The sequence below is a fragment of the Lytechinus variegatus genome, chromosome 15 (genome assembly GCF_018143015.1).
Source record: "Lytechinus variegatus isolate NC3 chromosome 15, Lvar_3.0, whole genome shotgun sequence".
NCBI lineage: Eukaryota > Metazoa > Echinodermata > Echinoidea > Temnopleuroida > Toxopneustidae > Lytechinus > Lytechinus variegatus.
In genome coordinates this window covers 15,126,662-15,237,753 of record NC_054754.1, presented here as the reverse complement: position 1 = coordinate 15,237,753, position 111,092 = coordinate 15,126,662, and the positions used below count along the sequence as shown (strand labels likewise).

The 111,092-nt window shown below is 36.6% G+C and overlaps 5 protein-coding genes across 5 annotated transcripts; 2 read left to right on the top strand and 3 right to left on the bottom strand.

Annotated features, from left to right (window-relative positions):
• Positions 1-15,550: 15,550 nt before the first annotated feature.
• LOC121429050 (ocellar opsin-like) lies at positions 15,551-16,546 on the bottom strand. Its single transcript, XM_041625954.1, has one exon. The coding sequence runs from the start codon at positions 16,544-16,546 to the stop codon at positions 15,551-15,553; it is 996 nt and encodes a 331-aa protein (XP_041481888.1).
• Positions 16,547-23,727: 7,181 nt separating this feature from the next.
• LOC121428676 (glomulin-like) lies at positions 23,728-63,221 on the top strand. The gene is made up of 16 exons (XM_041625473.1): positions 23,728-23,800; positions 41,272-41,385; positions 43,195-43,314; positions 44,185-44,284; positions 44,652-44,734; positions 46,254-46,421; positions 46,929-46,972; positions 47,299-47,419; positions 50,188-50,405; positions 51,048-51,132; positions 52,566-52,697; positions 54,524-54,682; positions 55,767-55,873; positions 57,291-57,490; positions 58,495-58,577; positions 61,720-63,221. Exons 1-16 carry the CDS (start codon positions 23,765-23,767, stop codon positions 61,849-61,851), a joined length of 1,902 nt encoding a protein of 633 aa, XP_041481407.1. The 5' UTR covers positions 23,728-23,764; the 3' UTR covers positions 61,852-63,221.
• Positions 63,222-63,860: 639 nt separating this feature from the next.
• LOC121429253 (D-galactonate transporter-like) lies at positions 63,861-76,212 on the bottom strand. The gene is made up of 7 exons (XM_041626224.1): positions 75,792-76,212; positions 74,275-74,412; positions 73,401-73,691; positions 70,702-70,756; positions 69,123-69,311; positions 67,978-68,280; positions 63,861-66,483 (listed from the first exon to the last, which is right to left on the bottom strand). The coding sequence occupies exons 1-7, from the start codon at positions 76,010-76,012 to the stop codon at positions 66,073-66,075; spliced, it is 1,608 nt and encodes a 535-aa protein (XP_041482158.1). The 5' UTR covers positions 76,013-76,212; the 3' UTR covers positions 63,861-66,072.
• A 5,121-nt stretch (positions 76,213-81,333) lies between these two features.
• On the top strand, positions 81,334-88,550 carry LOC121428977 (G-protein coupled receptor 54-like). The gene is made up of 3 exons (XM_041625873.1): positions 81,334-82,452; positions 85,356-85,491; positions 87,397-88,550. Exons 1-3 carry the CDS (start codon positions 82,000-82,002, stop codon positions 88,032-88,034), a joined length of 1,227 nt encoding a protein of 408 aa, XP_041481807.1. The 5' UTR covers positions 81,334-81,999; the 3' UTR covers positions 88,035-88,550.
• Positions 88,551-93,334: 4,784 nt separating this feature from the next.
• Positions 93,335-110,292, bottom strand: LOC121428619. Its single transcript, XM_041625382.1, has 2 exons — positions 110,076-110,292; positions 93,335-96,494 (listed from the first exon to the last, which is right to left on the bottom strand). The coding sequence occupies exon 2, from the start codon at positions 95,575-95,577 to the stop codon at positions 94,279-94,281; it is 1,299 nt and encodes a 432-aa protein (XP_041481316.1). The 5' UTR covers positions 95,578-96,494; positions 110,076-110,292; the 3' UTR covers positions 93,335-94,278.
• Between the last annotated feature and the right edge of the window lie 800 nt (positions 110,293-111,092).

The window sequence follows — 111,092 nt, the reverse complement described above, 5'->3', positions numbered from 1 at the left end:
CTATATTGCGTTAATGGAGCGATTTATTTTGAATAAAATATCTGAAATATAGTTCGGATAAGAAAGACGGCATTTGAAATATGTTTTGTGTCTAATCTATTCGTGTATTCATCCCTTTGGGGGCCTTTTGATATTATTATTTTGGTCTGTTCTAGCACGCATTTTGTGTAGGCCTATGTACGATTAATGAACAAATTAATGAGAAAATAATAAAGATTCACTAGTTTCGTTTTTCTTAAAAGAAGAAATAAAAACCTGACACCAACTCATCTTCTGACCAAGGAATGAGAAAATTGATAGGCTTATAATATTCATGACTCAAGACCTACCTTTTCCCCCGTTTCTTTTTAAATGTTATTAATGTATATATGAAATATGGGATGTAAACATAACAGACCGATTTGAAGTATAAACTATTGTAGAGTTACTGTATGCCATTAGTAATCACATGAGGCAACAGTCGTATGGGGGGGGGGGTAAAGCTTGAGCTTGATATCGGATTCATTGACAAAATTGTTTACCCTGGTTGCTTTGATAAACCGTTTCCATCAGGTCAAAGCCATGACCAATCATAAGTTAATTTGTGCGTTTGGCAAAGTAAACGATTTGTCAGTAGAGCAACTGATTATTGAATAGGATAAATTTATGTATAAGACCAGTGGCGTACCGTGCACAACAAAAACTGTGATGTTAACCGGTGTACATATAGAGGACCACACCAATTATTTTACACCGGTGTTAAATTGATGGTGTTAGTTTTACACCTATAGGTGTTATTACAACGCATTTTGTTGTTACATTTACACTCTTTGGTGTTATGTTTAATCTCTAGGGTGTAATTTTAATACCTCAGGGTGTGGTCCTCTTTTAACACCAATTGGTATCAGTTTTAACACCGCAGTTTTTACAGTGTGGGTCAGCAGAAAATATTGGGCCATCTGGGCTCGCGAAACGCGCTCAATAGCCATGTATATTTTGACCTAATAGAGAAAAAGTATAGACCTAATATAGAGACATTTTAGGGACTGTATGGAAATGTACCTCACTGATCAAATAATGCAAGCGCGAAGTGCGAGCTGATTTTTTTTTTTATATTCAGACCTTAAAAGGGGGACATTAAAAGCAAATTTTTGTAATCATGATAAGTACCTGTCTCACTAAACAAACAATGCGAACGCAAAACACAAGCTGAAATGTTTGCATATATTTACCTCAAACAGGGACATTTTGAGGACTTTTTAAAGGAATTTATGAAGAGCATACATATCTAAATATAGTCGCCTAATGCAAGCACCAAGTGCGTGCAGATTTTTTTTTTTACATTCAGACACGTAAAAGTAGCATATGTCACTACATAAAATAATAAAAGCTCGAAGTGCGAGGAAATAAACTTGGTGTTTATTGACATGAAAACGGTGTGTTTTAGTACAATGTAATCTTCCGGAACAGCATTATTTATCTCATTAAAAATACAATTCAAACATGATGAACACATAGGCCCGGAGAAAATTATATTTCATGAAGCTAGGAAAAAATAATTCTTATTTAATATAATTTAATGATGTAATATAACATACATGTAACATTTTGTGATAGTTTGTTCTCCCCCCCCCCCCCCCCCACTACGTCTCTCCTTATCCTTTGCTTTTGTGCTGGGCCAGCCAATTTTCTTCTTTGGGGGGGGGGCACGTGCCCCCGCCCCTCCCCCGTAGTTTTTTTTTTCAATTTAATTCTTTATTTCATTTTCATTCAAAACATAATACAAAGTAATATAAAGTAATACAAATCAAGTACAATTTTACAGAAGGTCATTCTTACTTCGGAAAACAAAGTTAGGCCACTGTATAAGACTAAATAATCAGAAGATTGTTTTGGGGAAGGAACCTGGGGGGTGTTTCACAAAGATTTAAGTATGACTTATACCGTGTTTACACAGGGACACGGCTCGGGGGTTCGACACGCGAGCCGTGTCGAACACGGCAATTTTATGCTGTGTAAACGCGATCACTGTGATCCGTCGAACACGGCTTTTTTGATCCGCCAAAATCGTAGGTTTCAACCCGCAAGCCGAGTCAGACTCGGCAATTTTTTCGTGTGTAAACAGAAAGCCGTGTCGAACCCTCTTGACCTAGGTCACTGCGCGCGCTTTCACTTTTGGCATTGTTGTTGTTCGCACGGACAAGATTCGATTCCGGCGGTGAATTTCCCGCCTTTAATTTGCGACGTCATAATTCTTCTTCCGTTCGAGATCCGCGAGCCGTGTTGAACTCGCCTTTTTATATGTACGTATAAACGCGATCACAGCATGCCCTCTTCGCAGCGTTCGACCCTGCTTGAGGATTCAACACTCGAGCCGAGTCATGTGTAAACACGGTATTAGAGTCGCACTTAAATGTCGACGCGTACATGATATGCAACGCGCAATCTTATTGATCAATACGCAGTAGTGCGCGTCCTCTTGGCATGATCTGACCAATGCTGTCATGCCTTTTATACTGTGCGCAACCAGACATTTAAGTGCGACTCTAAGTCATACTTAAATCTTTGTGAAACACCCCCAGGAACTCTAAGCAATTCTAGACTGAAGTAGATGAGAAGGTCCCAGTTCATAAAATTTCCTCTTTTGGTCGTAACTTTCATGAAATCCTAGACTTTTATTGGCTTATGAGCTTCGTAAACCATGGCAGGGGGCCGTTTCATAAAGCTTTTCGTAAGTTAAGAGCGACTTTAAGAACGACTGGTGAATCTTTCTTACGCGTTAAACCATCGCCAATGGTGTATACCATTTACAACAAGAAAGGATCACCAGTCGTTCTTAAAGATGCTCTTATCTTACGAACAGCTTTATGAAACACCCACCAGGTCCTACATTTGATAAACAGAGTTACCATAATGGCAACATTTATACATTATAGTAGACCGGCCAAACCTCAAAAAGTGCTCTAGATAAGGATTCGACGGCAAAATTTGTTAATGCTTGGCATCCCAGCTAATAGTCTTGCAAAAATACCCAGGAATAGCGTACGGCCGGATGCCAAGCGCAATTTTTCGTGAAAATATCATTTTTAGCGTAAAATCTGAAAGACTGTCGAAAATCACGCATTTTGATATTTTGACGGATTATCATCATATTTTTTATTATCTTTGATATGGAATTGTTTTTATGATATGTAAGAGTTTCAAATTATAAGTCTACTAAATATGCATTTCAAATTTGAATATTACACACACACATATGGCACAGGGAAACATAAAACCGCGATTTCCTCGAAATAAAAGTTTGTGAAAACTATCAATAGTTTGAAGTTTTTTTTACGCAACGTAAATTCTTCGATTTAAATGCGTTTATCCATCGAATGTATAGTAAATGTTCTAGTGCCATAAATATTAAAAGAATTTTCAAGTAAGATGGTAGATATCTCATTTTATGTTATCCGAAAGGAGACAATGTGCATTTTACCAGGTGCGCATTTTGAAAGAAAAATTGAAAATACCGTACATTATGTACATAATTACATGTATAAGTACATACCAAAGCGAGTTTTTATTTACATGTATAAGTCCATAATAAAGCGAGTTTTTAATTGGATAGCACAATTTGTCAATTCCTTGCATCCCAGCTAAAAGTCTTGCGGAAATACTGAGGAATAGCGTACGGGCGGATGCCAAGTGCACTTTTGCGTGAAAGTATCATTTTTAGCGTAAAATCTGAAAGACTGTCGAAAATCACGCATTTTAATATTTTGACGGATTATCATCATATTTTTGATTATCTTTGATATGGAATTGTTTTTATTCACAGTTTCAAATTATAAGTCTACTAAATATGGATTTCAATTTGGAATATTACACACATATATGGCAATATGACACAAAAAATCGTGATTTACTCGAAATAAAAGTTTGTGAACACTATCAATAGCTCTTAGTTTTTTACAACTCAAATTCTTCGATTTAAATTGGTTCATCTATTGAATATCGATCGTTTCTAATGTCACAAATATCAAAATAATTTTAAGTAAGGTGGAAGAGATAATTTCCGAAATGGGACATGCAAAATTTATCGGGGAGGGGGGGGGGGAATTTTGAGTGTAAAATTGAAGATACTGTAAATTATAAACATAATTACATGAATAAGTACTTAAAAACGAATTACAAAATTTCTGGCCGCAACTGCCTCTGCCCCTCCCTCCCCGCTGTCTAAGGTCATGTATAGTGTCCGAAAGGATTACATGGAGCTGAAAGTATCCCGCTTTTGCGCTAACGGTTTTGTTTAGTAAGATATTCCTCTTTTTCCACATTGAAAATAATAATAATCGCCAATTTTTATAAAGCGCTTTTCCCAGAATGGCCCAAAGCGCGTTACAGCATATTATTACCCCGGTCATTGGATTCATTTCAATCAAGCACGAAAAGTGCACAATTTCCACTATCTGGGGAGCATTCCTTGCATTCATCGCAGCCACATTATGGCGCTGGCAAAACCAAACATACAATATCTTTCGCATCCTACCGGGTACCCATTTAGCACCTGGGTCGAGAGTGGCAAAGTGTGGATTAACGCCTTGGCAAAGGACGCTAGACCGCGGTGGGATTCGAACACACGACCCTCTGTTTACAAGGCGAGAGTCAGAACCACTTCACAGGGGCGTCGATCCATTTTTCAGATTTGGGGGGGGGGGGCAAAATCATTAATGTTCCAAAGGCGCTCGATCGTACAAAACACCCACACACCACACACACAAACATATATATATATATATATGTATATATATATATATATGTATGTATATATGTATATATATATATGACTCATGAGACCCATGCACGTATCTCACAAACAAATTAATGCGAGCGCGAAGCGCGAGCTGATTTTTTTTTTAGTATACTGACAGGAAAAGCGTGCCTGTTTAGGACTGTTTGAAGTAACTCATGAGGAGGATACATATCTCACTACACAGATAGTACGAGTGCCGAGAGTGAGCTGAAATTTCCTTATATTCTGACCTGAAAACGTGATATTCTAAGCATTTTTGGTACCAATGATAAGATTTGTATCTAAAAGAACAATAGATGCGAGCGCGAAGCGCGAGCTGAAAATGTTGATATTTCGATCTGAAAAATGACAGTTTAGTGGACGTTTTTGATGAAGAACAAGATATATATCCAAGAAAAGATGATTGCAAATCGAAGCAGGAGTTCTTTTGAGGCTTAGAACTGAAAGTGGGACACTTACATTCACCTATTTAATCATGAAAAGTATGGGTTTTTGCTACAGAAATGATGCGAGCGCGAAGCGCGAGCTGAAAATTTGTATATTCCAATCTGAAAAGCGGACATTTTGAGCACGATTTTAAATAAAGAACGAGTTGTGTATCACCATCTCGCTTGCTGAACATTACAATCTTGTTTATTTAATGCATATCCGGAATTATTGGGGGGGGGGGCAAAATGATATGTTTGCCCCCTCAATATTTTCATTGGTGGGGCGATCGCCCCCCCCCCTGCCCCCCAGGATCGACGCCTCTGCCACTACACCACGGCTCTTCCACATGTTCAAAATCATTCATTCAATTCGAAATTTTCAGTTCACGCTTCTTGCTCGCATAAAATGCTATAATTTAATACTGATCACTGTTCATGATTTGACGATTTTTATTTTACCTCATTTGCTAAGAAAGCGTGAATGCTTCTAAGCTAGCAACTAGAGGAGCGGTAGCTTAAGGTACTCTCCGAGGGATCTATAACAGGGGCGGATCCAGCTTTCGCCAATAGGGGGGGCCGAAAACTATTTTGATCAACATTTTTTTGATTGGCCGCTACTATCTGGCCTTTTTTTTTGTTGTTGGTTTTTCAGGGGGTAGTCCTAACTAAAGACTGAAGTTTTAAGTATGTGTTAGTATTTATTGCTAAAACAACAATATAAGGTATCTCATGTGGTCTTAATATATAATGCGAGCGCGAAGCGCGAGCTAAAAATCTTTGATATTTTATGTCCTTAGAACTGAAGATTCAGAGCATTTTTTATAATCATGAACAAAGATAAGTATCCGACTAAACAATGCGAGCGCGAAGCGCGAGCCGAAATTTTATCATATAGTAGCGTGAAAAGTGACTCAATTAGGACTGTTTTTAGTGATTAATGAAGAGGATACAAGTATCACCAATTAAATAATAGGAGTGCGAAGCGCGAGTTCAAAATTTCTGATATTTTGACCTGAAAAAAAATGAACAGTCTAAGCGCGTTTTTATTTAAATAAACAAGCTGTGTGTCTCAAACAATTTAATGCGAGCACGAAGCATGAGCTTAATTTTTTGATATACTGACATGATAAAGGAGCATTTTGACAAATTTTGGTAAGAATTTCCAAAGAGCATAGGTTTCTCACAAATCAAACAATGCGAGCGCGCAGCGCGAGCTGAACATTTTGATACACATTAACAATTTGTGTAAATCAAACAAAATAATGAAAGGTTGTGCGAGCTAAAAAAATGTGTGCAAATTGATATCAGAACTGGATATATTGTATATATATTGGTTATATATTAGTGTCATTTAACCCTCTTGAATGGGATTCATTACACAGGCAATGCGAGCGCGAAGCGCGAGCGAAAATTTTTATATAAAGTATATTTTCCTATTCTTCCCGTCACCTTTTTTGGGGTATCCTTCAGGGTCGGGCCGGTCGTTACGAGGCTGTAAATTACCCATCATGGGTAAAATACCTCTTTCTTACCTTTCTTTCTGTTTTTCGTAGTTTCTATCAAGGTAAAGAGTACACTTTTTTCTGCAGGTTGTCAAAAAATAGGGGGGGGGCCGGGGCCGGCTCGGCCCCCTCCTGGATCCGCGCCTGTATAATGAGGATTAAAATGCCCTATTACCATTACTAGTATAAGGCATTTAAATGCTTTACTTGGCACTATAGCGCACTAAGTGAGAATCGAGCCCAGGCCACCGGAATTCGAAACCCCCTCACTACCGATTGAGCTATCGCGCCTTAGAATGTTTCGTTTCTAATAAAATAAAAAAAAAAACTCGGCTTGTACTGGATTCTTTTTAAACAGATTATGATATTGTTTATTTCAAAACTTCATCAAAATGTCCAGTTCACGAATTGGAATATAAATATCAGATTGCGTTTCGCGCTCACATCAATAGCCTATAGATTATTTTTTTTTAAATGTATTGAACGCTCCGTTTTAATGTCAGAATATAAAAAAATAACATTACATTTAAATATGAATCATGTTCATGATTACACTTAAGAATTGTGTAACTTTCTAACTTTCAGCTATTAATTTCATGGCATGTTAAAAAAATGCTCGCATTATTCAAATAGGACTTGTCAGATACTTAATTGTGCTTGTGAGAATCTATTTTGGTACCCCCTGCAAAATACCAAGCCCCGCCCCCGTACTTCTCTGTTGATAAAATCCTAGCTACGCAGCTGCCATGGTGAGTGCAGCTGACTGACCAATCGTTTTAAACAAGGGAAGAATTTGTGTTTATTAAGAAAAAAATGTTTAAAATTACAATAATTACATTCAGTTGAGGCAATAATGAATAAATAAATATATATTGATGTATAAATAACAGATAAAAATTAATGAATAAGTAAATGACCCCCTCCCCAACAAGCTTTCGATTATTTTGCTTCAATTATTCTTTGTGCCTTTTCTTGATTTTTTTTGTTTGAGGGAGGGGGGCAAGTTTCTCCCATCACCTCCATGCATCCTCTATCAAAAGGCTTATGTCAGTGTCCGTAGCTCATTTCCCCAATTTTAGAATGTAGAAGGCATTATTTCATGCAACTGAGGTCTCTTTAATCAGTTAAATGAACAATTCATAAGACCAGAAATTAAAATAGATCGGCCAATAACCATTTGCATGAGCTAAGAGTTTTCATCTGTGGAGAATGATGTTTGAAATACCAAAAGAGTAGTTTCTTAAAGGTCAAGTCCACCCCAGGAAAATGCTGACTTGAATAAATAGAGAAAAATCAAACTAGCATAGTGCTGAAAATTTCATCAAAATCGGATGTATAATATAAGAAAGTTACGACATTTTAAAGTTTTGCTTATATTTTTAACAAAACAGTGATATGCACAACTAGGTGAGTCAGTCGATGATGTCCATCACTCACTATTTCTTTTGTTTTTTCTATTGTTTGCATTATACAAAATTTTTTATCTATATGACAATTAGGACCAACCTGACTGAACCATTTATTATAAAACAATGCTAATTCCACAAGCTCAGGGAGGAATTAATCGTTGTATCACTTGACAATGAGGAGAAACTTAGAATAATTCATATTTCATATATTAAAATACAAAAAATAGTGAGTGGATGACGTCATAGTCCCCTCATTTGCTTACCAGCCAGGATGTGTATATATCTGTTTTGTGAAATTAAGCAAAACTTTAAAATGTCATAACTTTCTTATTTTACATCCGATTTTGATGAAATTTTCAGTGTAATGCTTATTGGATTTTTTTTTCTCTTTTCAATCAAATCAATTTTATGTTGGGGTGGACTTGTCCTTTAAAGTTCACATTTCAATTCTTAAAATTATTTCATCACAGTGTATTGCCATTTTGGGAAATGCCATCGCACGACCACTATGACAGACAAATCTAAAGGCTAATGACCAGCGTCCAGCGCATATATTGTATGGTCACAACTGCATTTCCCAAAAGGGCATTGGTATGTCAAGGGCTGCAGGGTCGGGCTGTCCGGCCACCGTCTACGATGTATAACAACATGGACCTGTGATAATAGCAAATGCAAAAACTTTGATGAAGTAAAATGAATTGAATGAAAATTATAATTTGCAATGCAAAAGACCAAATAACATTTATTATTCATATTTTAAAACATAATAATTATAGCAGCAGGACGTTGGAAACAACTGAAATTAATAATTATTCACAAAAACGCCATCCATAGCTCATCGAGCCTAAATAACGTATGACCTAGATCATGTGAACTGAAATTTGTGCAAAATAATCGATGATACATTAATAACCTTATGTTCAAGTGTAATCTTTAACTGGATCAATGAAAATAATAAGTTATGATGACATTTAAAAATACCCCCATATGGCCTATGTTCAGTGATGTCATTAATTTTTTTCTATACGTTCAAAGTTATAATGAAATTTTGAAAAATGTAACTTTGGTTAAGATTTCAAGGTTGATATGACGCTGTTATATCAAAACTACCGTCACCTCCACCGGAGAAGTGGCTCCTTTAGTCCTGCTCTGCAAGTATGCCGGCGAGACAAAAAATGGGTACTGCCGCGCAACGGCCATTTTGTTGACATACTTTGATAATCAAATAGCTGAAGTAAAATGTAGATTGACAGAGTGGTTTAAAAATGCTAATTCAATCGCTTTATTCATACATGTATGTTTTCTATGATTTTGGATATAGATATTCCTGTAAAATTAATGCTACCATGGTAACGGCAAATTAAATATCAGACCTATTTCTGAATATCGCCACAGGTAGATTTAAGTTCAGCACCAATTCATTCGCGGAAATAGCAAGAACATCAAACTCTACAAAGGCAAACATAATCCTATATAATATCATGACGAGTATGGCACTGATTATAAGCTATGTGCAATATCGATGTAATATTGTGAGCTGTTTATTTTTATCAGAAATGTGCATCTGATAAAATAATGTGCATTGTTATATTTCGCATATATAACATAAAATGATATATATCCTGCATCTTATTTCAATATTTGTTTTCACTATATGTGCCATGACAACAATTATTAAGTATTTATTCGGTTAGCACTAAATCTTGACGAAATTGAGATGCGGAACACAAACATTATACCATTAATAGTTTTTACAAACCTTTATTTTGAGTAAATCACGATTTTATATTTCATATTGCCATATATGTGTGTGTAATATTCAAATTTGAAATGCATATTTAGTAGAATAATAATTTGAAACTCTGAATAAAAACAATTCCATATCAAAGATAATCAAAAATATGATGATAATCCGTCAAAATATCAAAATGCGTGATTTTCGACAGTCTTTCAGATTTTACGCTAAAAATGATACTTTCACGCAAAAGTGCACTTGGCATCCGCCCGTACGCTATTCCTCAGTATTTCCGCAAGACTTTTAGCTGGGATGCAAGGAATTGACAAATTGTGCTATCCAATTAAAAACTCGCTTTATTATGGACTTATACATGTAAATAAAAACTCGCTTTGGTATATACTTATACATGTAATTATGTACATAATGTACGGTATTTTCAATTTTTCTTTCAAAATGCGCACCTGGTAAACTGCACATTGTCTCCTTTCGGATAAAATAAAATGAGATATCTTCCATCTTACTTGAAAATTATTTTAATATTTGTGGCACTAGAACATTTACTATACATTCGATGGATAAACGCATTTAAATCGAAGAATTTATGTTGCGTAAAAAAACTTCAAACTATTGGTAGTTTTCACAAACTTTTATTTCGAGGAAATCGCGGTTTTATGTTTCCCTGTGCCATATGTGTGTGTGTAATATTCAAATTTGAAATGCATATTTATTAGACTTATAATTTGAAACTCTGAATAAAATAGTTTCATATCAAAGATAATAAAAAATATGATGATAATCCGTCAAAATATTAAACTGCGTGATTTTCGACAGTCTTTCAGATTTTACGCTAAAAATGACACTTGGCATCCGGCCGTACGCTATTCCTGGGTATTTTTGCAAAACTTTTAGCTGGGATGCCAAGCATTAGCAAGCATTAACAAATTTTGCCGTCCAAAGTATAAAAATCGTTTTGGCCGGTCTACTATTAGGGCACAGCTAGAGTGAAGGGACTTTTTACGATTGGTCATTATACTGACGGAGCTATGGGCGCAAGGGCTAAATCAAGCCCCTCTATATTCTTTCGGTTCTTTTCCAACATTGTGATGGCAATGTTATGTTTGGAAAGAGAAGAAAAATTGCGGTCTGTTTCTCACAAACTTCGCAATAAGGTCCAGAATAATCCAATTCACAGCGACCAAAAAATCCATCTAGTGTCTCCTAGTGTGTTCCTTCATTGGCACAAGGAAACGAAGAGCAGGCTGCATAGAGATATTAGAGTGCATTGCAAATAAATGATTTGGGGAACTAAATACAAATACAATCTTTGGCCAGATCCAGCTGTTAAACATATGGGATACTGAAGACGATTTCTGATACTTTTTTGTAGGGTGGGGAAGTTCAAAAGACATGATAAAGTACAAGTTAGTTTTTTTAGCTTACAATAGTGGGAGCGAGAAGTGCTGCTGAAAATTAAAAAAAAAATTGTATTCAGAGTTGAAAGTGGAACATTTATCATCCTTGTAAAAAAAGAATGTGTGTATCTAATGATAATATTATACTAATTCAAGATTAATATAGCGCACTTAATTTATCTGTCGATAATGACACTCAAGGCGCACAATGAACAAAAGACAACTTCTACAATGCAGAAAATGAAATCAGTAATACATAGAAATAGAACAAAAATTGGACAAGAAAAATTACACAATCAGGTTAAGTTCGAAATGAAAATAACAACTAATCCCACAACCGTTTTAAGCAAAAGCTTGCTTCATAGGGTTGGTCCCTAATTTGTTGTGGAAGAGTTCTGGTGACTTGAAAGACTAATGTCCGATGATGACTTCCACAAACGGGGACCTGCAACGGAAAACGATTTATTACCCCAAAACCTCTTCACTCAGAGACTTCTTGGCACTGGTCGAAATTTCCTGAACGAAGACCGGGTCTACACGATCTCTTCACCTCCAGAAGATCTGATAGGTACACTGGTGTCTGGTTTGTTTCAAGTTTAAAGACAAAGGAAATCACTTTGTAGTATGATTCTTTGCTTAACAGGCAGCCGGTGTAAATTCCTTGAGAACCAAACAATCAATGCTAAACATGAACTTAAAATGTTAAACATGTTCTACGCTTACGATGTCTTATAAAGCGGGCTCTTCTGGGCAAATGTAAGCTAACTATTTAAAGCTCGCGTGTTAAACTAACGGACGCTGATTGGTCTATACGCAACTTTATACGCGTAAGCTTTTACAAATACAGACTGATGGGTAGTCTTTGCCAGATCAGACGTATCGCTTGCGTACAGCAAAGACAATAACTGCAGCCTCCGCCTCGATTACAGGCTAGGTTTGACATGATAGTAGACGAGATTTGGGATGTATCTGTTACCGTATTTTTTTTTATTAGAAAAAAAAATATTTACGTATACAGAAGCTATGATATAATAGCTACATTTAATTGGTAGTAATATTTGACTGGAGATAAAATACGACTAGCTATCGAATACGGTATTATACAGGGTGAAAATTTCTTCCCTGTTAAAAACCCTTCGAGACGATGAGACGATGAGAAACATATCCTAGACGATACGAGAAACAAACAAATAATAAAAAAGTCGAAAAGGCTCAATTTAATTTCTTCAGTTAGTGAAATACAATACCATCTCCTACTTTTTCTGTTAATTTGATTGGAGATTAGTCATATTTGATTATGATGCAGTTATTATATTATCTAAAATATTGAATTGTTTCAGTATTGTATACACTGTTAGAAAATTTATCCTTAAACTAAAAGAAATTCCTGCAGCAGAGTCTCGAGAACACCTGTAATCTTACCAGATTGCGTAATCTTACAGAAAATTGGTATTTGGTGTGTGTAATCTTACAAATTTCCTTAAATAAAACACTCTTTTCCCCTTTTTCTAACAGACCTGTTCTGTTAAAATGCAAAAAAAATCCTGTTTCATGAATTTAAAGAATGATTCTGGTATTGCTTTCTGCAATATCTTCTTTTATTTTTCTGTAAAATCAGGGTTTTTTTAACAGTGTAATTACTATCTTTTGAGGAAAATGTATTTTATCTAGTAAAATTATCTCCAATCTCTATTATATAATATTACACTAAAATGAAAGGATAGTGATGATGATAATAATAATAATAACAATGGTAATGAATGATATAAAACAATACTTGTAATGGTGTGAAAGCATCATAATGTGAAAAGACAAAAATCTCTTCAGAAAAAAATCTCCAGAAAGCAATAGAGTAATACGAAAAATTGTTATGCCTACTTATGTATCTAATCATAGAACAATCAAGTGCGAGTGTTTCTCTGAGAGCATAATTACAAATATGCGTTCTTCTGATAACCCGCTATATTGCTCTTGAATTCGACGTTTTAAGTCCTAAATTCGATCTCTGTATGACAGGCATTATGGACATGATGGACCATTTGTAAATACGAAGCCCGACCGTTTAATTTAAAAAAAGAAATGGGTTTGTAAACAACTTAGCATTGTTCAATCAAAGTGTTGCGATAATGATCGACTCACGTTGACTGGTTTTAAAGAAAATCGCCATTAATTAGATCATTTGAGTAGAGAAATATGGTGCAGGCGATACGAGAAATCATGAAGATGGCCGCCGTGTTTAATAACGTGTAACTCTGCAGTTCATGATCATTAGTATAATCTCTGGGTGTGAAACTGTCTGAGAAGTGTGGTGTGTGTATGTTAGTGTGTTTGAGCGGGGGTGCATACGTATGTGTGAGTTAAATCCTGTTATTTTGCACAATGTGCCTGTATAAACATTTTCCCGATATAAATCGTAATATATCGAATTTACATTTGTCAATTTTGAGTATCTCCATCTTTCTCTCTCAAAAAGACCACATGCAACACACACAAACTCACACCCTTTCATTTCTTTTCGCTCGTTTTCTCTTCTCCACTTCTCTAAATCTTGCCTTTTCCTGCCCTACTCTGACTTCTATGAGAGAACTATAATCATGCGAGATAATGTTCGCTTGATTTTTTTTTATGAGTTTAATATCCCCTTTCATCAGACAAGCTTTAAGCGCCCAATCATCCACAGTATACCCAGGGGCGGATCCAGGATTTTCGAAAGGGAGGGGGGGGGGCAAATTTTTCGGAGGAAAATTTTGAAAGCCCCCCCCCAAAAAAAATTGTTTTCAACCACAAACTAAGGATATTTCGTACCCGAAAAAATTGTCGAGAAAAAAAAGGGGGTCTTCAATTTCGAAAGAGGGGCCACTCCTCTGTTTTAATGGCATTTTTACATTACAAATTTTAATTTTGCTTCTCAGAGAGGGGGGGGGGCACGAACCAGCTATGCATTCCCCCCCCCCCCGCTGACTATGACAGTGAGTATGTACCTACAAAAATTGTAATGGAAATCCGTTCCTAATATCAAGAAAAGTTATGAATTGACGAAATGAGCCCAAATGAATTTGATTTTTTTTCTTATTTACAAAATTACACGACATATATATACTATTTGAACACCACCTCGTTTCTATCCTATAAAAGGATACAGTTTATAATTGCTATACGTGGGCCCCGAACTATATGAACTTTTTGCAGCTCCAGGTGCACTTCTTTACTTAAATCCAGTGTAATCAAAATTTATTTTTCAATTCAATTCAATGTTTTATTCAATTCCAATAAAAATCAATACAGAGTATATAATACAGGGCAAGAAAATGTAGGGTACATGTAAACAAGTATTAAACAGATACAAATGAAAATAAAAAGATACAGGAAAGTTCGAGACAAGTGGTGATGTGCTTCAGTCACCGTTAAACATATCAATGGCACCGACTTAAACCTAAAAAGACTGGGGGGGCTGATTCAGCCCCCCCTCGACATTTTTCGCGATACAAATCTGCAGCGCAAAATTTTTTGAACGCGTCGCTCGCTGACTTTTTACTTTCAAGTCTCGCGCAACTTTTGAGACCAAAATTGTGACCCCCGGGTATGCGATTCCGAAATTAGGCAACATTTCGTAAGTGCATGCAGACCCAAAATTACTCAAAAACGTGAATTTGTGTACAAATCCAATGCAAATAGCGTTTTTAGCCAAAATTCATAAATGTATTATTATTTTTCCTTTTACTGCTAAAAAATACATTGATTTTATTTTTTTTACTTTCAAAATAATGTCCCCAACAATTTCCATTGAAAAAACAATAAAAAACAAAAAGTCGAAAAACAGAGAAATACATAAGAAATTTAGAAAACAATAGAATACATAAGAAAATAAATGTGATGTTGAAATTTTTTAAAATAAATTTGATCAGATGCCTATCTAGTGTATGTGAAACAAAAATTAGCATTTCAGGGGCATTATTTTATTAATTAGAGCAAACTTATGATTTTACGCATAAATTAGCATAATCAATGAGACTTGAGATTTTTTGCAGAATTTGATGTTATAGTTTTGTAGATAATGCCATGGGTAATGCGTGTGCCAATTTTCGTCGCGATCGCGCCATCGACGGCCGAGATTATAAAGGGGGGGCTGAATCAGGCCCCCCCCCCCAGTCTTCTTAGGCATCGAAATAGCCCAGTCTATTTAGGGTTAAAGTACGTGATTAGAACAACTTATAATACATTTTGGTCGGGTCTGGAGTCGGTCTCGCAGGCGTGAATGGTTGTAGTATACATCCATTCGACCAATCAGGTCTTGACGTCATGCTCCAGTTGTCGGCGGCAAAGGATGCTCTTAAAGGCCTCTTGAAAATTAGGATGTTTCAGACCATAGATAATGGGATTGACAACGCTATTCGTCAACAAGATCATGTAGCTGTAAAGTGTGGCTATGCTTTGACCAGGGATGATTAAGTTAACGCTGTGTATCAGAAAACAGATCTCAATGACACAGACCACGATGAAAAGATTCTTGGTGATCTCGATCTCCATTTTATTGATGCCTTTGATCTTTAGTGGTCGACCTTCTCGAGATACAGAAGACGTTGCATTCGGACAATCATCCGTCGTAAATGATCGACCGCCATCAACAACGCCAATGACGTTTCGGATCTGCCTATTGTGTCGCAAGACATGACGCAGAATAAGAATGTAGAATAACACAATTAGTATAAAGACAATCACTAATGAAGATCCCTGACTGTAGATATAAAAAGGGTTAGAATCTACCAAAAGGCATGAACTGTAGTATCTGGAGTATCCTAGTGCCTTGGCTCCTAGTACAGTGGGTAAGACGGTAAAGGTGAGGGAATAGATCCAGATGATCATCACTAGTAGGACTATTTTCCTTGGAGTATGAATTCCCTGGTGCCCATGGACTGATCTGGTAATGACATACCAGCGTAAAACAGCAATAGCGAAAAGAGTAGAAGCGCTGCAACATATACAGGTGAACATGGCTCCTGCAACAGCGGAGCAAACTACTTCATGAAGAGGGTAACGTCCTGCGTTACTAAGGAGACCCAAACTCAAGAAAGGTTGGATCAAACAAGTGGCAAGGTCGGCGAATGCGAGGTTGACTACCAGGATGTTGGTTACCGTACGAAGTTTCTTGGTGACGATCACGGATACGATGACGAGACCATTGCCACAGATTCCTATTACCGCCAAGGCGATCAATATTGATGCAACAGTCGCTCTATGGTGGAAAGGTATCACATACGTGTTATTCCCAGTAGCATTCATCCTTAATCAGTAGGGCTCATTCGACTTGAGATCAAAAATAAAAATAATCTTGCTCATGTACGCAGGTAGGCCTTAACATGAATAATCGTGGTATTACCTTACAGTGGTGTGTAGAGAATCTTAACAACCAAGAAAGGACATGGATCGCGATTAGTGTTCCCATTTGCCTACACTGTTAAAATATGAGTTGTTTGGGGGGTACTCTTCCATGGTCACTCATAATGACAACATAATCACAGTCAATGGTTTGATAAGCTTCTCAATAAGGTTCACAGTATGTTCAATATTAAACATATTTAATTGAGGGATTACTGCGACTGACATGACTGAGAACACTCAAACCCCTAGTATAAAGAACAATAATAGAGGAAGGCATTACCATGACAACCACACACTTGATGGATGTATTTATTACTCGATTGGGCTACTCTTGCCACTCTTCGTAACAAAAGAAGATGGTTTTTGTATGCTATGCATCAATCATGACAAGGATATTGGTATGACTTAATTTAAAATGAAATTTATCGTGGTGATCAACTCGGTTTTCGTGCTGGGTTAATAGAGACTTGTCATGTGACATTGATTGCTGTTGCGTATCTACATTATTATGAAGTCTGAGCATGGACGTGGGAAGTACAATGTGGAAGTGCTGGGGTGCTACGTGTGTTTGTCACTACAGGCAGCATGCATCCCCTGGAAATAATTATGATGCTAAATCGCAGTAATGTAACCAAAGTCCCCTTCATTTTGTGGTGATTTTTTTTTTCTTTCTTCTTTGCTTGTCAGATTTCTCGTGAGTCAATCAATTTATTTTGGAAGTGTAAACATTTTTATTTATTTATTTATGTATGTATTTATTTTTGCTTTTTAAATCTAAACCAACACTCCCTGTTTAAAAAAAAATAGTCCCAGGGCCCTGAGTCTTGGGTAGGCCTAAATAATAAAGTTGCACCCCCCCCCCCGCTTCCATACTGCACTGGCTTATCTCCTTTATTTTGGGGAATGGGAATTAAACATTCTAATTTTAATTCATGAAACGAAATGTCTGCATGAAACTAAAAGACAAACAACTTAACATTGATCTGAAATAGTTTTCTGTCAACAGATTGAAAGTAAAATGAAAAAATTCTCTACAAATACTAAAGGCTTTATTCCAGTGGTGAGTCGATGGTGATGTGATTAAAGGGGCCGTGCACCCCCCCCCCCTCCAAATAAAGTTTGAAGATCAAGGAAAAAAAAGCATTTGCCGACATTGGCACAATATTGGCCCAATAAAGGTTTGCTAAAGCTGGGGGGGGGGGGCAAAATGTGATTTACCCACATTTTCTTTTGAAGGCCAGGGAAGGCTCTGAAACTCTGATCATCAGACTTTGTCTCCCCTGATCATGATCTTAAGCGCGATGAAAATATATTTTAGGGAAATTCTCTAAACAAATCTGAGCAAATAATATGGACATAAGATCTGTAAAGTGTACGCTTAGAGAAAATAATTAAAGGCATGAAATAATTTGAAGTCTTAATTTAAAGGACAAGTCCACCCTAACCAAAACTTCATTTGAATAAAAAGAGAAAAATTCAACAAGCACAACACTGAAAATTTCATCAAAATCGGATGTAAAATAAGAAAGTTATGGCATTTTAAAGTTTCGCTTAATTTCAACAAAATAGTTATATGAACAGCCAGTTACATCCAAAATGAGAGAGTTGATGACATCACTCACTCACTATTTCTTTTGTATTTTATCATATGAAATATGAAATATTTTGATTTTCTCGTCATTGTGATGTAAAATGAAGTTTCATTCCTCCCTAAACACGTGGAATTCCATTATTTTAAAATTTTGTGCTTCAGGCAAGGATGTACTTGTCAAATTCGTAAAAATTGAAATATTGTATAATTCAAACAATAAAACACAAAAGAAATAGTGAGTGAGTGACATCATTGACTCTCTCATTTGGATGTAACTGGCTCGTTCATATAACTATTTTGTTGAAAATAAGCGAAACTTTGAAATGTCATAACTTTCTTATTTTACATCCGATTTTGATGAAATTTTCAGCATTGTGCTTGTCTGATTTTTTCTATTGATTCAAATAAACATTTTTCTGAGGTGGACTTGACCTTTAAATAGGCATTGATAATAAATGAATCACTAGAAATAATTAAATATAGACACATAGAGAGATACAAAGAGAGAGAGATGGCAACAGGCGCGCCGGAAAACTTTCAGAGGGGGGGGGGGCAAAATCCCGAAGGGGGCACAATATTTTTGACAGCGTGAGATACCGAAGCGATCGAGCGGGAGAGGGTATGGGACCCCCCGCGGTAAGGACTTTGTGTAAAAATCGAGTGTTAAAGTTACGTTTCTAAGAGCATTCAAAAATAATTTCTTGAGAATTAAACAGTCTTGGAGTTCTTTTTGCTCCTTCTGTTTCCTCCCTTCTGACCCAGACAGGTGTTTCTTCATGATCAGGGTCGCAGTTCCAGCAAATTACGAGCCTTATTGCAAACGAAATTGTTTCAAACCAATGTAATATAGGCCTTTTAAAGACTTTAAGATGACAAACATGACCGTACGCAGCCGGGGGCCGCCGATCGAGAGGGCAAAATTCACCCAGAGTGTGCACGAAATCCTTCAATTTCTATTCTAGAAAATGCAAAAGCTCCCCCATCACCATGGGCGGAAATCCCAGGGGGACAGGGGGACGCGTCCCCCTACCATTTTGGAAAGGGGGACATGATATCAAATGTCCCCCAACTATTTGTGCTCTTTTATAATGGAAAAAATACATAATTCAAAATCGAAATTATACACATGTATCCTCGAATTTCGAAATATATATAAACAGATAGTTTTTGTTAAGAACTTGGTTAGGAAAAGAAAAGGCATACCGGCCCAACTATTCTCGAACTCGCATCTAGCCCTATATGCCAGCCAAAGAGTGATGACATTGATGACATGGATGGCCATTGTCAATTTCATAACTAATAAAAATGACGAAAAACGAAAATCGCCTCTGGATACTTATAAGTAAATTTAGTGCATAGACGGTTAGACGAGAATGTTCCATACCCAGTAAAATCATACCTTTGTTAAGCCAATTCACTTTCCCTTTATTCCAAATTTACTTGGAATATAAGAATATTTTCATTGTTCGCGTACTCAGTATAAAGAATAGTTTTCATGAGTTATGATTAATCCTTCACAGTGAACTTTAACTATGTTTAATCCCCAAAAATTTGTTTTAAACACTATTAACGAGACTTTTATATTCCTATTTACACAAAATTCCTGCCGTGGAAGGGGTCATCATAGGTAGATCAAGGGGGCGAAGCGGCGGAAGGTGAGGAGAAAAATAAGAAGAAAGACAGGACCAGGAAGAAAGTTGAATGATGGAAGGGAGGGGAATAATTGGAAAAAAGAAAACTTTCAGGTCATAGTATAAAAATAAAAAAATCGCTCGCGCTTTGCATAAATACACAGCCATCTCTTTATTTCAAAACGTGCTTGATTTTTTTTTCACTTTTTGGATCGAAAATAAATAAAATCAAATCATTTATCTAAGAAGATATCCATCTCTATCAAAATTTGTAGGTTTAGATAGTAAAAAATTACCTTGCCATTCGGTTTTAGTCTGAAATGTATTCATTAAAAGGTTAAACGTTATCACACTGTAATAAGATGGAAAAGGGGCTTATCAAAGGTATGTTTCACAGAGGAACTGTTCGTCAAAAGACGCGAGGCTTACTATGATAAATGTAATTGCCCCGTCAGGGGCAAAAAAAAATCATTTTTGAAAATGGAAATGACAATTTTTAGGCAGAAAAGTGTCTTCATCGTTTACTTTTGTCCTTAGATAATTTATAATTTTTTCAACTTTCAGGGGGGCACATGGGGGGGGGGCAAAATCTCGTTTTGCCCCTCAAAATTTTATTGGGGGGCAAGTGCCCCCCTGCCCCCCCCCCCGCTTCCGGCGCCCTCGGATGGCAATATGATAGTTAAGTAATTGAATAAATTATGAAATAATACACCATAAATAGGCTTATAAACTTTCAATTTTTTCAGGTCAAAATATATTTAAAAAAATTCAGCTCGCGCTTCGCATCATTAATTAAGGCCTTATTAGATATCTAATTTTGTTTGTAAGAAAAAAAGTTTAAATGTCCTTAAAACTTCAGAATTTAGTGGGGACTGTACTCCTCTAAAGAAAAAAATAAGCTTTTAGCTTCCGATTGGGAATAATATGAGTGACAATATTCATTCAACCCCCTTAGAAATTGTGATGCTTCCGATCCGCCAACAAATAATAAAAGAAAAAAAAATCAAAGAAGAGATTAAGATCCAAGAAATCCGCATCTATGAATGATGTGAGATAACATTCTATCAAATGATGATTATGGGTGATAATGTTTATGACTATAATGATGATAATGATGATGGTAATAATAATTATGATACTCTATGGAAAGTGATGACAGACCTAATTCGTCCTCATGTTGACTAATTGAAAAATGGTTGAAAGTTGAGATATAAGACATATATGGGTGTCGATCGTGGGGGGGGGGCTGTATATCCCTCAATATTTCAGGTGGGCTGGCTCGTGTAATCGTCCCCCAATAATTTATGGTCGAACATCATATCGTCGGCCTTATGCCAAAAGGGCCTTAACTGCTTTTGGCCATTCCGAGATAATGGCGTTTAAAGGTTTTGGCCTCTCTAATAATCAAAAGTTTGTGGTCGTTTTTTTTGCTTTTGAAGCCAATTTCGATAAACGTGTTAAGTTATTAAGTTTTACATGAAATGTGTTAACATTATGAAAGATTTCTGCCTAAATGAGACAGAAAATCGTGTACAACTCTTGAACGCACACACAGGTCACGGAGTGACCCTGAGTGCAAACAGCTGACTGTGTTACAACTTAGGGGTGATACATTTTCACAATAGGGGTGAGGCAAACTCACTGGAGGGACTTTAATTCACTTATAACAAAGAAATGTGTACTACAGTACTCCTGTTGAATGCTCTGATGGAAATTATATGAGTTTCACATTCATTTGAACGGGAGGACAAGATTATTGTATATATCGAGTGCATTATGCATAAATCATATACCATTGCGACCCCTGCCTGGCCGATGGTCCAGGCATGACGATCCTGAGTGACGTCACCGATAGAGACCTCAAATGCCAGGAGAGCCTATTCGATAACTGACTTCATCTAAAAAACACGTATTGAAGATAACATCCAATGGGGAAATGGCTTTCATTTTCATGAAATATACATTCCATTCTTCAATAAATCTTTAACCCCGTCGTTAACTGCCCATTCATTCTCGAGCAATGGGGGGAATGAATACAGAGTGTCTCAAAGTTTGTGTGAAAAAAGGTGCATTTTCCATAGAACTTCTGCCAAAAAGCAATGCGTAAGGGAAAGATTAGCCCCAAAACACGAATAGATGAGTTAATCAAATGGGATGAATCATAAAAATCAGTGAAATATAGTTTCTCCTGTACTCATTACTGAATACCCCGACTTGATACGATTAATTTTTCCCCCTCTCCATCAACTTTTAAGAAAAAAGGTGCATATTTTCATAAAAATATTATGTGTTATATCGACGGACGCCCGTGCGTACGAGCAGGAGGAAGTCAAATGTCTCGTATTTTTCATAATGATTTATCATAAAATATTCAGAACCCTAAAATCGGGTTAAGGCCCTTTTGGCATAAGGCCGACGATATTTTAATGTAATGAATCATATGACAATTATGATCATTATACCAATATTGATATTGATATTAGTAGTAGTAGTAGTAGTAGTAGTAGTAGTAGTAGTAGCAGTAGTAGTAGCAGTAATAGCAGCAGCAGTATTAGTAGTAGTAGTAACAGTAGTAGTAGTAGTAGTAGTAGTAGTAGTAGTAGTAGTAGTAGTAGTAGTAGTAGTAGTAGTAGTAGAAGTAGTAATAGTATCACCATCATCTCTCTGAATTTACTTATGTATATTGTTATTGAATGAAACCATTCCTTCCAGATATCATTACAAGTAGATAGGTCGAGAAATTGAAAACAAAATCCAGGATGACTAAATGTAATAACATGTTAATGTTTTTTTAATAAACATGATTATATCATCTTTTTTAAATGTACCCCTCCCCACAACCTAGTGCTTGGGGTGTGCGTGCCTCGTTTATTTTACTACATTTTTGAATGTCACTTCATTTTTGTTGGTTATCCCGAGTTTATTTTGTAAAGCAAAATGAGCACATAAAAGAAATGATAAAATTTAAAGAGTGTATGAAAGAGTAATGATCCAACTTAGTGCTTGGGGTGTGCGTGCCCAGTTTATTTTACTATCATTTCGAATGTCGCTTCATTTTTAATCAGTTATCCCGATTTATGATTTAAAGCAAATGGAGAACATATAGAAGAAATTATAATTTAAATTTAAAAGAGTGCTTAAAAGAGTAATAACCCTGAAAACCGACAAAAAATTATTAGAATGTCTCATTTTCAGGTCAATAAAAATAAACATCTCTCGCACTTCGCACTCGCATTGATCTCGTACATGTAAAAAGTTCTTAGGATCGTTGTAGAAATAAAGATAACTTGTAGGTGGGTCTTCTTTTTATTTGGAAACCAGTCAATTTGACTTTTTTCGCCATCATAAATATTATAAAAATATTCACGTTTGTTTTCTTTGAAAAAAAAATTATGTAGGCCTACATAAAAATGTAGTCTTAAGCTATAAGACTACCCCTGCTGGTGTGTAGATGTGGGGCACATAGGAACCATAAAAAAAGAGTGATGAATCTGATATAAATATTTCTTTTCTGTAGAGGAGGTCAAAATTTTGCTCGCTCGCTCGCAGTTTTTTTTTTTTTTAATAAAGTTGGCCTATTGCGTTATGCCTGGCCCTCGATTTTTTTTTGGCTCATTACTTATCAGCATAGATCAATAAGAGATAGGAAGAGGAGGGCTAGGGGGAGGGGGACTGAGATACACGACCCCTTCTGAGCTTTCGTCAACGCCCCGCGCAAAAGGGGCCATCACTCCCCATCGGATCAGCTGCTCAGCATATGCACAGCCCATGGCATTGCTATTCTCATTGCATTTGGGGATTTCCCGTTTTGGCGCGCGAGCACACGTGTGACATCACGTTCAGTCCTCCTAGCTGGAGCTCGAAATAGTTTTGGACAGTCTAACAGTTAGAACTTAGATGGCAGCAGCATTGAAGAAACTTGCTGACAGTTTCGTAAGTATAGCATCCGAATTGTACACTTTATTTGAATTTAAGGCAAAAGCTCCAATGGGAGATTTGTTTAAATGCATATTTCCTGTCCTAAAACGTTTCATTTTCATTCAATTTGCAGTCAATTTTGTCCGAATTTCATTCGTGGCCCCACCTATTTGATATTTTGTTTGTTGTAATTTTGCTTGTAATTAAAATTTAATCTTTTGTTCTCAACATGTCGTCGAAAAATCCGAAGAGTGACTAGTTAGCAGCCGAAAATTTCAGCATTATTGTGATATTGGGAACCACCGTTCACTTCTTCATGCATCAGCGCTTTATTCATAATTCAGTCACACGCAACGGCGCGTAGCCAGGATTTCATTTTGGAGGGGGCGGTAAATGCAGCTTATAGTGTTTCATAAATCAAAATGAAAAGGAGCCGTTTCTCTTGTCTCTAGTACCTCCAATTCGGTTGACTATATTGCGATTTTGAACCTTGTTTTCAAAAGTGATTGTGAACGCACAAAAGAGGTATACAATGGAGGAAATTAAAATGATTATAACTCGCGGAAGCTAAAGTGTTTTATCAATTTTTCTTGCCATAAATAGGCAGGACAACAAGAATTTCAAAATGTGTTTGTTGTCCCCAAGAATGATATCAAAAAATTTCTTATTATCTAATTTGTCATGTGAAACCACTTAAAACTTACGTAAAATTCATTTAAACAGCTAAAAAGAGCAATTTCATAGCACCAACATGGGTCGAAAAAGTCATAGACATCGCGGGTCCCTGTTAATGCACTGTCCTTACTATCGATAGTTTAAACGATCACGATGTGCTCGCTAAATGCGCGCGCCCGTCGGCGTCTGCTAGCCGTCCTCTGCTGTGACTCTCAAATAGCCCCGCATGTGCGATTTTTAGTCAGATCGTCCCATATGCTGTTTTTCATGTTAGTACATAGATGCGTGCGCGTTTTTTGCGGACGCAGATCATGTACCCATCTCCGTCGTCTGCTACGGCTCTCTATATCAGTCCCAACTTGTGAAATGTGTTTTCTGGTGTATTTTCATTTGGTCTACATGCAGTTTGCCCACTTGTTATTTTGTCTAATGCCAAATGGGCTAAACCCATTTGGTCAACTAAATTGCCATTTGGTCTACACTTGGTCTAATTCTCATTTAGTGAAATGTCCAGTTGTCTAATTTCAGCATAACCTACATAATTATATATTTTTTTACTTTGTCAAATACTGGTACATAAAATTGGCTTTATATCATGCAGTTCCACATTGTAAATATGTATATTCATTTGGTTCACATGCAATTTGCCCACTTCTCATTTAGTCTAATGCCGAATGGGCTAAACCCATTTGGTCTACACTTGGTCTAATTCTCATTTTGTGAAATGTCCAGTTGGTCTAATTTCAGCACAACCTAGGCTACTTAATTATATTTTTTAACTTATATACATATATTTTAGTCTTTATACATATACCAAATGGGCTTGACCCATTTGGTTTAAAAAAATTCTAATTGCCATTTGGTCTACACTTTGTCTAATTTACATTTGGTCTACACTACACTTGATCTAATTTTGAGTCCAGTCCAGGGTCTAATTTCAACATGACCTACATCATTATGATTTTATACTTTGTGAAATATATATTTTTTTCTTTATATAATTTCATTTCACCTTATAGTTTTAGCATTGGTTTCCAAATAAATAATACTTTAACAGTGGCATAATCATGATAATGGAGCCAAAAGTTTTGAAAGGTGTATCGGGTAAATTTATAGTTGCAAGCAGAAGCAAACAACAAAAAAATGTTGAAGCGGGGGGGGGGGGGGGGGGGGGGCGGTGTTAATTAATTTCCTTTTATTTTCCAATGCCAGATCAATCTTTGTTTTTGCTTGCTAAATTTTTTAAAAATTATATGTTCTGTTCTATCTACAATTTTTACTAATGATCCTTTTTTTACTTATTTTTTTCAGACACATTCGCACCCGAACTGACTCTACAAGGGAAGAGAAGGAATTATTGAACCCCTTGAGAATATACAGGTCAAGGGCTGTAATAGTATACAGGGACACTTCCTGGGAGTTTAATTTCATTTTAATTATGTGTTTTCAGGATTTTTTTTTAGGATATCTAACATTGCAGTGAAAATTATTGCCCCTGCTGATAGTTTTTCAGCTGTGCATGCCCTCCTTAATTTCAGTGAATAAGGTGTGGCACTGCCCTCTATGATTCATTTTGAATTTTAATGGGCTCCAAAATGCAGTAATTTATAAATGATAGCATAATCTTATTTTGATAAAGCATTTTACTTAACGGGGGGGGGGGGGGGGGGGGGTGAATTTGACTACTAAACCAGCCCCCCATGTCAAGGATTAAATTTTTGGAAAACAAAGCATATATAAAATAGATATAGTTATTGCATATCAGAATATTATTTTTTCTTGATGTTTTCTCAATAACCCTAAGCTGTTATTGATGAATTCTTTCTTGAAACAAAAATAAGCAATTTATCCAAACATGTCAGTTTCATTTTGTAGACATATGCATTGAATTTACCAATTCAGAATATAAGGTATGCAATCTTTCATAAATGTTGATTTTTATCACTGGTGGATCTGGGGGAGGGCACATCTAGCTCAACCCCCCCCCCTTTGAGAGCTACAGTCAAGATGTAATGAAAATACGCAATTTTCATCAAAGAATCCCCCCCCCCCGTAAGGCCCTTTTTTGCTTGACATATTTTCATCCTGAAAATGTGCCCCCCCCCCAGGATAAATCCTGGATCCACCACCCTGGTTTTGATTAAGTTTACATGTATTTTCATTTTGAAAAAAAAAAAATTCCTAGAGATTTATAAACAGCATGATTTATACTGAGCATTTCATACACTTTGTGCAGAAGAAATATTATCTTGAGAAATTTGGTTATTAAATTATGGAAGATATCTTTTGGAAATGAAATTACTTTATTGCAGTTATGTCTTACATTGTATTGTCATTTTACTTGATAGAAATTCATTATTTTTTATAACCATGACAGTGTTATAAATTCATATTTGCTAAATTGTAATAATCATTTTGATGTTCCTTCATCTTCATGAAAGTATGAATTCTAGTCATCTGCTTCAGTCTGCCCAATGAAATGGTTACAAAGGGCCTAAGCATCCCTTGTCATTTTTCAATAATTATTTAAGTCAGTAGTCAAGTAAGGGGTCAGACAGTTTGGTTGTATTATATTTGTTTAATTGTCTTACTAGTGTCAATTTACTAAACTTTTTCTGCTTGTGATTGAACCACCAAATTGCCAGATAGTACCATTTTGTTGGGCAGACATTAATATTGACTAGAGGACTTACTTTCCAAACCAACCTAAAGATAATATGATACTTCATGTATTACAGGGGTATATTGCCTCCATTCCATTGTTGGGATGTATGCTATGAGCTGGGTAATATCATCTAACTTGTCCTGGAATAATCATTCTCTATAACAAGTTCACAGACAAACGGAGATTCCACTTCAGCAACTCTCAGTTGAACATCAACATTCCTGGCATTGGTGGGGGAAGCCAAAAATTTTAGGGGGGAACCGCCAAAATCTTTTGACCCCCCCCCAAAAAAAAAAGATAGTGACCAAATAATATCTTGGGGGGGGACACAGGAAACAAAATTGAAAATTGACAAGCCAAAAAAAATTAAAAAATAAGGTTATCAACAAAAAATTGAGGGGGATGGAATCGTCCCCTCCCCACTTCAAATTTAGGGGGATACTTCCCCCCCCCACTTCCGCCGCCTATGATTCCTGGTGCTTGGAGATCTGCGAAAGGCATGCTATAACATCCACTTAAGTTCCATTTCCTTTCATGTTTTTTCCTCTTCTTAGTGAGCATCTCCAAGTGTTCATATTTTTTCAGTGTCCTTTTTTAGATTTATCAAACTCAGTTTTATTACCTGATAAAATTCTATCCCCAAGAATTGAACACTTTGATCAAATTTGGAATTTCAACTTAATGTAACTGACAATATATAACTGAAAATAGAAAATAAAAGGCAAAATAATAATTATGAGAAAAATAATAAAGAAAAACAGTTACTGAAATCAAATTCACTCAAAACCATACACTAATGTACTCTCCTCAAAAATCAGTTCTCACTTTTAGGTATTGATCATTCATTCAGTCAATAAAATAATAAAAACAGAGACAGGAGGTCCTCCTCAAAATAAACACAAACACAGAGTCTCACATACACACTACACATTAAGAGTAAAATCAGTTTGTATCTTTCGTGGGATTTGTTTTTATGTAAATCTGGATTCTTCTTGTTAGTAGGGCCTTAGGTCACTCTGACTTGAACTTAAAACTTCCAATCTCAAGAAGGCAAGATATCTCAGTAGATAGTCATTGTCAAGATGTTTAGGAGTTCAATCTGGAGGTGAGGTTATTCATGATGGCATCTGATATTCTGGCAGAAAGAATGAGAAATAAAAAAGTGCATAAATACAATTATTTATTTTTTCAATGCAAATTAAATAAACGAGTCATTCAAGATAGTGTGTATTTTTTAGAGGGGGGGGGGGGGGGGGGTGATGGCATATTTTAGTCCAAATTATTTTTATCTTCATTTTTTTTCCACTTGTATTACCATTTATTCAAAAATTGCAATAAACATATTAATATATAAATGAGTTTTAATCTAGTTGGCAAAAGAAAACCAGTGGCGGCGGCAGTGCAAAGAAAATGCCAGTAAAAGGCAGTAAAGCACTGTGTCTGAGTGACTGACACCACGGCACTGACAGTGAGGTGAATGTTCATTTTCCAGTGCATGCACATTATTGCCCCATCATATTCACTCGTTTTCAGAAAATATTTAGTTATTCCTCATATGACCATGATTATCTCCTTCATGTCATTACTCTGGTGTTTATTCATGATTTTAAATTCAGGAAATCATTTAGCAAACAAAGAAAACAAAGCATTTCTTGACTGTGATTCCGTGTGATTCAAGTTCTATTTCATTTCTGTGTATCACACGTACGCACGTACGTGACGTAATCTTGATCTCTAATCTGCTAATTGTTATGTTAATTAATCATCCCGTGCGCGCGATTAAAATGGCTCGAAATTCGACCAAATTCAAGGGCAGCTCAGCTTGTAAACCTCACTGAGAAGGGCTTCCACAGCCTTTGCGATTCCCGCGCTGCAATTTAACTGCAAGACACAGAAAGGAAATCAATTCAAGTTTCACAATCAACGGAAAATCCAGAACACTTCGAGACCCATTTTGCAAGAAATACAACTAAATAAGGTAAGAATTGAGAGCAACTCACGACACTTTTGACTTACCGACACTTTCATGGTTATTTTTGGAAGATTTCATGGAATTTGGGGCACGAAAATGACTTCGGTAGCTCGCGAAAGTCCTATGCATTACGATGACATATTTTTCATCGCACGGGAGGACAATCACAAAGAGAAAATATCATATTCATCCGCGCTGACAGGGGCTTAATTTTGACGATATCGCATCGCTATGCGATTTCACTCATTGACAAGCGGACGAAACTTACGTACAAATTTTGAGCACTTCCGCGACAGCGCCATCTAGTGACTACGGCCGTGCCTACCATAAAAAGGGTCCGAGAAAAGGGTATTCTCAAGATATATTGAAACTTTCTTTGGAAAGATCAGATTTGATTACAAACAATTTAGCATCAGTGCATATTTTTAACTCGCAAAACTGAGGAGAAGAAGTGTAGAGGAAGATATTCCTCCCCGCGCAGAGCAATGAAACTCTGAAATTTCAAAGGATGGACGTTTCATCAAATGTAGATATCTCTAATACCCAATCGTCTCTAATTCAATTGATTTTCTAAGATTATTGAACTTCATTACAAGGAAAATAGTGCGCATAAAGTTGAAACTTCTGTGATTTATTGAAATTATCTATCTATATAATAAAGGATGATTAATTTTTTTGACTTATCCTGAAGCACTTCATTTTGAATATAAAGAAACTTAAGTGCCATTCAAAATTTCAAACTGAAGGTGCAAAACAGGACAGGAGATGAATGTATACAGGGAAATGACATGAAGTTTAATACAATTTGATAAAAAAATATTGTACTTTTTTATTTAATACAACACGAATTCCATACCTTCCTCTTTTTAAATTAGGAACCTGTTTGCCCCCAAATTATGGTTGTTTATAGTAATGAGCTGAAAAGCGGGAGAAGCTGACTTTATGGAGGTGACGGCAGAAACTGATATAAAGATTTTACCCGCTCGGAGCCGACCAGACCAGAAGTTGCGCGATCAATTGAAAAAAAAAGATAACTTCACCATGTATTTACTTCGGCCTAACCTTACTCAAATTAATGCCCTAATGTATACAATTTTAACTTTAACTGGCAAGAAGCACATAGCTGAGGTGGAAAAACAGGGTTAGAGAAAAGGTGGGGGAACAATGGAGAACTTCAATATTGTCATTTAACCGCGCACAGCGCGGAAGCAAAATTCATATATGAATTTAGAGCAAGAAGAGTGAAGGAGTTTCTCTTTTGAGAAAAAAATAAAGAATAAAAAGAAAAAAACACAAAGCTACCTTTCTTCCCTTTCCTCTCTTCCCTTTTCCTTTCTCCTCTCTTTGTTCCCTTCTTTTTTTTTCTTTTTGGGGACGTTTTGGGGGGGGCGACCGCCCCCCTGGCTACGCGCCTGGTCACACGCACAGTTCCCTATTTCCACCTTCATTCACTTTCTTTGGTCATGTTGGTCTTTGTCCACAACGCGCTTATACAAATTGACAAGTGGTTCCCGAAACCACGATTTGGCCAAAATTTTGAGGTAACTCTTGGGATTTTTCTATGTGTTGAGAGGAACAGATTTAATTTTACTCATTTTCATTTTCAACCAAATGAACTCCTGATCGTAATTTTGTTTGGGTTTAGTTTAGAACTCGTCTTAACTTAAACTGGACTTTAGCTTTAGCTAGATCTAGACCAAAAGATTCAGTCTCTGTATTTGGTTGTTTCGCTGAATTGCATTGGTTCCATGTACCAATACATAGAATGAAGTCTTAAAAGTTGTTGGCCGGTACATAAAGACAACGTATTAGCAGTAATGTTAGATCTAACATTCGGTGGAAACCTGATTTTCAGATCTTTTTTTGTACATAAAATGTCACATTATAGATAAAAATTACATCAAAATTTACGAGAAAATATATGATAATATTGTACCGTAGACCGCAGTTACCGCTAATTCCTTTCAAATGATGATCAAATGTAGTCATCCTCGATCCTTTCGTTGGTCCTCGTAAGTTGCCATCTTGGATGATGTCATCATCCTTATTCCTTACAGATGTATTTACCAGTCGCTATATAGGCTTTATCGCGATTCGTACCACTGCTTTGCGCTTGTCTGTGCCTGCGTTTGGAACTTCGCTCGCATTGATTGGCCAGGATATCGAAAATTCTAATCAGAAAGCCTTGATAAAAGCATAACTCAATTAACGTAGAGGGCAGCAACACATGGCTGCCATTTTTTCCTCTCCGGCAGAAAAATTTTAAAAATAAAAAAAAATTTAAAATTAAAAAGAAAAAAATAAATCACCGGTGACATATATTTTTGGTATATTTTACTTTAATATGTAGCATCAAAAGAAAGCATAGAGTCTAAAGAAAAATGTGGGCCATCGTTAAAGATTTTATTATGCCATTTAGACCTAAAAAAAAAATCTAGATAGAACACTTGGCCCGAATGGGGCGATATGATTACACATGAGGGCTCGCACTAACACACTACTGTCCGCATACATTCGTAATTCCGAAGCTTCGTAATTCCGAAGGTTCGGTTATTCCGAAGGTTCGTATTTCCGAAGGTTCGTATTTCCGAAGGTTCGTAATTCCGAAGGTTCGTCAATCCGAAAACGAAATAAGGTTCGTAATTCCGAAGGTTCGTTAATCCGAAAACGAAATAAGGTTCGTAATTCCGAAGGTTCGTTAATCCGAAAACAAAATAAGGTTCGTAATTCCGAAGGTTCGTTAATCCGAAAACGAAATAAGGTTCGTAATTCGAAGGTTCGTTAATCCGAAAACGAAATAAGGTTCGTTAATCCGAAAACGAAATAAGGTTCGTTAATCCGAAAATTAAATATGGTTCGTATTTCCGAAAATGAAAATAATTCATTTTGGTAACAAAAACGATGTTGTCATTACAAGATTACACGATATTATGCAATGATAGTAATAACGATCGATGATGTGTGTTGGGGCCAAAGCATGTATTTCATTAAGAATGGCGCCCTGATCAAGCATAGGCTAATTTCGATTTTATCTGAGCAATTGATGCCTATAAGCAAATGATTTAATTAAAGATGCAGGGGATCAAGTGTGTTGGAAGCGTGCGAGCAACCTCTAGATAATAGGATTTGTATTGGAGGGGATGTCATTTTTAATAACAGCTTCTGCTGGTAATAAAAATAAAAATAATACTAATAATGATCCATGTGAGATGTTGAAAGCGCGAATCGCAAGCTGAAACTAGTAGACATTTCATGTAACAAGACGTGAAGTGAGCATTCGGAGCATTTTTTGTAATCATGAGAAAGATGTGTATCTTTCTAAAGAATTAATGCGAGGGCGAGTTGTAATTTGTTTATATACTGACCTGGGGCCCGTTGCATGAAACTTTTTACCAGAGAAAACTCAGGTTGTTTTTCAGGAGTTTTTGCCCTGTGCTAAAGTAATTGGCGGAAATCAGATTAACCTTAGTTTTCAGTTTTTACCAGAGTTTTCTCAGGTAAAAAGTTTTATGCAACAGGCTTCAGAAAGTAATCTTTTAAGGACTGCATTTAGTGACTCATGAATAGAATATATATCTCACGAACTATATAATGAGAGCGCGAACCGCAAGCTTAAAATTTGTGATATTCCAACCTGAAAACTGGACATTTCATACTTCTTTTTTGTAACCAGGAATAGAATGAGTTCCTCAATAAACAATACTTGATGCGAGCGAGAAACGTGAGCCAAATTTTTTCCGATTTTCCAACCTGAAAACTGGACATTCTATAGCATTCTTGGATGATAATCTAATGGTGAAAATATCCTTTTGCAACAAATTGCCCCTATTGGCCCCTTTTTTTACTTTGCCCCCCCCCCAAAAAAAAAAAAAAACGTTCCGCCGCCATTGGCTAAAACACGCATCGTCTTCATGGCTAACTGCAAAAAGTTCTTAAAATGTCCCCTTTAGATCAGATCAGAGCTTATATATTTAAAAATTCTGTTGGCGCGTCTTGCTAGCAGTTATTATCTAAATTTAGTTACATAGGCATCTCGCTTTGAAGATCACAAACATATTGCCCATCATATTAAAAAAATATAGCTCGCGCTCGCATTATTTAAAAGGGGTTTATCATGTTATTACATATTTACTTTATTTTATAAATATAAAGCTAATTATTGACTGTTAGGACTACCCTTTCAAAGAAACAAACAAAAATAAACTTTAAAACTGCCGATCAAGGAAAATATGGCTAAAAAAAATCCCCCCTCTATTTGACGAAAGTTGGATCCGCCGGGAGGGAGGCAGGGGGCATCAAAAATGTAATAAAAAAACAGGGGAATTAATATTTTCCAAAATGGGAAAGTTCCTTTTTCAAAAATAAATATGCCGTTTTTCATGTTTTTTCGAAATAAAATACTCTTTTTAAAGTATACAAGTTAAGTTAAGTTTTCAGGCTGGAATATTGAAAATTTTCAGCTTGCGCTTCGCACTCTCATTCCATTGGTGAAATATGCATCCTAAAGAGGTCACTAAATGCTTTCTTTAACAGGTTCCTTTTCTGGTCAGTATGTTTAAGCTCGCGTTTTGCGCTCGTGTTAATTCTTTAGTTAGATGCACATCTTTTTAATGACAGCAGAAATCTGCTCGGATTTTTAAAAACTAATTTTCATTTTTTATTGAAATAAACTAAAGTTTTAGCTTGTGATTCACGCTCGCAACACCTCGCAATAATGCCATTTTAAGAATAACTGACCACAAAAAACGTTATACAACTTCACCTTTGAATTTGTTTTACCAAGCCGCTCGCTCATTATACTCTCTCCCGAAAAATAAAGCCTAAATATACATTTTGCCATAATAAGAAGTCACTTCAAAAAAGTTATTCTCTACTTAATCACTATCAAACAGGCAATGACTTCGAGCAGATGATAATCTTAAGGTGAAAATATCACCACAGTCCCAATTTTGACGTATGAGTTTCATTTTTTGGCTTTACCCCCAACGAAAATTCGTTCGGAAGGCCCTTGCCTTCCCATCCTCATATGATAATTGAACGGCAACAGTGTCCCCCGCCCCCCCCCCCCCCCCCCTCCCCTTGCCTCTGCCTCTGCTTTCCCGGTTTTCATTTTTCGGATTAACGAACCTTATTTTGTTTTCGGATTAACGAACCTTATTTTGTTTTCGGATTAACGAACCTTATTTTGTTTTCGGATTAACGAACCTTATTTCGTTTTCGGATTAACGAACCTTCGGAAAAAACGAACCTTATTTTGTTTTCGGATTAACGAACCTTATTTCGTTTTCGGATTAACGAACCTTCGGAACAACGAACCTTATTTCGTTTTCGGATTAACGAACCTTCGGAACAACGAACCTTATTTCGTTTTCGGATTATCGAACCTTCGGAATAACGAACCGTCGGAATTACGCCACAAATGTTCGGATTAACGAACCCTTTTTCGTTTTCGGATTAACGAACATCGAGGTATAGGCAATTTACGTGTTTCGGAATTACGAACCTTCGGAATAAAGAACCTTCGGAATTACGAAGCTTCGGAAATACGAAGTGTAACCCTACTGTCGGTGAATGGGGATGATAGTAAAGTGTCAGAAATTGTTAAATAAATCCCCAGAAATGATGATTATTCCTGTCTAGGGTTTAGCATGCCATATATTTGCCAGCCAAGGCAGCACTTGTTCACGCGATCATGTCTAGGCGACACCACCTGTTAGCGCGTAATATTCGCCATGCAGCGAAAAGTATGGGATGGGGCTAGACTCCTACATCACGCTAACCCTAAGATTTCTCAGTTATGAGGATAAAAGCACTCATGAGGAATGAGGTAAGATTTATAATATAGACTATATAGCCAATATCATTCTCGGCAGCATACCGTACATGTAGCATGGACAAAAAACATCAACTATTTTCCTCCCCATCCCTTGTCTAATAACATAGCTTTATATTATAAAGATCACTTTAAGTTAAAAGTATCAATTAAAAAATGAATAAAAACTCACTGATTTTTCCACCTCCACAGACCGTCACTCCTACATGTAGATTTGTCCAATGATGTTTGAGAGTGACAAATCAAAAAAAAATATCACGAAATCATAGAGGTTCATCCACCCATTTGGACGAAACTCTACATGTGATGCATCCTGGTAAAGAAGTCTTGATAGCCTTGACATATTAGCAAGTTTGTTTCGTCTAGATAAACGTGTTATGTAATGATGGGCATATCTCACATATTCAATAATATATCAATACATGGAATCAATACTTCTTCAGGAAGTATAACAGGAAACTATATATTTCCAAATTTCTTAAAGTATTATTATTCTTCCAGCTAAACTTCTGACGCACACACATTTTATGGGTTTCTTATTCACTACTACCCCGTCTACACTTTTTTGACTGCCCTACCCCGATAAAAGCAGGGCGAAGGAAATCCCCCACTTCTGTTACGACGCTCCCACCGGGAGAAAAGCAGGACAGTGTCGGGAAAGATTTTTCAAAATTTCGGCCTGCTCAGACCAGGGTGGAAGCGAGGTAGAAAAACAACTCTACCCTGCTAATGCCGAATGCGTGTTCTGTTAAGATGTGATCAGGGTGCAGTCTGGCTGAAAAGCTCTCCCATTCTTCCTCCTTTTCCCTCCCTCATCATTTCACTTCTCTTTTTCTTTCCTTCTCTTAAGCATGTTTCTTCTTTTCTCTTTATTCTCTTCCTTTTCTCTCCTCTCTTATTTCTCTTTATCTTTTTACTCTTTTCTCTCCTTTCCCTTCTCTCCCCTTTTTTTTATTTCATATTTTATTTTTTCATATCTCCCTCTTCCTTAATTCCTTTTTCTTTCTCATTTTCTTCCTCCATTCCTTATCATTTTTCTTCCCTTTTCCGCACCTTTCAATTCCTCTCTTTTCTTCCCTTCCTTTTGACTTCCCTTCCCTTTTCTTTTCCTTTGTTTCATCCTCTCTTCTTTCTCGCTCTCTCCCCCTTTCTTTTGCAATTTCTTCTATCTCTCCCTTTCTCTTCTCTTTTTCTTAGTTTCTCTTCCTTTCTTTTCCCTCCCCTTTCATGTCTTTATTCTCATTTTCTATCTATTAAATGGTAACATACTCAACTGCAAAAAAAAGTGTGAAACTCAGAGCCAGATAATTTGAATTTGTTGCATATCATACAGCTTTCTTTTGAAGAACTTGTAGTTTACGTACATGAGTCCTATATGTATGCTCCCAAGCAATATTGCAATACATTAAATGTGGTGCAATTAGAGAATTATATAAAGAAACCAATGTTCGTTGAGGTAAGAAATATCGTACTTTTGATATTACACCAACATTTTGAGATACTTTAAAAACATACATTATTAAGGTGATAATTCCATGACAAATATCAACTGTGACACCAAGAAATTGCACACTTGAACTGAATTCAATTTGTTGACCACCAACTATTATTGGATCTATATTATCAATGAGCCTCTTCTGTTTGTTCTAAATAAAACACATTTTTTTTTACTTGAATTCAGTAACGGCTTATTACAACGAAACCAGGCGTAAACATGACAAATTTCAGTATTTACCTCCCGAATAAGACTTTGCAAGTTCTTATGAGAAAGTAATGAACAGGTGTCATCAGTATATAAAGCATAGGCCTACGTGAGCAATTTGGAAGAATGAATATCGTTAATACAAATAAGGAAAAGCAACAGACCAAGAACCGAACCTTGTGGTGCTCTATATATATATATATATTATTATATATATATATATTATAGATAGATAGATAGATAGATAGATAGATAGTTAGATAGATGTAGATAGATAGACAGATGTAGATAGACAGATAACATATGTTAGAATTGATAGAATTTAAGACATAGATGTGATGAAAAAAAACAATTTGTAATATATATATTTTCCATTACGGTAATTTAACGTTTATACCTTGCAATAGTCATGAAGGACCATGTACAAAATGGTAAAATGAAAAAAAATTACTCATGTACACGTTGGGACACAAACCTGTGCACCCATTACATGTCAGTTTGAGATGCAAGTCTGACGCCTAACCATTTGAGCTATTTCCCATAGACTTTACAGTGTCAAAAAGTCAGGCATTTGTCCCCAAGAACAAGAGAAAATAATATTTCACCACACAGGTAGTAGTAACAGAGAACAAGATGATATCATAAACTTGTTCTTTTAATGAGTGTAGTCAAGTCAAGGACTCATTCAATGAACAAGGTTATGATATATAGCCTTGTCTTGTACTGCACTTGATCACCTCAAAGAGCCTTTTGACTTGCAGGCCATCATGCAATAGCTGCTGCTATTTAACTCTTTTGATTAATATCTTTTTTTAACTGTTTCATAAATGTAGCCAGATCGGGTGCATTTTTAGTAGTAGGAGAAGGTGAATTCCAATCTACAATTGTGCGAGATAGAGGGAATATTTATAACAATCCTTATTTGCTCTGATTAAGTCACAAGACTGTCTGGGTTTTTTTTGGGGGGGGGCTGTTGAATGTTTTGTAGGTGATTTTATTAAGGTTACAGGAGATAGGCCTCAGTGTTGTAGTGCCTTGATGCTCGGCCTTGGCCTTAAGGCGCCTTAAGGCCTATTTTTTCAAAGCCTTGGCCTTGAACATGAGGGCCTTGGCCTTGGCCTTGAGGATTTTGAGCCTTGAAATTTCAAGGCATTTTCAAGGCTTTTTCAAGGCATTTTGTATTTTGTACTTTCATTTGTTTTATATAAGTAATTATAAATGTTTCAATTGTTCTGTATATTTAATGACACTAATGGTCAAAACTACCAGTCACCAGTAACTGTAGCAACAGCAGTAAGTGTACTAGCTGTGTCATCGATTGTAATTGTTAAATCATCATTATTAAGAATTATCATCACATTCTAACAAAGAAAACAGCAGTGATGAAAAATAACTATTAATTGGTAATGTGTTGTAATCATGACTAATGATGATAATGACAATATTAATGATAATAATGACAGTAATAATGATTATGATCAAGATTATAGTGCTTTGATGAAAGGAATAATTCTGACAGATCTGACTGCAATTTTGACAACAACTTTCATACTTTAAACATAGCTACCTCTAAGGAATGATTTATAACAAGGTTGATTTCTATTCCATTAGGATTTTCCTTGTATTATTTTCTTTAGCCAACAAGAATGATTTAAGTCTTAATTATATTCTGAAAAGATTTGGAAAACTTGTACACAGACTTTAATTTTGGTATATCCAAATTGGCTATGTCAATGGCATGATGAGCCAAAAATTTAGAGTGGCCAAGCATGGCATATAGAACAAAATTTCTGCCAAGAAAGTTGAAAGCGATTGAAGCGAGCGAGCGAACAAAATTTGTCACCCTTTTGCTATAAGAAAAGTTTTTTTTTGAAAGACTGTGACAGTATGTTTAGAAAATAATATCAAATTTACTCCACATTTTCCTTTCATCCCCCTATTTTAAGTTTATTCTTGGTGGTGGAACTTACTTCTCTCTCTCTCTCTCTCTCTCATTTTTTTTTTTTGGGGGGGTCTGATATATTTTTAAACAGACGAGAAAGAGGAATGGGAAGAGAGAGAGAGGATAAGGGAGAGAAATATGTAAGGGGGTAAGAAAGATGGGCGTGGCTGGTTGGGCAGAAAATACTGCAAAATTAGTTAATGATAGGCAGTATATCTTTTCTAAATTGTAAGGAGAAACATGTAAGGGCGTAAGAAAGATGGGGGTGGCTGGTTAGGCAGATCATACTGCAGAATTAGTTAATAATGATAGGCAGTACATCTTTTCTAAATTGTATACATTTTGTTTTGGGTCTAGTGTCTCAGACTGACAAAACAAAGGGAAAAAATTCAATGAAATAACGTATTTGTTTTTGTGTCAATGTGGGTTCAAGAAATAATGATTAATTAAAATAATGATATGTAATTAATAATTATCAATATTATTAATAACTATTAATAATTAAATGTTTCAGGATATAATCAAGATTTACCCCCCCCCAACTAAGGGTATGGGGTGCACCCCATTTATTTTGTATCCTTTTGAATATAACTTTATTTTGTAAGTATTCTTTATTCTGGTTTTTTAGGTAAAATAGGTGTAGAAGATACAAGAAATGAGAATTGAAATTTGAAAGTGGTTGTAAGCAGAAAAAAACATGAAAACTGGCAAGAATCCTAAAAATGACATATTTTCAAGTCAGCATTTGAAAATTTCAGCTTGCGCTCTGTTCTCTCTTGTCCCCCCCCAAAAAAAAAAAAATTCCTGTAGGAAAAAATGCCTCTTTTTCCAAAGTCAAAAATGCCTTCTATTTCAGAATGATTTTGCCCTTTTTCAAAAAGAAATACCTTCCTTAATAGTAAAAATAATACATTTAGGTTTGAAAATCACAAATTTTGAATCATGCTTACATCAGTTATTGTTTAGTACAGTACTACATGTAATCCTGTTCATGGTTACAAAAATGTATAGAATGGTGTTTTCTGGTTGGAATATCACAAATTTTCGGCTCGCTTTCTGCACTCGCATCAATTATGGTACTCATTCTATTCCTGCTTAGAATGTCCAGTTTTCAGGTTGGAATGTCACAATTTTTTTTAGCTCGCACTTTGCGCTCGCATTCATTTGATTGGTGAGTTATGTATCCTATTAAAAATGCAGTCCTTAAATGCTTCCTTTTCTGATCTGTACATTATCTAGCATTATTTCTTTAATTAGATACACATCTTTTTCATGATTACAAAAACAGCTCAGAATATTTAATTTTGGCATGTCTTATTACTCATGTCCAGAAGTTTGAGATCGTGGTTCGTACCGGCAACATCACGCAACAGTGATTTAGTGATTTAACAGTCATTAACCCCATAATTAACCAAAAATCAAGTTTTACAACTTCAGAATTGATTTTCTTTTCAAAACTGCTTGCTCGCTACACTTTCTCGCTGAGAAGTAAACCCTAAATCAAAATATCTATCTTATCAATAAGAAATAAATTTAAAAAGAATTTGCTAAACTTAATTTCTACAAAACAAACAACTACTTCACACAGTTGATAATCTCATTTTGAAAATACATGTATCTGTTAGCACCAAAAATTCCCACTTTGGTATATAAGTGCCTTTTTGGCTCTGAACCACCCCCACAAAAAAAAAACATTATATATAATATATTATGTCTAAATCTATCATGAAATTATTTTTGTTTTAAATGTACAAGGGTGAAATTCTTTATTCGCTCAGTCCGCTCGCTCACATACATTTTTGCCATGTATGATGTCTAGCGGCCTAAGCATTGATAGCTCATTGTTCTGTATATCGTAAGTTTGAAATGCCTTGGCCTCGGCCTTGGCCTTGAGGTTTTCAGGCCTTGGCCTTGGCCTTGGGTTTCCATGCCTTGGCCTCAGCCTTGGGTATTGAAGCCTTGGCCTTGGGTATTAAAGCCTTGGCCTTAGCCTTGGCCTTGGAGGTTTGAGCCTTGACTACAACACTGATAGGCCTACATTTGGGTGAGTGAACCTAACATAAGATAAGGAAATGAAGTGGCTAGAATAGTATTTTTTCACAGTCTTTGTGATTCTGAATATCTTTTACATTCTATTTTTCACTGGACCACAGGTCTACGGCGAAAAATCATTTTGCAGTCACTGTTAAAAAAAGAGCCCTGGGCAGATGGTGTAGAGATTTTAAAAATGTTACTTTTACTTGATATTCTACTTTGTGGTGGTTGCGATTTTTTTTTACCTGATTGCTATTAAAGAAAGCATGAATGCTAGTAAGCAAGCAACCAGAGGACTGATGGCTTATGGTCCTCTTCGCGAGACCTTGTAATGAGGATTAATGCCTTACCAAAGGGCACTAGCTCACCAATTTGGAATCGAACCCGGGTCTCTGGAATCCGAAACCCCTGCTCTACCGACTGACCCATCGCACCTTCACTTTGTTGATTTCCTCCAAAATATTCTTGAATGCAATCTTTAGATCTAACTCTTTTGTAAGTGGACGCACATGGCCTCTGTCATTGATTTTCCAGTATAGTCAGGAAACAACAGAATTCGGTACATGTACCACTTTTCAACAGCGCTCACTGCATTTTACTTCTGGACGTGACATGTATCTATTTTTCGTCTCATTATGTTCTCTTGTATATTTTTCTCATCAGCTGGAAGATAAGTTGTCATGGGAACCGTCTACATTTCTTGGATCTGTCAGAGAGCTAGTTGATAGAGAGGAGACCGCAGCAGTCCTTGAAATTCTGCAGAATGACCATTATAAGGTAAGTGCAATCAGTGTGTGCTCTTCAAAATAAAAAGAGAACTGCTACAGAATGATGACAATAATAATCCTTTAGGGCAACCACTTCAGCTATTTAGGGCAATTCCATAAAATATGTACATCTGACCCGTGTATGTGAGACCTTCATGAAATTTTCTATCTCTGATTTCTGGTCCTTATGACAGTCTGTAAAGCTGACAAATGACCATGACTTGGTCAGTTTACGGAGTGAAGTATAACTTGAGTAAAATGGGGGTCGGATGTACAAAAAGGTTGATTATTTTACGGAAATTGCCCTTTAGATAATCTATTATTAACCTTGTCTCTTCTAATACATTGAGTACATGACAATTAGGCATGTATTCTTGTTTCATTTAAACTCTGGTTTACAGTTGTGTTTTAACTATGGATAGCCAGTAGTGCCATCAATCTTTAAAGGACAAGTCCACCCCAACAAAAACTTGATTTGAATAAAAAGAGAAAAATTCAACAAGCACAACACTGAAAATTTCATCAAAATCGGATGTAAATAAGAAAGTTATGGCATTTTAAAGTTTCGCTTATTTTCAACAAAATAGTTATATGAACGAACCAGTTACATCCAAATGAGAGAGTTGATGACATCACTCACTCACTATTTCTTTTGTATTTTATTATATGCAATATGAAATATTTTGATTTTCTCATCATTGTCATGTAAAATAAAGTTTTATTCCTCCTGAAACACGTGGAATTCCATTATTTTAACATTTTGTGCTTCAGGCAAGGAGGTCCTAATTGTCAAATTCGTAAAAATTGAAATATTGTATAATTCGAACAATAAAAAACAAAAGAAATAGTGAGTGAGTGACGTAATTGACTCTCTCATTTGGATGTTACTGGCTCGTTCATATTACTATTTTGTTGAAAATAAGCGAAACTTTGAAATGTCATATCTTACTTATTTTACATCCGATTTTGATGAAATTTTCAGCATTGTGCTTGTCTAACTTTTCTATATTGATTCAAATCAACATTTTTCTGAGGTGGACTTGACCTTTAAGAGTAGAATTTCAATGTATCAGCTCATTTTTCTCTCAAATCATTCTTAACAGTTTCGGAAGGATAAATATGATAGCTTTCTTCACCTTTTCACAAGTTTATATGAAAGACCATGGTCCAAGTTAAACTTGACTTCAAAATACGGGCCCATGCATTATTTGACTGGTCCAGGTATTGAAACCACCAATAAAGGCTGGTGCACAACCACTATAAAGCTATGAGGTCTGGATGCCATTCAAGGCATCCCTTAAGAAAGGTCTCTGCTAGGTCTTTTTTTAGCAATAATCATGCTCACTCTTTCCTAGCATTCCCCAATAATTTGTAGATCTAGCTAAAATGGGTGGATTAGCAAGGAATCGGTGGAGCAGAATTCATGTGGATAGGTGTGACTGGGGGCACTGTTCTAAATAGTGTGCAATTAATGTATAGAGGTATGGCATTAAAATCTTGTTCACATTTGAGCCTGCATTATTATTAGCTCTGTTTTTGCCTTCATTCCACCCTCCCCCTCCCCAAAAGTTGGAGCCACAAGGAAGCGATAATCCTCTGGATATCACTTTGACTCATCACAATCATGTTCACAATCCGGGTTTAAATGGGGTTGCACCGGCAGAAACTTGTCTGGATCTGATAGATTTCATAGAGATGGAGACTGATAATGTTGATTACATGGACCTGTATATATTTGGGGGTTTGTCACTCTGGCCATTTTTATACATTTTAATTTGTTTGAAAAGATTGTTTGAAAAATTTTGACCTTTGACCTTAGGAATTGGTGGAGTCAGTAGCATGGGATCTCTTCCCTATCATCACTCCGCATGTCACTGACACAGAGACGAACAATGAAGTTTATAACAACTCAGCACAGATGCTCAACACTTTGGCTGAGGTATGTAGTAAAATGGGACATCTTTTCGAAAAGTTCCATGGTTAAAGGGGAAGTACACCCTGACGAAAAGTTGGTTTTGCTCATGTTGGGGAAGGTTTCAAAATCCATCCGAGATTAAAGGAGTTATGATATTTTTGTAAAGGTTTTTATAATTTATGATGTCATATACGAGCAGCTCTCCCAATTACATAAATTCACCTTTTTTAATGAAACATAATGGACCGTTGTGTTGACTCAGTTGGTAGAGCGTCCGTCTCACAACCGGGAAGTTAGAGGTTCAAACCCTGGCCGCGTCAGACCAAAAGACGTTAAAAGATGGGAGTTGCTGCTACCCTGCACAGCAGCTGCCGGGCCCACGATCAATTGGGCAAAGCAAATTTTCAGAGTATTTCATTTCTATTTCGAACAATAAAATATGGATTTTCATAAAAATAAGTTTGTTATAGAAATGGTCATGAAATGATATGCCAAATGTTATAGACACCGCACAAATAAAATCTGTTTTATCAAAATCACTCCATCTTTCTTTTCCTTTTCCTCCTCCTCTTCTTTGATTACTATGCTTATTCTCTTCCACAATTTCCTTATCTCCCCCTCACCCTTTTCCCTCTTTCTTTTTCCTCATCTCCCATCTTTCTTTCCCTCTCCCTCCCCTCCATCTTCTGCTCCTTCATTTCATCTTCTTCCCCCCCTCCCATCTTTCTCTTTCTCCTCTACCTCATCTTCTTTTTATCATATACTTATTCTCTTTCATTCTTTTGTTCTCCTCATCCCCCTCCATCTCCCCTTATTTCCCTCACTTGTCTTCTACTCCGCCTCCCCATTTTTCCTCTCTATCTGCCCCTCCTCTCCCTTCTACTTGTCACATAGATCGGGAAACCTAAAGAGATGATCTTGGGTTACTTAGAGCAGCTTGATAGATTCCTTGATGATGGCTCCTACAGAACACTCCTCAGACCACTATCAACAGGTCAGTTATACCCACAAGAAACTTCTTTGTTAAGATTTCATGTAAGCGTTTTTAAATTCATTTTTTACCAAAAATGTATGAAAGTCCCATATTACAATATATTGACTGTATCATCCAATCCAATAGACATGTGATATGGATCCTTTACTTTTGGTTACAGAGCACTGCACACATACTACAAGTTTGGGCTACTAAAACAATGATTCAACACCTCAGAGTGATAAGCTAAATATTTCAATCATATTCTACATTATTTTCGATCTGTGTGTGAATTGTCCAAAGTATGATAACAATAATACTTGTTTCTTTATAGTGCGTTACACGTAACATATTGTATTACGTCCCTATGTTGATCCTTCCTTTTCAGTTTTGATGCGATTTGGACTTACAAAGAGTTATCACCTCAATCAGTCATTTCTCCTACTCTATGCCCACCTACAGACAATCAAGGTTAGGTACTGTACAATAACAATAGTTGGTCTTAACCCTATCTAGGCCAGGTATTTTGGGAGTTCATATGGTGAGGGGGGGGACCTCCCAAGCCCCCCTTGTGATCTTGGCCGTCAACCACGTGATTGCGCATGCAGGTTGTCTGGGACATAATCTACAGAATTGTACAGTAATTTATTTCATGCAAATTGCTCTTAAGGGATTATGCTAATTTATGAAATCACGTTTTTTGGACAATTGTGTGTCTGACATGCACGTACATAATGTTGCTCAATTTCAGAACCGCGTATGTGGGTGACGCAAAATCAGTCTCAAAGTTGTGCAAGACTTGAAAGTAGAAAGTCAGTGAGCGGCGCTATTCAAAAAAATTGGGCGGCGAAAATATGCGAATTGACTAGGGGGGCTTCCGAGGCCCCCTCCCCAGCCTAGATAGGGTTAATAGGGCTCAAGGGAGGGCTGGAGTTTTAGCGATTATGACGAGTGACCATCTGCAGGTGTTTTGAAAATTCAAACTAGTCACTCAATCTAGAATTATGTAGCAGTGTAGATTGCAAATTTTAAGAATATGGATAGGTAAAATTATTGTTTTTTGTAATCTCCATATCGTGGCTTGGCTGATAAAACCCTGGTATCTCAAAATTTGAAGATTTTGAGAGCAGCTTAGAAAAGGCTGTATTTCAAAAATAGAGCATTGGTGGCAGGTTCTTATTGTCTGAAAACAGCCTAATAACTGGGAAGAACTCTTTCGAGTCAAAGAAGGTTGCTACACATGTTATAATACTAAAATCAAGCTTATTCTGAGCTGTCATCAAAATATTTCAATTTTGAGCCATGATCTGGTTATGTTTATGTTTAATGATACAGGGGATAGCTTGCATGAATAAGACAGACCTACAAACTTTAAAAAAAAAACGTATTAAGGGAAAAAATGTCAAATTTTAAAGTTTTTTCAGGATCACATTTATTGAAGCATTCAAGTTATCCCAATGCTTCCCATTTCAGTTTGGGCATTGAAAGACTTCCACCGTTAAAATAAAAGACTTACATGTATCCACTGCTGGGGGGGGGTCTGGTGGGTGTTTCATAAAGCTGATCTAAAGTTAAGAGTGACGTAAAGAACAATCCTTGATTGTGGTGAATGGTATACACCATTATGTTCATTAGCGATGGTTTATCGTGTAAGAAAGGTTCACCAGTATTTCTTAAAGTCACTCTTAGGCTTAGCTTACATATAGCTTTATGAACCCCTCGGTTTATTTATACAGAGGATCACAGACGTGAGAGGAGTTGCAAGAAAATATTTGCAATCAATTGCAAATTTCTTGTGCAATTTGCTATTATTGGTAGCAAATCTCTTTACTGTTGCATGGAGCAGATCAGCAATTAATTGCAAATGTGTAGTTTAATGGAAGACAACTGATTTATTTGGGAATCACAGATTAATTTGTAATCGATCACAGTTTCTGTTAACACTCCATTGATTTCATGGATTTCATTTCATTTGTCTGATGATCTATAGTTTCCCAGCACTCAAGGTTTAGACGAGAAGCAGAGACGCCTCTTGCTTGAGGATCCAGATGTCTTGAGGCTTGGGAGAAGCACCATAGCCGTTCTGGAATTCTTGGCTCCGTTCATCTTTCAGGTGGAAGAGATGCTCTATGGAAATGCCAGGGAACTGTCAGAACTGGTAAGAGGGCAATCGAAGGACTCGGGGGAGCATTTTATGAACAGTTCTGTCAGTGATTTTCATTGACTAATATGCTCTCAGCCAATCAGATGCAAGTATTTCGGTAGCTTATAACAGTTGCCAGTGATTGTCACTGACTGTTTCTTCATGAAATGCTCTCAAGATTATACATAATCAGGGAACATACTTAAATGGCAGGTGATCTTCAATTTTTCCAGAATATTGAATGACCATACAAACAAACAATGTTCCGGTAAGAAAATTTCCCTCTAACAGGCACCTCAATTAACTTTCGATCAATGTATTATTCAAAATCAAGATGAAGGAAGCCTGAGAAGTATTGTTACTTCTCTGAAAGTTCATTGGTTTCAATTTATTTTGAATACTGTTCCAAGTTATAAGCGTCACAAAACTCTGAACTGCCTTGCATTCGTGAATTCTTACTAGTTTCAGCCATGAAAACGTGTTATTTGATATTTCCTGAAATCTCGCCACTTTATTTGACAGGAAAGGACAGAGGTGGAAAACTCCAAGATTGAAATTGCAAAATTGTGAGTATGATGCAATTAAAACAATTTAGGTACCATATTGACTTCCATTTTATCTTAACTGTTCAGGTGTTGTTCATTATTAACATGGGGGTGATGCGGTCTTTCGTAAAAGCATGTTGTCTACTTTTGACAGTTGATTAATTCCAATGCTTTTTTTTTTCTTACACTCTGTTGCCTTTTAATTTTTTAATTTGAATTGGGGGAATTAATGGGGAAGTATAAGTTTGTAGTACAGTGTATATTCACTTATTATCATACATGAAGGTTAGCAATCCATGATCAATGAAAATGATTAGCTATTTGTATCTTAATTTTGTTTTCTGTAGGTTAATAAAAATACTCGACTATCCTTTGGCAAGAACAGACCTGGCCTGGAAAGCAACCGAAGAAGACTCAGATGTGCCAAGACACAAGTCAGATTTCAGACTGTGTGCGGAACAAGTTATGGTAAGAGACTCCACTGTATTTTCTTTATCCATTTCAGATGCCACAAGTTTTATTCATGGGATTTGATGCATGCCTAGCCTATCTGATCTTGCTCTACTATTCATGTTATACCCCTATTAGACTAATGCTACGTCCATGCAGTTCTCACTGCATCAAAGAAAATGACCATGACGCAGTGGGAACTGCTTTATTTATTTATTATTTATTCATTTCACATATTTAAAAAGGGTGGCCCAATCAGTACAAACACTGGTTTTAGTTGGGGCCCTTTAATTACAAAGTAGATATACATAATATATACAGATATAACAAATTTATAAATACAAACTTATGTATACAATAGACTAATTTAAAATGCTACATGTTTACAGAATAAGGTACAAATTTAACAGTTGAAAGTTAACGTAAAAAGGTGATGGTAAACAAAGCGAATAGCAATGCAGCTACATATTGCAACACTTATCTCTACACAATTGAACTATATAATGTATACCTACTCATGCATACACCCTCAGTACATACTCATGGGCCACCTACAGCAAACACATTCACACACGCATTCAACCCCCACCCCACACACACACACTCATCCATATATATATATACACTGTAAAAAAATAATAATAATAAAAATAAATAAAATGCTAATTCAGCAGATACAGCGCTGTACAGCGACTGCACCACGAGTGCCGGTTTTCTAGTTCAAATTTAAACTAGAAAATGAGCACCCGCAGCATAGCCACTGCACTTGCACTGCAAATGCCAAATTAGCACCCCGTTCCACACAGTGTACAATACCCATACACACCCACACCTCTTCACTAGGACACACATAAATATTCGTATACATAAAAAGACTTTATGGTATAAAACATGATAATACAATTAAGACATAAGTTCATAGCATTAAGTATATAAGTAAAACGTGGATATTGAGTGTGTAATCACGTGAGAAAATCCTTTAGGCTAGTTTGATTACAAGCAACAGATCATTCCAGATTTGACTACCTGAATAAATAAATGATTTCCTATAAAATTCAGTTTTACAGTTGGTATAAAGCGTAACATCATCTTTTCAGTATTACGAGTTGTTCGTACTGAGATTTCATCAGCAAATATGAATTGATTAGACATAATCTCAGGCGTTAATTTGTTGATACATTTATACATTAGACAAAATGTTGTTTTCCAAAACAGTTTATGGAGAGTTGGCCAACTCAGCTCTTCAAAATCATCTAATGATCGGGTATCCCAAGACTTTTTTGAGACTATCTAACCAGCTCGTTTATGTAGTTTATTCAAAGTATTAAAATTTCCTATACTTCTCTGTGACCACACATTGCAACAATAAAGTATGTGAGGAATAATGTAACCCAATATATATCAGACAATTGTTTAATATAGAGTTTAATAGTAAGCTGCAGCTTACTAGAGCTTAGCAAGAACTCTTATTGATATGGCATAGTCTACATGATCTCCGGGGACCCATTTTCCGCTATGTGGACTTTAAAGAGAAATGCCAGTAGTTGCAGTAAACACTGATTTCATGAGAAAGTCTGTAAAACCAGGCTTAATTGTCAGAATATCATCGAGGATCTAGATCTGGCACAGTTACATAAACTGAACTTTGTGAAATCTTGAAATCTACGCTGAAAAATGTTCACACTGAAGATCACCAACACAGATAGGCACACATGGGACAGTGTATTATTATTGCTGGAATAAAGACCCAACGGAAGTGACCGAATCCGCGCTTATTTTGCTTATTTCTCAGCAATTACACAATTTCTCCCAGAATCCTTTGGCACATATTTTTTATTCATATAAACAGACACTTGGGTGGTCATTTTATTAGATTCTGTCAAAAGTCATTTTGAGATTGTTACCAAAACTGGAATTTAGCTTTAAACATGTCCAAATAAAGATTCAGATGGAAATAGTATTTAAAAATTTAAATATATGAGGACAAGAAAATATGGTGACATTAGGAATTTAAAAAATTGTGGTCAATTTGAAAGAAAATGTATGAGAATTGACATAATAACGTACACATTTATATCGGCCAGATGAATATTAATGTACAGTGAAATATTTGTATTCGGAGATATTATATACCTGTATAGAAATTGATTTAAAGAAGGAAATCTATAATTTTCTTTTGGCTTGAAATTAACAACCAGAGATCAAGGATTAGATATTGAATGATGCAAAGTATCTATCTTAAATGTACTCCATTAATTTCATCTCTGCGATTGCCTTGCTTACACATGCCAAGAGTGGTAGGAGTGATATCTAGGATTGAGAAATGATAAGACTTTTTAGGGACTACAATTCTAGTGTCTGATGGTGATATAAGAGTCATTGTAAAGGATGCAGTATTTACTGAATACTGTTATGATTGATGTACATGGCTTCTTTTTGCCGCTTCCTGGCTTGATCCGTGTCAATGTTTAGAATGTGCACAGCGTCAAGGGTGGTGAGAACGTCAAGCCCAGGTTAAATCCAACTCCTTTTGACTTTTTCATGAAGAGTCCACTGCAACTGCTTCTGGCTCAGGATGGGCAGTGGTGGGTTGGGGACTTAAGTCAATGTACAGTAACCTTCCCTCTAGAGCTGCAGGGACTTTAAGGACTATTTCTAAGTTTCCATTGAAGTTTTTTAAAAAGGCTATGAACAGATGGTGTAAACACCAAAGTGCCAAGTCTCTGTCCCTACTTTATTTTGTCTATTATTGTCATTGCTTTGACATTATTTGCCTCCATTCACAGACCTACCTATCAAGGCTCCAGTTTAGCTTCAACCAACTCCTCTGCTACGGCCGAGACTTCAATCTTCCCGTAGCGCCCTCAACGGAAGCTGATGATCTGCTTGAGGACGACCAAGGTCCAGGAGACATCACAGGTCTTCCTGCTCTAGGTCTAGGATGCTTTGTCTATCTGGTCCAAGTAGAAGAGATGGAAGATGATAGACTTCCAGCAGTTTACAGGTATGTATTACCTTGTGCTCACAAACTATTACATGATTGATGGTGATTTGACATATAACCCTTAATAAACTGTCAAGGGGTCCTCCCCCCCCTTGACAAAATTTTCACCACTCCGCCATGCGAAATGTTTTGACCCCGCCGCTCGCTGACTTTTTATTTTCAAGTCTTGCGCATCTTTTGAGACCAAATTCGCGATGTCCGGGAATGCGGTTCCGGAATGCAGCCGAGATCTGAAGGGGTCAAATTGACCCCCCCCCCCCAGTATATTCTAGTCCGAAATAGCCCAGTTTAGATATTAGGGTTAATACATACATTAGATGAATTACTTCATGCAGGACAGGTACATTGTTCTTGGGGTAATAGAATGACATATCCCATTGTTGTGGTGGGAGCAGATTTTGTGCAATGCAGCTTAAATTCTAAAACATAAATTTTAGATCCAAATGCTGGCTTATACAAGTTATTATAGTCAACAAAAATTAGATTTCAACTAAATCTGATGGGAATCAAAGTGATCGGCACTCAAGAATGGCTCACTACTTCCTGCATTAAGTCAAGCCTAACTTACAGATGGCTACAAGAAGCAGCCAAATTCCATGGTTATTGCTGTAATTACCCTTTACCAACTGCTTTTCATTTCAGTTGTGACCATCTGCTACAACTCACAAATATGTACATAGCAGCCTTACTGAGGAAAGCAGAAGAAGAACCTGTCTTCAAGGGTTTGGTGAGTACCAAACAAAATTCAGTCCAGAGAATATTATCATATTGAGAGAGAGAGAGCAGGTGACCTTTTCATGTTAATTGTCGGTTCTGACAAATTGTCATTATCCGACAGTTACCACGACAACAGACACCTTTGCTTCTCAGCCAATGAAAACAAAGGAAAGCTATTAAAGGACTATTTCACTCCATCCAGAAGTTGATTTGAATAAAAGGAGAAAAATTCAACCAGCATAACACTGAAATTTCATCAAAATCAGATGTACATGTAAAGTATAGGAGTTGTGACATTTTAAATTTGTGCTAAATTTCACAAAACAGTTATATTCACATCCTGATCAGTGTGCAAATGAGGAGACTGATGATGTCACCCACTCACTATTTCTTTTGTCTTTTATGACATGAAATATGAAATATCTTAATTTTCTCCTCAGTGTCATGTGACACAATGATTGATTTATTCTCCCTGGCTATTTTGAATTACCATTGTTTTAACATTTAATGGTTCAGTCAGAGTTGGTCCTTATTGTCAAATCTGTTGAAATTGAAATTTTGTGTAATTGAAACAAGAAAAACAAATGAAATAGTGAGTGATGGGCAATATCAAACTCTCTCATTTGCATATCACCGAGTTGTGCATACAGTATAACTGTTTAGGGAAAAATGAGCAAACTGACTTTCTTATTTCACATCCGATTTTGATGAAATTTGAAGTGTTATGTTTTTTTTATTTTCTCTTTTGATTCAAATCAACGTTTTTCTCGGGTGAACTTGACCTGTAGGACGGACAATTTGTGGGACAAAAAAATGTTGGTGAAATGTCCTGCGGGGGACTGTTTCATCTATCCATTTGTAAAATTATGTGCAACTGTGACTGTATTTTAGTAAGTCGAGTGTATTTCTCACTTAGATCATCATCATCATTATGATTATTGGAAGTATCATTATTGGATTATTATTAGTGGAAGCACTGTGGTGTAGTGGTTCTGACTCTCGCCTTGTAATCAGAGGGTCGTGTGTTCGAATCCCACCATGGCCTAGCGTCCTTTGGCAATGCGTCAGTCCACAATTTGCCACTCTCCACCCAGGTGTTAAATGGATACCCGGTAGGATGCAAAAGCCTACATGTATGTAGTATGCCTAGCAAAATTGAGTCTTGGAACTCTTGTTGGAATGCTCCCCAGGGAGTAGAGAAGGTGCATACATTGTATGCGGTCATGCAAGGATTCAATGACTGGGGTAATAATATATCTGTAAAGCGCTTAGAGATGTCGTTCCGATGTGTTAAGCATTATATAAATGCGAAATATTATTTATTATTATTGTTGTCAATATTACTACTATTATTAATATTATTATAGTAAGTTGTTATTTTTGGAGTTTTTATTTTCATCGTTTTGAATTTTCATTCTGTCCACCATCTCTTCTCCTTTGCAGTCTTTGCTGTCATTACTGGTAGAAGGAATTGAGGATGGTGGACTACATCACAGAATCCTAGATAACACATTCTATGAAGACCTCCCCCAAATGCTATCAGTTGTCATGGTTATGAGTCCTCTCAACATTGTTGTAAGTAGGCCTGCATATGTGCATATTAGGAGTTTAAGCATGTACTGTTATGGCAGAAATAACCCCCTCTTTCAGTTTTTTACCATCATTAATACTTCACTCACAGGAAAACATTGATTTAGAGGGAAACTGGGTTGGGGGGAAGAGGGGGGTTTCACTGACTCAAATTCTCGGGTGGGATTCACTGATTGTGCTGTTGCTTTGATTTGTATATTTACATATTATTACCTACACAAGGCATTTTAACAGATGAATAAATGTCATATTTCACTCGGTACTTTCAATCCGAGAGCAACAGGGTAAACATTTGCCATGTTGCCCTTCTCTCGGGTTTGCCTATAGGAATACTGTACAAAACAGAGGGCAACATTGGCCATTTTCTGCTAGTGCGCTTGCTCAGTAGGAGCCGATTTTGATCGCTAATTTCAATATTTGCGAAAACTGTTTGGAACCAGTTTGTGAACCAACACATTGTAGATAATGTGCAGCGTGGCCAGTGCATACACATTCCCAGCTGATCAAACCCAAGCACAAGATTTTTACACGTTAAGTGTATCTGTGCGCTATGCATGATGCGCGACTGCGAGCTGTAACATACGTCACAATTGCTTGGCATGCAAGGATTACAATTCATCAAGTTCATGAATAACCTGACATCAGAAGTAGAAATAAGCAAACAGACAAATAAATTGTTCCAAATAATAGCTTGAATTACACCTTATACAGCTGTAGGTAATAATAATATTGACTGGGTCTTCTTTCAGGAAACCTCAAATATTTTGCAATTTGAAGAAACATATTGCCCTCGTCTAAAGACTCTGGCAAATATGATTCTCTTGCGGGCATCATTGTGGCGTTGTGGAGTGTTGTGGCCCAGTGGATTAGTCTTCGGACTTTGAAACAGAGGGTCGTGGGTTCGAATCCCAGCCATGGCGTAATTTCCTTCGGCAAGAAGTTTATCCACACTGTGCTGCACTCGACCCAGGTGAGGTGAATGGGTACCCGGCAGGATTAATTCCTTTAATGCATGAGTGCTGAAAGGTAGCTCGAGCTAAAGCCGGGATTATAATAATAATAATAACGCACCGCGGAATAGAATATTTCTAGATAGATTGCGCTATATAAATGCCTATTATTATTATTCTTATCATATTTGATGTTCCCCTCAAGGCCAGTCAATATTGTAATTTTACAAATGTTTATTCTTCATGCTTGATTCAGTTGATCTATTATTATTTTTTACATAGTATGGAGTCGCCCTAATGTATTCAAGCTCTTGCTTCTTATGGGCTCCGTAAAACTGTACCTTTAATTATTGTTGTACTTTTGAAACATTATGGCCAGAATTCACAAGGGTGGTTTTGAAATCCCACGGTTGAGTCCATGGTTTATGCAGATGTCCTGTATAAATTACGCTTAATTTAGCGCGTATCGGGCGCGTGTATAAAAAATGTCCAATGCTGATGCGCACTTTTGTCAAAGTGCGCCAAATTGACGGCTGTTGCCGTGGGTATCCACGCTATTTTATTCATGAGTCCACTCTTCAAACAGTGGACTCATGAATAAAATAGCATATCTAACCATGGTAACAGGAATCAATTTGGCGCTATGTGACAAAAGCGTGCATCAGCATTCTACATTTTTTATACACGCGCCGGATACGCGCTAAATTAAGCGTAATTTATACAGGAAATCTGCATAAACCATAGAATCAACCGTGGGTTTCCAAAACCACCTTTGTTTATTTGGGCGTATATTTCTAACATTGTTTGAATCAGTATTAAAGAAATAAAAACTTAATAAACAAAATAAATTCCCTTCCACAGAGGCAAGAGGCTTTAAAGGTCTTCCCTGTCTACATCCGCAAGTTTGATTGGAAAGGACGTTACAGGTTACTGCAGCTCCTGCTGAAGAATACAGTCCATTCTGGTGTTTGTGGGATGGTCATCGGGATGGTCAAGGATTACGTCCATCACACCTTACAGGTAGGCATGGCAATTTCATTGTCAATTGATCTTAGCCTCATCAATCATCCAAAAACTTAATAATAATAATATAGGGTATTTATGTTGCGCACATATCCATCTTGTTAGGTGCTCAAGGCACTCCTACATGTGTATTACCCGGCTAAGCTAGGCGTTGATAGCGCACATAGCTTTTTAAGGAATTACTTCATACCGGTACCCATTTACCTCACCTGGGTTGAGTACAGCACATCGTGGATCAGTTTCTTGCTGAAGGAAATTATGCCATGGCTGGGATTCGAACCCACGACCCTCTGTTTCAAAGTCCGAAGACTAATCCACTGGGCCACAATGCTCCACAACTACTTGGGTGGGAGTAAGATCTAGGCTGGAGACGATTAGATTGGCCAAGTGGAGAGTGAAATCCAATGTATGCTGATTTGTATTTATGCTTACTGCTGAAAATAATAAATGCAAAACAAAATTCCAAAAGTCTTTCACCTTGTAATTGAGTAAACATTTATTTTTCTTATCAGTTTTGTTTATTTTTCTATTCAAGACTCTTAAGAATAAAAAATCATAACATTCTATTGACATTTGTGAAATAGTCAATGAAAAGGAAACGTACAAAATGAGAAAATGAGGAAATTCACATCTACTGTAATGCTCTTATAATGGTATGCTCTGTGTTGTACTGTGAGGGGTTTGTTGGTCTGTAATAATGCCACTTTAGCTAGGAATTTATCCACACTGCTGCACTCAACCCAGGTGAGGTAAATGGAGTACTGGCGGGAGTCATTCCTTGAAATCCTTTAAAATAATTGCATGCTGTTAAAGACTGGAACCAACGCTGGAGGAATAATATCCAAGTCCTTTGTGAGTGCTTACAGATGTTATATCATGTGATAAGCACTGAACGAGCTGTATATTGTATATTGATTTGTTCTAGTTGAATTTTTACTGTCTAACAATATTGGATTTGAATATTTAGACTGATTATTTGACAGAGGTATTATCTATGCTCTCCTGGAGTTTTCTTCTGTCTCGGCTATAGTATTTCTATTAGTAATATTTCTAATATTTCTGTTATGATTTTATTACACAGCATCATGACAATGACTGGTTCGTTGGTCATCGTTTAGGGGATCTATTCTCTCTCATCTTTTCATTACCCAACGGAGCAGAGAGTGACATGCTGGAATTGTCTGACAAGTGAGTAGTTTCTCCACAGAGCATTGTGGCCCAGTGGATTGGTCTGACTTTGAAACAAAAGTTCATTGGCTTGATTCAAAGTCAAGGTGTAATTTCTTTGGGCAAGGAATTAATCCACACTGTGCCGCACTCAATCCAGGTGACTTGAATGGCTGCCTGGCTTCCATGCTGTTAAAGGCTGCAGGGCTAGAGCAAGGGTAATGATATCCAAGTGCTTTGGAAGTGCATAGGGATGTTTATCATATGTGCTATACAAAAACTGTCTTGATTATTTTTATTGTTATTCCTAGAAAAGTTAAAATATACATCGAGAGGGATTGAAGTTATAGCATCAGTGCTTAAATTTGTCTTTCATTGGTACAAACATGAATTAAACATCAAGTGGAATTTGAGTCCATTTTAAGGAACAGTTAACAGTCATGTGTCCTACTTTTTAGATAGCAAAAACATGGATGAGAAAGCAGGATACCAGTAATGATAACTTCAGAACCTGTACCCCCCACCCCACTCCCTGTGAATCCTGTCTCTAAAAATCACCCAAGGGAGACAGAAAAATCAACTTTATGAGTAGGTGGTATGGTAAATGTTGGTGATTTCTTTCTTACCTGATTGCTAAGAAAGCATGAATGATTGTAAGCAAGCAACCAGGGGACCGACCGCTTAAGTTTCTCTCTGAGGGACCTGGTAATGAAGATTAATGCCTTTATACTAAAGGGCACTATAGCACCAAGTGGGACAGTGTGGACATGCTCCTTTGATACATCTTAACCCTGAAAGGACGATTTGCGCGATATTTCCAAAACGCCAAAAGATAGAGCCGCAAAACTTTATGACTTTTTTCTTTGAAGTCTCGCCCAACTTGTGAGACCAAAATTGTGACATACAGGTATAGTGTCGTGATGCCACATGACTTTTTATGAGAGAATGTTATGCCGAAAATGGCTCATTTTTAATGCTTTGTGTACAAAGTCTATGTGAGATGAAATTCATAAAAGATTGCTCATTTTTTCATTCTAATTAGTCTGCTAAATTAATTCAGGGTTTAATTTAGTTGTGAAATAGTCTGTAATAATTTCCATTGAAAAATAACAATGAAAAACAAAAGAAAAAACAAAGAAAAAAGGGAAAATTTTATGTGAAATTGGGTGTTAAATATGCAATTATTTTTTTCATGAATAAATTGGCATATTCTATTCATAATACATTTTTTAAAATTATTTTCAGGATTTTTCTTTATACTGGCTTGTAGTTTATGTGGTGAAGAATGTGCAGTAGTCGAGATAAGAAGGGGAGAGCAACTATGGGCCCCCCCTCCAGTCTTCGATACATCTCAAATAGCCCAGTCCTTTTTAGGGTAACGGAAACTAACTTTGTGGTCTTCGTAAAACAGTTTTGACAATTGTTCATTGCATTACAGGGTTATGGCAGCTCTCAACTGTTTACGTTTCCTTCTCCTGCGGGATTCAGCGAGTGTGAACGAGACCGGTATCTGGTCCCACATACCACACATAGAGAGGGGCTTCATTGACCCTCTTCATACTGGTATCAACCTGTCCATTGCCCACTATCAGACCAGGATGACAGCCCTCATGGATGAACACAAGGCACGAGGAAAGAGTAAGTGTGGAATATCGTCGCTGGGTCGTTATTTTGAAGCCTTGTATCTCAAAATAAAATTGCAAATTACGGCAGCTAAGATTTAGAAATACGACAATGGTGGCAGCCTCGTATTATCTGAAAACATTCTCAGAATATCTGTTGAGAAATTTTTCATGGCAAACAAATGCTGCCACCTGTGTCATGAGCTTTTTCTTAGCCATGCTTGATATTTTTTTTTATTTTCTAACATCTCACAATTGAAATGTGATAATCCATCTAAAAAAAGCAATAAAGTTCAACGCCAAGGTTCTCTCTAGTTAGCCAAAATAGTTGTTTGGTTCTAGAAAATTTGTCTTTATACTTTCAAGATTTGAAGTTGTAAAGTTGAACCCAATGCAAGATTCAAGAGTTTGTTTTACTTCACATTTTTTGGGACTGCTTAGAGATTGATCCCAGTTTGCACACTACGTGGTAGTGTGCAAATAGGAGACCAAGTGGATTTAGCCATTATTTTTTTTTTTTTAGACCACACATTGGTAGTCGTTATGCATATAGCATTTTCATTTATTTGATATACGATAAAACAGCAATGTGGATAAAATGCCGTGCTTAAGGGCATAAGTGCCGAGCTGGGAATTGATCCCCTGATCCTCGGATCTCCAGTCCAGTGCCTTTGACCACTTGGCCATGGCGATAGATGATCTGAGAGCCAGACCAACTCTTAGTAGACCAAGTAGATGGAGTCATTCCTGTCAGTAGGAGATGGTGCATATTTGTCATGAATATTCAAAATTTACGATATTGGAAATATCTGTATTGATCATTTCAAATTGTGTATTTTTTTCTGTGTTTTTTTACAACAGAGGAAAATGAGCACCTGCACCTTCCAACTTTCTGACTGGCGTAAATCCCTTTCAGCAGAAATTTTTTGTCTCTGTTGGTTTTGAATATTCATGATTTATGAAATTTGAAATGTTTGTATTGAATTATTTGATTGTTTTCATTATGATCTCTGATACCAGATAAATCAGGACCTGTGCCTTCTGGTAGTCTGACCGTGGCAGGCCATCAGCTTCCAGTCATGCCACCTTCTCAACAAATGCATGTAAGTCTTTGTAATCAGCTGTTTACAGACTTGGTAACAGGTGGGTGTTTCATAAAGCTGTTCGTAAGTTAAGAGCAACCTTAAAGCCTGTGTATAGCTTTGGTAAAGGGTCAATAATGTGATTGATAATCGAATATCATCTAATATGACAGTCTTACTGAAGCGTAGAGACCGTTAGATATTTTTCCAACTGCACTTCTCTGAGAAAATTTCAAATATTCAAATCTTGGATATATAGCGCCCTCTCTCGGCGATGCTTGTTTTAAATTAAAAAAAATGGACATTTAAGCACTTATCTTATAAATTTAGTGATTAGATATCCAAAAGTTACAGACAAAGAACACATCTTGAAAGTTTCAGCCCATTCCATGATTTGGAATAGGATTTAATTGAAAGACAAAAACACACAGATATTTTAATTTGATCGGGTGACCCGATCAAGTTAAATTTCCGTGTAAAATCGCAAAATTTATCCTGTAAAACACATTTTCATTTCATATCCTCCACATCATAACTGTTATAGGGCATATCCATTCATATTAGCTAGCAATGAATTGGAATAGTAATAGGTGCATTTTGGTGGATTTACCAAAACTATACACAAGCTTTATGAATGGCTGGTGACCCTTTCTTATGGCGAATGGAATATTCATTAGCGATGGTTTAGCATGTAAGAAAGGATCACCAGTCGTTCTTAAAGTCGCTCTTAACTTACTAACAGCTTTATGAAACGGCCTCCGAACATTTGCTCCTGCGACAATTGCTCTTGGCTTTATTTTGTCTAAGATGTAGGGTAGGGTAGGGTTAGGGTTGCAGTAGGGTTTTATGTTAGGATTAGAGTAAGGGTAGGGTGTAGGCTTGGTGACACAATATTTGCCCCTGCGACAATTTGCTCTGGGCTTTATTTTGTCTTTGATGTAGAATAAATAATAATATAGGATTTGTATACATAGGCGGCGGAAGCGGGGGGGGACAGGGGGGACGTGTCCCCCCCCCTAAATTTGAGGAGGGGGGACGGTCCCCCCCTAAATTTTTTTTTTTTTTTTTTTTTTTTTGCTTGTCAAAATTTTTTGGGTTGTCCCCTCCTAAAATTTGTGGCTTCCGCCGCCAATGTTTGTATAGCACACGTATCCACCTTGCTAGGTGCTCAAGGCGCTCCTATATTACCCTGGCTAAGCTAGTCTACCGATTCTGGTGCGCACAGCTTTTTTACCTCACCTGGGTCGAGAGCAGCACAGTGTGGATGAATTTCTTGCTGAAGGAAAACACGCCATGGCTAGGATTGGAACCACGACCCTCTGTTTGAAAGGCGAGAGTTACAACCACTAGACCACGACTTGCCCACATGGCTAGATCAGCCTCATTCTCCAACCATTCCCATTAAAAATTGTACACATGTATAGACTAAGAATAGGTTTAGGGGTGCCATAATGTTTTATGTTAGAATTATGGTTAGGTTTAGGGTAGGGTATAGGTTTAAATCCAGGGGCGGTATTCTGAACATTGTCTTTTCTCCATATTTTATCTTTTCTCAGAGATATGACAAAATCGGTATTCTGGTGGATGTCATAACTTTTGTCACAAATATTGTCATAAATTTCGTCTCATCTCTCTAGCGCGCACCAAAAATATGCGGCTTTAGATGCGCGTAATCCTTTTATACAAGCAAAAGATATGACAAAACTTATGACAGGGGGGGTAGCAGTCATAAATTTTGTCATATATTTTAGTATCAAATATCCCGATACCCTGCCGACTGAATGTCAAGCATATATTATTTAGATTAGATTGTGGTATTAGTTTCACTCATCATCCATGACAATTTCTAAAATTATTTTTTCATGCTACAATTAGTTAGGCCCTACATATTAATTCCTCCTTTTTTCTCTGTTTTCCTTCTTTTTCTACTTCTCTAAAATCCTTCACAGCTAACTGTCTCTCATTGTAATTAAGCGCATCAATATTCGCGTAGTTGCGCGATGCCAGCAACAGAATTGGGGATATGCCCTACCTGTCACAGAGCCTTCCTATGGGCTAGAAGGGCTCCCACTGGGAACTAACGATGATTTTGATTGGATTGCTTCCGAAAAGATGGGCGGGAACTTTGAGAGATATGACAGGGAAAAGACAATGTTCAGAATACCGATTTGTGACAATCATAGCGGTGTCACATCTCGGAGAGAAATGACAAAATTTATGACAAAAGTTATGACAGTGTTCCAGAATGCCACCCCAGGTTTGAAGTCGGTCATTCAATAGTTGCAGGAGCCAAATGGCATGGAACCAGACTTGTGTCAGATATAATTGTGTTAGTCCTCCCATCAACATCAGAAAGACGGTTGCCTATAATTTGTGCGTCTCAGGTTACATTCTTGCAGTTCTATTGTGATGTCACTCATATGGACAATTTGGTTGATGAAAGTATACTCAACAACATTCATTGATTACAGTGATTACAAAACTGGGCCCAGTCTTACAAAGACTTGCGATTGATCCGATCGACCACAAGCATAGAAAGCCAGCAATGTCAACATTTAAATGCACGTTCAAAATATTTTTTAGATATGATGTATATTCATATATTCATTGTTTTCTTGAAAATTCAATCTGGTTCTCTTTGTTTGCAAAGGACATAGTGCAAATTTTCTGTCAGGAAAAAATTATGACTTTAATTCATTATAGTTGAGTCAATTGTAACTCTATGGAAATCCATCAGTGTCATAATTTTTTCTACAGGAAATTTGCACATTATCATTTGTAAACAAAGAGAAGCACATGGATTTTTCAAGAAAACAATGAATGCATGAATGTACATCATACCTAGAAAAAATCTTGAACAAACATGCATAATAGATGTTGACATTGCTGGCCATCCATAGTTGCGATTGATCAGATCGATTGCATTTACTTCCGTTTGTTTTTTACTTGCAATTGATTTTGCGAATAATTTTTTGTGCACTACGATTTCTTTTTAGAATTTGATATCTCTTGCCTGTGTAAAATATCTTGTTGCTGGCTTAAAGGCCACCAACTTTTAATTGATGCAAAGATTGTTGAAGAGTTTTATTTTACCATATTGTGCACAGGCTTATGTCCTTTGTAAACAATTTGTTCATTGATATAATTGAATTTTTTCCGACAGGTAATGAAGTCGGCGTGCTTTACATACGAGCTGATGCAAAGCATTGTGGGACGGGTTCGGGACATCCTGTCCGCCAACGAGAGGTCGTCGGATCCCCCAAGGTCAGAGGTCAAAGATGAAAGCATGAGTTGATGGGTATTGAACACTTTGACTGTGATATTGATGAATACCCTGGTCTGATATGGATCACATGACATCATCAGCTTGGTTTAAAGGTCAAAGGTGAAAGCATCGGTATGTTGATGATACAGCTGCAATGATAATACTGTGTGTGAAAGTATACTCAAGACTGCTTGAAAGGACCACATGATGTGATCACCTGTGCTCAGACATGATAGTTGGAAGTGAATCAGAATGGAATACCTGGCATCATGTGTATGTCGTGTCAAAGGTCTAAGATGGGAATGTTATGAGACAGTGTCATAGGTCAAAGGTCAAGTATGAGTTTATCAAACATATTAGGAAATAGTAAGTGAATTAAAATGGAATACATGGCATCATCTGTATGTTTTGTCAAAGGTCTCAGCATGAGAATGTTACCAGAGATTGTCATAGGTCAAAGGTCAGGTATGAGTTTATCAAACATATTAGGTAATAGTAAGTAAAAGAGAATGGAATATGCATTTCATATGTAAGATGGCTAAGCATAAGAATGCAGACGGTGCCAACGGTCAGAGCATGAGAATGTTTAGAGACGGTGTCAAAGGTCAAAGCAATAGTTGATCAAGACACATTGTGAAAGGTCAAGTGCAACTCTGTCAAACAGCAGGTCAATGTTAAAAGCATGAGATGGTCAAGAGACAGGAGAAAAGGTCTGTCATAGGTCAAAGGTCAAGGCAAAATTGATCCACAGTTTGAGAGGTTAGGTGTAGCGCTGAGTCAGGTCAACGGTCAAAGCATGGAATCGTCAAAGAGAAAGTATGGACGGTCAGTTGCACTTCTGTATCATAGGTTAAAGGTCAAAAGCATGAGATAGCCAAGGGACAGTATGAAAGGTCATGTGCACCTCTGTGCCCTAGTTCATAACAAGAGATGGTCTAAAGACCGATTCTTGGCAATCATTTCCACTTTTCTTTTGTCATAGTCGCTCCATAGTCGATCCATCAGATATACTTGACTTCTATTAAGAACAACATTTGATTTTGCATCATTAGATCTTGGAATATGACAATAGATACACAAAAAAAGGAAATAATATAGCAATTACTTGCATTAAACATCTATTTTTTAGATGCTTTGGAAACAACAACCTAGACTAGGGACCTTGATTTATTTGTGAATTTATTATTCAAATTAATTTTGTTTAAAGAAGCATCAATGATGTGACCAAAAAAAACGAATTATCTCATTGTTTAAATAATGCAAAGAACATTACTTCCAGAATTAGAATTAAATTTAGTATTACTAAATTTAATCTTTTAAAAAGAAATGGGTTTTTTAATTTCTGCACTAAATAGACTAGTTATTTAGAAAGTCATTTGTAACTTCGAATGCATTTAAACCTGCATTTATGCCACAGAAGAAACCAATACTGTTTGCAAATAAAGAATTCAGTAATAATCAATTGTTGTGTTATGGAAGAGTATTTTTATGACATTCCATTTTGCCTGGAAAAATAAACAATGTTCAAAATGTGATTTAAAGTGAGTGGTTATATTTCTTTACAATATGCTAACTTGGTTTAAAAAGTTTGAAATTTTAGGAAAAAGCAGAGTGGATGTGAAAAGAAAATATGAATGGTTGTATTCAACTGTCCAGCAGATTCATGAAGTTAATGGTACTATCGTGATATATTTAGCAGACCTGCCAACCAGTATTTAGTATTTAGTACGTTTTTGCAACCAAAATACGGCAGTACGTTTTTTTCTTTAAAAAATATATTTTTTTTTACGAAATTGTTATTTGAGACAAATCATCTATATATGTCTCTATTTCATAAAACGTACACAAATATGGTTATTAGATCAATGTAATTTCAGGTTACTTGTTTTTTTTTTTCAATCATTTTGTTAAAACCAGGGTGAAGATATACACGTTTTTTTTCATCTGCAAGAACGGTGCGCATATTTAGCTTGCATGCAGCTTGATCGCGGCGATGAGCGAGTGCGCCAAGCATTTTATTACGAAATACACTTTTTTTGGTGGAAAAATACAGTTGTTTTTTTAATCACAGAATACAGTTTTCATTCCCGGATGTTGGCAGGTCTGATTTAGCTATTTACAAGCATACTTTATCATAATTTATTCATTTGATATTGTTCATTTATTGACAAACATCCATTGTGCTATAAAGATGCAATTAGGCTACATTCAATATACAATATTAATGTGAGTGATACATAAACATGTGTACCGGTACATAGTACACCCGAGCCTGATCGGTTAAAGTAAGCATTGGGGTGAAAAAAAAATCATTTTTATTGTATTCTTACGATCTAATCACTGCTGGATATTTCATTGATATCTAAGGTTACTAAAGTTCATATTTGTTTATTCAGTAAGGTCCGGAAAGAGACTGGAATGACTCACTTTCGAATAGGGATGTTGAACACTGCTGTCACGGACGGACGCTTTTGAGAAATGTTGATTTAGTACTATTTTGACATTCATTAGATTGCCTTGAGTCTTTTTTGCAAGTACATATACATGTAATTTTAGATGAAACACCATTTTCCTAAAATAGAAAAAAAATATTGGGAAATATTTGTCCAGGAATGGTCATACCGCATTCTTATATTCATGTTTATGCAAATTTGTCCATCCGTGATGGAAAGAAAATTCAAAAGTTTTGTTCTATTGCTGGAGCAATAAACAAAATTACATATGTCGGGGAGGTCAATTTATTAGATTAACATTTGCAATGAAAATAACTTGTCAGCATTGTTTCATTTAGATAGACACAACAAAAGATCACTGACATGTGTAGAAACCCATTTCGATCCTGTTCGTCCATGGCATTGAATTTTTGATGGATTCTATCTTTAGTAGGTAACCATGGCAATAAAATTCTATAAACATTTAAGAATTTTGTGATACTCTTTGTAATGAACCATAGTACACTTTGACAAATTCAACTCCTTTATTTTTTTATTTTTACAAAGTCTTTAAACTTTCAGAATTTGTTAAATGATCTTCAATGACAAAGTGATCAGGCTCACCCATATAAAATAAATCCACAACAATTCAGGTTACATACATTGTGTATAACTGCACTACACAACACATATATATGGGGTGATTTACAGCAAAAAGACGTAATTCTTTTTCCTGGTAATTTTGAGAATTATTCACAAACAAAAAATCAGTTACACCTGTCCAACAGATTCTCAAAATATGAATTCTTAACTTAATTCAGTTATATGAAAGCAAAACAAAACAAAACTTCACATGTTGGTCGGTTTGATTGGAAGAAAATGTATCATCATCAAATTTCTCAGAATTGCTGTTTCGAGTTGAGGCCTTTTATTTGTCAACAGTCAACATTGAATTTATCTGACGAATGTTGCTTTGAAAGCTATGAAAACAATCATATTATATATAAAAACATATGCAGTGCTAAGTCAAAGCAGGTTTTGCAAAAATGGCTGCAAATTGTGATCTGACTTTTTTTTAGTGTAGGCTACATGTAATATGAAAAGTATAGATTTACATGTTAGTCTTCATTAGTAAGTTATAAAAAAAAATCAATAAAGAGCAATTTATTCATGTTTTCAAAAATGGCAAAATGTTTCAATGGCAACAAAAAAAAACCTTTGGGGATGTGTATATACAGGTGTATTTCAGCTCTTTCACACACAGTTATTGCAATTCTGAGAAAAATATCAATAAACAATATGAATTTGAATAGGAGAATTCATGTAAATTAACATTCTTTTAGGATAATTCTGTGATTTGCCACAAGTATGAAATTTCTCAGTGGTAAGTCTTTATTGATAGATCTGACATTCTGATTCTTACTAGAAATATCTTTGATCTTAAATCAATACTTTCTCTCTCTCCATTAAATAACAGCAGTTAAAAATCAATTTTGAAAAAGAGCAAATAATTACCATCACATTTAAATGAAATTATAAAAAAACAGTTTTGTTAAAAATAATAGTTTGAAATGGAAATATTTCTTTAGGAAGTGAAAAGAAGTTCAAAGACCTTAATCAAAGTCAATGAATAAAAGGATACACTGCAGTTTTATCTACGGCCATACTATCTAAAAATCAAGATTGCTATTTAATTTCTTCTTTTGTCTTACAATTTAAATTTTGGTCACCAGAAGTGAACAAATTTATGTCCATTTAATCTCACACGTAGGTTTCATTTGAGTGTTTTGAATTTAGTTACGTGTTAACATGAATAGCTCTAACTAAGTATAGGGGTAATTGTTTCATTGGCGTTTTGATCCTCTATTTCGTCCTGGTTCTTACTGTCACCATAACGTCGTCGGGAGCATGCCATCGCGAAAAGACCTAGCGTGAAGAGCACGGTACCCAACGAGATCAGCCCAATTACAGCCATGATCATTGCATACCGGAACCTCATTGCCTGACGCAGCGCCGGCAGGGTGATGTTGAGTGTCCCACCAACGGTGTTGATGAGGCAGTAGTAGACAGCAAAAAAGGATGGGCGGAGACCTGGAGGGATGAGCTCGGTGAGTGTGGAAACGGTGCCTCCAGTCCACGCGTCGGCGATCGACGTCCCGACAGCCGCTGCGGCGAAGACAGCAGGGGGCTCAAGGAAGAAGATGAGGGTCATTACAGGAGCACAGATGACCTAAGAAAGTAATGACACATTGTGATATCTATATTAGAAATGTAAGTGATTGGAAGCTCTGGGCCCTGTTGTACAAAGAGGTACGGTTGATCTGATCAATCGTACATGTGACCCTATGGAAATCCATCAGTGTCGTAATTTTTTCTGCGAAAAATTTGCACAATGTCCTTTTTATGCAAAGAGAAGCACTGAATTCAAGAAAACAATGAATGCATGAATATACTTCACAGCTAGAAAATATTTTGAACAAACATGCATAACAGATGTTGACGTTGCTGGCCGTCCATAGTTGCAATTGATCGGATCAATCGTAACTCTTTGTAAAACAGGGCCCTGTTTATTCAATAGAATTAAGGTTGGCCTACCAATTAACTTTGCCTTGGTGAAGGCCAATATCATAAATGAGGACTGGTTTCTTTCCTTCCATGAAGAATTCAATTAATGACCCGCCGAACAGTTCTGGGGCCTGTTTCATAAAGAGTTACAACTGTTGTAACTTTTCCATTATGGCAACTACCATGGTAACCTTGATTATGATTGGCTGCTGAGTCCTGTTTCCATGGTAGTTACCATAGTTACAACATAAATTACAACAAATTTCATAAAGAGTTACAACAGTTTACCACTTTGAGGGATACATTCACAAAAGTTCAGGTTATGTGATTATGATCATTTGATTGGTTGAAGGGAGTCTTGTGTACTTTCTTTAAAAATTGAAATTTCAAAATGCAGTTAGGCATTTTCAAAATATCAGTGGGACACCAGATTCAGTCTTGCAATCATGAATGACACATTTTTTACGAGGAAGGTTGATTGGATAGGGAGGTGGCAATTAAGTGCCACTTCTTCAATTAGATGTCTCCTCAGGAAAGCCCTATAATTGGAATGGTTGATGTTATCAAGTGCCGCACATTGAATTATAAAGTGTGTTCCACGGATTATATTGCAGGTTACACTTCGTAATTCCGAAGGTTTGTAATTCCGAAACACGTAAATTGCCTATACCTTGATGTTGGTTAATCCGAAAACATAAAAAGGTTCGTTAATCGGAACATATGTGGCATTATTCCGAAGGTTCGATAATCCGAAAAACGAAAGAAGGTTTGATGTTCCGAAGGTTTGTTAATCCGAAAACGAAATAAGGTTCGTTGTTCCACAGGTTCGTTAGTCCGAAAACAAAATAAAAGTCGTTAATCATTTCATTTTCGGACTAACGAACCTTCGGAATTACGAACCACATTACGTTTTCGAATTAACGAACCTTCGGAATTACGGATCTCACTTCGTTTTCGGACTAACGACCCTTCGGATTAACAAAGCTTCAGAATTACGAATGTATGCGATATTGCATGCCTTGACCTTGGGGATTGAATCACCGTATCATTGACCTTGCTAGTTCATGTCTTAACTACAACACTAATTATTACTGTATTGCTAATTGAAACATGGAGTCCCTAAGCTATTAAAAAGAAACTTAATCGAGCGTCGGCTTACGGATAAAGCAATCTGTGTACACATCCTTCCTTCCAACCCGTATCTCCTCCGGGCAACATCACTCAGTATCCCACCAAACAGTATCCCGCCAAAACCAGACAGAATGGGAGTCCAGCTCAGGTAGTTGTGCACGTGGAAGTGAGGATAATAGTGCAACAGGTAGTTGTTGATGTTGTAGTTGAAGATGTACGTTGCACCGAAGCGAAGGGCGGAGCCCAGACTGAGAGGAATGATGGTGGCCCAGTTCTGGAAGATGAGCTGCTCGCATCGTCCCATCTTGATCATCGACTGGGAAGTCTGTTTCTGAAATAGAGACAATGGCATGGTCCTCTTATAAGCATATTGCAAATATAAAAAACAAATTTGTTCTCTGTCAATTACTCTAATGGAACAAGTGTAGAAACTTGTATCAGAATTGGAATTTTACCACTTTTATGAAACAAGGTCCAGGGATATATGACAATGTGGTAATCCATTGTGAAACTCGATCTCTATTCCATCAATTATGATTATACATAAAGCATGGTCATTCACCCCCTTGGCTGAACGTGATAAAAGGAAAAGACAATACTGTGTACCCCCTTTTTTTCATTCAAATATACACTCCCACATAAACACCCACACACACACCCAAACAACACTAGGGGCCCCTATTTTGAACTGTGTTTTAACTTTAGCAGTGGTATAAAGTTGTAGTTTAACTATGGACAACCTATTTTGACACAAAGGTTCAAATTACCAGCTCATTTGCCACTCAAATCGCTCATAAAAATTGCTTGGGAATGATGAATAAGACAGTTTTCACCATACAAGAAATATACAATGTAAATGAAACTATATAAAAAAAAATTGAATTAGGCCATGTTCCAAGTTAAACTGGACGTCAGAATAAGGACCATTGCACTGCAAAAACTCCGGTGTTGATTTAACACCAGCCCGGAATCTATATCCACACCAGAGAAGTATTGAAATGACACTAGTTTGGAATCAAACCCATGCTGATTTGATACTAAATTGGTGTTATATAAACACCTATCTGGTGCTAGACCAAAACGAAACTGGTTTTAACGCTTCTCTGGTGTGGACATATATAGATTCCGGGCTGGTGTTAAATCAACACCGGAGTTTTTGCATTGTGGGCTCACCTGAATAAGTTTGGCAGGGTTCTGCAAGGTGAATAGCATGAGAATAGCGACCACTACCCCTGGGATGCCAGCAACCCAGTAGGCCCACCGCCATCCGGCCACCTCTTTCAGGAAACCCAACCCGTAGGCCAGGGCATAGCCTACGGCAATGCCACTGTTTAATATGCTCATCGCTAGACCACGAAGTTGCTGAAAACGGCAAGGAATTAAGAGAGATCAATATTTATACTTATATTTTGATATGGTGCAAATAGACTAAAAATCAGAATCAAATAATATTCAATACATTTCGCGAAGATGGCTTATCAAGACTTTCAAAAAGTAGCATTTCTAAATTTAAAAAGTATTACATGTTATGTTTCACATTATTTTTTTAAAGGTGAGCTTAATGCTTATTTGTTCGTTTAATGCATTATCAAAATTTAATCTCTTTTGATAATTTCTCACAATTTGATTGGTAGCTAATCACCCTTAAACTAGAAAATCTTATTAAATTATACATGTGTATTGAACTTTTAACCAATCAGGAGACTGCAATGGCTTTCTAAGAGTAAGCCCTTGGTCGGCACTGGCGGAGACGGGGGAGAATAAAAAGGGGAAAGATAAACAAAAGGGAAGGAGAGAATGAGATGAAAAGGTTTTTTTTAAAGGATTATAATTGGAAAGTAAATTTTCAGGTCATAAATAACTAAACATTTTACTCGCATTGCCTTAAGTGAGATAATCTGCTCAAGAGGATAAGATTGGGCTCGAAATGGACTGTTTTCTAGTCAGCTTGCACAAATTATTTTGCTCGTGATTCGGGTTTTCATATTTTTGATTTGGCGATATCTGCATTCTGTTCATGATTTTTTCTTATTGCTGATTCCAACTCGCGCTACTGGGCTTGCATCATTTCATTAGCGAGATAAACCCCTCATGAATTCCCACAAAAAGGGCCTGAAATGCCTCCTTTTTAGGTTTATTACAATCCTAAATCAAATATTTTCTGCCCTTTTTGTTCACATTGTTTAGTTAGATACACATTCTGTTCATGATTACGAGTGGTGCTTTCAATGTCCGATTTTATGTCGAAATCTCAAAAAGTCATACGCTGTACCCGCCAAATAGCAAAATACACTAGTACCCAGCCATTGTTGCCGGCTATCACGAATACGCGTAAGCAGAATTGCTGCGCTATGATCCTGACTGCAGTAAGGTAAAATAGCTTTGTAATTTACACGATTAATGTCTACCTTTTATAGAAAAGTATACTAAAATCACTTTGGATCCAAAGGAGGAACAGGGATGTCCTTAGGCATGGCCGAACTGGATGTCCTTCCAATTTCATTATTTTTGTTCTTTGCTACCTCTTTGTATGTTTACGTTTGTTCATTTATGTTCCTATGTAAATTTTTTTATTGTGAATTTCGGAGATAAACACGTGATATAAAAATTACAACAGTAATTCCTATGACAACACTGCTAAATAGTCAAGAAAATTCAAAGGTTTCCTTTCTTGTACATTACGATCAATAACAAAAAGGATTAAAAATAATGTTAATGTCGTAAGAAATAGAACATGAAGTGACTCACTTACCGGTGGAGAGTAAGCTGTTACCAGGGCAACGGAAAACGGGCTGAACGGGGCCTGACTGAGAAAAGATGATATTATTTTCAAATTACAATATTTTGCAAAACGACAAATAACGTATACTAATGTATACAGCGGAATCTAGATAGAGACTAGACATAGGCCTATTCAACATTGTGTTAACTTATTAAGCGTTGGAATTATAGCGTGTTCAACTTGTTGGTGTTTGGAAATATTTTACAATTGGATTTATCATGTTTTTTCCGATTTCTTAACATCTAGTGCACTGGAACTTCAATATTGGTAAGTCAGTACATTTTTCTACCTATCTTGTAATATGCATTTATACAGGTCATTGTGATATAACAGATATTGACTTTATCCTTCGGGAACAATATAACATTTCATTTCCCTTGGGTAGTTATATTTTTGTCTTGGGAACTATATTTTTCCTCAGCGCAACGCGCTTCGGAAAAATATAATATCCCTCGACAAAAATATAACTCCCCTCGAGGATCTCAAATTTTATATTTCCCCTCTAGGGAGTCAATATTCGTTATCCAATACAAAATACATACTCAATTTCCAGTTGGATATTGTGCTACTCCAAATAGAAAGAATATATTAAAAAAATAACCGAAACTGAAACGTGCACGTGGGTGCAAGTTGCGGGCTTTTTCACTGAATGCCGAGTTCTGATTGGACCAAAGTTCACAGTGGGCTCTCAAAGCGCGCGACAGATGTCGCCTCTCCGAGATGACGTCATGACATGAATATTCATAAGTGGTTCTGGATGTCAGGGCTATACAGAACCATGGGGTCCCGAATTTTGGTAGATACTGAGGGATTTGAATGGGAGTTTCAAGGATGAGAAGGAAGTGTGTGTGTATGAGGGTGTACGTGTGTGTGAGGGTGAGTGGGTGGGTGTGAAGGGGGGTGTTGCAATCCTTTTCTCTTAATTGTTATACCGAGGTTTTCTATCTGACTGCTAAGAAAGCACGAATGCCTGTGAGCAAGCAACCAGGGGACCAACGGCTTAAGGTCCACTCCGAGGGACCTGGAAATGAGGATAAATGCCTTACCAAAGGGCACTAGCGCACCATTTGGGTTTCGAACCCGGGTCACCGGAATCCGAAACCCCCGCTCTATACCGACTGAGCTATATCGCGCCTCCTATTATTTTTACTCATTTTCTCTCCTTCTTCCTCTTCCCCTACCTCTTCCTCCCCCTCCTTTATTTTCCTTCATTTATTTTCCTATATTCACTTCTCCCTTTCTCTCGTTTACTCTAAGAACCTAAGCAAGTCAGTTAAATCACCCTTGTAGCACAGGCTCTGATTGTAAGCCCGATTGGCTATGATAATATTGTAACGAGATAGAAACTGGGATTGATATAGAAAGTAAACTTTGATTCATGGGCCCGTATTCTAGCTAAGTCAGGTTTAAGCTCGACCATAATCTAACTCTGTGTTAAAATCATGGGGGTCAAAAGTGTCAAAATTTTTATCAAGTTGTATGTTTCTTATATGTACTGTGCTCTTTCCTGATTCATCGATGGTGAAGATAATCATCCATTTATTCTTCCTAGACAATTATGAATGATTTTAGAGCCAAATTAGCTGAAATATGATATTTCTACCATCATTGATTTATGTAGCAATTGGCTATCCATAATTAAACCACAACTTTAAACCTGAGTTTAAGTTAAACCCGACTTTAGAATATATACGGGCCTTTGGGTTTAAACTTACATAAAATTGTTATTAAACATGTTAAGGATACATTACAAATATTTTGATGATGAATGATGGATGTTGTCTGATTTCGGACAAGAATATGGCTGCGTTTATGCGACCTCAAGCCAGAATCATATTCAATTTCGAAATGCAATCGTGATTCTGCAGAATCGTGATTTGAATCATGATTCAGATCATGATTCTAGGGTAAAAAAGGTGGCGGATAAACGCACCCTATATCTCTATGTAAACTAAATACTGAATAAATGATTCATAGAATAAGAAGGAAATTAGTATTGGGTAATACATTCACTAATCCATGGGGGAAGGGGTTTTCCCTGACATAACAACCTTGAAGAGAGCAGATTTAACGAAGTTTACAAACAATCTAACAGATATGTAATACAAAATAATGTGAACGACAGAAAAAATGATACAACACATATATTAACATTAAATGTAAATCTAAAGTAAATTATCCATATTTAGAAGAAAAAATCTTAATTTTTGATTAAATGAAAAATCCCTCCGAATTGGGCAATTAAAACGTACGATTTTATGAGAGGGTTGGAAGTTCACGTTTAGGTGTGAAGTTCTTCATCAGTCGTGTATATAAATTATGGCCGACAATATTTCTTTTTATAAAATTCGTCAGTCCTTTTCGTGCCAGGCAAGGATAGAATGGGGGGTCGCCCATCACCCATTTTCAAGAGACAGTCACTGGAATCACGTGTCTGTTTAATTTGAGAGGGAAGCAAGAAGACAAACGTCTTTTTATAGTAGGGATATCATTGAAGCAATAAATATAATTATTTTATGTAAAGTTGACCCCAAACTCACTGTTCTTTGTTCAGCTTTTTTCTTTATCCCTTCCTACTTTTTTTTCTTCTCTTTTCCTTTAATTTTGAATACTCGAATTATAAGGGGGTCGCCCCCCTGCCTCTCATGTGGTGCATGTAATATACTTACAAAAGTCCAAGAAGAACACGGCAGACATAGACGTGCCAGACCTCCGTGGCGAACCCTGTTAGGAGTGTGGCCAGACTCCAGGCAATGGAGCAGGCGACGAGGATGTTGCGACCGTTGATGCGTCCGTGCTCCATGGCAAAGGTCAAGGGAATCCTCATCAACCCGACGACCACGATGAACGCGGGACCGGCCAGGAGCTGGTACTCGAGACCGGTGCCCCAGTAGACCCAGTGGCATGACGTCACGTTAGAAGCGGTGTCGTTCAGACTCACGATTTCTGTCTCCTCACATCTGATGTAGGTGAATATTAGGATTCAGAATCGTAACAATTTTATTCACAGATTTGGGAGCTTTACAATGTTTGATCTTTTGTTTTGATAAAAGCAGAAAAGGTGGGAACTGATGATAATCCATCAATAAAATTTCCCCTTTTCAGTGGAGTATGACGAATATAAATACCTTTCTTTTAGAAGAGCTTATGAAATGATGCGTTTGATCTTACATATCCACCGAACAATAAAATCGCTTTCAATTTTCATAGAAAATTGCATTTTGGGGGATTCATAATATCGTTTGACATTAGAGCAGCTCTTCGTCGGTGTCGTCACAAATCAAATGTTTTAAAATTCATAACTCCTTTAATCCTTGTCGGAGCTTCATAAAACCTTCACCAATATTATTTTTTTCTCTCCATTTTTTTATTATAACCAACTTATTTTTAGGATGAATATTCTCTTTCCTTGGTTAAACCCCTGTATAGACAGTAGCTCTATGATTACTTTCAAACCGAACATCCTTCCTCTTTTCCCCCTTTCCTACCCTCTTATTTTTTCAATACTTGGAAAATCACAGCGGGCGGTCGCCCGGGACTTACCTCTGGGGATCACATTTATATTTCTCCCGTTCTTCCACGCTGTCAGTCGGGTCGATGTAGACGGTTGCGTTTAAGCAACTTCGATCACCAAACTCGAGGTCGTCGGCCATTTCCTTGATCACCTCAATTAAAACGTATCTGATGGCGATGATGGTGTGAATTTGGAGGGAAAATGAAACATGGAAAATTATAAACATTATTAGTCTTCATTTATTCAGGAAGATAGCCAATGATGCAGCGATCATACTATCCCGACACAAACCGTTGCTCTCTGAGCTTTACGCCTTCTTCCGGAAACATACTACTGTTCTTCATTTGCTTTTTTTGTTTTGTAATACATTATGGATTTGCATACTTTATATATGAACATGTTAGAATAAATAAAAGTTAATGTTTACTTGAATAGTATCAGAGCTAGAATCAAGAAAAGACTGATGATTGAAAATATGAAGTCAATATTCAGAAAGGAAGTCGACATATAAATTTACAATTATTTTTCATCAATTGGACTTATACGAATGATTTTAGATGAAATATATGAATCATTTATTAGGACAAAGTCCATGTTAAATTAAGCTAGCGATGAAATATTATTGAATGTCAGAATTTTAATCCACCAGAATATAAAAGAGTAAGTCTTCATATTGCTACATACCTTTCAAATACCGCGGACAATAATAGGTTCTCATCGGATTACCGTATGAAAAATAGAAACAGACACCGTGACGCAAAAGAATTATCTAAAAACAGCTGATAGTTAAATTTCATTTTACCGGGTTTGGTAAATAGATGAAGAAATGATAAAAGTCCATATTATATTGTTCGAAATAGACATGAAATGAAATACTCCGACAATTTGCTTTGCCCAATTGACCGTGGGCCCGGCAGCCGCTGTGCAGCGCCAGATCGACGAGGCTCTATCCCTTTAACCGTTAAACGCCAAACATGGTAGCAGCAAGTCCATCTTTTATTACGTCTTTGGTCTGACGCGGCTGAAGTCAAGATAATCATCATTTTCAGTCTCTAAATTCATGATTCATAAAAGGGTGATGCAAACGACCTTATTCGGTGACAAATAAATCTAGTGAGGTATCAGTGAAGTTATCATCTCGGCCTCACCAAAACGTGGAGTTGGAGAACATGAAATTCGTACAAAGTCATGTTGTCTTCAGTATCAATAACTAGAGTTATGTGTGACGACGAAGGTATGCGAATGGTATCAATAAATAAAGGTGAATCAATTCTCCTTTAAATGGTAATAGAGGGATATGGAACCTTATATTCTGGGAAATTTGGAGAAAAAAATAACCTTTTGATACGGAAAGGCAAAACTTGAATAAGATTTCAATTGGAATTTTGATAGGCCTATGATGGATGTTTAAAAGTACTCCATTAACAGGACAAATTTTGACTTCCCACTAATTTATAAAAGTGCCTACACCATTAATAATCAGATACTTCTTTAATAAGTTATAAAGTATGATATAAACATTAAACAATGATAATCATTTACTCACCTGTCCATCTTGTTTGCAGCATTAAGAAGAGTAAGTAAGAAAATAACATAGATGGCCTTCCATTGTCCACCGGGCCACTCGATCCCATCCCGAATCTTGGGATCAGAATGCGGGCCTTCGTACGCCGCGTTGACGCATTTGATACTCTGCGAGTCGGCGTTGATGGAGCCATAGGTCTGATGCGATCCACCATTACTTTTCCTCTCCTCTTCCTCAACCATTGCTGGATCTGACGAATTAATGCCCTTCAAAGGAGGAAGATGGGTAATGCAAACCAAAAAGATGCAGTTCTTCACAAAGACAGATGTGTAATAAGACGCTGACTCACACTCGCCTGCGAGCGACACGCTCTCACTGATAACGATACATGCGAAGATTGAAACTGATGGGTGAACCAAAACGCACTTTCAAGATCTACGACTACTCTCCCCTAGCTGCTAGAGTAATAGACCTATTGCAATCAAAGAGTGGGTTATGTTTAGAATGTTCTTTGAGCTCTACTAAAAGTTTGGTTGCATTGTTTTGAAAATAAAGACCTCATGCAAAGTGACCTTCTCTATCTGATCCCCATCATCCTCAATATTATGATTGGACTGTAAAGTAGGAGAACCTGAACCTTGATCACTATTCCCGCCCTCAATCAGGCTAGAGATAATGATCATGGACAGACAAAACATTGTAGGTATTTTGTCCTAATTGTGATTTTTTTGGAAGAATCGCTATTGTTGAAATCTTAGGTAAAAACATTGATCTATTCCAATTCTCAAAAAGACTCGTTAACCTATTTTTCGTCTTCATCTTATAGAGGCAAAGGACCTTTTGTTTGGGCAAAGAATGGTCCTTGACAACATGTAGATCTTGTGAGAGGTTTGCCTTTGGAATGAAAAGTAATTCATTCAATTAAGTTTCTAGAGGTATTGTGGTTCGTTGCTTTAATTGTTAATGGGTTAAGTGATGAATGATAAACCCGAACACCTTCAAATCGGTTTGCATTGACTTTCTAAAGATATAGCCATAGTCTATCAAGGGTTTCACGACTATTCAAAACAACATACATTCTTGAATAGGACTCAACATAAATGATATAACGTTTCAACATAAAAGTAGGCATAGAAAGTCGCTGGGATCGTCGAACTGTCTTTCTGATCCTTCCATCTCCAACGTGAATATACCTTATAAACCACTTTTGAGGTGACTATACTCGTGTTTATGTGTATGTAATAAAATATAATTATAAAGCTTTGTCAGTATTGACAAAACATGTTGAACGCCTCTGGCAGTCTCGCCTGCATCACGCAATTTGACATAGCGGCAGTGCTGTCTTTGAAAATAGCTATTGTATAATTATTCTCAAAAGAAAACATTCATTCGATAAAAAATGCTCTGTCCATTGATCCAAACTGGCCTTTGACCATGACCATGGGATCTAAGACCTTTGCAAAACAATCATTCATACTTGATTACGGTACCCTTATGCCTATATTTTATGAACTAGATCCATAAGCTTTCTAAGTTATGATGTCGCCAATTCAATCAACAAATACCCGACTCGAAAACTCACCGAACTTTGTTGAAAAGTAAAAAATAAATTGACTGTCACTACTCTTGTTGCATGGGCACACAAACAACTGTAACGTGTTCATATTGTGACGCAAAAGTGATTAAAAAAGAGAGAAATGCAGCAGTCTCGCGCAGCCCGTAACTTTAATTTAGAACCCAGCTTGGTATAGACATAATAGATGAATCCGACTTCAGGGGGGCGTTTCATGAAAGGACTTGTCGGACGTTTTATCCGACAAGTTCCATTTTATCCGACATTTACCATAGGAACAGTGCCTCTCAGCCAATCAAAATCATGGAAAGATGATCTGACAACTTGTCGGATGAAAATATTGATGAAACGCTCCCCAGGTCACTGTACTAATGGCGGCCATAATGATAACTCGGGGTTTCCAAAGGAGACTAAAAACACTTTCATTAGCTTATGCAATGAGCAAGGTGCTATGTCGGGACTTTGTCAATGCACAGATTATCTTTGTGCGGTATACTTAAAGTCCCTAGTTAGACAATCCCGACCTTTCGTTTGAGGACGCGTACGCTTATTTAGAACGGTAGTTCATTTTGGGAGAGACTTTTGGGCCCGTCGTCATGGTCGTAAAACTCCGTTCTGTAATGCAAATTGTGCGACATGAGATTTTTTTTTTCGTTTCGCATCTGGAACGAAAACATTCAATTTGCGTTTCGTGTGCAAAATTCTGGTTGCTACTATGGTAACAGCGATATATCTGATTTAGGACGACTTTCCAAATCCAAATTTGGTTCCTCCCAGAGCTCGAGAGGCCGCCCGGGTGACCCACTTCCATTGAATGGTGGATACCAGGCGCGACCACACGTAAAAAGGGAAAAAGTGGGTATACGTATAGGCCTATGGGTGTGAGAAACAATGATTAAAATACTGAAAAGGGATATATTTCCACTAATTGAAGGGTGTCACAACCCAAATACTTGTTGAGAGATGTATTTTCCTAATCTGGAAAAGAACTTTCCTTGTTTAGGGTGCTTTTCGAAACCCCATGGTCGCGCATGGTATCCACTCATCAATGGAAGTGTACCCCCGGCAAACCCCCCATTTCTGCGGAAAAGTAAAACATACTGCCCGTTACATTGTGTGCTAAAGGCATATCGTTTATGTAGAAGGTGCTGGCAAAAGAAAAAAACTCCGCAAATTTAGACGGTTTATGGCCTGTTGCATGCTGTGTACATGTCAACGCATGGGAAATGATTCGGCTTGAGAGGTGATCTGACCCATGAAATCAATTGCCAGTGATCCACAAATAATGCACATTAAATGCAATATCGATTCGATGGACTGTAATGATCTATATCTAAGCCTTAATTCGGTAAGTTTTTCCTTATTCAATATGTACTCGATTTGTTTGAAAAACCACTTTCTTATCCATGTCATAATGTACATTTCGCATGTCTCCAGCCAGCTGGAGTCATAGCTATGATACAGGTACAGTCCCACCGCGAGCTTAGGCAGGCAAATGACATGGCATGGCATGCTGGTATCGTATGAAAGAGCTTTGCACACGAAAAGCAAGATCTATAGGGCCTGTAACACAAAGCTTGGCAATGATTGTAAACCAGTTTTCTATGTTTGATTGTATTGACTGTAATGTATAATCAATCTAGAAATTCGAGTCTATGATTAATCGTTAACTTCTGAGTTACCTGACTCTATAATCTCGCGTTGTAGAGATTTGCGAAAGGTGCCTATACTACTGTAGAGAACGGCAACAAAGCCGATTCGGTCTGTAAAGAGCTTCGAATCCGAGCGCATTCCAATGAATACCAGCTGGTATACAGGCGCAGATGAGGGGAGGACCTCTTGATTTTCTTTTCTTTTTGTATAAATAGGCAAATGCCGACATGGGCCGGCTATTCGTCAATTTTGACAAAGACCTCTGAGCTGTTTATTGTCATTTTACAGGCATTTCAATACATTTACTGTGTCCTTGAATCCGTCCTGGGTCGTGAAAACGGAAATTCCCCATTTTCCACTAACAAGATGCTTGTATGCGTGTCGCATTGGAGGATAGCGTTTAAAAGATCTAATTTAATTTGACAAAGAACAAGGTGCAAAGCTACATAGGCTAACAATTACAAATAACAATCCTTATTCATCTTCACACACACTTCATGTGTGTTAGAATTCACACTAGATTGGCTATTATGAGGCTGTGATGAATGCAAGGAATGCTCCCCAGGGAGTGGAAATTGTGCATTTTTTGTGCGGGAATGAAATGAATGGGGTATGCTGTTAAGTGCTTTGACCCGTTATGGAAAAAGGGCTATACACACTAGCTATTATTATTATTTAACTCAAATTTTAACCCGCCCTGATATGCATCCATTCTGAGAGAATATAATAATAATTGGATTAAAATTAATAATTGTTCAGATTTCAAACTGTATCATGATTTACGTCTCTTGAAGTAATGACAGTTTTATATGGACACTATTTACTTAATTATTTGTTTTGAATTCGACCTCATCTGCCATTTGTCTGCAATGATTCAATGATGTAAACACCTAGTTTCTAACTATCCTCTTTCTCTCCCTCCCCCCCCCCCCCCCCCTCTCTCTTTCTATTCCCCTCTTAAGCGTATCCACAAACCCATATTCGTTGTAAAAAAAACAGTTCATTATTTTATGGATAAGATGATGTAGGTCTAATCAAAATATTTTGCTGTATATTCATCGTTTTTATTGAGGATAATATACCATAATTATAATTCTTTGAGAACGAAATACCCGCGGGGCCTACATTTTTATTTTTTTTTAAATATAGATTTCGTCATAATACGTCAACATTTAGAATAAAAGAACATCAGGGATTTCCCTCTTTTACTCCAAAGATAAGCTATAGCCTATAATCATGCCTTAAGAGGGTATTCCCACTAACGTACCAGCATTAGTGTATTACCAAGGCTCTGCAGTATATCAATAACTTGGGGGTTTTTATTTTCTTATATTATGAGAGGGTGAGATAAACTTAAACTACGTGTATTACTAAACAGTACTGGTGGGTGTTTCATAAAGCTGTTCGTAAGATGAGAGCGACTTTGAGAACGACTGGTGATCCTTTAAATGCTATACACCATTGGCGATGGTTCAGCGCGTAAGAAAGGTTCACCGGTCGTTCTTAAAGGTCAAGTCCACCTCAGAAAAATGTTGATTTGAATCAATAAAGAAAAATCAGACAAGCACAATGCTGAAGATTTCATCAAAATCGGATGTAAAATAAGAAAGTTATGACATTTCAAAGTTTCGCTTATTTTTAACAAAATAGTTATATGAACGAGCCAGTTACATCCAAATGAGAGAGTCGATGATGTCACTCACTCACTATTTCTTTTGTTTTTTATTGTTTGAATTATACAATATTTCAATTTTTACGAATTTGATGATTAGGACTAAATTCCATGTGTTCAGGGAGGAATGAAACTTCATTTCACATGACAATGACGAGAAAATCAAAATATTTCATATTTCAAACAATAAAAAACAAAAGAAATAGTGAGTGAGTGACATCATCAACTCTCTCATTTGGATGTAACTGGCTCGTTCAAATTTTTGTCAAAAATAAGCGAAACTTTAAAATGTCATAACTTTCTTAATTTACATCCGATTTTGATGAAACTTTTAGTGATATGTTTGTTGAATTTTTCTCTTTTTATTCAAATCAAGTTTTTGTTGGGGTGGACTTTCCTTTAAAGTCGCTCTTAACTTACGAACAGCTTTATGAAACGGCCATGATGATATGTAACGAATGTATGCATTCATTTTTTATTATACATGTATTTCGTTTTATTATATTTCATTATTATGATCTTTTTTTTAAATGGAGAGCTGGCATAATCGCCTCATCATGCATTGCATTATTCGAAATGTACATTCTTTAGAACTGGAGAGGCACGAGTCTGTCATTTTCATCTGATTAAGATATTTTTTTTATTTTACAGTGTTTGTAGCTCGTTTGGTTTTACTCTTTTCATCCGAATCATATTTTGTGTAAGTTAATTCTTTCTATTGTCATTTGAGTGGCGAAAAGTTAGATTTGTGCTCAAATTGATTGACCCGCATGTTTGTATTAAACTCCTGGCCAGATGGGTATTTCATTAAGTTGTTCGCAGCTAGGTTACGACTGGTAACCCTTTCTTGTGCTAACTGTTACACCCCTATATACTGATTTGGCACCTAGGAACATGTTCCAGTCATTCGAAAGTCGTGCGTAACTGTACGAACATCTTTATGAAACACCGACCAGGATATGAAATATTATACTTTTCAGCATATCTGTTAAGTACCGGCACAAATGTATTTCAGCAGAAAATAGCCCATCAATTCTTCTAAAAAATGACTGATGATTGTTGAAATGTACTAAAGTTACTTCACCCTTTTCAAGATTCCAAGTCCAGAAATATATCCCATGTTTGTGGTGGCTCACCAATCACCGTCATATCAATACAGTGCGTATGAAATTGCTAGTCGACCAGGAAAAAATATTAACCCTTTCTTGTGCAGATCATTTTCTTAGGCAAATCTGCACTTTCTTTGTAATAGTTTCATTTTTAGATCGGATTAAACTTTGTAAAGGGGTCTATAGTTTTTATTTAAAAGAAAAAAATTAAGAAGAAATAAAATGTGGTACCCGCCGGGTGGAAATCCGTGTATCGCTTACAGACAGAACCATTCAAAGAATGACCACGGCGATTTCGATGACGACCATCATGGCCATGATGACGACCATGATACGTTTGTTGTTCATAGATACGGTTTCGAGGATGATTACGACATGGATGTTTCCATAGACTCGATCGTCAGCAAGCCCGTTGAGATTTTCCTTTTCGTATTCCTGCTCATCGTGATCATCGTCGGTGTCGTCGGTAACTTTCTTATCCTCGTCATCGTCTTCACCCAGAGGAAGAACCGGACGACATCCAGTTGCTATGTTGCAAGTCTTGCTTTCACCGACATCATAGTGCTGCTAACGTGTGGGGTTCTCCATTGTGTTGTCACGACGTCATTCGCTTTCGACCTCGATATTGTCGAGATTCCGTCTTGGATGTATCAATCATTTCTATTCATTCACATGGTAAGTCCTTTTTCACTCTTCATAATCAATTTTTATTTTAAATCTCGTTTTACCTTTTCTTCCCCAAAAATGTCTAGTAAAATTGACAAGCCTATTGTAGAAAATTTGTGGAAGAACCCTCAGGAACTGAAGTGGGACATTACGAAAATATAACTTAAACATGTCAAAATAATTCAAATTCATTTATTTCACATCTCTAAAAAAAATACAAGATACAATACATTGAGATTAATCAAAATGATTCTATAGTAAAGCAGTAATGAATATTGTTAAATGACAAATAAACAAAAATAGCGAAATACATAGGGTAATGAATGCGATGTGAGGGAATAGTAAAAGTCAAATAGACCTGTCTAGGCTACTCCCTGGTTAACATTTATTACCGAAAAAAGACCATCCTGCAATCAATTTAATAGATTGCAAGAAACACACATTTCAAAATAAACGAAATCAACAAACTAATGAAGAATTTGAATAAAAACAACAACTACATTACAAAAATATATATATTTAAAAAAATCATACACATAAAAGCAAGCAAGCTTATTCACTGAGAACATGGTGAAGTATACATATTTAGAAGGTAATGAAAATAATAATAATATCATTATCATAATTATACATGCATGTATATTACACGATTTATATATACTCAACTGCGCATTACATTTCTTAAAATGCGAAACACTAAAAAGGCATTTCACCAAAAATCGATTAAGTTTTTATTACGGGGAAAAGGGAAGCCTATACTGTCTCTACAACTTATATAACACAGATTGACTTATTTATTGAAACTCTCAAAAAAGAATAAGCGCAGAACCCAACTCCGGGTAGGTTTGTAATCAAACAGTCTTGTTTGACATAAATACGCTGAATATGTTTGTAGGATTGAAACTTCTCCTTTTCAAAATTACCTTAATCTTAGTAATTTGAGCATGGTATTATTATAGCTTTGGTATTATTATTGTTATAACTATTATCATTACTATTATTATATCAATATTATTATTATCGTTAATATTATTATCATTATTGTTGTTATCATTATTATTATCATTATCATTATTATTATCAATATTATTTAAATAATATCAAATACTAACATTAATATTAAAATTCGGTACCCGTTTAGGCATGATTTGTTTTCACCCCAGTTATCACGACGTATCTGTTGGAATTCAATATTGTATCTCTGCTTTCGCTACTGAGACCCCAAGTGAAGGATATCTGAGCAAAAATTGAAAAAGTGACAAGAATTTTGTAGGTACACCCACACGTGCGAGCCTAGCTCTTTCTCACACACACCTTTTTAAGTGTTCACATGCTTTAGCATCACTGTGAAAAAATTGGGCAATATTTTACCCAATATTTTGCCCAACGTTGGGCCGATAGTCAACCCTACCAACTACTGGGCAATATTTTACCCAACGTTGTTGGGGCATTAATGTGCCCAACTGTTGGGTAATATTTTGAACTACATTTTGGGGGACATTAATTTGCCCAACTTTTTAATAAAGTTATTAACCCAACATCTGGGCAAGGCCTACACTCACTTCGTGTACCTGGTCCGTGTCGATCCGGAGACCTTATCCGAAAGTGCTTTGCATGCACAATAACGCTGCATACAAGTGCAAGTGCATATCTCAAGTGAGTGAAGCAAAAACAAAACAGCGTCAGATATATGTCATGTATGTAGGCCTATTCTGACAAATTCCTTACAAATTATGCTTAACGTAAAGTCCAAAATAAAAAAATTAAAAAAACGTTTAAGCAACTCATCTATGAAAGATTCAGCGAGGCTCCCCAGCCCCCAGCTCCTCCATATCTTATCGACCGTGTGTAGCATGCTGCAAGCGCAACTCGTGATCGTAAAGTTTCGCAACATTTACCACTCAGCAGGGCAATTACTAGCCCAACAATTGGACATCTGTATTTTGGCAGCGGCAGAGTAAAAATTTGCCTAAGTATTGGGCACATAATGCCCAACAAAACAATAACCAACGTATATATTACCCAACAAAAAAATGACCAACGTAAATTTACTCTTTTTTTCACAGTGATCCTTATTTATTAAAATAGGATTAAAAAGACCATGGATATGAAATGCCTTGCTAAAGGACATACGTGCCGCACACTCACACCCACACACACATGCTCTCACCCACACACGCATTCGCACACTGACTCATACATTGAATAACGCATTGTCCTCAGTTAGTTTGGGAGTTCACCCACGGCCAGCTGTACGGAAGGTCTCTTGAGTTCCATGCGAGGACCCTATGAAGATTGACCAAATGTTGCGGGTGTGTGTGTGGCAGGGCGTGTGTGTGATATTTCATTCTCCGAATGTGACACATTTAAAAAAAATACGATTCCATTTATTTATCTAAGACTATTTCGGTGAATGCAGCATGTACGTGGGCTGTAAAAAGTAATAAATTTGTACATTATTATAGAGATTTATAAATGGGTCACTGTAAGTCATGTATCCCAGCCCACTTTAAAGTGAACTGAACATCCCATATATACCCACCATTCATCAACTGCACAAGGGCATCTCTTGCACCCAAAATCTGTGGATCGAAACTCCTTCAGTCTCCACCAATAGATGACAAAATTGGTTATATTCATCTGACATTCAGCATCATCTAGATCAATTTTTGTCCAAAATGTCCATCTTGGCTTGCCCCAATTAAATCGAAAGAAATTGACTCACAGTAAAAGGGCGCAGTCCTATTTAAATAAAATGCTCTTTGTCTTGACATATTGATATTAAGAATTTTTTTCTTCAAATTTTTGGCTCACTAGCATTTTTTTCTGAATTACTCCACTGGATGCTCAACAAATATTCGCCTGCAACACCTGCTGTTTAAATCTGATATAATTTCTACTCTGAATTACAGGTTTCCAAAGGAGTGACCTGTTACACCTTAGTCGCACTGACGATCGACCGATATCTCCATATCGTTCATCCGATCTTGTCTCGAAGATATCGTAGTATCCGGCATGCCGTGGTCGTCAGCTTGGCAGTCTGGATCGGTATGTAACATTATTTTTTTTCAATTCTTTATTCCATTTCCTTTAAAAACTAAATACAAAGTAATATATAGTAATATTAATTAAGTACAATTTTACTGACGAGAATTTTTGCTTCGTAAAACAAAAAACAGTGTAATATTAAGCATAAATGTAACATTCAATTACCGAAGCGCCTTTTTCAGGGGGTGCTGGAGTATATTTGACAATACCCCCCCCCGCAAAAAAAAAAAGGTTTCACTACAAAATGAAGGTCGTTTTGGTCCCGAGAAATTTGACAAGCAATTAAAAGGGGTGGGACTACAAATTGGAGGTCACCTTGGTCCCCCACAAATTTGACAAGCAAGAAAAAAAAAGGTTCAAACACAAACTGCTGGTCACTTTCCTTATATTTTCAAATTTTGTAACCCTTACCAGAATTTCCGGGGGTGCTGCCTGTGAAGAAAAACACACGCAGCACCCGCGCTTCCCAGAGCCCATGTCATTTGCTTCTCCCAATTATATTTGGAGGCCTATTTTACAGATTTTTTAATTTCTTATGTATTTCTTTGTTTTATTGTTATTCGATATATTCTATCGTTTATATAACTGAAATTGATACATCGAAATGAATTTAATCAAATTTCAAAGAGAGATATTATCTAAATGGCTTTCCATCTAAAGTTATCATTATTTTTGTCGCAATTGTCAAATTTTTAAATTTCTATTCATTATTCTGGAAAAAAAAATATTAACCATAAAACGGATAAGGAGGGCAAATGGATAGTTTTGTGTAGCATATAAGCACGATAGGAGCAATAATGGTTTCGAAACACCCTGAATACCGGAATAAGACTAAATCAGTTGGGCCCAGAGGCGTCGATTATGGGGGGGCAGGGGCGGGCGATCGCCCCACCAATGAAATATTGGGGGGGCAAACATATAATTTTGCCCCCCCAATAATTCCGCATGTGCTAAAAATAAAATAAGATTGTAATGTTACCCAGAAATCAGCAAGCGAGATTGAGATACACAACTCGTTCTTCGTCTAAAATCGTGCTCAAAATGGCCACTTTTCAGATTGGAATATCAAAAAATTTCAGCTCGCGCTTCGCGCTCGCATCATTTTTGTAACAAAAACCCATACTTTCCATGATTAAATAGGTGAATATGGTCCCGTTTTCAGTTCTAAACCTCAAAAGAACTCCCACTTCGATTTCCAATAATCTTTTGTTGGATATATATATCTTGTTCTTTATTAAAAACGTCCATTATACTCATTTTTTTTCAGATCAAAATATCAAAATTTTCAGCTCGCGCTTCGCGCTCGCATTAATCTGCTGGTGAGATATATATGTATATATATATGTGTGTGTGTGTGTGTGTATATATATATATATGTGTACACACATATATATAGGCATATGTGTGTGTTTGTGTGATCGAGCGCCTTTGGAAAATTGATTCATGATTTTGCCCCCCCAATCTGAAAAATGGATCGACGCCCCTGGTTGGGCCTTTATTTGGTTTGTTTCTGAAAGTTGAAGCAAAATTCGAGTATAATGAGCCCGCCTTTATTTCTGAGAATCGCGTGTTTTTTTCTCCCAGAATTCAGTATAAATCTTTATGCGAAATTATCTATAAAACACACACACCCTCACACACACACACACACACAATTTTATTAATATTCACCAGAAAACAAGAGGAAATACGCAGTAGTGTATATGCATGTAATATTTATCATTTGATGCGTTTAGGGGTATTTTTTTAAACCCGTGATCTAGAGTGCGTATAATTTTGGAAGAAAGAAATACAGTAACATGTTGTTAATACCCTTTTACGTTTTTTTTTCTATACTGCATACCTCATAAGTCTTTCCATAATAGGACGAACTTTATCCCAATGTCTTTCGATTTTTCAAAATAGGTTCTCTACTCTATTCCTGTATCATCAGCATATTGAGATTCGACGAGCTTGTCGTCTACGCGATTGTTTTTCTTACCGAGTACGTCTTCCCCCTCATCGTCAGCGTGACATTCTACGTCATCATCATCCGCAAATTCTGGCAACCGGGACCGCACATCATTTCATTACGACGAGGAAGCAACGGGGAAGACGAAAACCGGCGACAGAAAATCGGCCTGCTCCGAATGGTCCTCGTCGCCCTGGTCGTCTTCGGGGTCACCGTTGGAGTCCACCACGGCATGCAGTTTAGCGTCATCATCATCTCGAAGAATTGCGAACGAAGCCGCAGCCACGGTGAGGTCAACGTCTTGACGTTTTTTTCACATACTGCCCTCTTCGTCAACAGCGCGTTGAATCCATTTGTGTATGGACTGACGAATTCCCTGTACGCTAGTGCTCTGACATCGTTGCTGTGTTTCTGGCGTACGCAACCAAGGAAGTTAGTGTTTAAGACCGTACCCGAGATTTATCGAATGTTCTCGAAGGCGACGATTTTCTTGGGGAAATCATCAGGGGAGATGAACATGAGTGACTCAAATGGTAACCAAGGATATACGGAGGAGAAAGTAGATTCTTCAGTTTCAGAAGTTTCTTTGTAATTTCAATCCACTTTCCCCATTCTGCCATATCTAAATTCCTCTTTTGTATATAACGGAATTCAAGATATGCCTAGGCCTTTTTTATGTTCATATTGGGTTTCGATGTCAATATTAAAACAATAGCTCAGTCGGTAGAGCGGGGATTTCGGATTCCGGTGACCCGAGTTCGATTCCCATTTGGTGAGCTAGTGCCCTTTGGTAAGGCATTCATCCTCATTACCACGTCCCTCGGAGAGGACTTTAAGCCGTTGGTACCAACGGCTTAAGAGGGACCTGTCCCTTGGTTGCTTGCTCACAGGCATTCGTGCTTTCTTAGCAGTCTGGTAAAAAACCTCGGTATAACGAAATTATATGTAATTTTCTTCAAAGAAAGTATTAAGAACCAAGGATATAGCCTTGTGTTACTCCAAATGAATGGGCAGTATTAAGTAATTTGTAGGGAAAAAATATATTTGGAGGTATATTCATAAAACTCCGTCTGACTGAAAATAAAATTTCGTGATTTCATGATGTTTTTTCAGTTAGGTCACCATTCGCCATAATCGCAATGATGAATGTTAGTATCTGCTTTTAATTCATTACAGCGCTGTATGTAGATTTGTTTTCAGGGGAGGGGGCAAGACGTCAAAAGTGAAAGATAGTGAGCGAAAAGTCCGATCTCATAATATAGGGCGCTTCTTGCATTGTCTGAAGTGATCTAAAGGCATTGTCACATCGCCCGAGCGTTGTTTGGAGCGGTCGTGGAGCGGAGAGAAAAAATCATCACCGCTCGCTACCGTTTACCATTTTTTATTTCGATTGTTTTTTTTGTTGTTTTTTTTCGATTTATGTTTTCGATTGTTCCCCCAATTTTGTGAGCGAAATTCTGCCCTCTTTCCCTACCGCTCCACGACCGCTCCAACAACGCTCGGGCGGTGTGACCATGCCTTAAATGCTATTCATGATTCTTGACATAAGGATTGTTCTTTCTTTCCACGAGATGCAATACAGAAGTAAAAGTGGTCCTCAACTAAGAATAATTTGTGTTGTTTTGTATTTGGGGTTATTTATACATTTCACTAAATATGACACTCCACTGCATCTAGTCCGTCTTTATTATTTATTTTTGTTTATTCCTCACGGGAGAGAATTAACTCAATTGAGATTATTTGAATTGTAATTATTTGATTATTACCATGCTGAGGGCAATTCATTGAATTTGTAGTAAATCAAATAATCTTTTTACAAAAAAATGGGAGAACAGTCCGATTTTTTTTATAAACTTCATGCTGTGACTTTGATATGTTGGTGTGCTAACATTTAGTTTGTGTATTATAGCTTTATCAAATAGGCATGTGATTGTTGTCTCCGTTATGTACCTCTTAGATTTGTATGGTAGTTTAGATCATGTTTATAATGACTGTATAAAGACCAACTTCCAAAAATGTGAAATGTATTGAAACTTGACTTGTATGATTTTTCCTGTTACAAGGAGGTGAAATAAAGAAATGAAATAAATAAAGACTGAAAGAAAGACAGAAAGAAAGAAAGAAAGAAAGAAAAGGGAAGGAAGACAATTAGGGGAAACGTTAAATATTAAAATTACATTCTTGACATCAATTTAAATTGTGTCACAAAATAGATTTCAATTTCATTTTCGCGCTCGTTCGCTTCTATTTCGAAATTGATTCGAAAATGACCATGTCCTCTTCCGAATTGATATGCCACTGATTGCATGCAACAGTGCTCGAGTGGATTCCATCCCGAAATGGCGACTTGTTTTAAAAGGAAACAGGAACCAGAGTACCAAATCGATGTGTCAGTTATGAATTAAAAAAAGTAATCATGAACGAATTAATTATTCATATTTATCTCCCTCCCTCACTCTTATCCTGGATCTTTCACTTTTTCTCCTCTCTCCTAGCCTCCGTTTTCTCCTCTATTTCCCCTACCCCCCTCTCTCTCCACACCCCTTTAACTCTCTCTTCTCTCTCTCCATCCCTCCCACTTCTTTCCCAGGCCCTCTTCTCCATTTGCATTTCCCCGATTTCGAATACTCTTCCAATATTTTCTTTCCCGGCGGTGGGAACTCTTTCTTTTCATTATCGATTCCACCCCTGTGAGGATGGCATGAACATTATTCATGTGCTTGAATCCTCCAAAAACTACATTATCCCACTAAAATCAATAAATCGAAACAAACCTCTCCCAAGGTTCAGGATTTTTTCTACAATATATTCAATAATCAATACTTAACCATATCCATACCTATAATGATATATCGTGACCGTATATAACGGTATAATTTAAAATGGTTACTTGGGGATCTATTTCCTAGGTTATTGTTGGGTGTTTTTTTTTTGGGGGGGGCTAGATATTCTGGAAAGGGACAGGGCGAGAAGTTTATCCGAAAATTCATAGGGAGTTGTTAAGCTTTTATTGAATGCTGAATGCTTATTACAATCATTTATTTTTTTGTTTAATGTTTATTGTTAACAGATATCAGATATGATCACGAGGTTGATCATTATGTAGAGGGCGGTTTCAAAATATTTTGATAGGGGGCGCAAGGTGACCTAAAGGTGACGTCACCTTTTCTTTTCGATCAAATAATAGAGGCAATATAGAGTTCACTATAAAAGTTCACTACTTGAAAAAAAATCACAGAAGTCACAAAAAAGAGGTCATGCCCCGCGCCTGATGACTGGAATTATGTTAAATCTCATTTATTCATATCACTGCTCTCATTAATACTGATGACGCGGGCTAGCGGCGCAACTCACTAGTTGTTTTTTTTTAATCAATATTGGGGTGGGATAGAAGCATATAGGCCCTAACAATTGTTCTATTGCCGTAGGTATGGAGTGCCAATGACGTCATGAGATAGTCAAGCATTGCTATGTCCACATCGCTTCATTTGTTGAAAATAATCAAAATTTTTCATCCGCGATATGTAAATCAAGATAGTCGAACGTTGTTGCTAAAGAAATAATAAGAATGCTGATGAATTAATTGCAATCAAAATTTATTGTTAACGACTATCAGTTGACATCTACCGCCAATGAATACAAGGAGGCAAGTCAGCATTGTTGATGAAGCTACTGTTCGCGTTGTAATTAATGAAGATTTAGATAACTGAAAAGGAACAAATAGTATTATGTTCATTATATATCAAAGCATGCACTTTTATTTAATTTCCCACGATACCATATTCTCTCGCTAATGAAGAGCGAGATATATATCTGATCATTTACATTGATCGATTAAGATTATAAGCTATGTATATGATGTTTTTTTTTTATTGGAGCCCAGAATATCGACTCATTACCCCGAAGCATTAGCCAACTCAGATTAAAAGTTGAGATTTAATCATTTATATAAATATGTTTTGACATTATATCGAATACTTTGCAAAAAGCTGGTTTTCGGGGGGCCGGGGTTGTCAGCATCGTTTGACAGTCACACCGATGCAACCCATTCTTATCCTATATTAATGAAGTACTAGAAGAGGGTCTGAGTGTTTTTAAGTCCCCCCCCCCCTCAGGCTTGAAAAGTAGATTTTAAGGCATTTTATTTTTTAGAGAGAAAGATGGAAATTTGACATTTTTTTTTCAAATCGAACCTCCTGCCCTTTGAAAAAGAATCTCTGACGGGCTAAAGTGCATATCCAAAGGTCTCTTTATCGCTACAATAAGTTCACCAATATGGTTTGGGCTCCCTCTTGTCTGATAACCACGAATTATATTTGTTGTAATATCTGACCGATTCCATCATAATAATTAAAAACGATATTCAAGATAAGAAGGCCAAAAGAATACTATATAGAATAAAACGGCACCCACCCCCGCCCCTGACAAAAAAATAAAGTTTATCTTTAGTGAAACACAGTTAAAAACACAATCTTCTGAAATGTATGTATCACGGGTTAAGTTTTTGTTATCAATTTTGCCCTGCCTGGTTATATCATCACGTACCGTAACAGTTCCCTAATCAAAAATCAAATTACATCCGAACAGCATTCTTCGATACATGCACTTTTAAAGATAAAAAAAAACAATGTGACATTGTAATTAAGCCAATGTAGCACACCATTTCACACTTCAATTGCCAATTGTATGAGATCCCCAAATAGATAGTAGAATGCTGATTTTTTTTAATGTTTTATTAATCTTAAAAATAATGTGCTCCTTGACTTTTGAGCTGTATGCACACTTATTAACAAAGGCAAAGTAATGCGAGATAATTACAAAGATTAGCACGCATTGATCAGTTATAATTAGAAAATGCTTGAATGCATTTCGAAATTACACTAGACAACTTAATTGAAACGGCACTTCATGTAATTTTCTATGAAATTTTAAAGAAAATTTCAAGTAATCTTAATTACCTGCTCGTATAATTTCTTTCCATTTCCCCCTCTTCATCCCCGTCTACCCCTCCTCTCTCCCCCTCCCCCTCTCTCACTCCCTCTCATACAAACAAAAACACACACACACACCCGCACACGCACTCACTCACTCGCATCTCTCTCTTTCTTTTTTTTTTGATGTAAAGAAGGTAATTTTAATATTAAACGTTTCCCCTAAATTTCTTCTTTCCTTTTCTTTCCTTTCCTTTTCTTTCTTTCTTTCTTTCTTTTTTTCTTTCTCTCTTTCATTCTTTCTTTCTCTCTCTCTCTCTTTCTTTTTTTTCTTTTTTTCTTTTGTTCCTTTCTTTCTTTCCAATGATGAATAAATGCCCAAGTTAAATGAAAATGAAAGAAATAAAATCAACTGAACAACATGGATCAGAGACGTTCATTTGAATTGTAAATTGATTTAACATATTCTATTTGAAAACATTAGAACCACTTATTAGTATGATGTAGCAATAACTAAAATATTAGAATCAGCTAAATACTTACACTTTAGCAAATAAAGAAAATATATTTGTGGTAAGAAAATGTCATTCTTAGCGGCGAAAAAAAAATCGGAAAAGAAAAGTGATAATTGTGAGCAGCAATTGGGGCAGCATTAATAGCCGGAATTCGTTATTTATTTGGGACATGAATTTATTCTCAGAGGCGTTTCTTATTATCTTAAACCGAACACGGTGGCTCAGCGGTAGAGCGTCCGCCTCATAAACGGGAGGTCGTGGGTTCGATCCTCGGCCGAGTCATACCAAAGACTTACAAAAATGGGACCTTCTGTCTTCTTGCTAGGCGCTCAGCATTTAGATTGGAGAAGGGTAAGAATAAAAAATTATGTTATGCAGGACCCGCTGGTAGAGCAGTTTCCTAACTGAAGTGGCTACCCTGGGTAACGTTATTATTATCAGTATTTATTTATTTTATCTTTAATCGATATTGCTTATATATTTCAATTCTTGGGAGAATACTGAAGAAAATGCAATTAAACGCCAGTTCCATCGTATAAGCTATTAATTTGTCATTATCATAGCTCATAACTTCTTTATACATCATGCTTAATATTTATCTAATTTACTCAGGATATTAATACAAGACAATATGTACAGATATAGTCCGATGGAACTGTGCACTGATTTAAAATTATATCATATAGTTTGGGGGCAATCATGGTTAAATCAAAATGATGACCCCACTTATGATAGGCTTGAATATATCAAGTTTGACATTAAGAAAGAAAGTCAATCAGTATGATATAATCATTACTGTACAGCTGGTTGCATATTAGTCGTATCACTAAAATAATTAAGACTATTTATGGCAACAGTGGCAGGTGTAAGAGGAGATTCAATAGTGTTGGTACTGCTGGTGTTAGGCCAATCTTTACACCAACCAAAGCACCAGGTGTAAAATGATAGTGGTGCTATCACTGACGTCACTATCAGAGATGCGATTTATATTTCAATAACACTTGTTTGGGGTTGGTGCTGGAGTTTATAGCGATGGACCCAATCTTCCAGCAACACCTACACCTATCTTGAAATGAATATGATACAATAGTGATGTTTGTAAAGTTTGCCAGGTATCTTAGAGTTATTAACATTATGTTAGATGTACCCATAATAAGCAACATTTTGACCGCCTTTTGTTTATTCAAACACAAAACATCGTCTATATGCCGAAGTGACAAGCTTCACATAAACATCATACAGTCACCAAAATTCGCTGAAATACCCTTTTACTTCAGATGCCATGGATAAGATGTAGCTAAAATTAGTTTTGAACATGTTGAAAGTAAAGGGCCATGCCCACTTTCATTTGCCTCGATCAGTGTTGGAAATAATTCTCGTCCGGCCCTAACTAAAAGCTACTTGTGCCTTTGGCGAATATGTCAGAAACAGTTAACTCCTTTTCTTTGTTGAGTTCATTGGGGTCCCTCCACCTTAGGTACCTCGCTTGCCTCGCCTGTGAAAATGCGTTGTCTGCAGTTGGCAGCATGTGAACAGTCCTCAGCGCGCCATCGGGGGCATACTTCTCCTGGTCAAACACCATTTCAGGGTTCTCAATGATCTCCTTCACTCGTTTTGCATCGCGGCCGAGGACGGCGAGGTTCAGTTCCGATTCCACGGATTTCTTTGTGGGCTCGCCGTTGCTGTTATTATTCACACCGAACTCCTTTTCTTTAGAGTCTTTCGAAGTTGCGGTCGTGGCGTATTTGTTCTTCTTTTGATCGCCTCGTTCTAAAATGGCAACTTGGCTCTGCCGTCTGATGATAGTTGGTCGAGGTGGTAACTGAGTTGGAACCATCTGCGTGTGCGGGATCGTAGGAAGAACGTCGTCGCGTTGCGTTTCACCGTAATCGCCATTGATTTCGGCTGCGTCGATGGGCGCGAGACGAGTGTTCATTGCATTTCTTGCGTCGCGAGAAACGTCGAAATGTCCCCTTTTCTTAGTGGCTGGTGGGAAGGACGATCTTGGACTAAACAAATAATCTGATGACGAAATGTCGACATCATCCGTTATGGGAAATTTCTCCTCGGTCTTTGGCGTTGGACTGTGAGCAGGAGATCGAACCGGTGAACGAGAGTGAGTAGGTGACACCGGGGTAAACGATCGAGTGAACATGTCGACTTTGAGTGACAGAAGCTTTTTCTGTTGCCCCTCATTTTTCTTCAGTTCGTTTATTTTCGTTTTGGGGTCTCTAATTTCATCCTTCATCCTCCTCGAATCCAGCTCCCCGGTCAAGGGCGTCGCCATGTATCCAATTTGCGGAAGTTCCGTATCGGAATTCAGGCTCGAACCCAACTTAGTGTTCGTCGTGTTCCGTCGCATTATATAAGGCGATTTCGATCTCGTGGACGATGTAGCCGTCGATGTCCGTAGTCGCGATCGGCGTTGACTCGCTCCTTCGCCGTTAGCCGTTGTCACGAACCGACTCGACAGAAGCTGTGCGTTCTTGCCAGCGTTGGTCACACCTGGTTTTTGTCCTCCTTTGACACGGACGCGATCGAGTTCTTCTTGTAGTCTCATCTTTTCTCGTCGTATCGTCATCAGATGCATGCGTTCGAGGTCCCGTCTCGCGTCCGATTCCCGCCGAACCCGTCGCCCGCTCATGGCCGTTCGCTGACGATAAAAGTCATCTCCCATTGTTAAAACCATATCCGAAAAACACCGATGATCAAATCAAACATATAGTCATCTCGGAAACATACAGTCATCACGGAAACACAAAAGTCATCTCAGAAACATATTCCAAAGCACTTGGATTTTTAAGCTAGCTGTGCACACTTTACACATGGCGGTAGGAAATCTGTTGCTAGGTTTGACAAGATGTAAAACAGACTGACATCAAGAAGATAAAACCGTGAAGTGAATGGCGTAAACATCAGTGTTATCAACTGCTTTCAAAACACAAATAATATCCAAAATATTTTTGAAGTCAACTCCATAAAAGTATATCCTTACGGCTGTTATCCTATACCAGTCGGTGAATTGTCCTGATCAATCCTCTAGCATAATAAGAGCAAACTCAACGAATGCCAATCTGTCACTAAGATGAACAGACTGGCTTCAAAGAAGAAGAAGAGGCGAATAAAGGAGACTAGGATTATGTCTCTCGGGCTCAAAATCAATACTTCTTGCTTCACTGGTTCTCCATTGCCTCACTGATTCTCAATCGTTTCACCGCGCCAAGATATGTTCTTTTCCATTTCTTGTACTTTTTTCCCCTCAACTCTCTCCAGATGCTACAGTAGATTTGAAAGAATCTGTCCTTCCTCCTTCTCGCTTCCTGTATTTCAGTTCACCCTCGTGCGAAGCGTTGTTTACTGCGTGGCGCTTCGATGCGATATGCAGCTATAGCTTCAACCCTTTTCGACGTACCCTGTACTATTCTCCGTCGTGAACAAATTTTATCGATCGCCGCGCCTCTTAAAGTTATCTCAAGAAGACAGTCAAAATGGTTGTTAACTAGAGCGATCTGCAGCGGGGCTTAACCTGACGTCACAGTGTCCTTTAACACAGGAAGGATTTCGACGTAAAGTCAAGCAGCTTGGTCACGCAATGTGAAGGTTGGTCTGTGAAAAACAAGGAAAAGAGAAAAAACACAGTTATGAGAAATCAATCAATTCCATTTCAGAAGTCAAGCATATCCTCGTCAAACGCTACAGAAGTTGTTTTTGTATCTGCTTTATAGTTACCCATCTTGACCATTTTATCTGGTCAAGTTAAGATAATAAGGGGTATTATAACCAATATGCAGGTTAATATTACAGAAATGGCCAATTTCGATAGGCATCGGATTGTCATCATACCACCTGTTTCCAATATTTAGTGCATCTTTGTACATATATTAAATGGTTTCAAAAAGCTATATACAATATTAGATTATGTTGGTGTGCATGAAATCGATATATCGTTGATGTGACTGCGCTGGCATAGCTAGGCCTATTATCCAAAAATCATAAAAATTAGTTCGGTAAAGATGAATAAGATATGACGCAAATATCATACGTGTTTGGCTATAATTGGTTGTATAGACACGTCTTTGAAATACACATCACTCAGCAGGCCTTAAAGACTCGTGGTGAAATGTTATCGTACGACAAAATTGGATATTATCGTCTGTATGACCTTCTGGGGTTTCTTTTGTAAAATAAAAAAAATAAGTTGATTAAACACATTTTGTATGTAGAAATATTGAAGGCTTCCCCCAGGAGATGAAAGGAGGGTTAAAAAAATAACAACGGTGTTTAGCTTCAACTCTTTGAGTGTGTTAAAATTGCTATATTTGTTGTTATATCAAGACACTGGTAACCATCGCCAAAATACATAATCTAATTAAAAAAAAGAATTAAGGTGAAGGAATACATAAAGCATTAACATGATAAATATCAATTGTAAGTTTTATATGAGTTATCAGTTCCCCTTTTGAATACATCATCATTTTTTTTTTCAAAATCAATAGGCAGATCATAATCACTAGAGTTATATAGAAATGTGTTCATACTGCATTGATTAATATATAGCTCATTTATTATGTTTACATTTTTCTCTCATTCTCTCCCTCTACCCCCCCCCCCTCTCCCTCCCTCTTGTGTTTGTATCATAATTATCTATCTTTCTCTCTCTGTCTTTCTTTGTTTCTCATGCATGCCTGCCAAATACACGATTAATGATTTATTGTGTAAATATCAATCTATATGGATGAGTGGCGTATGTTTAGCTGTTTCCTAGAGTCAGATCGTGGTATTAAACACTTTGGAATCGTACCGAGTTGGATTTGTTTTTCTTTTCAAATAAGTCGACAATGACTGAAAGTCGAAGCCGCCTGCCGAAAGAACTGAATGGTGTCTATATAAATACCGGTTTTAATCGAGAAAGAAAACTTTGGGATGAATGCTGGTTTAGATTAAAGGAGGGGTGTCAAGGATTCGAACTCTAAACATCCAGGTTAAATTTCAACTCCATGAACTTCAATACCATCATAGTATTACAATGTTGATTTCACCATGCGAGATTTCTACCTTGATAGATAGGGAAACTGAAATAGATATTGACTGAGGCGGCACCAGAATAATATTATTTCGATATGGGGGAAAAATGACCTAAACATGGCGTCATCCTTTCTTCTTTTTTTATTTGAAAAGTATGGATATTATAGAGTTAAACGGCCCTAAAACTCTCTTTTCATGCTCTGCTTTCTTGATGTTTCATCTTTTTTTATCTTTTTTTCTACTTCCACTATGTGAAAAATCATAGGGTCGCCCCTGCACCCCACCACATGTGGCACTGCCCCTGGATATGTAGGTCAGGTCTTCGTTCACGCTTCGCCTTCAAGCGTGGATTCTTTATTTTGTGTAATAGAAATTACTTTACAACTTGGAACTATAGTGCCACATCTATTAATCAATATCATTGTAATTAATTTCTGGCTTTTTTTCGTCAAATGTGTCTTTCTAATTTTGGGTTCGCCTGTATTTAATATTGATTAGCAGAAATACCTATTTCTCAAATCCTCAATCTTGTCAATACACGACTGAGCAAACAATTGTATTCATTCTCTGAAAAAATGAACAAGATATTAGAAATTTGTTAGATTTCTTCGTTGGTATTATACTTGCTTTAAGACGTATTTTAAATCGTGAATGCTCATCGACTCATTTTTAAAATTGCTTCTGATCTACTTTCTTTTCCTTTCTCTGGAAGACCCTATGCACTTACTGTATCATAAACGATCAGCGGCGTGATGAGCCAAAAATTTTGAGGGGGCTACATATGGCGTTGCGAGCAAGCGAGCAAAGCAAGCAAGGAAGCAAAAATTTACATAATATTAAGAAGATAATGTCATATTTCAACCTTTTTTTCTTGGTCATGATTTTTTTTTTTTTTTTGGGGGGGGCAAGAGTCATCTGTCCGCCAATCTAGACGATTAATGGTAGTAATCTCCTAGTCTGCGGGGCAAACCGTTCACTCGATCGAGTTAATGTGCAGCCTACTCATGCCTTGTGTACTGAAGGCCCTCTCGTTGGGACAGCAAGTTTTATATGTGCTAGTCTTTGCGTGGAGGCACACTTGTTGATCAAAGTTCCAATCAGGGTCTGCGCCTGCAGAATAGTAATCTACGCCACTGAGCACTGGTTATGATTAACTTATAAAACACTGATTGTGAATTAGGTCAACCAGATTGAGATTTTAATTTCAATCTAAGCAATAATAAATTTCACGCTAGAGCGCTACTAAGGCACAATTAATTAGAGTATAGTGGTAAGAAAAGCAATATAAATGTAAATGTCGAAGTTAATGAAAAATCAATGCCACAGTTACATAGTAGAAACGGATTACAGACCGATCAAATCTATTACGTTATAAAAGGTCAAGTCCACCCCAGAGAAATGTTGATTTGAATAAATACAGAAAAATCAAACTAGCAAAACGCTGAAAATTTCATCAAAATCGGATGTAAAAGAAGAAAGTTATGACACTTTAAGGTTTTGCTTATTTTTCAGAAAACAGTGCCACATCATCGGGGACATCATCAACTTTCATCAACTTTCTCATTTGAGTTGTGCATATCGGATGTGCACAACTCAAATGAGAAAGTTGATGATGTCCCTCACTATTTCTTTTGTTTCTTATTGTTTGAATTATACAATATTTCATTTTTTGTAGATTTGACAATGAGGAACAACTTGACTGAATCATATAGTATTAAACAATGCTCATTCCACATGTTCAGGGAGGAATTATCGTTGTTTCACTTGACAAGGAGAAAAATAGAATTCCCTATTTCATATAATAAAATACAAAAGAAATAGTGAGTGGATGACGTCATCAGTCTCCTCATTTGCATACCCACCAGGATGTGCATAAAACTATTTTGTGAAATTAAGTAAAACTGTAAAATGTCATAACTTTCTTATTTTACATCCGATTTTGATGAAGTTATCATTGTTATGTTTGTTGGATTTTTCTCTTTTTATTCAAATCAACTTTTTGTAGGGGGTGGACTTGTCCTTTAACCAATGACCATCGGTCAGCTTGGAGTCAGTTTCATCGGTGTGACTTCCGGTAAAATATTTATAAACGGCATGATAGAAATAGTGTAATAACTACCGTGTTAAATAACATCAATGTTTGAAAAAGAAATGCTATGTATTATTAGCATAGGTGCGAAGGGTAGGTTCTTGTTTAGCGTGTTTAGTCAAAATTCAGTGAAGTGACCGATTCTTTTATTTTAAGGCTGTGGAATATCTATCGACCTCCTGCCGCCTGACTTAGCCGCCTAGTAAAATACAATAAGGGGAACAACGAGCGGGCTATTCACTCATTTTGACCCTTATCGATTTTGTACTTAATCGACGATTGATCGAAAGAAAGGGATCTTGAGAGGGGGTATTCATTAGTAAGGAACACACCAGGGAGGGTTTCATTAAGCATCTTGCATAGCGATTTTCGCTGCAATTATTTGTCCTTAGCCAATCATATGCAAGGATTTCAGTAGCCAGTTATCGGTGAAAGTCAGCATTAGTTTCATGAAATGCTTTCCAAGTGGGCTTTTCAAGACATCAAAAGTTACGCGCAACTTTATCACCGAGTGCAATATGGTATACACTGTTAGAAAATGTATCCTTAAAATAAAAAGAAGTTCCTGCAGCAGAGTCTCGACGACACCTGTAATCTTACCAGATTGCGTAATCTTATAGGAAATTGGTATTTGGTGTATGGAACCTTACAAATTTCCTTCGATAAAACACACTTTCCCCCCTTTTAAGCAGACCTGTTCTATTAAATTGCAGAAAAATTCCTGTTTATGAATTTACAGAATGATTCTGTTATCAAAATCTTCTTTTTTTCTGAAAATCAGGGTTTTTTTTTTACAGTGTACTGAAGGAAACTTTAAACATTTTTTGCTGACAATCTTTGAATATCATGACCGATGATCTTAATGAAAAGAATGTTTGGCTTGCCATGATCAAGTCGTTCGTATGGTCAAACTTAACTCTGCAAACAACTTCGTGAAGCAGTCCTTGTATGATATTAACATGCACTTGCTCATAGTCATCATTTTTTTACAGCAACATGCCCTGGCGCCGTTTTCGGAAAGTGGTCAGTACTGACTAAATAACAATAAGCCCTGTTTCAGTGATCGTTTTGGTGTTATATTAATGCATATGTTTGTTCTTATATTCTTATTTGTGTTCCTCATGTCATTTTTCTTTGTTTTCTTTGTTCTATTTTTTTTGGGGGGGGGTCATTGACTATTGTTACAAATTACCGAAATACATAAATCTGTTTGGATCAGAGCAAATTTGTAAGTAAAAAACACTATTTTTTTATGAACCAGTCTATTTTGACAATAATTTAAACATCTGATATATCTAACATATTCCATATTTCAAATCAAAAGACATATCTCTCCATTTCATTAAATCAATTTTACTCTCCTAATGGAAAAGAGAGACGATTGGTTTGAGGTTTATTAGGGAAATTTGAAGAAAATATATAACACTGTATAAGGAGAGAATTCCAGATCGAGGGCTAGAAAGATATGAAATATGAAATGAATTTCTGTCTTCCAGGGTATGCACGATCAGTCAAATGATTTGGTGCTCGTCAGCTTTATGATTACACGTTTCAGTCAGTGAATCAGTCGTTTCTACGCAACCATGTCCTCATAATAATCCAGGTGGGTGTTTCATAAAGCTGTTCGTAAGTTAAGAGCGACTTTAAGAATGACTGGTGAACCTATCTTACGCGCTAAACTATCACCAATTTTAAATGGTGCATATACCACACATCATTTACCACAAGAAAGGATCACCAGTCGTTCTTAAAATCGCTCTTAACTTACGAACAGCTTTATGAAACACCCACCTGGGTGATAATATATGTAGGCATAAACAGAGTAATTAAAACAATGTGTTGGTCTGTACAAAGTAATTAAAACAAAGCGTGGGCCTATATATTCTAAAATGGGAATTGGAGCCGCCGATTATAGCACTATATCGTGTAATCATCGTATCAACAAAATGAAATAATGTCATCATCATGAACTTTGAATCATCACCATCATCATCATCATCATCACCATCATCATCACCACGATCATGATTATCACCGTTATCACATTAATCATCATCATCACCGTGATCATCATTATCACCGTCATCACATTCTTCATCGTCATCATCATCATCACCATCATCATCATCATCACCACCACGATCATCATTATCACCGTCAACACATTCATCATCGTCATCATCGTCATCATCATCTTCAGATTTTGAATCTGAATTAATATGTTGTGTTGTTGTGAAGCGCAATGAAATGTTGATGTAATGCGCTAATGTATTTTTATTATAATAATGTAGACAATTTAAAATCATTATGATTTCTTGCTATGAGATACAAAGGAAAAATTGTGAACCTTACATCTTCAGCTCATTTATATCATATTCATGACAATAGTTGCGTCACTAAATTAATTCTTTGTAACATTCAATAACTTCATTATGTATATGATGAGGAAGAAACAGAATATGATTTTAAAAAAAGAATATCATTTTTGATAATTACAAAGAATTCGTTTGATTCATATGAATGTTCATAGGTGTTATTTACACAAGACCATTCTTAGAATAAAATAATGGGATTAAGAAAAAAAGTTCGCCATAGGCTATAAAACTATCGGCAGACGCTGGCTAACATGTGACGCGAAATGAAACCCATGAACAGCACAGCGACGTTGAAGTGGTTCAAAGGGTTTCGGGATTTTATGAAAAGTCAATAATTTTATCAATTAATAGGTTTGATAAGATACATCCTTGTTGATACAAGACAATTATGATTCAATTGTTCGTGAAGTAAGGGGAAGAGCCGGGAGAAATGTGCTGTCATTCTTTTTGGAGAAAAACTTACAATGAAATCCCTAATTAGTATTGCGGTGAATTACCAATCTAAAAACTGAGAAGAAAAAAAGTAACATTTGTCATACCCAGCATCTCACGATAAGGGTTTTTATAAATTATATAAATTCAGACACGGGTTCTCTTTATAAGTTCCGGGAGTTACTTTATGTTTTAGAGTTTCGGGCAAGCTCTCTGACAGTAAAATTTGTACATTCATACTAAAGACGAAATAAGTGCAAAATTGATTAGTAGACCAAGGACTTATGTTTATTATCATAATGATATAACATCATATCAATATCATATCAAATATTTGTTTTTCTATTTTCGTGCTTCGTTCGAATGTAATCATACACATATCATTACGCGTTAATCTTTTTCCGTTGAACATATTGAATTCAATGAGAATTTGAATATTAATCTGAACAAACCCTGTAGCGCGCATGCCATGGACCCCCCCCCCCCCATACACAAGCTCTCGTTACCTCCTCTCATTTTCAAAAGTCTGCGAAACATAAACTTATTATGAATTTTGGAAAATATTGAATAATTTCCGCTTTAGTATGAAGTTTTCTTTAATTTTTTTTTCATTAATTTTCATTTGAATTATTATCTTTTTAAACTTTATTTCCTTGCTTTCTTTTGTTTCTTATAGAGTTTCATTTAGTCTTCTGTTTCATATTTTTCTTTTTTACCCTTTTTGTCCAATATCGGGAAAATTTACCCAATATTTGGTGAAATGGGAACATGCACGTTGGTTTGGTAAAAAGATATTTTGTAAATTATATTCAATGTTGCGTTGAAATAGCCCAATATGGGGTAAACAAAAATACCCAGCAAACATGCATGTTCCCTTTCTACCAAATATTGGGTAGAATTTTACTCAGTGTTTTTAGAGTGAATGAACTACTTTCATATCGTCCAGATAATGTCAATTATATGAAATCAATCTGGAATCTGATGTTTAATCTCTTCTTATAAGTTACCCCATTTTGGGGCTTCAAAGTTTTTTTTCTTTCTTTTAAGAGTTTTACTCTGTTCTCCGCGTCTTAATTCTTGCAGCGCCTTTAAAAGCAAACAACAACAATCATCTGGATTCCAGGGCATGATCCCTCCGCTATTTTAGGCCCCTTGTTATTTCTTTTATATATAAACGACCTTTGTAAATAATCTTATTTGTTAACCTTTTATCAGTTTGCTGATGACACAAGTATTTTTTATTCTTCTAAAGATTTAAATAATACCATACACATCCTGAACAATGAACTCCAAAATGTTTCCGACTGGTTAAAAGCAAATAAGTTGTCCCTGAATATCAATAAAACTAGATGCATCTATTTTTAAAAAAATCTTTAACACGAACCCATACTGACAAATCTAATAATTACAATCCAATTGAAAACGCTCATATTTACATTTATATCGACAATAAACGTATCGAATTCCATTAACTTTTTAGGTGTCACATTGGATAATCTTTTCAGTTTTAAGTACCATATGATAAATGTATTACATAAGATAAGTCTTGTAAGTAGGAATACTGGTTTAATTTACAAACTTAAGCATAGGTTGCTTCATAAAAATCTGATAACTCTATACCATGTTCCATAATTTTCCCTTATTTAAAATATTGCAATATTATACCGATGTAAACTCATATGAAAGGTACGTAGTATATATCATCAGGCATTTCCGCCTCCACGACGCACAACAGATTCAAGAACAGAGAAAATGTATTGCCAAATTCCCTTCATGACAATGAACAACCAAGAGGGCTTTGTCAGCAATTGGTGATCTAAAACAGCAGTTTCGCCCCGAACTCTGTACAAACGACATATCATTTACAATTTTTCGTTAGGTCTGAAACTTAGACAGTAAAAGAAATAGCACGTTGTTTAAGTCTGTCACTCTAACAACAAGTTGCTTAATTTTTTTTTGGAATTGTTTAAACTTCTTAAACAACTTGTTTAAAAAGTTTAAACAGTTGTTTAAAAAAATCAAACAGTAGTTGTTAGAGTGACGAGCTTAAACAACGTGCTTAAAAATTTTGAACAGTGCTTTTACAGTGTAGGACGAAACCCGGTTCACAATTTTCGACAAAGACCTTCCATCTGTTCATTGTCATTTGATGGGCATTTTCAATACATTTACGGTGTTCTTGAATGCGTCATGCGTGGTTGAAGCAAAACTCCCTAACAAGCAGCAGAGCAAAAATGAACAACGCAACATCAAATCATGAAAGTGTAACACTTCCCTGATCAAACATTGTTCATCGACTGCTTCGAGGTTAATGTAGCCTACACTCTAAATTACAGAGATTTAAAATAAGTCCAGATGGACTGTAGTTAGGGACCAATCGATTTCTGGATTTAGTTTTAATCCTAAAGACTTAAATTTAAATCTCAAATGATTTAAATTTAAATCTTTTGAGATTTAAAAATGAATCTAAAGGATTCAAACTAAATCCAGAATTCGATTGGTCCCTAACTACAGTCCATCTGGACTTATTTTAAATCCCTGTAATTTAGAGTGTATATACCCCCGCAACATATCAATAAACCTTGTCATATAGAAAGGATTATCTACATAACATTCATACATTTCGAGCAACATATACAGTTCTACAACTAAAAAGTTGTAAGATTATGTAAACAAACATATGGCGTGAAATCAAAGAAGCTTATTTATGATTATGAGCAAGTTAAGTACAAAATACAACTTTATCAATGTACAGAACTATACTTTTAGCAATAATTATTCCACTTTACATACATATTGTGCATATATACATGCCCCCCCCCCTCTTCCTTGCACCGCAATCAGCAAGGATCGATGAGTTAACAATGCGTTGTTATGTTTTATCCAGTGACGTAATGAGGCAAATAATTGAGGGTTCAAAACGTACGGGGCAAAATCCATAAAAAGTTTCGAGCGAACAAAGTGAGGGAGCAAAATCTTCGCATTTTTTACCCCCCAAAAATCAAATTTTGTGATAGATTTTGACATAATATTCAGAAAATAATATCACATTTTATTATTGTCTCTTCATTTTCTTTCTCCTTTTCCCCCTTTTTTTTGGGGGGGGTCGTGATTTCTTTGGGGAGGGGGCAAGAGCCCACGAGCCCCCTACCTCTACGCCACTTGTTTTATCGTGAGTCGAATTGGTATCCTGAAAATCCAAAAGCTAGTTTTGAGGGGTAACTCAACCATTATCGTCAGAGGAAAATATAAACCTCTTTGAATTCATTCGGTCCGGCAAAATACTTCTATCCAACCTCACACTTCAGCACAAGGCCATTAAGCATGCACTAACAGTCATTGCTATTTAGATTACAGTCAGTTGCCTGGGCTATACAACCCTTTATCAATCTTTATTTGCTCAGAGTCCAAAATTAACCAAAATGACCATCATTTAGACAAGTGGGTGGACAAGAAAAAGCAATAAAAAAGTCACAGATATATTATAGGATCGGTCATAAAGGTTAGGGTAGGGTTTAATCCTAAAAAGAATGACATAGTTGAAGATCTATAATGGCCAATCAATGAGTCTTTGATAGCGAAGGAGGGTGTCGACACCAGTGGAATATCCATAATTTTATCAAGGGGGTAGAAATGTTACAATTTATCGTTTGGCAAAGATTTTGTTTTTTTCAATTAACCCCAAAAATTGTTTTTCTCGTTTGCAAGAAATTACCTGATTGTCGGCTTATAAAATTTGACAAGCTGCATGTAGAGATATCACTATATACAGAAAACCAAAATGTCAAGACTATGTACCAAACTAATATTTGCTCTACGGCGAGTCGAAAACAGTCGTTTTATTCATTTTTATTCAAACCATCTATGTAGCTGCTACAAAAAAATGTTTTAACATAAAAAAAACAGATGTTTTCGACTCGACGTAAAGCCGCCATACAGCAATTGCGACTGAAGTATTAAACTAACAAGCATTTTTTCCATTAGCAGAACATTTAGGGGACGGGCTCTGTATCCCCCTCCCCAAGTGTCGTACAAAATGGGGGGGGGTGGCTTGGGAGGCACTTTCAACCCCAACTACCAAGAAAAAAAAGAGAGAAGGCTGAAATATGATATGGTTTTCTGATTATTATGTCAAAATCTTTCACCTAATTTGATTTATCTCGCAAAAATGAAATAATTTTTGCTCATTCGCTTCACTCACTCGCAACTTTTATAAATTTTGCCCAATACGCAAAAAATTTTGCCCCCTCACAACTTTTGGCCCATTATATATTATATATATATATATTGGCCCTGTACGAAAACAATTATGGATGTTGTTTGGGTCTTAATAATTTGTATCGAATAATAGTACTGCCAATATACTACTACTATACTTCTACTAATACTACTACTACTATACTACTACTACTACTATACTACTACTACTACTACTTCTACTACTACTGCTACTACTACCACCACCACCACCACTACTACTACTACTACTACTACTACTACTACTACTACTACTACTACTACTACTACTACTACTACTAGACTTCTATCTCCCTTTATCTTCTTTCTCCCCTTTATCCACTTTTTATGTCTTTATCTCTACAACACCAACACGCTAAAATTATGATTTTGAACTTTGAGGGAACCGATTTGTAAACCCAAAACGGAAAATATCCTTCAACTGTGCAGTATAATTGGTTTTTGCTATCGGTTGCTAAGACACAGCATGTTTTAATGCCAATCTGACGAGGGTTGAGATCATATTCTTATATTACACCTGTATTTCCTGGCGCTCATCATAAAATGAGAAACATGCATAATTTTGTCCATAAAAAATGTCTGAACTCTGAACAGTGGCGTAACTACGGGGGGCATGGGGGCACGTGCCCCCCAATCGGCTGGCAAAAAGAAAAAACGGGGAAAAGGAGAAAAAGAAGGAAAAGGGAAGAGAAACGTAGTGGGGGAAAGAAGAAACTGTTGTTTATCATAGTGTTATATTATGTTATATAACATAAGAAGCATTTTTCACAACTTTATGAAACATTATTTGCTTAATTGTGTCTTCATTGTTCCTGGTGCTCGCATAGACTTTTTAACGAGACATATAAAACTGCTGTACTAAAGCCTCCCGTTTTCAAATCAATATACAACAAAATAATATATTTCCTCGCAATTAGAGTTATTATTGTTTTAAGTAGTGATATATTCTTCTTTTTCATGACTACTGAAAGGTATTGCCCTATTTTAAGGTCTTAATATAAAACATTTCCTGTCCGTGCTAACGTTCACATTAGTGGATTGGTGAGATTTCTGCTCTTCATGAACTCCTAAAATCAGTCCTTAAAATGTCAATTTTTCTGATCTGAATATCAAAAAATTTTAGCTTGCGCTTCGCGCTCGCATCATTTGGTTAGTGAAATACGTGGGGTCTTAGTGAATTCTTACAAACAAGCCTTGGAATGCCCTCTTCATGTCTGAATTTCCTAGATTTTCAGCTCGCGCTCGCAGTATTTCATTAGTGAGATGCGTATGATAATCATGATTACAATGACTTCAAAAAGTGCTCCATGTGTTTAGATGTAATTCTAACAAAATCAGCAAGCGCTTGGCACTCGCATTAGATGACTATGGTGAGATATGTATACTCTGACTTCATGGATTCGTAATTATAGTCCTTAAAATATCCATGTTTTGGGGTCAATATATACAAAAATTTCAGCTCGCGCTTCGCGCTCGCATCATTTGGTTAGTCAAATACGTAGGGTCTTAGAGAATTCATACAAACAACCTTTAGAATGCCCCTCTTCGGGTCTATATTTCCTAAATGTTCAGCTCGCTTTTGCGCTTGCAGAATTTGGTTAGTAAGATACGTATGATAATCATAATTACATGACTACAAAAGGTGCTTCATGACTGTGTTTAGATGTAATTCTAACAAAATCAGCAAAGGATGGCACTAGCATTAGATGACTATGGTGAGATATTTATACTCTTAATGGATTCTAAAATATAATCCTTAAAATTTCCTTGTTTAGGGTCAATTTATACAAAAATTTTAGCTCGCGCTTCGCACTCACATTGTTTCTTTAACGAGACAGTTAAGTATCATGATTACAAAACAATTTGCTTATAATGTCAATTTTTAGCCCTCAATATCAAAAATTTTCAGCTCGCGCTTCGCGCTCGCATTATTTAATCAGTGAGATACATATTCGTTTGATGGCACTGCATGTCCTTAAAATATCTCTATTAGGTCAGTATACCTGACAACTGAGCGCGCTTCGCGCGCTCCCTAAGTGACCCGAAATTTTTCCTGGTGCCCCCCCAATGCCGGGACCCACGGTACGCCACTGACTCTGAAGATTTAAGAGGCATCGACAAAGTTCACTTCCCTAGAGTGACAGAAATAAGTGATGCAGCATTAAAACTAAATTTATCTCTCAGTACCTCACGCGTTGCTGTGTTAATGGATGAACGATACATATTGTGTAAAAAGCATATTGATGTTGCCCTTATACTTCATCTAAGCTCTGGAATTTTCTTTAAACAAACTTGGTAAACATGATTGTGAACATATCAATAAAATTTCATCGAAAATGAATATTAGGAATGTTTAAAGCCAAGAATGGGGGATAAATAATATTCAAACTAACTATGCTAACATGTTAGCTGGCAAGAAAAAAAATTGTTTGCAAACCCAGTTTGTATGATATAATATTATTTGTAGGAAAGTTTTCATGAATCAATATTGACCCAACCAAGGAATTGTTAGTGAAGATAATATGTTTAGGTATCTCCAGATACTGTATGTACGAATTGATTTACCGTAACAATTTTTTTCCTGATGATTTCATTTCCTTTCCCATAACCAGTGAAAATATTTGCATGATGATAAAATAAAAACATCATAGAGCTGCTTTGGGGGAATAAGTAACAAGTAAGAGGACATTATCAATGTTTCAATATTTACCATATGCAGGTATAGATAATTTAAGTTTTTTTCCTTCAGATTCCTTATTCACGCTGTTTCGAGCGCTGTCTAATAGAATGTGGCTCAATATCTTGTATCCAAACGATGATTAGGTCTATGATAGGTCTATACGTGATCAGCTTCTAAAAATCAAACTGGCTTAGAATACACAGATTTGAGATCAATCGATGAATTTGATGTATTTTAATTGTTTTATATTTGCGATTCCCTATAACGATCAATATCAAAATGAACTAAATATATCAAACTAAATTGCAATGAAGTATATACCAACTCACCTTACTCATAATTCTCATAGTAGGCGTAATTCTAGAAAGATTTCCAGCCAAGTTAGGAACTGTCATGACTGTTGAAAACTGGGTCAAATCTGCACAGTCACAAAACTTAATCAAGACAGACGTGTATAATTATTTGCCGTTCGGATTTAATTTTAAGAAATATTTACTCTACAAAGTTCTTAAACAGGGCAACATGTATTCAGCTCTTCTGAACATGCTAAGCCCGTACTCGCCAAGTCTCGAAAAGTTCTCCGAACAAAATACACACACATGTAGGTTTTCATTTTAGTCGGTGTAGCTGACAAAATAAGCCTTTCCGATCCATAATATAACCACCATGTATTGATAAATCTGAGAAAGTTCTTTGTGGTTGCAATTTTTACGAGAAAAATACACCTCTTGCTCAGTGTTGCGTAAACTATTCAATACACTGACGTGAGTTCCAAAGACCGTAAAATGCTGCCCCCATACAAAAGTCATCTATTTCGGGTGATTCGTGAACAATTACACGTACTAGAAAATCGCTGGCGCGTTGAAGAGTCGGTGGAAAATGTAGAACCTAGCAACCGTTTGTTTTAATGATCGTCTGCTACGGTTTATATTTTTCTAAACTAGTACTGTACGGTGGCAGCGGATCTTTGCAGCCATTATAATATAAAATGGTGTATACGCATGAAAAATAGCAAAATTACTACACAAATACTTTCACGAAGAGTGGGAAATCTATAACAATACATACTGTACATAAATATCGGGACGAAATAAGGATTGATCAGCAATTATAGTAGATAAAGGAAGAAATAGGAACGAAGGGAGATATGTAATGAAGAGGAAACAGAAGAGGGGAGGTGAGAAGGAAAGTACAAATGGGAAAGATAAATTTTAAAATGTCCTAACTTTCTCATTTTACATCCGATTTTGATGAAATTTCAACGTTATGCTAGTTTTATTAATTGATTCAAATCGATATTTTTCTGGGGTGGACTTGACCTTTAAAGACTTTTATTTGTCCGTATC

What these genes read in the sequence shown, in the direction of transcription:
- LOC121429050 (XM_041625954.1), bottom strand. Translation starts at nt 16,546, where the DNA reads ATGAATGCTACTGGGAATAACACGTATGTGATACCTTTCCACCATAGA.
- LOC121429253 (XM_041626224.1), bottom strand. Translation starts at nt 76,012, where the DNA reads ATGGTTGAGGAAGAGGAGAGGAAAAGTAATGGTGGATCGCATCAGACC. An exon ending in TATAAATGTGATCCCCAGAG is followed by an intron (nt 73,692 to 74,274) that starts GTAAGTCCCGGG and finishes CACCTACATCAG; the next exon opens with ATGTGAGGAGACAGAAATCG. An exon ending in GTACACAGATTGCTTTATCC is followed by an intron (nt 66,484 to 67,977) that starts GTAAGCCGACGC and finishes TTACTTTCTTAG; the next exon opens with GTCATCTGTGCTCCTGTAAT.
- LOC121428676 (XM_041625473.1), top strand. Translation starts at nt 23,765, where the DNA reads ATGGCAGCAGCATTGAAGAAACTTGCTGACAGTTTC. An exon ending in CCAGGGAACTGTCAGAACTG is followed by an intron (nt 46,422 to 46,928) that starts GTAAGAGGGCAA and finishes TTTATTTGACAG; the next exon opens with GAAAGGACAGAGGTGGAAAA. An exon ending in CACCTTCTCAACAAATGCAT is followed by an intron (nt 58,578 to 61,719) that starts GTAAGTCTTTGT and finishes TTTTTCCGACAG; the next exon opens with GTAATGAAGTCGGCGTGCTT.
- LOC121428977 (XM_041625873.1), top strand. Translation starts at nt 82,000, where the DNA reads ATGTGGTACCCGCCGGGTGGAAATCCGTGTATCGCTTACAGACAGAAC. An exon ending in CATTTCTATTCATTCACATG is followed by an intron (nt 82,453 to 85,355) that starts GTAAGTCCTTTT and finishes TCTGAATTACAG; the next exon opens with GTTTCCAAAGGAGTGACCTG. An exon ending in CAGCTTGGCAGTCTGGATCG is followed by an intron (nt 85,492 to 87,396) that starts GTATGTAACATT and finishes TTTTCAAAATAG; the next exon opens with GTTCTCTACTCTATTCCTGT.
- LOC121428619 (XM_041625382.1), bottom strand. Translation starts at nt 95,577, where the DNA reads ATGGTTTTAACAATGGGAGATGACTTTTATCGTCAGCGAACGGCCATG.